This window comes from Oncorhynchus tshawytscha, linkage group LG24 (genome assembly GCF_018296145.1).
Source record: "Oncorhynchus tshawytscha isolate Ot180627B linkage group LG24, Otsh_v2.0, whole genome shotgun sequence".
Classification (NCBI taxonomy): domain Eukaryota; kingdom Metazoa; phylum Chordata; class Actinopteri; order Salmoniformes; family Salmonidae; genus Oncorhynchus; species Oncorhynchus tshawytscha.
In genome coordinates this window covers 5328171-5450066 of record NC_056452.1, presented here as the reverse complement: position 1 = coordinate 5450066, position 121896 = coordinate 5328171, and the positions used below count along the sequence as shown (strand labels likewise).

General features: G+C 42.1%; 1 protein-coding gene across 2 annotated transcripts; it reads right to left on the bottom strand.

Annotated features, from left to right (window-relative positions):
• Window positions 1-1963: 1963 nt before the first annotated feature.
• Window positions 1964-103376, bottom strand: LOC112235559 (transient receptor potential cation channel subfamily M member 4-like). 2 transcript variants are annotated; one of them, XM_042305215.1, is made up of 27 exons: window positions 103127-103376; window positions 99879-99940; window positions 99474-99651; window positions 86506-86686; window positions 82213-82382; window positions 81355-81532; window positions 79613-79677; window positions 79192-79425; window positions 78804-78906; window positions 58160-58281; window positions 56189-56485; window positions 53515-53616; window positions 53034-53292; window positions 51525-51670; window positions 51170-51282; window positions 50790-50891; window positions 47358-47404; window positions 46720-46952; window positions 43195-43310; window positions 26574-26706; window positions 20028-20202; window positions 19649-19814; window positions 19230-19411; window positions 15645-15777; window positions 13476-13548; window positions 9226-9319; window positions 1964-2597 (listed from the first exon to the last, which is right to left on the bottom strand). In XM_042305215.1, the coding sequence occupies exons 1-27, from the start codon at window positions 103181-103183 to the stop codon at window positions 2566-2568; spliced, it is 3753 nt and encodes a 1250-aa protein (XP_042161149.1). In that variant the 5' UTR covers window positions 103184-103376; the 3' UTR covers window positions 1964-2565. The 2 variants fall into 2 exon arrangements, 1 of the variants encoding a protein (XP_042161149.1); XR_006079774.1 differs by lacking the exons at window positions 1964-2597; window positions 9226-9319 and having other exon boundaries at window positions 13519-13548; window positions 19213-19411.
• Between the last annotated feature and the right edge of the window lie 18520 nt (window positions 103377-121896).

Sequence of the window (121896 nt, the reverse complement as noted above, 5' to 3'; positions counted from 1 at the left end):
GTTAGTAAAAACATTAGCTGCTCTTCTGTCTGTCACTCGCTCCCTGTGCACACGGCTCTGAGTCGGTGAATATCCATAACAATGGTTCCGCTTGGACTGCTCTGCTCAAAACTCAGAAAAAACTCAAGGTACATTATTTTCTATTAAACAATCTCTCCTGATTTATATTTGACGAGGTTGAAGCAATTCTGACACCATGTTATCATATCAGTCAGAAATGACTCTACTGCGTAGCAGAGCATGAGCAAATGGCTCAGCTTCAAAAAGATGGTGATCAATTGTGTGATACCCGAGCCATACCCTAGTTATTGATTAAAAAAAACAGACCCTACCCGAATGTATAATGTCGGGCCCTGTCGGGCTCGGGTAGCAGAGCTCTAGTGGTCGGAAACAAAAGTAATACAGACGTGACTAATACTGGACCTGACTGCAAGCAGAATGAATTAAGAATGCAATCTACAGTTGTCGTCAGAAGTTTACATACAATTAGGTTGGAGTCACTCATTTTTCAACCACTCCACAAATTTCTTGTTTACAAACTATAGTTTTAACAAGTCAGCTAGGACAGCTATTTTGTGCATGACACAAGTAATTTTTCCAACAATTGTTTACAGACAGATTATTTCACTGTATCACAATTCCAGTGGGTCAGAAGTGTACATACACAAAGTTGACTGTGCTTTTAAACAGCTTGGAAAATTCCTGAAAATTATGTCATGGCTTTAGAAGCTTCTGATAGGCTAATTGACATCATTTGAGTCAATTGGAGGTGTTATCTGTGGATGTATTTCAAGACCTACCTTCAAACTCAGTGCCTCTTTGCTTGACATCATAGGAAAATCAAAAGAAATCAGCCAAAACCTCAGAAAAAAAAATTGTAACTGGTTCATCCTTGGGAGCAATTTCCAAACACCTGAAGGTACCATGTTCATCTGTACAAACAATAGTACGCACGTATGAACACCATGGGACCATGCAGCCGTCATACCGCCCAGGAAGGAGATGCACTCTGTCTCCTAGAGATGAACGTACTTTGGTGCGAAAAGTGCAAATCAATCACAGAACAACAGCAAAGGACCTTGTGAAGATGCTGGAGGAAACAGGTACAAAAGTATCTATATCCACAGCAAAACGAGTCCTATATTGACCATAACCTGAAAGACCGCTCAGCTAGGAAGAAGCCGCTGCTCCAAAACCACCATAAAAATCCAGACTACAGTTTGGAACTGCACATGGGGACAAAGATCAAGATCTTACTTTTTGGAGAAATGTCCTATGGTCTGACGAAACAAAAATATAAAACTTTGGCCATAATGACCATTGTTATGTTTGGAGGAAAAGGGGGAGGCTTGCAAGCCGAAGAACACCACCCCAACCGTGAAACACGGGGGTGGCAGACTCATGTTGTGGGGGTGCTTTGCTGCAGGAGGGACTGGTGCACTTCACAAAATAGATGGCATCATGGAGGAAAATTATGTGGATATATTGAAGCAAAATCTCAAGACATAAATCAGGAAGTTAAAGCCTGGTCGCAAATGGGTCTTCCAAATGGACAATGACCCCAAACATACTTCCAAAGTTGTGGTAAAATGGCTTAAGGACAACAAAGTCAAGGTATTGGAGTGGCCATCACAAAGCTCTGACCTCAATCCTATAGAACATTTGTGGGCAAAACTGAAAAAGCGTGTGCGAGCAAGGAGGCCTATACAAACCTGACTCAGTTACACCAGCTCTGTCAGGAGGAATGAGCCAAAATTCAACCAACTTATTGTGGGAAGGTTGTGGAACGCTACCCGAAACTTTTGACCCAAGTTAAACAATTTAAAGGCAATGCTACCAAATACTAATTCAGTGTATGTAAACTTCTGACCCACTGGGAATGTGATGAAATAAATAAAAGCTGAAATAAATCAATCATTCTCTCTACTATTATTCTGACATTTCACAATCTTAAAATAAAAGTGGTGATCCTAACTGACCTAGACAGGGATTTTTACTAGGATTAAATGTAAAGAATTGTGAAAAACTGAGTTTAAATGTATTTGGCTAAGGTGTATGTAGTAAACTTCGACTTCAACTGTATGTCCTAAAATATGTCAGATACCTCTTACACAAAATGTACATTATGAACCTAGAACTGGTCTAGATGCAGTGACAAATACCCAATATAAAACATGTAAACTTCAAAAAGTAAAAGTAAAAGAAATTGTGCAAAAAATTGTGTAAAATTCATAAGAGAGTGCTTATGAGAGAGTAAGAGAGTGCTTATAAAAAAGTATTTGACCAATACATAGTATATCACATTACCCCTTTAAAAAAAACATAACCCTCATAAAAAAACAGTTCTTCAACAGCCCTTTCCCCTGGTTCCAACTGTTGTTTTTCAGGAACCGTTTAAAAATGAAATACACAACCTTAATGAATAAAGACAATTTAAAATGCCAACAAAAACAATTGGCAGCAGTGGTCCCTTGTTGATAAAGAAGCAGCCGAAGTGGAAAGAAACAGCGTTTCAACTTTCCTTTCAGTGACCCTGAATGGCTTGGCATGTAAACAAAGACAGGATCAGATGGAAGAGGAGGGGGTAGGGAATGGCTCTGGAGAACGAGAGAAAAACAGAGAAGACATTTGACTTTTGGCTCAAATTTCTACAGACACTGACATTGTGCAAACCGGTCAATCACAATCAGATAAAATACAAAACAATTATCAAAATCAAAAAGGACAAAACTGAATAAGATTGTGTATATACATATATTGAACAAAAATATAAACGCATCATGCAACAATTTAATTGATTTGACTGAGTTACAGTTTAAATGAGGAAATCATTCAATTTAAATGAATTAATTAGGCCCTAATCTATGGATTTCACATGACCGGGAATACAGATAACTTTGGTCACAGATAACTTTAAAAATTATCACAATAGGCCTCAGGATCACGTCACAGTATTTTTGTGCATTCAAATTGCCATTGATAAAAATGCAATTGGGTTTGTTGTCCGTAGCTTATACCTGCCCATACCATAACCCCACCACCATCTGTTCACAATGTTGACATCAGGAAACTGCTCACCCACACAATGCCATGCACGTGGTCTGTGGTTGCGAGGCCGGTAGGACCTTCAGCAAACATCTCTAAAACAATGTTGAAGGCAGCTTATGGTAGAGAAATGAACATTCAATTCTCTGCCAGCAGCTCTGGTGGACATTCCTGCAGTCAGCATGCTAATTGCACGCTCCCTCAAACCTTGAGACATCTGTGGCATTGTGCTGTGTGACAAAACTACACATTGTAGAGTGGCCTTTTATTGCCCCCAACACAAGGTGCACCTGTGTAATGATCATGCTGTTTAATCAGTTTCTTGATATGCCACACCTGTCAGGTGGATGGATTATCTTGGCAAAGGAGAAATGCTCAATAACAGGGTTGTAAACAAATGTGCACAACATTGTAGAGAAGTATGTTTTTTGTGCATATGGAACATTTCTGGGTACTTTATTTCAACTCATGAAAAATAGGACCATCATTTTACATGTTGCGTTTATATTTTTGTTCAGTGTACATATTAATCTTAATATGCATTATAACAGTATCATGCTTAAACCTGTCAGTTTTAAGTGTACCCTGTTGTATTGTATAGTATGATTTGGCTGTATCTACCAACGATTTACATATATACACTAGACTTACAGGGGGTGCTGTTTTGAAACCACCTCACATCCATCTTGGCACTCCCCCATCGATGTAAAAAAAATTGTGGGAAGCTCTAGAAATGCATTTGTTTTTGACACATTAATGCATACTTTTGTCATTTACAACATTAACAATGTCTACACTGTATTTCTGATCAATTTGATGTTATTTTAATGGTAAAAAATGTAGTTTTCTTTCGAAAACAAGGACATTTCTAAGTGACCCCAAACTTTTGAACGGTAGTGTATATATTTTATGTTTAGCTCCCATAACATAATTTAAAAGTATGCATTATGATGTCTCTAGGACAATATATGTGTCAAAAACAAATGCATTTCTTTCAAAAACAAGGACATTTCTAGGTGACCCAAAACTTCTGAATGGTAGTGTATATTTTTAGAAAGTACTAATGTTACTGTTGCCACTACAACAAAAAAATAAATGCGTGTAATTTTGTCCTCAACATTTAAATTAAATACTGTAGAATTCCATTCATTCCTATGGAGGACTGCTTTTCTGAGGAGTGCCAATATGGCCGACTGGTGGCTTCAAAGCATCTCATTGGCCAATACAAAGCATCAGCAATCCAGGGTTTATATACAGTGGTTCTTCCTTTAAAAGTTGTCATACTGCAGCACACCTTGCGGGCTGCCACAGAATTCTATGGCACGTTATTTAAGAGTCAGCCATTATTGCCATTAACGCTAGTTAGTGCTAGTTTGACCACCAGATGGCATTTGACAGTATTTAATATTGATTGTACTAGATAATTTTTTGTTTTTGTTTGTAAGAACACAGTATGTGGGATTGATTTTAAGAAACTTTGCTTAATTTGATAAATATTATGGTGTTTCTATTCCAAGAATAACAAAACCCTCAGGGTTTCCGTTATATATAGTGCTGTACAAAGTGACGGTCGAAAGTAGGCTACTAAGAGCAAAATACTCCTCACATTTCCACACCTTAATTGGAGACTAACCAATACCCAAACGTAGATTCAGTGAAAATAAAAATCTCATTGATTTATCAAGACCAGTCCGCATGCTTGTCTCACAGCAGTGCGAAATGGTGCTGAAATAGTTGACCACGTAAGCTAACAATAACAATAACAATAGGATCACTTTGGGTGTTCCAGTAAGCAACAATTTGTTGCCCTCATTAGCCTACATTACTCCAACATTTCTGTATTTCAGTGAAATCTATTCCCATAATAATTTGTTATGGATGAATGATGAGCGATCAGCAAAGGCAATCAACAGCGCTCTAATCACAGTCAGAAGACAGTTGAAGAAACTTGAGAGGACTTATGGAAAGGCTCTGTAAGACATTGTAATTATTATTATATATATATCGTTTTTTCTCCAAAACATTAACCATGTGATGTGTGTTCTCTTGTTTTGTACTGTTCTGTAGTTTCGACCCAATGATTCGTCTGACAAACAAAAAACGTTGTATACTGCAGGCCCAGGCATGGATCCAAGCTGACGAGACATTCAATGACATCTTCAAGAGATATGCTGGACCCTATGTCAGAGAGGAATTTTTGGGACCACATTGTGTCTATTGTCCTGCTAATAGCCCTTGTGAAAACAGGGCCGACAGAGCCGCCAGAAAGGTTCCTTACTCCCCCCCTTCCACTTGCCTCTTCCATTTATTCCCATAGTAATTCGTTATGGTTTGCATTGCAAATGAGGGCATAAACTGTGTCAAAACGCCAGCAGACTAAGTAGACCTTTATATAGTAAAATAAAGGTTAAATAACATATTTATTTTTTTAAAAGACCTACAACACTTAACAGCACATTACTCAACACTAGTGAGACTCATGTCGCCTAAAGTATTTACGTAGGTCACCTGATTTAAACCTGATCGAACGTGTTGCAACTAAAATGTAGTTCAAATAAAGATCTGCATGTTTGCCTGGCATGGATTGTGACTCGATCTCGTACCTCGCCATCTTCAATTCCACCAATGCCGCCTGACACTCCGCCAATGACGTGACTCTCCGCCAATAATACAATTGAGAGGTTTGGATAATTCCAAATTAATATCTAAGGGGCATTTTTCGTTAGGGCAAATCTGGTCTGTGAGACTATCTAAGCGGATTTTATATAATTATAATGCAGGGTTGACAATAATAATCGTAAATAAGGATGCATTATGAAAGGAAAATTAAATGCGCAAGAGACGGTAGTATATATTTTTATTCATCACAATTTTCTTTAAACAATTTTGATCTTGAATGCAGGGCCGACAGACAAGTTCCTTACTTTAATTTTTTTTTAAACTGAAATTGCAACCAACATTCTATGGCTTGTTTAAAAAATAATTATATTTTGGAGATGATTTCGTTTCAAATAACTGAAAGTGAGCGATTGTAATCTGAATAAAGAGAAAAAGGCCATTCTTGAACATGGGGTGAGACATTCTTACTAATTTGTAAATAAAGCCAGTTTGTTACTTAGAATTATTTATTTCTGTTTTTAGAGGGAGAGATACCAAAAGCACACCGAGCCTTTTTTGGGGGAAATTGTCAGTCCACATGTCAAGTGAAATTCCCCCATTGTATTTACCCAAGTTCCATCTTAACTCCAGGACCACAGACAGTTGTTGTTGTTTGATGCAGAACTCTATTGCCAGAGGAGAGACTCAAAGACTGAAAATGCCTCCATTAATTGCCACAGTTTAGACTACCGATAGATCAGCGTTCTAACTCCCCCTTGTGATAGTGTGGTGCAATGACAGAATGCCACCATTATACCACAAACAGTCGCGGCATAAGCTCGTAAGTTTTAAAGGAAGAACCACTGTACATCATTGTTATGTTGGTTAAAAACTTTGGAGAAGAGATTTGGGAGATGAATGAATGAATGAATGACTGAAATGTGTTTATTAACCGTGTTCTCAGCATTAAGGTTGCGGTGCATTCAGTGCATACAGTGCATTCAGAAAGTATTCAGACCCCTTGACTTTTCCCACATTTTGTTATGTTACAGCCTTATTCTGAAATGGATCAACTAAAAAATGTTCCTCATCAATCCCATAATGACAAAGCAAAAACAGGTTTTAAGACATTTTTGCAAATGTATTAAAAATATTATTATTATTATTAATATTAATAATATTATTTACATAAGTACTCAGACCCTTTGCTATGAGACTCGAAATTGAGTTAGGTGCATCATAATTCCATTGATCATTCTTGAGATGTTTCTACAACTTGATTGGACTCCACCTGTGGTAAATTCAATTGATTGGACATGATTTGGAAAGGCACAAACCTGTCTATGTAAGGTCCCACAGTTGACAGTGCATGTCAGAGCAAAAACCTAGCTATGAGGTCAAAGGAATTGTCCGTAGAGCGCCGAGACCAAAACAAAATCATTCTTAAATGGAATAAATTTGGAACCACTAAGATTCTTCCTAGAGCTGGCCGTTCGGCCAAACTGAGCAATCGCGGGAGAAGCGCCTTGGTCAGGGAAGTGACAAAGAACCCCATGGTCACTCTGACAGTGAACTCCAGAGTTATTCTGTGGAGATGGGAGAACCTTCCAGAAGGATAACCATCTCTGCAGCACTCCACCAATCAGGCCTTTATGGCCAGACGGAAGCCACTCCTCAGTAAAAGGCACATGGCAGCCTGCTTGGAGTTTGCCAAAAGGCACCTAAAGAACTCTCAACCATAAGAAACAAGATTATCTGGTCTGATCAAACCAAGATTGAACGCTCTGCCAAGCGTCACGTCTGGAGGAAACCTGGCACCATCCCTATGGTGAATAATGGTGGTGGTAGCATCATGCTGTGGGGATGTTTTTCAGTGGCAGGGACTGGGAGACTAGTCAGGATCGAGGAAAAGATGAACAAGGCTGTAATCGCTGCAAAAGGTGCAACAACAAAGACCTGTGTAAAGGGTCTGAATACTTATGTAAATTTAATATTTCACGTCAGTAGGCATTAAGTGCTTTGAACGGCTGGTCATGGTTCACATCAACAGCATCATCCTGGTACCCTAGACCCACTCCAATTCGCATACTGCCCCAACAGATCAACAGATGATCCAATCTCTATTGCACTCCACACTGCCCTTTCACACCTGGACAAAAGAAACACTTATATGAGAATGCTATTCATTGACTACAGCTCAGCGTTCAACACCACAGTGCCCACAAAGCTCATCACGAAGCTAAGGACCCTGGGACTAAACACCTCCCTCTGCAACTGGATCCTGGACTTCCTGATGGGCCGCCCCCCAGGTGGTAAGGGTAGGCAACAACATGTCTGCCACACTAATCAACAACACTGGGGCCCCTCAGAGGTGCGTTCTTAGTCCCCTCCTGTACTCCCTGTTCACCCACGACTGCGTGGCCAAACACGACTCCAACACCATTCAGTTTGCTGATGACACAAAAGTGGTAAGCCTGATTACTGATAACGATGAGACAGCCTATAGGGAGGAGGTCAGAGACCTGGCAGTGTGGTGCCAGGACAACAACCTCAATCTGAACAAGACAAAGGAGGTGATCGTGGACTAAAGGAAAAGGTGGGCCAAACAGGTGCCCATTAACATTGATGGGGCTGTAGTGAAGCAGTTTAGAGTTTCAAGTTACTTGGTGTCCACATCACCAACAAACTATCATGGTCCAAACACACCAAGACAGTCGTGAAGAGGGCAACAACAAGAGGGCAACAACACCTTTCCCTCTTAGGAGACTGAAAAGATTTGGCATGGTTCCCCAGATCCTCAAAATTCTACAGCTGCACCATAGAGAGCATCCTGGTTGCATCACCGTTGGGGCCAAGCTTCCTGCCATCTAGGACCTATATACTAGGCGGAGTCAGAGGAAAGACCAAAAAATTGTCAAAGACTCCAGTCACCCAGGTCATAGACTGTTTTCTCTGCTACCGCATAGCAAGTGGTACCGAAGCACCAAGTCTAGAACCAAATGGCTCTTCAACAGCTTCAACCCCCAAGCCATAATTACTGCAGAACAATAAATCAAATGGCCACCCAGACTATTTACATTGACAACCCCCCCCATTTGTTTTTTCACTGCTGCTACTCGCTGTTTATTATCTATGCATACTCACTTTACCCCTACCTACATGTACAAATGACATTGACCCACACATTGACTCGGTACCCCCTGTATATAGCCTCGTTATTGTTATTTTATTGTGTTACTTTTTACAATTTTTTACTTTAGTTTATTTGGTTGAAGAAAATAGTTCATTAACTCTTTCTTGAACTGCATTGTTGGTTAAGGGCTTGTAAAGTAAGCATTTCACACTAAGGTTGTATTTGGCGCATGTGACAAATAAAGTTAGATTTGATTTCAGTTTTATTTGATACATTTGCTAACATTTCTAAAAACCTGTTTTTGCTTTGTTATTATGGGATATTGTGTGTAGATTGAGGGGGTAAAAAAACAATTTAATCAATTTTAAAATAAGGCTGTAATGTAACAAAATGTGGAAAAAGTCAAGAGGTCTGAATACTTTCCAAATGCACTGTATATTGGGAGTTACCTCTAAGTGTTGGCGGTGGTCGAGTGGGTTTGACCATGTTGCTCTGTGAGAGTGCTTCCACTATCCAGCTGAGTGCACTGGAGCAATACTCCAACTGGGAAAGAATGGTTAAAAAATGTAGTTTGAGAGTCAAGTTCAATTAAATATATTCCAGTGCAAGCTTGTTCTCTCACAGCTAAATGTAGCTACCATTAAGTTATGAACACCCTTCCAAGACATTCTCGATACATTTTCAAGAATCTAACATGGTGCATGGTTGGGCATGGGGCTAGCAACATCATACCGTAAAACCTTTGTGCTACATGAACAAATGACAATCCTTCAACTGGATGCTAAGATCTCCCAGAGTCCCAGACTTGTATAACCGCCATCAGTGAAAGCCTATGGGAAACTGGTTATGTGAAGATGGGAGCACTGAACACCAAAAACAAACTGCACATTGGAATGTTAAAACAATGTTTGAGTCCGGAAAGCTGGCACAGGTTACCAACGAAATAAGAAGATATAAGCTACAGATCCTGGGAGCGAGTAAAGCCAGGTGGACTTGCTCTGGTTCCACAATAACCAGCACTGGAGAAACAGCACTACACTCTGTATGGGAGGACGGACAACATTGTGAAGGTGTCGCCATCATCCTACAGAAAGGGGTAGAGTAAACATCCCACAAACGATGTCAAAGATGAAGAAAAATGTCTGTTCTATAACACCCTCCAATCTGAAGTTTAGAAGGCACCTGTTCAACACCTGCTCTTCGTCATCGGATACCTGAATGCAAAGGTTGGCACCGACAACGCCAACTACGAGAGAACAATGGGGAAGTACAGCTGTGGAGAGATGAATGACAATGGTGAGAGACTGGCAACATTCTGTGTCACAAATAACCTGGTGATTGGTGGCAGCTTGTTTCCCCACAAGAATATCCAAGCTGACAATGTACTCTCCTAATGGAAGAGAGAAGAACCAGATTGACCACCTGATGATCAATAGCAAGTGGATTATCTCGCTGAGGGACGTCAAGGTGCGGGAGGGACGTCTTGTGACTGCCGACATCAACTAAAGCTGAACTGTTCAAGACCACCGACAAAAGGAACAACAAAATTTGAAGTTGGCATGCTGAGGGACTAAACCGTCAAGAAAACCTTCATAATGCAAGTTCGCAACAAGTATCAAGCCCTTTCAAAGAACACAGATGACGAAGATGAGGTGACTGAAGGAAATATAGTCAGATAGTGGGAGAAAGTGGTTAAAGCTTACAGTGAAAGCAGCAAGAAAACCATAGAACACAGAAGAAGGCAACGCAATGAATGGATCACCCCAGAAACATGGGAAATGATTGCGGAAAGAAGGGACCTGAAAAAGAAAACAGATGCTAAATCACAAAGGTCAAAACAGAAATTGGAGGAGCAGTACCTAGAGGAGCTGGCAAGTGCACCTGAAAAAGCAGCAGCAAGCAGCTGGCAAGGAAAAGTATACAAAATCACTAACCTAATCTGTGGCAGAAAATTAAAGTCAAATATTCAAATCAAAGACATGCAAGGCAATCTCCTGACTGAGGTTAATTAACACACCTGAAGCTGCTCCAGAAGACCTAGACATAAACACTGCCCCACCAACCAAAAAATAAAAAATCCCTACCATCAAGTCACTCAGGAATGGGAAAGTTCCAGGTCCCTATAACCTCAATGCAGAGCTATTCAAAATTGATCCAGTATTGGATGCAATCATCCGTCTTCCACTGTTCACTGACATCTGGATGAAAGGAAATATACCTTCAGATTGGACCAAGGGGGTCATCATACAGAGGTGCCTAAGGGCACAGTATCCGATTGCAATAACTGGAGGGGTGACACTTATCCGTTCCAAGCTAGATCTTTTGCAAGATTATCATACAATGGATGTCTTGCGCTATAGACAAAGTGTTTAGGAATGAACAAGCAGGTTTAAGGGGAGGAAGGAGATCTACAGATGGAAACTCTACTCAACTTTATTGACTTCTAGAAGGCTGTTGACAGCATTCACCGCGAAAGCCTATGAAAGATTTTAAGAATTTATTGAATCCCCACCCATGTTGTTAACATCAAAACAGTTCTACAGCAACTTTTCATGCACTGTGGGAATGAGAAACATGAGCTTTGCTGTGAAGTCTAGAGTTTGTCAAGGTTGTGTGATGTCAGACTTACTCTTCAACCGGGCAATAGACAGGTTCATGTGGGGAACAACAGAAGATCAGGCAAGAGGAATATGATGGACCTTGTACTCTTCTCTAGAAGACCTTGACTTCACCGATGACCTTTCTCTTTTTATCACACACACACACACACCAACATCTACAAGATAAAACTGACAGAGTCCAGTCCTTTGGCCAGCAAGTCAACCAGCCTGGTTATCAACTACAGCAAGACAAAAGGTCATGCCCATCAACATCAACACAGCAAAAGCAGCCAAAATCAAGGAACAGGAGCGTGAACCCACAGTTTTACTTACCTTGGGAGGATCATATAAACTTCAGTAAGTGATAAATACAGCTGCTAGAATCTTGACTAGAACCAAAAAATGTGATCATACTACTCCAGTGCTTGCCTCTCTACACTGGCTTCCTGTTAAGGCTAGGGTTGATTTCAAGGTTTTACTGATAACCTACAAAGCATTACATGGGTTTGCTCCGATTTGGTCCTGCCGTACATACCTACACGTACGCTACGGTCAGAAGATGCAGGCCTCCTTATTGTCCCCATTTTTAAGCAAACAGCTGGAGGCAGGGCTTTCTTCTATAGAGCTAAATTTTTATGGAATGGTCTACCTATCCATGTGAGAGACACAGACTCGGTATCAACCTTTAAGTCTTTACTGAAGTCGCTTCTGTGGGTACTGTGATTGATTGTAGTCTGGGCAAGGGGTGCGAAGGTGAACGGCAAAGTACTGGAGCAACGAACCGCCCTTGCTGTCTCTGCCTGGCCGGCTCCCCTCTCTCCACTGGGATTCTCTGCCTTTGACCCTATTATGGGGGCTGTGTCTGGCTTACTAGTGCTCTTCCATGCCGTCCCTAGGAGGGGTGCGTCACTTGAGTGGGTTGAGTCTCAGATCTTCCTATCCAGTTTTGCGCCCCCATCAGGCTTGTGTGATGGAGGACATCTTTGTGGGCTATACTCAGCCTTGTCTCAAGGTAGTAAGTTGGTGGTCTGTTGATATCCCTCTAGTGTTGTGGAGGCTGTGCTTTGGCAAAGTGGGTGGGGATATATCGTGCCTGGTTGGCCCTGTCCGGGGGTAGCGTCGGACAGGGCAACAGTTTCCCCTGACCTGGGTTTCTGTATAGCACTGACATCTGCTGATGTAAAAAGGGCTTTATTAAATACCATTGATTGATTAACCATATGCCATGATGGAAGCACCAGCAAAGACATCTGCACCAGAATCAATAAAGCAAGAGCAATCTTTATGAAGTTCCACAAATTCTGGAAATTGGGACAATATAGCACAAATACAAACTCAAAATATACCAGAGCTGTGTACTGCCAACTCTCCTTTATGGTTCAGAATGTTGGAAAATGACAGAAGACCCGAAAAAACTATCTACCTTCCACACAACTTGTCTCTGGAGAATCATGGACATCTTCTGGCCAAACACAATATCAAAGACCAACCTCCTTAGACAAACTAAGCAGGAAGCCATCGATGCCATACTCAAGAGACGCTGCTGGAGCTGGATTGGACACGTCCTGAGAAAGAGTACAGACTCTATCCCATGAATAGCTGTCTATTGGCTTTCAGAGGGCAGATGTAATAGGGGGAGGCCCAAGACAATGTGGCGTAGAACAATGGAGACCAAGCTCCAACAAAATCAGCACAGCTGGGGTACGGTGGAGAAGATGGCCAGAGACAGACAGAAATGGAGTTCCTTTGTTGATGCCCTGAGCCATTTAATTGCATTGTCAGGAAAGGACCTGCAAGTAAGCATTTCGTTGGACGGTGTATCATGTGTATCCTGTACATTCGATTAATAAAACTTGAAAACACACACACACACCTCAATTTGATATAACGAATGACTCAATTGGCATCACAAGCAACAATCACATGCCAAGGGAGCTAGAGCAACCCTGCCCCTTCTCAATCTTCGTCTGCTGGTGGAAACACTCAAGCACACACACAAACATGTTGGGACTGTGAGACATACAGTATGTACAAAATCTAAATCTAAATCACACACACAAACACATAAATAGAATGTCGGAACAAAATGTAAGCCTGACCTCCGATTCCAGAGCCCTCAGTCTGCGATCATGATCCCTTGTCTCAGCCATCTGTTTCAGCACACTGTCCACCCTGTTACACAGTAAACACATAGTCAGGTCCAAAATTATTGGCACCCTTGATAAAGATAAGCAAAAAAGACTATAAAATAGAGAACACAAATACAGAGCTATATTGCCTGCAAAACATTTACACTAATACATTTACTCAGAGAAAGAGATTTTGTTTAACAAAAAATTATTTGTTTTGCTCAAAAATATAGGGGTCAAAATTATTGGAACCCCTGTTTTCAATACCTTTCAATACAGATGTAGGATCTTAATTTGATCACTTTGGTTGCTGTGAATTTTCCTGCACAGAGGGAAATGCAAACTTGTAATATTTGAGGTTTAAAAAGGCTTCTAAAGTTTAATTTCTATGTAGAAATTGGATTTGATTTGTCCTAACGAAAAACATATCCACCACTACAAAAATGTTAATTAATTATAATCCACTTAATAATTCACATTTGCTGTTGCTGAAGGATTATTTTCCTTCTGTAGCAAACTGTCTTAAATTAAGATTCTACATCTGTACCTCACCTTGCAAGGTCCACATCAAGGCCAGCATGCCAGGCACACTGGACCCACTCCAAATTGCCTACCACTCCAACAGATCCACGGAAGATGCCATTTCCATACACATCAGGACAAGAGGAATACCTATGTGAGAACGCTGTTCATTGACTACAGTTCAGCATTCAACACAATTTTCCCCTCCAAGCTCGACACCAAGCTCAGAGCCCTGGGTCTGGACACCACCCTCTGCAACTGGACTTCCTGACAGGCAGACCACAGGCTGTGAGGATTGGCAACAACACCTCCACACTGACTGTTAACACAGGGGCCCTCAAGGGGTGTGTCCTCAACCCTCTGCTGTACTCCCTATTCACCCACAACTGCGTGGCTTTGTATGACACCAAATCCATCATCAAGTTTGCTGATGACACCATGGTTAACCTGCAATGATGAGTCAGCCTATAAGTAGGATGGTAAAATAATTGGCATTGTGGTGCCAGGACAACAACCTCTCCGTCACCATCAACAAAACAAAGAAGTTGATTGTTGACTTCAGCAAGCAGACAAGGTAACATGCCCCGATTCACATCGCTGAACTGCTGAACACTTGAACTGGACTGATCACCTGCTCTGATTCTCCACACCTTAACACACATGCACTCGCACACACACAAATTCATGCTACACACACACATCACAACTGCTGCTACCAGACTTTTATTGTGATTGCTAAATACTGCACAATTTAAACACTTGGCCCCCAAACCCCTCTTCTCCAAAACAAGTGTAATATTGGACTACAAATCAAATATTATACCATCCTAAAAATGTTTATTCTACTGAGTCATGAACTTTGTTTTTATTCTCATATTTTATTATTTCTTATTGTTGTGGCATTGTCGAGAAGGAACCTGCAAATACGCATTTAGTTGGATGATGTATACCATGTATATCCCGCACATACAAGTAATAAAACTTGAAACTTGGATAATGTCACTGAGCCTTTTTCTCAAATGTTTTATGAGATTGGAGAACACATTGGAAGGGATCTTAGACCATTCCTCCATACAGAAACTTTCCAGATCCTTGATATCCTTCGACTGCCCTCTTAAATTCAAAACACTGATTTTTAATGGGGTTCAAGACCGGAGCATGAGATGGTCATTGCAAAATGTTGATTTTGTGGTAAATAAACAATTTCTTTGTGGATTTTGACGTGTGCATTGGGGTTATTGTCTTACTGGAAGATCTACTTGCGGCCAAGTTTCAGCCTCAGTATTTGTATTATCTATTTTATACAGTCTTTTTTACCCATCTTTATCAAGGGTGCCAATCATTTTGGACCTGATCGTACAACATCATATAATAAAAATATTACAGTACAGTACATATAGTATATTAAAGTATAGAAAATATATTATTTGGACAAAAAAATATAAATATTTAAATGTATACAACACATGTATATGTAGGCTACTGTAACATGTAAATATATTCATAATATCCATAAATATCCACATTATCTAGAAAAGGCTGTAGTTAAATTGGTAGAGAAAAATGCTGAAAGAGAGATGGATCCTAACTGGAGGGCGGGTGTAAAGGTTTACTCACTTGACTGACATCCGTTTGAGCCTCTCTGAGTCGCTCCCTCTCTGGATCTTGCTCTGGGCTGTCAGGAAGTTTTCCTTCTGAATGGCCTCCCATGTCATTAACCTGTTAGCTGCTTTCCCCGTCAGCTCCAATACTAACAGAGGTGGAAAATGTATTAGTCGTGCTGATGCTTAGGTGAGGTAGGAAACACAGGAGGCTGCTGAGAAGAGAATGGCTCATAATAATGGCTGGAACAGAGCGAATGAAAGGGCATCAAACACATGGTTTGATGTATTTGATACCATTCCATTGATTCTTCTTCAGCCATTACCACGAGTCCGTCCTCCCCAATTAAGGTGCCACCAACCTCCTGTGGTAGGAAACCAGTAGTTAGCATGTTAACCTCACTGTCAGACAGAGGTTGTGTCCCAATAATCTCTCATCTGGTTTATTTTGTGACTGGAATGGGTAGATATGCCACTGACATGGCCTCTCATCTGAAGACATGGCCTCTCATCTGAAGACATGGCCTCTCATCTGAAGACATGGCCTCTCATCTGAAGACATGGCCTCTCATCTGAAGACATGGCCTCCCAAAGTGTGCGCTTGTTCACTTACCTTCACGGATTTTAAAGGAAATTACTGGCATATGGAAACTCCTTCTAGTCTTTGCCTAAATACTGTTGAAGTAATATGGCTACAGGTTCATCTGCCTCACCTAAATCACATTATTGTGGGAAGCTGCTATAGACCACCAAGCGCTAACAGTCATTATCTGGATAATGTGTGAAATACTTGATAATGTATGTGATATCAACAGAGAGGTATATTTTCTGGGTGATTTAAATATTGTCTGGCTTTCATCAATCTGCCCACTCAAGAAGAAGCTTCAAACTGTAACCAGTGCCTGCAACCTGGTTCAGGTTATGAGTCAACCTACCAGGGCAGTTACAAACAGCACATCAACATGTATTGATCGCCACTTTACTAATGCTGCAGAAATTAGCTTGAAAGTAACCATATCTAGGAAAACCAAAGTTCCAAAGGCTGGGCCTAATATAGTGTATAAGAGGTCATACAATACATTTTCTAGTGATTCCTATGTGGGTTTTTTTAACCTTTATTTAACTAGGCAAGTCAGTTAAGAAAAAATGTATATTTTCAATGACAGCCTAGGAACAGTGGGTTAACTGCCTGTTCAGGGGCAGAACGACAGATTTGTACCTGGTCTGCTCCGGGATTTGAATTTGCAACTTTTCAGTTAGTAGTCCAACACACTAGGCTACCCTGCCGCATGTTGTTGATGTAAAGAATATTTGCTGGTCCGTGGTGTGTAATGAGGAGCAAACAGATGCTGCACTTGACACATTTATGAAATTGCTTATTCCAGTTACTATTAAGCATGCACCCATTAACAAAAGTACTGTAAAAACTGTTAAATCCCTGTGGATTGATGAGGAATTGAAAAATTGTATGTTTGAAGAAAAAAAAGAGTCTGGCTGCCCAACTGAATGGTGAATGTACTGCAAATTAAGAAGTCATATAACTAAACTGAATAAAATTAAGAAGAAACTATACTATGAAACAAAGGTTCAATGAATGATTGTAAAAAGCTTTGGAGCACATTAAATTCAATTTTGAAAAAAAAGGCAAACTCAGCTCCATCATTCATTGAATCAGATGGCTCATTCATCACAAAACAGACTGATATTGCCAACTACTTTCAATTATTTTTTTCTTCAGAAAGATAGCAAACTTAGGCATGACATGCCAGCAACAAACGCTGATACTACACATCCAAGTATATCTGACCAAATTATGAAAGACAAGCAGAGGTGATCTGGGGTCTGACAACTTGGATGGAAAATTACTGAGGATATTTTCAATTTAAGCCTACTAGAAATTGTGTGCCCCCAGGCCTAGAGGAGAGCAAAATTCATTACCGACCAATCAGCCTGTTACCAACCCGTAGTAAACTTTTGGGAAAAATGGTGTTTGACCAGATACAATGCTATTTTACAGTAAACAGACTTTCAGCACACGTATAGGGAATGACATTCAACAAGCACAGCACTTACGAAAATGACTGATGATTGGCTGAGAGAAATTGATGATAAAAAATATTGTGGGGGCTGTTTTGTTAGATTTCAGTGCGGCTTTTGACATAATGCTGCCGGAAAAACGTATGTGTTATGGCTTTACACCCCCTGCTATACTGTGGATAAAGAGTTACTTGTCTAACAGAACACAGAGGGTGTTCTTTAATGGAAGCCTCTCAAACACAATCCAGGTAGAAGCAGGAATTCCCCAGGGTAGCTGTTTAGCTCCCTTACTTTTTAAAATCTGGCTTTGAGTAAAGCCAGTGTGTCTATGTATGCGGATGATTCAACACTATACACGTCAGCTACTACAGCAACTGAAATGACTGCAACACTTAACAAAGAGCTGCAGTAGCAAGGAATAAGTTTGTCCTAAATATTTCCAAAACTTAAAGCTTTGTATTTGGGACAAATCATTCACTAAACCCTAAACCCCAACTACATCTCATAATGAATAATGTGTAAATTGAGCAAGTTGAGGTGACTAAACTGCTTGGAATAACGCTGAAATGGAAATTGTTATGTTCAAAACATATTGATACAACAGTAGGTAAAATGGGGAGAAGTCTGTCCATAATAAAGCGCTACTCTACCTTCTTAACAGCACTAAAAACAAGACAGGTCCTACAGGCCCTAGTTTTGTCACACCTGAATTACTGTTCAGTCGTGTGGTCAAGTGCCACAAAAAAGGACTTAGGAAAATTGCAATTGGCTCAGAACGGGGCAGCACGGCTGGCCCTTGGATGTCTACAGAGAGCTAACATTAATAATATGCATGTCAATCTCTCCTGGCTCAAAGTGGAGGAGAGAGTGACTTCATCACTGCTTGTATTTATGAGAGGTATTGACATGTTGAATGCACCGAACTGTCTATTTGAACTACTGGCGCACAGCTCAGATACCCATGCATACCCCTCAAGACATGCCACAAGAGGTCTCTTCACAGTCCCCAAGTCCACAACAGACTATGGGACTACATGGAACTCTATTCCACATCAAGTAACTGATTCAAGCAGAACATTTTGATTTAAAAAACAGATAAAAATTACACCTTTTGGAACAGAGGGGACTGTGAAGCAACACAAACATAGACACACACACACACACACACACACACACACACACACACACACACACACACACACACACACACACACACACACACACACACACACACACACACTTTAAGGATTCAAGGACTGACCATCCATGATATCAAAATTATCATTTTAACCTTGTTTTAAAGCTATACAGTGTTTGTTTACATTTACGTTGTTCATAAACATTGGTGTAAAACAAACATATTTTTTGTTCTGATGGGGTACGACTGTTAAACTAAGCGCATGGGGCATTTATAAGTTATCTTCTTCAAGAATCAATGTATCATATCATAAATGTTTAAGTCCAAAAATGGATGTAGCAATTGCTAATTGCCCCTTTAAGTTCCTATAGTGATTGTAAGGATATAAAAATTCCTTTTCAATGAATACCTGGGTTGAATTCTCACCAAAATGGAGGATCTTGACCGAGGGTACCTTGCGGATGTATCTCTTGATAAATAGGTGAACGTGGGAGAGGATAATGAAGGGGGGAGCAAGGGAGGGCCGGGAGTGGTACTCCACAATCAGGTTGTAGCGCTGGAACTTCCAGTAGGTGTCGCTTTGGCCCTGCACCTTGGAGAATGTGTAACTGTGTGGAGAGCGGATGAAGAGAAAGGATTCATAATTAACATAATGTGGTACACAATTGACAAAAGACGAGGAATTCGATTTAGCTGAAAATGATAGTAAAAATGTCAGTAAAAATTATATTGACAGAATAGATTTATAGGAGACTGAAGATTCAGGGAGGTGAGAGGGAGGGAGAGAGAAATAAAGGAGAGAAGAAAGATAGAGAAAGGAGGAAAAGAGAGTGTCCATCCTTTACCTGAACATGGCGATGAGTAGGTTGATGAGCAGGATGTTGGTGACCAGTAGGTAGATGACCAGTAAGACAATCACTAGCCAGTTAGCATAATGGCTCCTGCAGGGCTCCGCGCCTCCCTCGATCAGCGTCACATTGTCAGTGCACTCCGTGTCCCACTCCTTCCTCACTACAGACAGACAGACACACAATATGGAGGACATGAGAAAACAGAGCTTTGTAGACTTTTCCACACTGATCTTATCGAAAAGTTTGGCAGCTTTGAGTTGGAAAGCATCACATAATTTGTACGGGTCTTACAACACACACACACACACACACACACACACACACACACACACACACACACACACACACACACACACACACACACACACAATACCATCTATTTCTTCCACTGGGACCTGTCCAAATATGTGCAGGTACGGCCTGTAGAACACGCGCCGGAAGATCCAGGCGGGGCGAGGGTCATAGGAGTACAGCAGTGCTTGATTGGCCACCCCATATGCCATAAGCCACACACCCAGGAAGAAGAGGAAGAAGAAGATATCCTTCATCTATAGGAGAGCACAACATTTAACATTGATTACAGTGGAGGCTCCTCAGAGGAGGAAGGGGAGGACCATCCTCCTCAGTGAAATTTTAAGATAAAACTATACTAAATATAATCACGTCACCAAATAATTGATTAAAACAACTTCAATAGTTAGCACCATGGGGTAGCACCATGGTATAGCCGCAGGACAGCTAGCTTCTGTCCTCCTCTGGGTACACTGACTTCAATACAAAATTTAGGAGGCCTCACCCCCTTCCATAGACCTATGGTAATTATGAACACTTCCGGAGGACGACCTCCAACCAATCAAAGCTTTTGCAGTATGATGTTGCCCATCCAATCATAGGATTAGTCTCAGAGAATGAACCTAGTGTGTTGTATTGGGGTTGTGCTGCAGAGCATTATGGGGGCGTAATATGTGTTGAGAAGCTTGGTGAGTTGGTGACATGATAGAGATTGAAAAGTGATAGCATTTTGGGGATATTATTCAATTCAAATGAGTTTTTTCAAATTACTGGAGATGGAGAACATAGATTATAAATAGTTTTCTTGTTTTAGAACTTTATTTTTGTGTCCAGTTAGAGCAATTTATTTGAAAAAATGCCTTGCTAACTTCAGTAGCAGTAGCTACCAGCTTGAGTGTGCAGTTTTCGCCGCCAACACTACCGCAAATTTTGTTGACATTTTGTTGAAGAACCCCTTTTATTCTCTGGGGTGCACGGAAAAGGTGCGAATTAAAACCGAGGGTCGACCTCTGCCTGAGATCAGTTTCATGAAGAAGGGTGAAAAGGTGAGGGAGTTCATTACCAATTTGTATCAAAAGTATAGTTGGTTAACAGGGAGCCTTTAACCAAGCTGCCTGCATTGCTGGCCTTGCCTACTTTTTAGAAAGTCTTGGGCGAAAGGGGGGTCAGTGACCCGAAGAACAGCCATCATTCAGCTAAACGGAAAAACAAAAGCAGGGAGCATATAAATGCTGACATCAGATTCATGCTTCTGGGAAAAAGCTGCATCGAACATGACAATGGTCTGCGTATTCAAACTGCGTAATACAACAAGAAAGTAAGAAGAAACAGGGATGTTCTCAAGAGGCTTATCAACACCACTGCATTTTTGGGCATGCAAGATTTGGCTTTTAGAGGACACGACGAGAAGGACAGTTCCACTAACAAGGGCAACTACAAGGAGCTTGCAGAGGTAATAGCAGGTTATGATGTGTTACTTGCTGAACATATGGAACTTTCGACTGTCTTTTCCGGGATCTCGAAATCAATTCAAAACTACTTGATAGCTTCCATCCCCATCAACCATTAAAAGTTAGATTAAAGAGAAAGGTTGACTCAGCGTATTTCTTCGCACAGGCTCAAGTAGGCTTTCCACTTTCCTCCGGTATTTATATAGCAAAGATGATAACACATAATCACCCAGGTCAGACAACAGCAAAAACTCATTACATACAGTTGAAGTCGGAAGTTTACATACACCTTAGCCAAATACATTTAAACTCATTATTTCACAAATCCTGACATTTAATCTGAGTAATAATTCCCTGTCAGTTAGGATCACCACTTTATTTAAAGAATGTGGATTGTCAGAATAATAGTAGAGAGAATGATTTATTTCAGCTTTTATTTATTTCATCACATTCCCAGTGGGTCAGAAGTTTACATACACTGAATTAGTATTTGGTAGCACTGCCTTTAAATTGCTTAACTTGGGTCAAACATTTTGGGTAGCCTTCCACAAGCTTCCCATAATAAGTTGGGTGAATTGTGGCCCATTCCTCCTGACAGAGCTAATGTGTAACGGAGTCAGGTTTGTAGGCCTCCTTGCTCGCACACGCTTTTTCAGTTTTGCCCACAAATTTTCTATAGGATTGAGGTCAGGGCTTTGTCATGGTCACTCCAATACCTTGACTTTGTTGTCCTTAAGCCATTTTGCCACAACTTTGGAAGTATGCTTGGGGTCATTGTCCATTTGGAAGACCCATTTGCAACCAAGCGTTAACTTCCTGACTGATGTCTGGAGATGATTCTTCAATATATCCACATAATTTTCCTACCTCATGATGCCATCTATTTTGTGAAGCGCATCAGTCCCTCCTGCAGCAAAACACCCCCACAACACGAGGCTGCCAACCCCTGTGCTTCATGTTTGGGATGGTGTTCTTCGCCTTGCAAGCTCCCCCTTTTTTCCTCCAAACATAACGATAGTCATTATGACCAAACAGTTATATTATTGTTTCATCAGACCAGAGGACATTTCTCCAAAAAGTACGATCTTTGTCCCCATGTGCAGTTGCAAACCGTAGTCTGGCTTTTTTGTGGCGGTTTTGGAGCAGTGACTACTTCCTTGCTGAGCGGCCTTTCAGGGCTCGTTTTACTGTGGATATAGATACTTTTGTACCTGTTTCCTCCAGCATCTTCACAAGGTTTTTTACTTTTGTTCTGGGATTGCTTTGCACTTTTCCCACAAAGGACGTTAATCTCTAGGAGACAGAGCGCATCTCCTTCCCGAGCGGTATGACGGCTGAATTGTCCCATGGTGTTTATACTTGCGTACTATTGTTTGTACAGATGAACGTGGTACCTTCAGGCGTTCGGAAATTGCTCCCAAGGATGAACCAGACTTGTGGAGGTCTACAATTTTTTTTCTGAGGTCCTGGCTGATGTCTTTTGATTTTCCCATGATGTCAAGCAAAGAGGCACTGAGTTTGAAGGTAGGACTTCAAATACATCCACAGGTACACCTCCAGTTGACTCAAATTATGTCAATTAGCCTATCATAAGCTTCTAAAGCCATGACGTGATTTTCTGGAATTTTCCAAGCTGTTTAATTTACTGTATGTAAACTTCTGACCCACTGGAATTGTGATACAGTGAATTATAAGTGAAATAATCTGTTTGTAAACAATTGTTGGAAAAATTACTTGTGTCATGCACAAAGTCCTAACCGACTTGCCAAAACTATAGTTTGTTAACAAGAAATGTGTGGATTGGTTGAAAAACGAGTTTTAATGACTCCAACCTACATTGAGGGAAAAAAGTATTTGATCCCCTTCTGATTTTGTACATTTGCCCACTGATAAAGAAATGATCAGTCTATAATTTTAATGGTAGGTTTATTTGAACAGTGAGAGACAGAATAACAACAAAAAATCCAGAAAAATGCATGTCAAAAATGTTATAAATTGATTTGCATTTTAATGAGGGAAATAAGTATTTGACCCCCTCTCAATCAGAAAGATTTCTGGCTCCCACGTGTCTTTTATACAGGTAACAAGCTGAGATTAGGAGTACACTCTTAAAGGGAGTGGTCCTAATCTCAGTTTGTTACCTGTATAAAAGACACCTGTCCACAGAAGCAATCAATCAATCAGATTCCAAACTCTTCACCATGGCCAAGACCAAAGAGCTCTCCAAGGATGTCAGGGACAAGATTGTAGACCTACACAAGGCTGGAATGGGCTACAAGACCATCGCCAAGCAGCTTGTTGTGAAGGTGACAACAGTTGGTGCGATTATTCGCAAATGGAAGAAACACAAAAGAACTGTCAATCTCCATCGGCCTGGGACTCCATGCAAGATCTCACCTCGTGGAGTTGAAGTGAGGAATCAGCCCAGAACTACACGGGAGGATCTTGTCAATGATCTCAAAGCAGCTGGGACCATAGTCACCAAGAAAACAATTGGTAACACACTACGCCGTGAGAGACTGAAATCCTGCAGTGCGCACAAAGCACATATACATGCCCGTCTAAAGTTTGCCAATGAACATTTTAATGATTCAGAGGACAGCTGGGTGAAAGTGTTGTGGTCAGATGAGACCAAAATGGAGCTCTTTGGCATCAACTCAACTCGCCGTGTTTGGAGGAGGTGGAATGCTGCCTATGACCCCAAGAACATCATCCCCACCGTCAAACATGGAGGTGGAAACATTATGCGTTGGGGGTGTTTTTCTGCTAAGGGGACAGAACTTCACCGCATCAAAGGGAAGATGGACGGGGCCATGTACCGTCAAATCTTGGGTGAGAACCTCCTTCCCTCAGCCAGGGCATTGAAAATGGGTCGTGGATGGGTATTTGTTACAGATACTGGTATCCTGTGTGGGTGTGTGTGTATGTATCCTGTGTTCTTTTCTCTCCTTCTCCCCTCACAGATGAAAATCATCACTCCCCAATCAGTCACCAATCAATCATCAATCAGAAGACACACCTCCTCCTGTTTCCTACCCAATCACAGTTCCTTTCCCTTGGTTTAAAAACCCTGTCAGTTGTTTGCTCTAGTCTAGAGCTCAATCTCTCTGTAAATACCATATGTCTGTAGATCGCTCTGGTTCACCCTCTCCTACTATGTCTCTCTATCGCTCTTTATGTATTGAGCCATCTTTTGTTTGAGCACCTCCATATCACTTTGTCCTCACCTGTGAGTATCGTTTTTGGTTATGGTGTTTGTGTTTGTTTGCTGGTGGGAAAAGGGGGAACCAAGACAAGTCGCCCATGGGCATACACTACCCGTAGGTAAACTTAGTTAAAAACACTAGTTAGAACTGGGCGGACCACCCACTGTATTTTTGGTTAGTTAGTTAGCTGTTGTTGAAATAGGCTAGTCTAGCTTAGGGGTGTTTTGGATGCTTATTGTTTCTTTCCTTGGGTCCAGCTCAGCACCTTTTCCTGCCCCCCTCCCCCCATTACCGTGTGTTTTCTAATAAACCATGTTTGACGGTAATTTAGTTGTCTGTGGTTATTTCGTTCTCATTTGTACTTTGTCACTATTATAAATTGCATGAGTTATGTTACGGGTCTCGTTACCATCCCCCCTAAGACTGTCGGGCCAAAGGAGATTCGTAACAGTATTCCAGCATGACAATGACCCAAAACACACGGCCAAGGCAACAAAGGAGTGGCTCAAGAAGAAGCACATTAAGGTCCTGGAGTCGCCTAGCCAGTCTCCAGACCTTATTTCCATAGAAAATCTGTGGAGGGAGCTGAAGGTTCAAGTTGCCAAACGTCAGCCTCGAAACCTTAATGACTTGGAGAAGATCTGCAAAGATGAGTGGGACAAAATCCCTCCTGAGATGTGTGCAAACTTGGTGGCCGACTTCAAGAAACGTCTGACCTCTGTGATTGCCAATAAGTGTTTTGCTCCCAAGTACTAAGTCATGTTTTGCAGAGGGGTCAAATACGTATTTCCCTCATTAAAATGCAAATCAATTTATAACATTTTTCACATGCATTTTGTTTGACATTTTTGTTGTTATTCTGTCTCTCACTGTTCAAATAAACCTACCATTAAAATTATAGACTGATCATTTCTTTGTCAGTGGGCAAATGTACAAAATCAGCAGGAGATCAAATACTTTTTCCCCTCACTGTAAGTGTATGTAAACTTCCGACTTCAACTGTAAATGTTGCAGCAGCCTTGGCTACACCTAAACAGACTTCTGACATGCTGTATGGGATGAAAACAAGACAATTTTTCAGTCTGATCAACTGTAGCCTCCTAATAAGAACAGCTGCATACAGTCTATGTGCACTGTCCATTTGGTCAGGGTAACTAATTGGTAATGTTATAGTCCATTTTTTTCTATCAAATTTGGTGCATATTAGGCTGCCTATACGTTTTCAATCCAAAATTATTAACTGTAATTACTCTATCAACATAAAAAATTGTCATCACTATTATAAGGTCTACAGTTGCAAACATGCATAAAGCAAGCGCAGCCCTGTTAGTTCTATTGTCTATCAGTTGTTGTCTGGGTAGAGGAAATCCCCCTCCTAATATAGTCTAAATATAATTAATATAAACAAGTATAAGGTTGCTGCAGTTTGACAAGGTTTTTTCCGCCCCCAGGGCCAGAAGTTTTTTTCGTTTTTTTAAAACAATGTGACCTGATTAGGAAAAACTGGTCCCATCATAGCCCTTATAAAACCTTTTACAACTGATTAATCATTGTCATACATTATAGGGTCCGGAGTTTTCCTGGTTAGGTTAATAGATGTTCAGAAGGGCACGCAGTAGGTAAAAGTTTTGCGATGGAAAATCTAAATCTGTGTTCCTATTGGACACGTTAGTATGATGGTCCCACAGTGTTAAATGAGAAAAGGGCAATGTTTCTACCCAACAAGGGTCTTTGCTAAGACCATTAAACACTTCGGGAGCATCATACCAGTGTGCAGATTTATATTTTTTGGTGCATGTTATCCTCTCAGATCAAACACCTGAGATAGGATTTTATGGATGTGCTTATCTTCACACCTCAAACCACTAATTGGACACGTTACCTTTCCATTCCCAAACGTTTTTTTTTTCAAATAACTAAACACAACCCAGCCATAGTCATGTCTCATTTTGTTGCTTCAGTAAGTCTCACCATCTTGCCGACGATGATGATCTTTGGCCCCAGTTGTTTGTGAATGGCGAAGATGTGGATGAGATGAAGTGTGAAGACCATGTAGTCCACACACAGGACTGCTCGGCCAAACTCATAGGACCACTGGAACATTCTGACCCACACATGCACACACATGCATACATACACACAAATACACAAAGACACACATAAAGACAGACAGTGACACACACAAACAAACATAAGTAGGCACATGCACACACAGTAGAGCAAATGTAAGTATATTAGGGTCTTTCTATAAATAATGGGGCCAATGTGTGACATTGGGATCAACATTTCTGAATAATTTGAAAAATAAAATAAAAAGGATTTTCATGCAGTTCCACATGTGTACTTAGAGGAATAAAAGTGAATAAATGCAAATTGATCCATAACTCCACCTATACAACAGCATAGGCCTAGGACTATACATCCATTAAAGCAGGGTTCATACAGACATTGGCAAGTCAAAATCAAAGACTTTTCAGGGACTTTTTCAAGCACTTAATTGTAATTTTCAAGGATCTCAATGTTATACATTTGTATAATGTATATACTTGTACATATAGGGCCTAAAATATAACCCCTCCCCCCTCCCCCCAAAAAGCATGCAAAAAGTGTAAAAAAAAAAAAAGTTGGCCATTACCAACTTGGCCAATGTATTGATATTTCAATTATTATTACATTCTAAAATATGTGAGAATAATGTGGACATTGCCTGACTAAATAGATTGGATGCATGCGTGACGATTTTTCTGTAGCCTATGTGGCAGGTGCAGGCATACATAATAAAGCCATGAATATCGGTAGCATTAATCGCACCATTTGAATCTCACCTTCACTGTTTATATAATGATAAAGTGGAGAAAAACCAGGTTACTTTTTAAGCGGAAGGATTTGTATTGGAAAGCAAAGTTGAAGCCAACATTAGATGTTGTCGTCCTCATAATAACAGCACATGGTTTTAAGCAACAGAGTAGCTTGACAACCTTCAATTGAAGCGGTGGGAATCAAATGAAAGTGGCCAAATCACAGATAATTATAAGGGAGCAGCAGAATTTATAAACTGCCTACAATAATTACACAGTCTTTTCACGCAGGTAGGCCTATTCCAGTACTTGAAATTCTAAGCTCCAAATTCAACTTCAAGCCCCTTTTTAATTGTTTAAAATTGAATGCCCCTTGTATTGTTTAAATGTGTCATGTTATTTCATTACCAGATGATATTTTGAATAAGGCCACTAGGCTATGAAATTTGTTGTAATTATCACCCAATTTCGTATACCTTACGAATTACAATTTATATTATATGTAACAAATTTGCTAAAAGTTCAATATGTTACGAATTTGCCTAGTGTATTATGTGTTGCGAAATCTAGCTAGTTAGCTAAGGTTAGCTACGCTAGGGGTTAGGATTAAGGTCAAGGTTAAAAGTTTAAGTTTAAGAGGTTAAAGGGTTAGGGTTTGGGGAAGGGTTAGCTAACATGCTAAGTAGTTGCAAAGTAGCCAAAAGGTAGTAAGTATTTGCAAAGTTGTCCGTGAGGAGATTTGAATTTGCAACCTTTGGTTTGCTAGACGTTCACGTTATACGCCCACCCATCCACCCTACTTCCCTTTTTGCCTTAACTTCTTATGGCTGCAGGGGCAGTATTGAGTAGCTTGGATGAAAGTTGCCCAGAGGTGCCCAGAGTAAATGGCCTGCTCCTCAGTCTCAGTTGCTAATATATGCATATTATTATTAGTATTGGATTGAAAACACTCTGAAGTTTCTAAAACTGTTTGAATTATGTCTGTGAGTATAACAGAACTCCTATGGCAGGCAAAAACCTGAGAAGAAATCCATACAGGAAGTGAGAAATCTGAGGTTGGTCGATTTTCAACCCAGGCCCTATTGAATTCACAGTGGGATATGGATGAAGTTGCACTTCCTAGGGCTTCCACTAGATGTCAACCGTCTTTAGAAACTTGAATCAGGCTTCTACTGTGTTGTGGGCCTGAATAAGAGCTGAACGAGTCAGGTTACTGGCAGAGAGCCATTTCCTGGTCACGAGCATTCCACATGATATCGACCTGCGTTCCATTGCTTCTCTAGACACAAAGGAATTCTTGAAGATGTATGATAACAACACCCTAAAGATTTATTCTATACTTAGTTTGAAATGTTTCTTCGACCTGTAATATAACTTTTTAAAGTTTTTGTCCGAAGTTATGCGGGACCTGCACGAGCGTTTGGATATGTGTACCTAACGTGCTAACAAAAATAGCTACTTGGACATAAATAATGGACATTATCTAACAACTCAAGCATTTATTGTGGAACTAGGATTCCTAGGAGTGCATTCTGATGAAGATCATCAAAAGGTAAGGGAATATTTATAATGTGATTTCTGGTTTCTGTTGACTCCAACATGGCGGAAAATTGTATTTATTTTCTGAGCGCCGTCTCAGATTATTGCTTTTTCCGTAAAGTTTTTTAAAAGATCTGACACAGTGGTTGCATTAAGGAGAGGTATATATATAATTCCATGTGTATCTCAGATTATTGCTTTTTCCGTAAAGTTTTTTTAAAGATCTGACACAGTGGTTGCATTAAGGAGAGGTATATATATAATTCCATGTGTATAACTTATAAAGTAACTTATAAAGTTATCATCTACATGTATGATGAGTATTTCTGTTGAATCGATGTGGCTATGATGTTTTGGAACTAGTGAACGTAACGCGCCAATGTGTGTTCTCAGATCTTTTTATATAAATATGAACTTTATCAAACAAAACATACATGAATTGTGTAAAATGAAGTCCTGTGAGTGTCATCTGATGAAGATCAAAGGTTAGTGATTAATTTTATCTCTATTTGTGCTTTTTGTGACTCCTCTCTTTGGCTGGAAAAATGGCTGAGTTTTTCTTTGGCTTGGTGGTGACCTAACATAATCGTTTGTGGTGCTTTCGCTGTAAAGCCTATTTGAAATCGGACATTGTGGTGGGATTAACAACAAGATTACCTTTAAAACGTAAAAAAAACTTTAAAACGTATAAGATACATGTATGTTTGAGGAATGTTAATTATGAGATTTCTGTTGTTTTGAATTTGGCACCCTGCACTGTTGTCATATCATCCCGTTAACGGGATTGCAGCCCTAAGAAGTTGTTTGAGTAACTGTTTGTTTGAGTAACTGTCTTATGTAACCATAACAAAATTAACATATCCTACTAATTTGAGTGTCACGTTTACTATGTTATGTCTAGTCTATGAGACCAGGCTGGACAGATGGTTACTTGTAGGGTGGTTGGTTGGGGTAGATGGGTGGGTGTGTAACACAAACCCAAAAGGATGCAAGTTTGAATCTCAACGCAGATAACTTTAGCATTTTAGCTAATTATGACTTTTTAGCTAATTATGACTTTAACTAATTACTACTTTTTAGCTACTCTGCAACTACTTAGCATGTTAGCTAACCCTAACTTTAAGTGTTTTAACTAACCCTTCCCCTAACCTTAACTCTTTAATCTAAATTCTAACCTTAACCCTATCCCTTATCCTAGCTAACTATCCCTTATCCTAGCCAGCTAGCTAGAATTTGTAACATATCATATGCTCTGCAAAATCATATCATATTTTATGTTTGGCAAATTCGTAACATATTGTACGTTTTGCTAATTCATAACGAATTGGAATTCTTAATATAACATACGAAAAGGGTGTAGATCCACAAATGAATACATACTATATGAAATGTAACATATCATATCATTCTAAACGGAGTGTCTCGGATTTACATACAGAATCATATGAAATGCTCTGAGACCAGGTTGACCAGGCTGTCTTATGTAACCATACCAAATGTAATATATCAGCTGGATCCAACATGGATTATTCACAATTATTGAAGAACCATGGTAATGACAGTATCTATTTAGGTTTTCAGTATCAAGGTTTGTTGACTCTTTCTGTTAGAAGCATTCGATTTTGCAATCACCTTTTTTATTTTGGACTTGTGTGCCCATTAAAACTGTTTTCACCCCGTAACATAAGGAGACATGAAATGTTACGTAGTTACACTGCATTTCTGAGATCTCTTATACAAAAAAACTGTCTGACAGCTAGATCCAGGATTCTTACAGAGTTAAGTACAATGTATTATTTAACTAATTAAATGCTTAATATATGATATAACGACAACTTACACTGCCATAAAAAAATCTGATTATTATCGATGACAGCTGTAACAAGTTGTCCAGTGTGGGAAATCTTCACTGGTACCATAGTTTATAAAAAGACCCATTACTGTCACACCCTGATCTGTTTCACCTGTCTTTGGGCTTGTCTCCACCCCCCTCAAGGTGTCACCCATCTTCCCCATTATCTCCAGTGTAATTATAACTGTGTTCTCGTTTTACTGTTGCCAGTTCGTTTTGTTCTTCAAGCCTACCAGTGTTTTTCCCATGCGCCCGTCTGTTTCTAGTTTTCCCGGTTTTGACCATTCTGCCTGCCCTTCTATACCTTTTGGACTCTGATCTGGATTACCGACATCTGCCTTCCCTTAACCTGTAGTTTTGCCTGCCCCTGTTCTAGTAATAAACTTTTGTTACTTTGACACTACTTTGACACTGTCTGCATCTGGGCCCTAAAACTTGATAGTACAAACTGGCCATGACTGACCCAGCAGACTTGGACCAGCTTTGCATCACAATCTCCTCCCAAGGAGCCACGAGCAGTTGCTTCGTGGTCTGATGGAAGGGTTCCAGACCTTAGCCGAATGCCATGACCGAGCGTTGAACACATTTCTGGAGCAATTCTGCGGGTTGTTTGTTAGGCAGCCTACCACAACGGCAACCTCCCAGTCCCTCAGTAACCCAGCAGATAGCAGTACCGCCTCCCCGGCCACCCCGGTTTCCCAGGAACCACGCTTACCAACCCTGGACCGATTCGTCGGGCACCTGTCGGCATTTCTCGCTCATTATTCCCTCGTTATCGAGCTGCAGCCCAACTCCTTCCTATCTGACTGCTCTAAGATAGCGTACCTCATCATGCTAATGTCCGGGAGGGCTCTCACCTGGGCAATGGCAGTATGGAAACAACAGTCGGCCGAATACTTCAGTCTGGAGGAGTTTATGGCGGAGGTAAGGAAAGTTTTCGATGCTCCATTGCCTGGGCGATAGGCTGCAGGGAAGTTACTCCAGCTTTGGCAAGACTCCCGCAGTGTGCCAGACTTTGCGGTGGATTTCTGCATGTTGCCAGCTGAGAGTGCCTGGAACCTGGAAGCGCTGTTTGACATGTTCCTGCACGGAGTTTCAGAGGAAGTAAAGGACGAGCTTGCAGCCCGGAAACTACCGACAGATCTCGACTCGCTCATTGCCTTGACCATTCAGCTCGATGGGTGACTATGGGAACGAAGGAAGGAGAGGAGATTTTATTTCACTCGCCCGCCCAAGGATTCTACCTCGCCACAGAGGCATCCTAGAAGTCACTGACGGCTCCGTTGCCGAGAGAACCCGAGGCTATCCGAGCTCCACCGAGAGTCTCCGAAGTCTGCTGATTCAACTTGGCAGAGCTAGGCTGTCTCTAGACGAATGGCTATACAGGCTTCACACTAAGAGTTGCCTGTATTGCGGGACTACTGGTCCTTTCGTCTCTACCTGTCCACTAAAAGACCAGGCTCACCGGTAGGAGCGAGTACTCTGGTGGGCCATACGGAGAACATTTCCTCTCCCCTTACTCACACCCCTTTTCATGCCATTTTTCTGTGTGGGAATCAATCAAAATCTCTCTTGGTACTCATAGACTCTGGGGCCGATGAGAGCTTTATGGACGCTACCCTGGCATCCATAAACCACTCAGCCCCTCTCCATTCCCATGGACGTTAGAGCACTGGAAGGGCATCCTCTATAGGCCGGGTCACCCACAATACCAACCCCATCAACCTAACTGTGTCAGGGAACCACAGCGAGATGATCCATTCCTGCTCATTAAGTCTCCACAGATTCCTGTAGTATTGGGATTCTCTTGGCTCCCGCGACACAATCCCCTTATTGACTAGTCTGCTGGTGCCATCATGGGCTGGAGTCCGTTCTGCCACGCTCATTGAATGAAGTCAGCGCAGCCTGCCCCGGAAAATCTTCCTGGGGGTTCGGAAGTTGCCCCGGACCTCTCCGCCATTCCCCCGGAGTATCAGGGGGGTGTTCAGTAAGGCACAGGCCATTTCACTTCCACCACACTGACCCTATGACTGTGGGAATGACCTTCTCATAGACACAACTCCGCCCCGGGGACAACTGTACTCTCTGTCGGGTCCGGAGACCAAAGCTATGGAGACCTACATTGAGGACTCCCTAGCTGCAGGATTCATCCATCCTTCTGCCTCCCTCGCCTGCGCAGGGTTCGCATGTGTGGAGAAGCTGGACAAAACCCTGAGCCCATGCAACGACTACCGGGGCCTCAATGATATCACTGTGAAGAACCGCTACATTCTTCCACTCATCTTCTCGGCCTTCGAGCCGCTCCAGGGGGCCACTGTGTTCTCCAAGCTGGACCTTTTGGAAAGCTTAGCACCTGATGCGGATACGGGATGGGCACGAGTGGAAGACTGCCTTCAACATGGTCAGCGGTCACTACGAGTATCTGTTCATGCCATTTGGCATTACCATCGCCCCAGCTGTGTTCCAGGCTCTGGTTAATGATGTTCTCCGCGACATGTTGAACTGGTTCGTCTTCGTCTACCTCGACGACATCCTCGTCTTCTCCCGCTCAGCCCAAGAAGACGTGCTCTACACGTTCTTTTTGTGAAAGCAGAGAAGTGCGAATTCCATCGCTCCACCATCCCCTTCCTGGGTTACATCATCGCTGCAGGGAGTGGACAGATGGATCCCGGGGAAGGTGAGAGCGATGGTGGATTGGCCCCAGCCCACGTCCAGGGTGCAGCTGCAACATTTCCTGGGATTTGCCAACTTTTATCGCCGCATTATCCAGCTCCCCCCTCTCTGCACTCACCTCTCCCAAGGTTCCTTTCAAGTGGTCCCCAGCTGCTGACCGGGCATTCCGGGATCTCAAGTACCGTTTCATCACAGCTCCCATCTTGGTTCAACCTGACCGCCTTCTTCCATCACCTCAAAGCCACGGAGAGGAGCTACGATGTGGGAAATCGTGAGCTTCTCGCAGTGAAGACGGCATTGAAGGAGTGGAGGCACTGGCTGGAGGGGGAGGAACACCCGTTCGTTGTGTGGACCGTCCACAAGAACCTGGAATATCTCCACACCGCCAAGCATCTTAATTCCAGGAAAGCTACGTGGGCCCTGATTTTCACCCGGTTCAACATCTCTCCCTCTCCTATCGCCCGGGATCCAAGAATGTCAAGCCGGATGCACTTGACATCCGAACCCCGGTGGGGCCCAGATAAACGGATGTTTGTTCCTGACGCGGTCCACTACTCTGTCCTAGAGTGGGCCCCCTCCTACAGGCTTGCCTGCCACCTGGGTGCCCATTGGACCCTGGCCTTTGTGCGACAACGCTTTTGGTGGCCTACCATGGTTCCTGATATGCACGATCTGTGCGCAGAACAAGACTCCTCAAAAAGCTCCGGCTGGTCTCCTTCAACCTATGCCTGTCCCTCAGCATCCCTGGTCTCACATATCCCTGGACATTAAAATTATATATATATTTCACCTTCATTTAATCAGGTAGGCTAGTTGAGAACAAGTTCTCATTTACAACTGCGACCTGGCCAAGATAAAGCATAGCAGTGTGAACAGACAACAACACAGAGTTACACATGGAGTAAACAATAAACAAATCAATAACACAGTAGAAAAAAAGAGTCTATATACATTGTGTGCAAAAGGCATGAGGAGGTAGGCAATAAATAGGCGTGGAGTGAATAATAAGGATTGAATAATTACATTTTAGCAGATTAACACTGGAGTGATAAATGATCAGAGTCATGTGCAGGTAAAGATACTGGTGTGCAAAAGAGCAGAAAAGCAAATAAATAAAAACAGTATGGGGATAAGGTAGGTAAATTGGGTGGGCTATTTACTGATGGACTATGTACAGCTGCAGCGATTGGTTGGCTGCTCAGATAGCAGATGTTTAAAGTTGGTGAGGGAGATAAAAGTCTCCAACTTCAGCGATTTTTGCAATTCGTTCCAGTCACAGGCAGCAGAGAACTGGAAGGAAAGGCGGCCAAATTAGGTGTTGGCTTTAGGAATGATCAGTGAGATACACCTGCTGGAGCGCGTGCTATGGCTGGGTGTTGCCATCGTGACCAGTGAACTGAGATAAGGCGGAGCTTTTACCTAGCATGGACTTGTAGATGACCTGGAGCCAGTGGGTCTGGCGATGAATATGTAGCGAGGGCCAGCCGGACTAGAGCATACAGGTCGCAGAGGTGGGTGGTATAAGGTGCTTTAGTAACAACACGGATGGCACTGTGATAAACTGCATCCAGTTTGCTGAGTAGAGTATTGGAAGCTATTTTGTAGATGACATCGCCGAAGTCGAGGATCGGTAGGATAGTCAGTTTTACTATGGGTAAGTTTGGCGGCGTGAGTGAAGGAGGCTTTGTTGCGAAATAGAAAGCCGACTCTAGATTAGATTTTAGATTGGAGATGTTTGATATGAGTCTGGAAGGAGAGTTTACAGCCTAGCCAGACACCTAGGTACTTATATTCCACATATTCTAGGTCGGAACCATCCAGGGTGGTGATGCTAGTCGGGCGTGCAGGTGCAGGCAGTGAACGGTTGAAAAGCATGCATTTGGTTTTACTAGCGTTTAAGAGCAGTTGGAGGCCACGGAAGGAGTGTTGTATGGCATTGACGCTCGTTTGGAGGTTAGATAGCACAGTGTCCAAGGAAGGGTCAGAAGTATACAGAATGGTGTCTTCTGCGTAGAGGTGGATCAGGGAATCGCCCGCAGCAAGAGCAACATCATTGATATATACAGAGAATAGAGTCGGCCCGAGAATTGAACCCTGTGGCACCCCCATAGAGACTGCCAGAGGACCGGACAGCATGCCCTCCGATTTGACACACTGAACTCTGTCTGCAAAGTAGTTGGTGAACCAGGCAAGGCAGTCTTTAGAAAAACCGAGGCTACTGAGTCTGCCGATAAGGATATGGTGATTGACAGAGTCGAAAGCCTTGGCCAGGTCGATGAAGACGGCTGCACAGTACTGTCTTTTATCAATGGCGATTATGATATTGTTTTGTACCTTGAGCGTGGCTGAGGTGCACCTGTGACCGGCTCGGAAACCTGATTGCACAGTGGAGAAGGTACAGTGGGATTCAAGATGGTCGGTGATCTGTTTGTTAACTTGGCTTTCAAAGACCTTAGATAGGCAGGGCAGGATGGATATAGGTCTGTAACAGTTTTGGTCCAGTGACAACGGCAGCTTTCCAATACTTGGGGATCTCAGATGATACGAAAGAGGTTGAACAGGCTGGTAATAGGTGTTGCGACAATGGCGGCGGATAGTTTCAGAAATAGAGGGTCCAGATTGTCAAGCCCAGCTGATTTGTATGGGTCCAGGTTTTGCAGCTCTTTCAGAACATCTGCTATCTGGATTTGGGTAAAGGAGAAGCTGGGGAGTAGCTGCGGGGGGAGTAGCTGCGGGGGGCATGGCCAGCCGTTGAGAAGTTTTGATTATCATGGATTTATCGGTGGTCACCGTGTTACCTAGACTCAGTGCAGTGGGCAGCTGGGAGGAGGAGCTCTTGTTCTCCATGGACTTTACAGTGTCCCAGAACTTTTTAGAGTTAGAGCTACAGGTTGCAAATTTCTGCTTGAAAAAGCTGGCCTTTGCTTTCCTGACAGACTGCATGTATTGGTTCCTGACTTCCTTGAACAGTTGAATATCGCGGGGGCTATTCGATGCTATTGCAGTCCGCCACATGATGTTTTTGTGCTGGTTGAGGGCAGTCAGGTCTGGAGTGAACCAAGGGCTATATCTGTTCTTAGTTCTGCATTTTTTGAATGGAGCATGCTTATCTAAGATGGTGAGGTAGTTACTTTTAAAGAATGACCAGGCATCCTCAACTGACGGGATGAGGTCAATATCCTTCCAGGATACCCGGGCCAGGTCGATTAGAAAGGCCTGCTCGCAGAAGTGTTTTAGGGAGCGTTTGACAGTGATGAGGAGTGGTCGTTTGACCGCGGGGCCGTAGCGCATACAGGCAATGAGGCAGTGATCGCTGAGATCCTGATTGAAGACAGTGGAGGTATATTTGGAGGGCAAGTTGGTCAGGATGATGTCTATGATGTCTTTGTGTGAGATTGAGGGCATCTAGCTTAGATTGTAAGACTGCCGGGGTGTTAAGCATATCCCAGTTTAGGTTACCTAACAGAACAAACTCTGAAGCTAGATGGGGGACGATCAATTCACAAATGGTGTCCAGGGCACAGCTAGGAGCTGAGGGATGTCGGTAGCAAGCGGCAACAGTGAGAGACTTATTTCTGGAGAGATTCATTTTTTAAATTAGAAGTTCGAACTGTTTGGGTATGGACCTGGAAAGTATGACATTACTTTGCAGGCTCTCTCTGCAGTAGATTGCAACTCCTCCCCCTTTGGCAGTTCTATCTTGACGGAAAATGTTATAGTTGGGTATGGAAATCTCAGAATTTTTGGTGGCCTTCCTAAGCCAGGATTCAGACACGGCAAGGACATCAGGGTTGGCAGAGTGTGTTAAAGCAGTGAGTAAAACAAACTTAGGAGGAGGCTTCTGATGTTGACATGCATGAAACCAAGGCTTTTGCGATCACAGAAGTCAACAAATGAGGGTGCCTGGGGACATGCAGGGCCTGGGTTTACCTTCACATCACCCGAGGAACAGAGAAGGAGTAGGATGAGATTGCGGCTAAAGGCTATCAAAACTGGTCGCCTAGAGCGTTGGGGACAAGGAATAAAAGGAGCAGATTTCTGGGCATGGTAGAATATATTCAGGGCATAATGTGCAGACAGGGGTATGGTGGGGTGCGGGTACAGCGGAGGTAAGCCCAGGCACTGGGTGATGATAAGAGAGGTTGTATCTCTGGACATGCTGGTTATAATGGGTGAGGTCACTGCATGTGTGGTGTATCAGAGGTATGAGGAGTGGAACTAGGAGCTCCATTGTAAACTAAAACAATGATAACTAACCTGAACAACAGTATACAAGGCATATTGATACTTGAGCGAGACATACAGTGGGGTGGCAGGGTAGCCTAGTGGTTAGAGCAATGGACTAGTAACTGAAAGGTTGCAAGTTCAAACCCCTGAGCTGACAAGGTACAAATCTGTCGTTCTGCCCCTGAACAGACAGTTAACCCACTGTTCCTAGGCTGTCATTGAAAATAAGAATTTGTTCTTAACTGACTTGCCTAGTTAAATAAAGGTAAAAAAATCGCAGGTGTTGATTGGGAGAGCTAGCTAAAACAACAGGTGAGACAACAGCTAATCAGCTAACACAACAGCAGCAGGTAAAATGGCGATGACTAGGCAGAGAGGGTCGGATTAACTACACACAGAGCCTGAGTTCGCGGCTGGGGCTGACAGATAAAAAATAAATAAACAGAATGGAGTACCGTGATTAATGGACAGTCCAGCGGGCATCAGCTATGTAGCCAAGTGATCATAGTGTCCAGGGGGCAGCAGTAGATGGAACAGGGAAGCCTAGCACGCGGGCGACACAGAGTTTAAAGTTAGTAGCCCGGGGCTAGTAGGAGAGTCTGCTCCGACGGAGGCCGGTTGAAGACACAACGGATGGAGTATTCGTCGGGAGACCAGTCGTGGTGGTGCGGCAGGGCGCCATTTCGATAGAGAATCCAAGCCAGATGGCAAAAGGGGTATTGTAGAATTGAGTTTGCTAGCCGGGAGATGTGCCTGGCTCACGTCTAACTGGTGCTAGCTTCGTGGCAGTGGCGTTAGCCACTAGAGCCAATCGGTAGCAGCGGTGATCAGGTGCCAAGGTCCAGAGTTTACAGCAAGGATCCGGTGGAGTATTGGGATAGCTTCGGTACTGGGTGCAAGCTAGCTGTGAGGATCAGAAGTAGTGGTCCAGGGATTACGGCAGGAATCCGGCGTTGTTGTGGAGAGACAGTCCGATACTGGTAGACTGGCGAGTATTATCCAGGCTAAAAACAGGGCTGGTATCTGTGCAGAAGGTAAAAGCCGCTAACAATGACTAAATAGCTTGTAGCTAACTAGCTGGTTAGCTTCTGGAGGCTCTTGAATGTGTTCTAAAATTAAAAATAATAGCGATTCCGTATCACATTGGGTGAGGCAGGAAGGTAAAATCGAATTAAAAATCGAAAAGAGATTGAAAATAAAATTGAAATATATATACAAAAAATACAAAAGTACACGAGAGGACGAACAAAACTTTTCTTTACTGCTACGCCATCACAGGTCTCCCCCATCTGTTGCAACACCACTATTCTGACAATAGTGGACCGGTTTTCCAAAGCCGCCCACTTCATTCCTTTCCCTAAGCTACCCTTTGCCAAAGAGACGTCCCAGCTCATGGTGCAGCACATCTTCCGGATCCATGGCCTCCCAGTGGACGTGGTCTCCGACCGGGGTCCTTCGCTCTCCTCCTGGTTCTGGAAGGCGTTCTACACACTCATTGGGTCGTCAGCCAGCCTGTCCTCCGGGTTCCACCCCCAGTCCAATGAACAGTCGGAGCGAGCCAACCAAGACCTGGAGACGACTCTTCGCGGCCTGGTCTCCTCCATCCCCACCACCTGGAGCCAGCAACTAGTGTGGGTCGAATGCGCTCGCAACACCCTTCTTTGCTCTGCCATGGGTCTCTCGCCCTTTGAGTGTTCCCTGGGTTATCAGGCCCCGCTCTTCCCTGAGCATACCTTCGGCCCAGATGATGTTTGTTGTCGTACCTGGTAGAGAAACCAGTCGGCCTTTCTCAAGACCCCCTCCGGGTATCGTCAAGCGGACTGCCACCGGACGCTGGCTCCTCGGTATCGTCTCGGACAAAAGGTATGGCTGTCCCCCTGGTATCTGCCACTAATGGTGGCAAAATTGCAAGATTATGTTATAATGCTTTTATTGCATCAAATGGTTGTTTTATTCAACAGAATAGAGTATTCTGTTAACTATTGTGTGTGTGTTCTACTGAGGATGGGCCTCTGGGAGATAACACTGACAGGAGATTTATGATGTTTTTTGGGTGATAAAGCCTAAAGTGCATTCCAGAGCATGAGTTAATGGTTCCAGTTTGGAGTCGGAGGGCCAGACACTGGTCTATACAATGAAAACTGTTGATACAGCAGATACTGTCTGCTATGTATTATAGGCATCTTTCATACACATCTTAACCTTGTGACGCATTACATACATCTGTTGTTCGTCATGTAGGTTGAAAGGGGTGTATCTTGGCTATAAAAGACCTTTGTACTTTTGTCTTGCACTCTCAACGGATCATCAGAAACTTGTTGCCCCGTACCCTCCGTATATATCCCACTTTTCATGTGTCTAGAATCAAACCCATGTCTCACAGCCCTTTGTCTCCTGTTTCCAGGCTCATCCCTCTCCCCCGTCACATTGATGGACAACCGGTGTACACTGTGAGGTGTCTCCTGAAGGTTCGACCTCTGGGCAGGGGACTCCAATACTTGGTTGACTGGGCGGGTTATGGCCCGGAGGAGAGGTGCTGGTTACCCGCTAGGGACACCCAGGCCTCATCGCTGATGACCAGGTATGCACCCAGGTAGGACGCCAGGTGGCGCCCCTAGGGGGGGGGGGTACTGTCACACCCTGATCTGTTTCACCTGTCTTTGTGCTCGTCTCCACCCACCTCCATGTGTCGCCCATCTTCCCAATTATCCCCAGTGTATTTATACAGGTGTTCTGTTTGTCTGTTGCGAGTTCGTTTTGTTCGTTAAGCCTACCAATGTTTTTCCCCTTGATCCTGTCTGTTTCTAGTTCCTGTCTTCTAGTTTTCCCGGTTTTGAACATTCTGCCTGCCCTGACTCTGAGCCTGCCTGCCGTTATGTACCTTTTGGACTCTGATCTGGATACCAACCTTTGCCTGCACTTGACCTGTCGTTTTGCTGTCCCCTGTTCTAGTAATACACTTCTGTTACTTCGACGCTGTCTGCATCTTTGATACGTTGCTATAATATTAATTATACATCATATGCTTACATGTAAATCACACATGATAGTGCTGATAAAGAAATTAAGTCAAAGGCTAAAACGGGTCTTGCCACCTCATTATTAACATAAGAAAACAGTTTGACCCCTGGGTTGTATTCATTAGGCACCAAATGGAAGAAACCAACCTGGACAATCTGAACTTGTCAAATAAGTTAAGTGTTCCTATGGTGTGAACAAATTAATATGACCCTGTTCAGACAAAAAGAGTGGGGCTTAATTCCAAATACACCAAGGCACTCCTGTAGAGCAGAAAATAATGGATAGGTGTAAGCAATATGGTGGAAATTACACTTACCCTATCAAAGGAGAAGGTGAAGCAATTATTATATTGCTTTAACCTAATCATTTCTCTAATATCTGCAGGAGTGTCTAGGGAGTGTTAGCTTGATTTGGAATTCAGCATTCATAGCATACTGAACCATGTGGGAGTATAATTTGGTCCCAAGGACAAAATAACCCTCTATTGTCCATCAATGTCCATATGAAGAAACGTTCCTGTTTTAGGGTAAGTAGTGCTGATTAAGGATCAGGTCCACCCTGTCCATATAATCTTAATCATTATGATCTGAAAGGCAAAATTTATACTATAATCAGCAACACTTGTGAATACAGGCCTGTTTATGTGCATTATGAATAAGAGAGGAATAATTGTGTGGCTCCCTTTGTATTTTTTCCCCCGATGATCATAGAATGATACCATGACGGATGACAACAATCTGACAACTCCCAGTTGATGTTGTTAGACATTGGCCCTGTTTGTATACCTTAAACATGAATCGTTCCTTCGTCTTTTCCTTTAGGGAACCTGATCTATAAGTGAGATGATAAGTTCAAATATGGTGTCCATCCCATTGCTTCTACCAAACGTACTGCATGAGATCAGCGATTTGCTCAAGGAAAGATGGGTGTAGTTTTTAAGTATTCAAACAGGGCCTATACAGTTGAAGTCGGAAGTTTCCATACACCTTAGCCAAATACATTTGAACTCAGTTTTTCACAATTCCTGACATTTAATCCTAGTAAATATTCCCTGTCTTAGGTCAGTTAGGATCACCACTTTATTTTAAGAATGTGAAATAATAGTAGAGAGAATTATTTATTTCAGCTTTTATTTATTTCATCACAATACCAGTGGGTCAGAAGTTTACATACACTCAATTAGTATTTGGTAGCATTGCCTTTAAATTGGGTCAAACGTTTTGGGTAGCCTTCCACAAGCTTCCCACAATAAGTTGGGGGAATTTTGTCCCATTCCTCCTGACAGAGCTGGTGTAACTGAGTCAGGTTTGTAGGCCTCTTTGCACACGCTTTTTCAGTTCTGCCCACACATTTTCTATAGGATTGAGGTCAGGGCTATGTGATGGCCACTCCAATACCTTGATTTTGCTGTCCTTAAGCCATTTTGCCACAACTTTGGAAGTAGGCTTGGGGTCATTGTCCATTTGGAAGACCCATTTGCGACCAAGCTTTAACTGATGTCTTGAGATGTTTCTTCAATATATCCACGTAATTTTCAAATCCTCATGAAGCCATCTATTTTGTGAAGCGCATCAGTCCCTCCTGCAGTACAGCACCCCCACAACATGATGCTGCCACCCCCATGCTTCACGGGTTGGGATGGTGTTCTTTGGCTTGCAAGCCTCCCTCTTTTTCCTCCAAACATAGCGATGGTCATTATGGCAAACAGTTATATTTTTGTTTCATCAGAACAATGGACATTTCTCCAAAAAGTACGATCTTTGTCCCCATGTGCAGTTGCAAACCGTAGACTGAATTTTTTATGGCGGTTTTGGAGCAGTGGCTTCTTCCCTGCTGAGCGGTCTTTCAGGTTATGTCTATAAAGGACTCGTTTTACTGTGGATATAGATACTTTTGTACCTGTTTCCTCCAGCATCTTCACAAGGTTTTTGCTGTTGTTCTGGGATTGCTTTGCACTTTTACCACCAAAGTACGTTCATCTCTAGGAGACAGAACCCATCTCCTTCCTGAGCGGTATGACGGCTGCGTTGTCCCATGATGTTTATTCTAGTGTACTATTGTTTGTACAGATGAGTGTGGTACCTTCAGGCGTTTGGAAATTGCTCCCAATGATGAACCAGACTTGTGGAGGTCTACAATTTTTTTCTGAGGTCCTGGCTGATTTATTTAGATTTTCCCATGATGTCAAGCAGAGAGGCACGGAGTTTGAAAGTAGGCCTTGAAATACAACCACAGGTACAACTCAAATAGACCCAAATGATGTCAATTAGCCTATCATAAGCTTCTAAAGCCATGACATCATTTTCTGGGATTTTCCAAGCTGTTTAAAGGCACAGTCAACTTACTGTATGTAAACTTCTGACCCACTGGTTGAAAAACTAGTTTTAATGACTCCAACCTGTATGTAAACTTCCAACTTCAACTGTATCTCTGGACCATGCAGTTATGACATAAGAGGCTACTGTGAAATCTTGTTGCCCACCTGCAGGTGAGGCCTATGATGAAGAGTATGATGGCGGTGAGGTCACACTTGTTCCAAACGTCCTGGATGTACTTCCTCATCCTCTGACGCCACATCATGCTGCCCACTAAGAACGTCTGGGATAAGAGAAGACATGGGTCAATTAAACACTGTTACCTTCAGTCAGAACATATGCTACTGTAAGTAAGTCCCAGTCATCCAGGGTGAGCGTAGATAGCTAATTGAAAAACAGAAAGGAAAACTCTGCACACTGCTGCGCATGATCCCAGATGATATTTATTAACAAAGTTTCGTCCTTTAGGTCTTCATCAGGCATCCATATCCCATGTCGGGGTGGAAGGTCCTATATATAGGGGCAGTACTCAGTGAAAAGGAGGTAAAAAAATTATAACATAGTTTCACAATATTAACATTCAATGTATCAAAATATATGATCATACACAGGGAATGTGATCAATATTCACAGTAATATGCATACAATATTCAATTAGGATTTTTTTTTAAACACACAATTTAGACATATTGAAACTATAAAAACGGTTTCAAGTCAAACTCCTCATTATGGTCAATGGACCACGTCATCGAATAGGCCATCATCACGACCACCGCCCTCCCTGCGTCCCCACAAGAAATGCAGAAATGGACTACGTACGAAGACGGCAACACCCGAAATTCCCGCCCCACACTGGGAGCAAGACACAGTAATAAACCTGTCCAACAGGTCTATGTCTGATACATGTTCATCTGCCCTAGGTAAGGGACTATCATTTGTCCCAACATCACAGGCCAAGGACTTTGAAACAGTTATAGACTTTCACACGTTTTTTTTTTACAGTTTGAGATTGACTGAGTTTTTTGGTAATGGGGTTGCTCTCTATGCACCTGCCAATGTTAATCTATTGAACGATATTAGCAGCCAGACAGGAAATAGAGCTAATGTTTTACCAATTGATAACCTGAAAGACAATGAACCTGACTCTTGCCCTGAGAACATGACAAGGGAAAATACATATTTTAAGAGGAAAAACACATTTTTACCACCTAAAAGAAATCCCTCTAATGAAACATATTGCCACCTAGTTGAGAAAGATGTACATAATCTCCTGGATAAGAAAAAAAAGAATACAAGGTATTTCACAATTTGTCCAAAGCAGAGAAATAATCTCTTTTGGAACTGAAAAATGACTCCAGTATCATTATAAAACCTGCCGTCAAAGGAGGTGCAAATTGTGATAGCAGACTATGAAAAGGAAATTCTGAAACAACTTAGTGATTATGAATTTTACAAAAGACTCCCAAAGGACCCTACTAATCAATTAAAGTCTCTGATCCATGTTAAATTGTCAAAATGTTTGAATGAAGGAGAAATTACAAAGACCAAATATAAGTTTATGAAAGTTGACTGCCCAACCACACCTGTCATATACTTTACCCAAAATTCACAAGCACATGACACCACCTATACCAGGCAGGCCCATTGTGAGTAGTAATAGATCTCCGACGGAGAATATCTCTACCTTTGTAAACCATTTTGTGAAACCCTGGGCGATCTCCCTCCCCACGTATACTAGAGACTCAATTGATTTTATAAAATTTAAAAAAAAATCTGTGGACCATATACCTGAAAATTCTATTCTGTGTACTTATGTTACCAGTCTATATACTAACATCCCCCATCAGGGCGGCCTAAAGGCCCTCAAATTCTACCTCAATGAACGTCCCCCTAATGCTCTGACCAGCACCAATTGTACTGTGGACTTGGCTGAACTGGCACTAACCTCAGGGGGTACAATTGGTGCTGGTCAGAGCATTAGGGGGACGTTCATTGAGGTAGAACTTGAGGGCCTCTAGGCCGCCCTGATGGGGGATGTTAGTAAATAGACTGGTAAACATAAGTACACAGAATAGAATTTTCAGGTATATGGTCCACAGATTTAAAATATATATATATATATAAAATCAAGTGCTTTGTAACCTAAGGGGGTACAAAGACAATTGGGGAAAACATGCCAATGATCGTTTCAAAGGTTTAACACAGTTGGAAAGCCTTAAAGAAAAAGCAGAACATGTCCCATCATGCTTTACCCAATACTCACCATTGGGGAAGACATTTAAGGACATTATCAGGAAACACTGGTACATTATTGATACTGACCCACAATTGAAACCCATTTTTAAATATCCCCAATGTATGGTTTTTAAAAGACCCCCAAATGTGAGAGATATTGTGGTTAAATCTGATTACCCACCAGAGAAAAGGGAAACTTTTTGGGACAAGGTTCCGGAAGGTAATTACAAATGTGGCCAATGTACTCAACGCAGCTTTACCTACAAATGTAACTCATTTACACCACTACACCCCCCCCACAGAGGTGGGTGATCAAGGGCCTGATTACCTGCACCAATATTATTCACATGTTGAAATGTCCTTGTGGTCTGTCTTACATAGGTAAAACCCGTAGAAGCCTTAAGACACAGATCAGTGAGCACCGCAGCAATAGACCGGACAGGTGAGACAAAAATCCAGTTACTTCTCATTTTGTACACCTGTCCCTATTAGCTCTCTGTGATACATTGGAATAGAAATGGTCAAGATGTCACACAGGGGAGGGGACATTGAGAGGAAACTTCTTCAAAGGGAATATTTCTGGATCCGCAGGCTCAACACAGTCTCCTCTTGGCCTTCATGAGGAGTTTGACTTGAAACCATTTTTATTGTTTCAATATGTCTAAATTGTGTTTTTTTTTCATCCTAATTGTATATTGCCTGTATATTACTGTAAATATTGATCACATTCCCTGTGTATGATCATATATTTTGATACATTGAATGTTAATATTGTGAAACTATGTTATTCAATATTTTTTTTTACCTCCTGTTTCCGGAGGTGATGTCACTGCCCCTACATATAGGACCTTCCACCCCCACCTGGGATTTGGATACCTGATGAAGACCCAAGGGTCGAAACGTTGTTAATAAATTTCACCTGGGAGCATGAGCAGCAGTGTACAGCGTTTTCCTTTCTGTTTTTCATGAGTTTGCCTAGAACTCCAGCACCTGCGGAAAGTAACCTGGATGTGCGTATGTTCTTCAGCTTTAGATAGCTAATTGCTAATCGATATAGCTAGTTAGCTAAATGAAGTCTTACAAGAATTAAAAGTGCCATAAAGAGTTAATAATGTGTAAACATTACATATGTAGACAATGTGCACATTACACTACATAAGTTAGGGTTTTTTGCCTTTGGCGCCAACTGCAGGCTATTTTCTTATGTAGGGGCAATATGAATGAAGTATATCCTGGTCCTAGGGACCCAATCCTGGTCCTGGTGACTGAAAGGGGTGCACATTTGAGTTTTTGCCCTAGCACTAAGACACCTGATTCAACTATAGGCTTGATGATGAGTTGATTTGTTGAAACAAGTGTGACAGTGCTGCAAGGGCAAAAACAAAAACGTGCTCCCCTTTAGGTCTCCCAAGACCAGGATTGAGAAACACTTCCTTCAATCATCTTTCTCTTCCCACCTCTCGGATCTCCTCACAGACGATGGTGAACACCCAGAAGTACAACACACACTCGGCGAAAGCGGGGCCTCGCGGGGGTGGCGGCTTAAAGTCCACCAATAGCACGTAGGCAAACAGCAGAAGGAACAGGAAGTACATCAGAACGTTGCCTAAAAAGGAAGTGACGGGTGCGAACCAAAACTGCCGCCATCGGGATACCACAAACGGCCGTTTAGGTGGGGTGTCGGGCGTGCCTGAAGAAACAAAGAAAGATGTACATATAAACACGAACTACTGCACACTAATTTACATAAAGTAATAATGTACACATACATTCATATCCTGTACTGTACCATTACAAAACCAATAGGCCTGTTTCTGGCATATAACAGACTCATTAAGACTAGAACTTTAGATCAACTTGAAACATTCATGAAGCACAAAATCGATAATAGCATGATGCAGAATGTTGAAACCTGCTAGACAACATTCTGAACTGAAGTATGCTGATGAAATGTGGCAATTAAGAACCTATGACTTGGTTTGTATGGCTTGGTAGATTTGCAGTGTATGGAGCTCTATCTTCAACTAAAAAGAAGTGAGGGACATTGGAGAAAATAGGGAAATGGAGATATGAGGGAACGTAATATTTTACTCACCTTTTAGATGATATCTGGGGCTATTAGGACCCTGTGTATGATGTTCACTGAAGTAAAAATATAATATTGCAATGAGGCATTACATTGATGTCCATTCACATACTCAGTGTTTTCCACAAGCACATGGAGTAGCCAGCCAAATAGAAAAATGTGCCCATTTGATTTTTGCAGAACAAGTTTTATTTTGCTATCCTTTGATACATTCTAATGCCTTGATTCCATCCGAAACTCACAGCGAAAATATTGAATACTTTATTGAATTTGTTGTGGTACTGTTTTTAAATTAATTAAACTATATTAATACAGTGTATTGTTAGTTTTGGATAAAAAAAACAGCTGTGGTGGAAGCATCATGTTATTGAGTATGCTTGTCACCGACAGGGACTGGGGAGTTTGTTAGGATAAAATAAATATGAAAGGAGCAAAGCCAAGGTAAAATGTTAGAGGACAATGTTCTGAAAACCTAACTCTCAGAAGGGTTTTATTTTTCTTCGGTACAATTACACAAGTTGTTTTGTAAAGTACACACCAGAATGGCTTTCCAAGAGGTTTTGAGTGTTCCTGAGTGGTGTGGTCTCAGTCTACCCATGTTGTATTAAGCGCATGTGTCAAATAAATAAAGTTTGATTTGATCCCCATACAAATTTACTGAGGCTGACCCTGGGTCTCGACCCCGCCCTGTGCAACTGGGTACTGGACTTCCTGACGGGCCGCCCCCAGGTGGTGAGGGTAGGCAACAACATCTCCTCCCCGCTGATCCTCAACACTGGGGCCCCACAAGGGTGCGTTCTGAGCCCTCTCCTGTACTCCCTGTTCACCCACGACTGCGTGGCCACGCACGCCTCCAACTCAATCATCAAGTTTGCGGACGACACAACAGTGGTAGGCTTGATTACCAACAACGACGAGACGGCCTACAGGGAGGAGGTGAGGGCCCTCGGAGTGTGGTGTCAGGAAAATAACCTCACACTCAACGTCAACAAAACTAAGGAGATGATTGTGGACTTCAGGAAACAGCAGAGGGAACACCCCCATCCACATCGATGGAACAGTAGTGGAGAGGGTAGCAAGTTTTAAGTTCCTCGGCATACACATCACAGACAAACTGAATTGGTCCACTCACACAGACAGCATCGTGAGGAAGGCGCAGCAGCGCCTCTTCAACCTCAGGAGGCTGAAGAAATTCGGCTTGTCACCAAAAGCACTCACAAACTTCTACAGATGCACAATCGAGAGCATCCTGGCGGGCTGTATCACCGCCTGGTATGGCAACTGCACCGCCCTCAACCGTAAGGCTCTCCAGAGGGTAGTGAGGTCTGCACAACGCATCACCGGGGGCAAACTACCTGCCCTCCAGGACACCTACACCACCCGATGCTACAGGAAGGCCATAAAGATCATCAAGGACATCAACCACCCGAGCCACTGCCTGTTCACCCCACTGTCATCCAGAAGGCGAGGTCAGTACAGGTGCATCAAAGCTGGGACCGAGAGACTGAAAAACAGCTTCTATCTCAAGGCCATCAGACTGTTAAACAGCCACCACTAACATTGAGTGGCTACTGCCAACTCTGTCAATGACACTGACTCTACTCCAGCCACTTTAATAATGGGAATTGTTGGGAAATTATGTAAATATATCACTAGCCACTTTAAACAATGCTACCTTATATAATGTTACTTACCCTACATTATTCATCTCATATGCATACGTATACATATGCATATGTACTCTATATCATCGACTGCATCCTTATGTAATACATGTATCACTAGCCACTTTAACTATGCCACTTGGTTTACATACTCATCTCATATGTATATACTGTACTCGATATCATCTACTGTATCTTGCCTATGCTGCTCTGTACCATCACTCATTCATATATCCTTATGTACATATTCTTTATCCCCTTACACTGTGTATAAGACAGTAGTTTTTTGGAATTGTTAGTTAGATTACTTGTTCGTTATTACTGCATTGTCGGAACTAGAAGCACAAGCATTTCGCTACACTCGCATTAACATCTGCTAACCATGTGTATGTGACAAATAAAATTTGATTTGATTTGATGTTTTTTTTAAATTAAAGGGGTGTAGACTTTCTACAGGCACTGTATATCAAAAATACAAATGACATCTTTAGTTCACTTGTCCTGATGCGATACCATGGACATATAACTGCGTTGTATGATTTATGAATGGCAAGGATGAGATCGACTTTATTCAGTCAGTTCGACAACTTTTAGAAGAAATGCTGTTCGTCAATCAAAGCAGTGTAAAGAGCATATGTGCCACCCCTCCATGGCTGCATATGAAACACGCCAGGGTTCAATGTTAACTTTTTTATCAATTGGCCGGTCGGGCCAGTAGGTCAAAATCTACTGGCCCAAACAGAATTTCTACTGTCCCAGATATGGTGTAGTTCTTTAATGGATTCACAGGCCCAGCATGTCTTTACTGTCCCCAGGCCATTGTTGATGGCAGACACTGCACGCAAAACAAAATAAATGAATGTGCCAGAAAACAATAGCCTAAGTGGATTTCGACTCATCGTTACCACATTTATATGGGACATACAAATTCACTCAAATTATATGGGACGTGCAAATTCATGCTCTCTCCCTCCATGTAAAGAATTTTGACTGCAACCACAGCACACACAACAGGCTACCAGGTACCGGGAGGCGGGACAGACAGCATACTGGGCACAGACATCAATTCAACATCTATTCCATGTTGGTTCAAAGTTGATGGGAACAAAGTTGATTAAACCAGTGTGTGCCCAGTGAGAGCAGACTGTCAAACCAGTAGTGTTTCCCTGTAATCGCTCACTTTGTGACTGACAGGCACCTGTCCTATCAATAGATCGCAATTATTTGTTTTATTTAACTAGGCAAGTCAGTTAAGAACAAATTCTTATTTACAATGAGGGCCTACCCCGCCCAAACCCGGACGACGCTGAGCCAATTGTGCACCGCCCTATGGGACTCCCAATCACGGCCGGATGTGATACAGCCTGGATTCGAACCAGGGACTGTAGTAGTGACACCTCTTGCACTACGATGCAGTGCCTTAGACTGCTGCGACACTTGGGAGCTACTAGACACATATCATTAATTCTAGCGTGAGAGGGCTCCGCAAAACTTTTTCTGACTAGTGAATTAAAAAATAGCCTGATTAATTTAAGTGGAAAAAGTAGCCGGCTGAAAATTTGTCTAATCAGCTGTATGTAATAGCCGACAACCGGCACTAGTGGAAAACACTGCATACTTGCATATTACCAAATGTTATAGTAGGTATATTTACATGCAAACACATAACAGGTGCACACAACACAGACAAGAACGCAAACGTGGTGAGACATACAGTATGTACACAATTTAACACACACACACTACAATGTAAATGGGTTTTTAGAGGGAGAGTTACATGTGCTTGATGTCAGAGAAGGAGAAAATTGTTTCTCCATAAAGGCTGTCATTGTCTCTACCCTGTGCAACCTCATCAGGCTTCCCCGGCTCCTCCAATTCCCTGTGAAAGACAAAGTTTAAAGTATAAATAACATTGAAACTAAGGTACTGAGGGCCAAATCCTAACCTTTGACATCAATGCATGATTTACGTAATCAGCGACTTAATCCCACACATTGCTAGTGATAAGAGGGAGAAGCAGAAAGAAAAGCACACAGAAAGAAACAGTTTTCCAAACAAAAATTGATATTCACTTTTAATCAAGGACTAGGCTTAATCTGGGTCAGAAAAACAGACACTCCCAGACAGAGTTGGATGTGGAGGAGGTACTAAAGGTACCTGAAGGAGATGAGCTGGGTGTACATCAGAACGGGACAGAAGAAGGTGAGGAGGAGTTTCCACACCTCCGTGCTCCTCTTCATATCCCCCCACCAGATCTGAGACAGGAGAGACTGGGGGGGAGGCACATAGAGATGTCGACGTTTGCAATTTATACAATCTATTGTAGCCTATGATGTCATGTTATGCTCCTGTATACAAGTTCAAATGTACATGGTTACATTCTATGCACTAGAGCATCCAAGACGCAGTGAAATATGATTACAGACGGTGAAAAGAATACACTAGTTGAAATGTTTTGTTTAATTAGAAGGCAGAATATGCCAGCCAGCCAGCCAGACAGACACAGACAGACCTGTACTCCATCGTGGCTGAAGAAGAGGCGGGCGTCGGCGGCCATGCCCATCTTTAGACAGGTGGTCCCTCCCCATACGGGAGACTTCCTGATCAGCAGGGTGAAGGAGCGACTCTCACTGCTCTGGTAACACTTACTGAATACATCTACAGAGACGGATTTAAAGGTCTACATTATTTTAGCGATGCAGATCCGGTTTTGGACATGTGTGAAATCCCCTCCATGATATAGGCTACATGTGTCCATGCCCATCATGAAACAAGAGATGAGAACCTCTGTGAATATCGGTGAACCAAAATATCGGTTTGTTTTCCATTTCATATGTTCAAAATCCAATCCCATCTTTACCTTAGGCCTACTATAACGAAGGCCGGTTCAACAGCAATTTTATGATAATATCATTACATTTGACATTTGTTGTTTTAAAATGTTATTAAAACCGAAAATGATTTTAAAAAATCAAAATCCCCCAAAAACTTTTGGAGAAGTGTGTATGCGATCTGTAAGATGGTTCCAATGTTTATAAAAGATTATATTTGGGAGCAAGTTGCCTTGTCTGAATTATATGCCCATAGGGAACAGTTATGGTGAGTAGACATTTCTCCTTTCTCTTTATATTGGATCTTTATCCAGCTCCTGTGAAAAGTGAGGATTTACGTAAAACCCTCCATAGTCTATGTTGCCTTGTCTGAGTTATACGCCCACAGCGAACATTTATGGTGTCTGTATTTAGCCTATTTAAAACAAGTTTTTATTTTGTTTTTATTAGAATTTGATTCGAATTATACATAGTCTTTTTAGGCCTTAGCAATAGCCGAGTGAATTTAATCTTGCTCATTGACTACGTTTGGCATGTCCACAGACTGCAATTTACAGTTGGCCTAGCCCATATATCAGTGCGAATGCTATAGCATGTTTAACAATGTATTTCCAAATTGAAGCAATGCAATTACAAAGTGGACTGCAAACATGTTCAATATGTTTTGTAAATATGGGGCAGGCTATTTAACGAACTAGGCTATAACAGACTAACATTCGAATTAGAGTTGATGACAACGCAATTACATGAAAGACCGTAAATACAAACTTGAAGCAACCACATTATTTAGCCATGGAGCAGGTTCTGATTGGCCAGTGAGGGGCCAAGCCACAACACACCCACAAATAGTTTATTCATCAAAACCCAGCCCTTTCGCGCCACCTTCAGCAACTGCGTCCAGAATTATGATTGTGAAAATAGCAACAATATTTCTCGCATAGCCCTGAAACTACAGTAAAGCGCTACCAACAGCGCTTAGATTTACCATTGCGTTAGGGTTGTTAAAATAGAGCCCCTGGTCTCCGGCGGGGAGTCGCATGTGAGATGAGAGCGAGGAGTGTTACCACTTCACCAGGCTCTGCACTGTTTTCCGCTTTTCAACCTTTATAATATTATGAAATGATGAAATAACACCTTCTCCATTATCACTTTTCATGTTTCTATTAAAAAAAGGTATCCTCTCGTCTCACCGTGGGCCAGGTTCTCGAACCTCTGCGCTAGCTCCTTCATGGCCAGCTTGGTCTCCGTCTCGCTCTCCAGCTTGGACAGCTCCCGTAGGATCTTACAGCCGCTCAGAGCACTGAGGACCGACTCGCCTGCCATCTCCCAGAAGAAGACGGCCATGTCGTTGCGGTTCTGCAGCACAGCCCAGACGAAGAGACTAGCCCAGGGAAAGAGACAGCGCCTGTCCTGGTACACACAGTCACCCCGCAACAGCTTACTCACACGCTGAGAGAATGGGGATGGCGAGAGGGGGAGAGAGAGAGATGATTGGGGTGAGTTCCAATAAAGAAGTTAAGTATCTTGGACCAAATATGCTATTTAATTTACACGTATCAAAGTACAAAGCCCACAAAGAGTGAATACAAGGAGGAAATTGAGGGAAATGAAGAAAAATAAACTATGCAAAAGGAAAGAAAGACAAAGGAAAATCTATGTTATTGAGAGTACCCTGAGAGCCTTTCTCTGGGAGGAGATGTTCTCCAGTTCCAGTGGTGAGTGGTAAAATGGCTGACACACATCCCCCATCAAGTCCTCCAGGACTCTCGACACCTGAGAAGAAAGGGAGAGAAGACATGGTGGTGGAGAAGAGAGGGGGAAGATAATATGACAAGAAAAGGAGAATGAGGAATGATTGATAAACCATATTAAAAAGCATAGAGATGTTTTGTCATGTCCATTTTCAAATAACAGCAGGTGCTGTTTTCATACAGCCATAATCCACAACTAAACATTTCCAGATCTAACAGAAATAACTAACTCTCCAGAACTAGATTCAAATAGCATTCATGTTCATTCACCTGATTGAGCTTGCCTGGTGCAATGGAACCCAAAAGTGCAAACACAACCAAAGTACACTACATGACCGAAAGTATTTGGACACTTGCTCGTCAAACATCTCATTCCTGAATCATTGGCATTAATATGGTGTTGGCCCCCTCTTTGCTGCTATAACAGCCTCCACTCTTCTGGGATGGCTTTCCACTAGATGTTGGAACATTGATGCAGGGACTGGTTTCCATTCAGCCAAGAGCATTAGTGAGGTCGGGGCACTGATGTTGGGCGATTAGCCCTGGCTCACAGTCAGCGTTCCAATTCATACCAAAGGTGTTTGATGGGGTTGAGGTTAGGGCTCTGTGCAGGCCAGTAAACTTCTTCCACACAGATCTCGACAAACCATTTCTGTATGGACCTAGCTTTGTTCACAAGGGCATTGTCATGCTGAAACAGGAAAGGGCCTTCCCCAAACTTTCGCCACAAAGTTGGAGGCACATAATCGCCTAGAATGTCAATGTATGCTGCAGCGTTAAGATTTCCCTTCACTGGAACTAAGGGGCCTAGCCCGAACCATGAAAAACAGCCCCAGACCATTATTCTTCCTCCACCAAACTTTACATTTGGCACTATGCATTGGGGCAGGTTGTGTTGTACTGGCAGTCGCCAAAACCAGATGTCTGTCAGACTCCCAGATGGTGAAGTGTGATTCATCACTCCAGAGTACGCGTTTCCACTGCTCCTGAGTCCAATAGAGTCGAGCTTTACATCACTCCAGCGGACGCTTGGCATTACACATGGTGATCTTAGGCATGAGTGCGGCTGCTCGGCCATGGAAACCCATTTCATTAAGCTCCAGGTGAGTTTGGAACTTGGTAGTGAGTGTTGCAACCGAGGACAGACAATTTTTATGTGCAGCATGCGTCAGCACTCGGCTGTCCCATTCTGTGAGCTTGTGTGGCCTTCCACTTCGTGGCTGAGGCGTTGTTGCTACTAGATGTTTCCACTTCACAATAACAGCACTTACAGTTTACCGGGGCATCTCTAGTAGGGCAGAAATGTGACAATATGACTCGTTGGCATCTTGAAAGTCACTGAGCTCCTCAGTAAGGCCATTCTACTGCCAATGTTTGTCTATGGAGATTTCACGGCTGTATGTTCAATTTTATACACCTGTCATCAACAGGTGTGGCTGAAACAGCCGAATCCACTAATTTGAGGGGGTGTCCACATACTTTTGTATACAGAGCATTCTGGCCTACATCATTCTTAAATGAAAGAAGTTTGGAACCACCAATAGTTTTCCTAGACTTGGCTGCCCAGCCAAACTGAGAAATCGGGGTAGAAGTAACTCTGACAAAGCTCCAGAGGTCCTCTGTGGAGATGGGAGAAACTTCCAGAAGGACAACCATCTCTGCAGCACTCCACCAATCAGGCCTTTATGGAAGAGTGGCCAGACGGAAGGCACATGACAGCCTGCTTGGAGTTTGCCAAAAGGCACCTAAAAACTAACAGAACATGAGAAACAAGATTCTCTGGTCTGAAGAAACCAAGATGGAACTCTTTGGCCTGAATACCAAGCGTCACGTCACGTCTGGAGGAAACCTGACACCATCCCTACCGGTGAAGCATGGTGGTGGCAGCATCATGCTGTAGGGATGTTTTTCAGCGGCAGGGCCTAGGAGACAAGGCAGGATCGAGGGAAAGATGAACGGAGCAAAGTACAGAGAGATCCTTGATGAAAACCTGCTCCAGAGCGCTCAGGACCTCAGACTGGGGCGAAGGTTCACCTTCCAACAGGACAACGACTGGCACACAGCCAACACAACGCAGGAATGGCTTCGGGACAAGTCTCTGAATGTACTTGAGGAGCACAGCCAGAGCCCGTACTTGAACCCGATCGAACATCTCTAAAGAGACCTGAAAATAGCTGTGCAGCGACGCTCCCCATCCAACCTAACAGAGCTTGAGAGGATCTGCAGAGAAGAACGGGAGAAACTCCCCCAATAAAGGTGTGTCAAGCTTGAAGCGACATACCCAAGAAGAATCAAGGCTGTAATCGCTGCTAAAGGTGCTTCAGCAAAGTACTGACTAAAGGGTCTGAATACTTATGTCAATTTTATTGTTTTTAATAAACTTGCAAAAATGTCTTAATCTATTTTTGCTTTTTCATTATGGGGTATTGTGTGTAGATTGATGGGGGCGAAAAAACTATTGAATCCATTTTAGAATAAGGCTGTAACAAAATGTGTAAAAAGTCAAGGGGTCTGAATAATTTCTGAATGCACTGTATATGTAGTGTATTTGAAATGAGTACATTTGATAAAAATTTACTAAAAACATCTCTTACCTCAAATAAACTGAACGTATTCGCAGGCCGCCGCCCCCCTGGCGGCCCACCAGACCCTTTGGTGGGAGAGCCATCCGGCAGCATGGCCTGCGAGCCTGTCAAACCCTGGCGCTCTCCTAGGCGGCGCTGCAGCAGGACGTAGGCTAGAGAGCTGTCGGCCACCGAGCGGTAGAGGCTCTCCAGCCGCCCATAGGTCAGGTAGTCCAGGATGTTGAGTCCGTTCTCGGTGAAGAGGCGCACGAATTGTGGCTTGTCGTTGACCAACGCGTCCGTCATGGAGTCCTCCAAGTCCTGGTACTGCAGGGGGGTTAGGGAGGTTGAGAGGTCAAAGGTGAGAGGTAACAGAACAAAAATGGGTGTTTCTTATTGTACAATTTCAGGTAGTCCCTCCCTTGTTTTCTTCCACGTGATACCAATGGGCGGCAGGTAACCTAGTGGATAGAGCATTGGACCAGTAATCGAAAACTTGCTAGTTCGAATCACCAATGTAAAGAATGTGTTGATGTACCTTTGAGCAAGGCCCTTAACCCTGTTTGCTCCAGGATTGCCATTGATAATGGTAGGCCCTGGCTGTGACCCCACTTTCCGAGGGTGTCTCAGGGGGATTTGGGATATGCCACAAAAACATTTAATACATGCTTGTGCATGTGTGAAATAGGAAAAAATGTAAACACTCTCCTATATTGACTAATGAGCACTGCAGTCTACGAATACAGTGTCATGGGAGCTACCTTACTGTGCATGAGATGATCATGAACTCTACACTGCCCCCCCCCTAGAACAGCCTTAATTAATCCGGCATGTACTTTACAAGATGTCGAAAGAGTTCCACAGGGATGCAGCTCATGTTGACTCCAAAGCTTCCAACAGTTGTGTCAAGTTGGCTGGATATCCTTTGGGTGGTAGAACATTCTTGATACACACAGGAAACTGTTAAGCATGAAAAACCCAGAAGCGTTGCAGTTCTTGACAAAAACCGATGTGCCTGGCACCTACTATCAAACCCTGTTCAAAGACACAAATATTTTCTCTTGCCAATTCATCCTCTGAATGGCAAACATACACAATCCATGTCTCAATTGTCTTCCCTTCATCTACACTACCGGAAATGGATTTAACAAGTAACAATAAGGGATCACAGCTTTCACCTGGATATACCTGGTCAGTCTATGTCATGGAAAGAGTAGGAGTTCTTAATGTTTTGTATACTCAGTGTATGTACAAACCTACAATGAAATGGCACATACACTTGAATCTGATGGAACAGGTCTTTGACAGCTGCTGTATAGATGGAACAGGCTGGGCCTCCCAAAGCTTTTGTGGCTAAAGTAGTGTATTATTTATCTCGACAATCCAGACTCACACGCCACTTGTAAAACAGTGCTGGCGCACAGAATATCAGCATTCACACATCAATTTTAAAGGTGTTAATCTCTCGTGGCTGTAAGAGACAAATGATTTACTACTAAGTTCTCTGTGGAGAATTGTTTTTGTTTTTTAAGTGAAAGTATTGAGAAACCCTGTCCCGATTTGATCCCCTCCATTTCCCAATCCTCCTAGACCTCTGATAGGCTTGGTGGAATTTTCACAATAGTGCATTGGGCCTAAACCAGGGATCAACAACTAGATTCAGCCATTCAACAATTATTTTCTTGAGCCGATGGCCAGAATATAATTATAAATAATTTGTAGATGGCAAATTGACCACAAGAAGCCCAAACAGATATAATGTTTGACTACAACACTGTAATATCAAACTTTGCTTACATTTGTATACAATGACGTTTCTCTCCATTATGTGTGGAATACCTGGGAACACCTTTCTTAAATGATTATCACTTGGAGCTGATTTCCTGGTGTTTTGAGTCTATTATGTCCCCCCAAAAAACTTTGGGAATTCAGACCGCGTGCAGCCAATTGGGGAATCCTGGCCTAGGGTCTAGGGGTTGATTGGGAACATGAGTGTCTCACCCTCCAGTGGATGTCTCCATTGAAGAGCTCACTCTTGGCGATGTCCACTCTGTTCCAGGTAACCGCCAGCTTCAGCTCCTCAGTGTAGGGGCTGGCTTCACTCGACACACGCTGCTTACTCGCTGACACACACATGTGCAAAGAGACACGCATAGACACAGAAAGACAGACAGACACACACACACACAAACACACATCTTGACTTGAGGATACTTTACACATACAATACCAGTCAAAAGTTTGGAAACACCTACTCATTCAAAGGTTTTTCTTAATTTGTACTATTTTCTACATTGTAGAATAATAGTGAAGACATCAAAACTATGAAATAGCACAAATAGAATCATGTTAAACAAATATAGATATATTTTATATTTGAGATTCTTCAAAGTAGCCACCCTTTGCCTTAATGACAGCTTTGCAGACTCTAGGCATTCTCTCAACCAGCTTCAAGAGGTAGTCATGTAGTGGAATTTCTTTCCTTCTTAATGCGTTTGAGCCAATCAGTTGTGTTGTGACAAGGTTGGGGTGGTATACAGAAGATGGTATTTTACCAAATAAGGCTAAGCCCATATTATGGCAAGAACAGCTCAAATAACAAAGAGAAAGGACAGTCCATCATTACTTTAAGAAAGGAAGGTCAATCAATGCGGAAATTTCAAGTACTTTGAAAGTTTCTTCAAGTGCAGTTGCAAAAACCATCAACCGCTATGATGAAACTGGCTCTCATGAGGACCGCCACAGGAAAGGAAGACCCAGAGTTACCTCTGCTGCAGAGGATAAGTTCATTAGAGTTAACTGCACCTCAGATTGTAGCCCAAATAAATGCTTCACAGAGTTCATGTAACAGACACATCTCAATATCAACTGTTCAGAGGAGACTGAGTGAATCAGGCCTTCATGGTCGAATGGCTGCAAAGAAACCACTACTAAAGGACACCAATAAGAATAAGAGACTTACTTGGGCCAAGAAACACCAGCAATGGACATTAGGCCAGTGGAAATCTGTCCTTTGGTATGATGAGTCCAAATGTGAGATTTTTGGTTCCAACCACTGTCTTTATGAGACAGAGTAGGTGAACAGATGATCTTCGCAAGTGTGGTTCCCACCGTGAAGCAAGGAGGAGGAGGTGTGATGGTGCTTTGCTGGTGACACTGTCAGTGATTTATTTAGAATTCAAGGCACACTTAACCAGTATGGTTATCACAGCATTCTGCAGAGATATGTCATTCCATCTGGTTTGCGCTTAGTGGGACAATAAGTCGTTTTTAAACAGGACAATGACACAACACACCTCCAGGCTGTGTAAGGGCTATTTGACCAAGGAGAGTGATGGAGTGCTGCATCAGATGACCTGGCCTCCACAATCACCCGAGTTCAACCTAATTGAGATGGTTTGGGATGAGTTGGACTGCAGAGTGAAGGAAAAGCAGCCAACAAGTGTGGGAACTCCTTCAAGAACGCCAAACTGCAAACTGGAAACGATTTATCCGGAGGCTGCATTCATTGTAGCTGGGGATTTTAACAAGGCTAATCTGAAAACAAGACTCCCTAAATTTTATCAGCATATCGATTGCGCAACCAGGGGTGGAAAGACCCTGGATCATTGTTACTCTAACTTCCGCGACGCATATAAGGCCCTGCCCCGCCCCCCTTTCGGAAAAGCTGACCACGACTCCATTTTGTTGATCCCTGCCTACAGACAGAAACTAAAACAAGAAGCTCCCACGCTGAGGTCTGTCCAACGCTGGTCCGACCAAGCTGACTCCACACTCCAAGACTGCTTCCATCACGTGGACTGGGAGATGTTTCGTATTGCGTCAGACAACAACATTGACGAATACGCTGATACGGTGTGCGAGTTCATTAGAACGTGCGTTGAAGATGTCGTTCCCATAGCAACGATTAAAACATTCCCTAACCAGAAACCGTGAATTGATGGCAGCATTCGTGTGAAACTGAAGGCACGAACCACTGCTTTTAATCAGGGCAAGGTGTCTGGTAACATGGCTGAATACAAACAGTGCAGCTATTCCCTCCGCAAGGCTATCAAACAAGCTAAGCGCCAGTACAGAGACAAAGTAGAATCTCAATTCAACGGCTCAGACACAAGAGGTATGTGGCAGGGTCTACAGTCAATCACGGACTACAGGAAGAAACCCAGCCCAGTCACGGACCAGGATGTCTTGCTCCCAGGCAGACTAAGTAACTTTTTGCCCGCTTTGAGGACAATACAGTGCCACTGACACGGCCTGCAACGGAAACATGCGGTCTCTCCTTCACTGCAGCCGAAGTGAGTAAGACATTTAAACGTGTTAACCCTCGCAAGGCTGCAGGCCCAGACGGCATCCCCAGCCGCGCCCTCAGAGCATGCGCAGACCAGCTGGCCGGTGTGTTTACGGACATATTCAATCAATCCCTATACCAGTCTGCTGTTCCCACATGCTTCAAGAGGGCCACCATTGTTCCTGTTCCCAAGAAAGCTAAGGTAACTGAGCTAAACGACTACCGCCCGTAGCACTCACATCCGTCATCATGAAGTGCTTTGAGAGACTAGTCAAGGACCATATCACCTCCACCCTACCTGACACCCTTGACCCACTCCAATTTGCTTACCGCCCAAATAGGTCCACAGACGATGCAATCTCAACCACACTGCACACTGCCCTAACCCATCTGGACAAGAGGAATACCTATGTGAGAATGCTGTTCATCGACTACAGCTCGGCATTCAACACCATAGTACCCTCCAAGCTCGTCATCAAGCTCGAGACCCTGGGTCTCGACCCCGCCCTGTGCAACTGGGTACTGGACTTCCTGACGGGCCGCCCCCAGGTGGTGAGGGTAGGCAACAACATCTCCTCCCCGCTGATCCTCAACACTGGGGCCCCACAAGGGTGCGTTCTGAGCCCTCTCCTGTACTCCCTGTTCACCCACGACTGCGTGGCCATGCACGCCTCCAACTCAATCATCAAGTTTGCGGACGACACAACAGTGGTAGGCTTGATTACCAACAACGACGAGACGGCCTACAGGGAGGAGGTGAGGGCCCTCGGAGTGTGGTGTCAGGAAAATAACCTCACACTCAACGTCAACAAAACTAAGGAGATGATTGTGGACTTCAGGAAACAGCAGAGGGAACACCCCCCATCCACATCGATGGAACAGTAGTGGAGAGGGTAGCAAGTTTTAAGTTCCTCGGCATACACATCACAGACAAACTGAATTGGTCCACTCACACAGACAGCATCGTGAGGAAGGCGCAGCAGCGCCTCTTCAACCTCAGGAGGCTGAAGAAATTCGGCTTGTCACCAAAAGCACTCACAAACTTCTACAGATGCACAATCGAGAGCATCCTGGCGGGCTGTATCACCGCCTGGTATGGCAACTGCACCGCCCTCAACCGTAAGGCTCTCCAGAGGGTAGTGAGGTCTGCACAACGCATCACCGGGGGCAAACTACCTGCCCTCCAGGACACCTACACCACCCGATGCTACAGGAAGGCCATAAAGATCATCAAGGACATCAACCACCCGAGCCACTGCCTGTTCACCCCGCTGCCATCCAGAAGGCGAGGTCAGTACAGGTGCATCAAAGCTGGGACCGAGAGACTGAAAAACAGCTTCTATCTCAAGGCCATCAGACTGTTAAACAGCCACCACTAACATTGAGTGGCTACTGCCAACACACTGTCAATGACACTGACTCTACTCCAGCCACTTTAATCATGGGAATCGATGGGAAATGATGTAAATATATCACTAGCCACTTTAAACAATGCTACCTTATATAATGTTACTTACCCTACATTGTTCATCTCATATGCATACGTTGATACTGTACTCTATATCATCGACTGCATCCTTATGTAATACATGTATCACTAGCCACTTTAACTATGCCACTTGGTTTACATACTTATCTCATATGTATATACTGTACTCGATATCATCTACTGTATCTTGCCTATGCTGCTCTGTACCATCACTCATTCATATATCCTTATGTACATATTCTTTATCCCCTTACACTGTGTATGACAGTAGTTTTTTTTGGAATTGTTAGTTAGATTACTTGCTCGTTATTACTGCATTGTCGGAACTAGAAGCACAAGCATTTCGCTACACTCGCATTAACATCTGCTAACCATGTGTATGTGACAAATAAAATTTGATTTGATTTGATTTGAGTGGGCAAAGCTGTCATCAAGGCAAAGGGTGGCAAGTTTGAAGAATCTCAAATCTAAAATATATTTAGATTTTTTTAACACTTTTTTGGTTACAACGTAATTTCATATATGTGTTATTTTATAGTTTTGATGTCTTCACTATTATTCTATAATGTAGAAAACAGTAAAATATAGAAAAACCCTCAAATGAGTAGGTGTGTCCAAACTTTTGACTGGTACTGTACATCACATCCACCATAATGTCAGACAAAGATGTCTATTATAATGTCAAGACAGCATAATTACCTTGAACACCTAACATCTTTAGTTCTGTCATGACATGACTATCATTAATGTGATGACTGCAATTCATCGAATAATTACCTACTACATTTAATTTATACTCAATGAAATTAATCATGTAACAATGAACTCATTAGGAATTTGGGGCCCACGAGAAAAGTTTATTTAATCAATCAGTTATCATTTACCGAATGAACTCAAGAATATATTGATATCATACCAGTCATCAATCAATAATTTCCTCATATCAGTCTCATTCTGAACGTCGTTGATTTCGTAAATCTGCACGAACCATAACCTAAGTGATGAATCGATACACAAATTGGCTTAATTATTTATTTACTAACAAACTAAATAATCACAAAGAATTACATAAACACACACACACACGGTATGCGTTATTGATTACTAACATAATGCAATGAGAAGTCCCTAGTGGACTAACCTGATATGACGGCTTGTTACACAATGGAAAGGGGGTGGAGAAAGATAAAGAGTGGGAGAGACAAAGAGTGTGGACTTATTGTACGTACATTTGGAAACCGTAAATATGAATATTTATACAGCTCATTCAGATTAGAAATGCAACATATATTTACGCATAGGTGTCTTTCTCTGTCGTCTCTCTCTTGAAATCACTTGGTCTGTCTATAGGAAGTAGTAGTTCGATGGTAGTAAAGGTAGTAGTTCGATGCAAGTCTCTGGTTGTCCACCAGAGGTCACAATGTCCTTCTTAGTTGTAGGCTTCTTTTGTTCTGGAGTGTTCTTAGAATGGATACATCAGATGTACCACACGGTGGTGAGAGGGATCTCTTCTTCCCTCCATCTTGGGTCAATTGTCCAAGACTACTTTACATGCAGAGCTGCGGACGGTGCATGTTTTAGTCTAGTCTTCACCCTCTTCACTCGTCGAGAGTTTCAGAGGGTCTTCCTATTTACTGGTCTTGTAGTTTTAACCATTTCAACGTGTGGATCACATCCTCACATTCTCTGGTCAATATTTAAATTCTCAGCGAGTCCTTTTAAGCACTCTGGCCTGAAAAGCGTTTCCATCATGTTGACACGGACTCTTTACCTCAATAGGGGCGTGGCTTAGTTAGTGCATGTTACGTTCCCCAGTTTATGTGTTGTAGTTTGTGTATTTGCATGTGTTTATTTCAGGAAATGGCTTCCTGAAATCCCTCAAGCAGCTGATTGGTCGACTCCATGGCTAATTGGAGAGCTGACCCCGCCCCCTCGTCAAGACGCAGCTGTCTCCAATTACCTATTCCTTCTGAAGCTATATATAAAACCAGTGTTCTGTTCAGGAGAGGGATTTTGCTGGAGGTTGATTTTGCTGGGAGATCATTGCAGAGAGATCATTGCAGAGAGATCATTGCAGAGAGATCATTGCAGAGAGATCATTGCAGAGAGATCATTGCAGAGAGAGATTGAATCTGAGGGAGGTCATTGCTGAGAGAGAAGGCTGATGGCTGTGGATAATTTACTATGTTACTTGTTGGTAGAGTTGGTATGTTCTGTGAGTTTGTTGCTCAGGTAGAGCTTATTTGATGTCCTTTGTTTCTTAGTTTGTTTGAGAAATTATTTGTTCTCCTGTTTCATTTGTTCCCAGGGGGAAGGGGAAGGCACCTAGGGAGTGCTTAGGCAAGAGGCCCGCGGGCATACATATACCCGTAGTATATTCATTGTCTAGGCACAATAGGTAAGACCTGGGCGGACCACCCCCTGTAGTTTGGTTAGTGCACCAGATGGTGCTAAATTAGGTAAGTAGTGGGTAGGCAGGTAAGATAGGAGAGGGGGGGCTTTGAGATTTACTTTCTTTGCTTTGGTTCCGTCCAGCCCCTTTTCCCCATATTACCGTGTAAAGGAATAAAGTCCTTGTAAACGGTACCACATTCTGCCTGTTGTCATTCTTACTTGCACCTACAATCCATACCCTTTTCACTTCACGGAGAGTTTAGTTGTAGCAGGGTGTTGCGTTCCCTCTTCATAGAGGCGTGCGTAACATAATGGGGGCTCGTCCGGGATCTTTCCATTAAACCCACCGGACCCTGCTGCTCTGAGCTCTCTCTGGTTAATGATTGAGGTGTGATGGTAGGTTGTGAGTTTGGATGACTTGTTTAGTTAGTGTGTTCAGGAGACTGCATTGTATAAGATGGCTGCATCAGCCATCTCCAAGTTTTTTGAAGTGCCCTCTCTTGATTGTTTGGTGAGGTTTCGTAAAGTAGACCTTATAGCTATAGCTGACCATTATGGATTTGTTGTTCCTGAGAAAGCCCTAAAGGCTGAGCTTTTGGTGCTAGTCAGGGAGGGTTTAGTGAGAGAACGGATTTTCTCATTGCAAGGAGAGGAGACGGGTAGACCTTCTGATGCCAAGTCGGAGGACAGGGCGGAGGAAGGGGTTCCTCGTACCCCCTTTACATTGCCCCGATTCGATCCTTTATCTTCTGCTTCGGGTCGTTCAGATGGGACTGCTAGGCTGAAGGTGAGGCTGGCTCGGATAGAAATGGAGCAAAAAGATAAAGAGAGACAGATGAATTTTGAACTTGAAATTAGGAAAATAGAAGCTGACAAGGAGGTGAGGATCTGACAACTGGAGCTAGACGCTGCCTCCAGTGCGACTCCACAAGCTGCTCATCATCAAAGCCACTTCGATGTGGGTAAAAACATAGCTTTAGTCCCTCCATTCCGAGAGTCGGAAGTTGATTCTTATTTCTCTGCGTTTGAGCGTGTGGCCGCTGCGCTGCATTGGCCACTCGAGGTTTGGCCGCTCCTGTTACAATGTAAATTGTCTGGGAAAGCCCAGGAAGTAGTAGCTGCTCTCTCCCTGGAAGACAGTTTACACTACGATACAGTTAAAACTACAGTGTTGCGGGCTTATGAGTTGGTGCCTGAAGCTTATAGGCAGCGCTTCAGGAACCACAAAAAAACGTTTCACCGTACATTTGTTGAATTTGCTAGGGACAAAGAGTCTCTGTTTAGTCGCTGGTGTTCAGCCAGCAAAGCTAACACCTTTGCAAATATTCAGGAGTTGATGCTGTTGGAGGACTTTAAAAGCAACCTCCCAGATAGAATTGTAGTTAATTTAAATGAACAGAAGGTGGCGACGTTGGCCCAAGCAGCAGTGTTGGCAGATGAGTACGCTTTGACACACAAGACTGTCTTTGGTGCACCTAGTTTTGAAGGCCGGACGATTACGTCATCAGTTCCTCGTTCAGGTCGCTTTTCCTCTGACAACCCCAAGCCTTTTCATGAAATCCGTGAATGTTTTTACTGTCACCAAAAGGGTCACGTGATTGCGGACTGCCCAGTTTTGAAAAATAAACCAAAAGTCCCTGTCACCGTCCCCAAAAATGAAAAGTTTGGGTTTAGTCAAGTCTTTGGCTCGTCCCTTGGATCGAGTTATTGATTCAGCATTTGAGAAACCGGATCCTGTCTATGCTCCGTTTATCTCTGCCGGTTGTGTTTCCTTAACAGGAGAACAAGCTGATCAAAAGCCCATACAAATCTTACGAGACACTGGGGTGGCGCAGTCAGTAATCGTTACTGATGCTTTACCCTGGTCTCCTGAAACGCATTGTGGCTCACATGTCATATTACAGGGGATAGAGACAAAAACCGTACCTGTACCTTTACACTGGGTCCACTTAGTGTCAGACTTGGTATCAGGACGTTTCCGTGTTGGTGTAGTGTCTACACTGCCAGTATCAGGAGTCACATTGCTACTAGGGAATGATATTGCTGGTGGTAATGTCACTCCTGTGTTAGAGGTAGTAGACAATCCAGAAATCAGAACTACAGATGAGAAATTGGTTCAAGCATTTCCACATGTTTTTCCTGCTTGTGTGTTAACGAGGGCACAATCTCGCAAGCTAGGAGATGTGGTGGATTTGGCTAGTTCCATTTTTGAGAATGTTGAGGTAGAAGACAATGCGCCGAGTATGCCTTCTGCAATGCCGACAGTTTTTACCCCCGTAAAAACTAAGGCAGGGGAAAACGAAATTGTGCCCCAATTACATGACATTCTTTTGTCTGTCACCCCTGAGAAGGTGATTGAAAGTCAAAAAGAAGACACCAGTCTTCGCAAGTGTTTTGCTTCGGTAATTTCCATTGAGGAAGCTAAAACTAGAGAGACCGCCTACTTTATGGAAGCAGGAGTTTTGATGCGTAAATGGGCATCTCATGACACCATTAATGACTGGAGTGAAGTGTGTCAAGTGGTTGTTCCTACACCATTCCGACAGCAGGTGCTGTCACTCGCCCATGACCAGGCGTGGTCTGGACACTTGGGATCACAAAGACTTATAACCGGGTTCTTCGTCATTTCTTCTGGCCAGGTTTGAAGTCTGACGTGGTCCAATTTTGTAAAACATGTCACATATGTTAACTCACTGGGAAAGTGAATCAAACAGTTCCTCGAGCGCCGCTCTGCCCGATACCTGTGGTGGGGGAACCGTTTGAAAGAGTGATAATTGATTGTGTAGGTCCATTGCCGAAAACCAGGTCAGGTAACCAGTTCCTACTAACAATGTGCAGTGCTACTCGATACCCAGAGGCTATTCCTCTCTGTACTATAACGGCTAAGACTGTGGTGAAGGCACTAGTGAAGTTCTTCTCTACGTTTGAACTCCCTAAAGTAATCCAAACTGATCAGGGATCCAACTTCATGTCTAAACTGTTTCCAAATGTGTTAAAGACATTGTGTATTTCCCATCAGGTCTCCAGTCCGTATCATCCAGAGAGTCAAGGGGCTCTAGAATGCTGGCATCAGACACTGAAGGTTATGCGGTGGGCTCTGATTGTACCAGGATATAATGTACAGATCACTTATGTGAAGGGCTCGGCGAATGTGGTTGCTGACGCTCTATCACGGGTTTACTAACTGGGGATGCGTTGGCTTTGTTATTGCAAAACTAGATTTGCAATTTTTGTGGTGGGTGTGTTACGTTCCCCAGTTTATGTGTTGTAGTTTGTGTATTTGCATGTGTTTATTTCAGGAAATGGCTTCCTGAAATCCCTCAAAGCAGCTGATTGGTCGACTCCAGACGCAGCTGTCTCCAGTTACCTATTCCTTCTGAAGCTATATATAAAACCAGGGATTTTGCTGGGAGATCATTGCTGGGAGATCATTGCTGGGAGGTCATTGCTGGGAGGTCATTGCAGAGAGAGGAGGCTGATGGCTGTGGATAATTTACTATGTTAGTTGTTGGTAGAGTTGGTATGTTCTGTGAGTTTGTTGCTCAGGTAGAGCTTATTTGATGTCCTTTGTTTCTTAGTTTGTTTGAGAAATTATTTGTTCTCCTGTTTCATTTGTTCCCAGGGGGAAGGGGAAGGCACCTAGGGAGTGCTTAGGCAAGAGGCCCGCGGGCATACATATACCCGTAGTATATTCATTGTCTAGGCACAATAGGTAAGACCTGGGCGGACCACCCCCTGTATTTTGGTTAGTGCACCAGGTGGTGCTAAATTAGGTAAGTAGTGGGTAGGCAGGTAAGATAGGAGAGGGGGGGCTTTGAGATTTACTTTCTTTGCTTTGGTTCCATCCAGCCCCTTTTCCCCATATTACCGTGTAAAGGAATAAAGTCCTTGTAAACGGTACCACATTCTGCCTGTTGTCATTCTTACTCGCACCTACAATCCATACCTTTTTCACTTCACGGAGAGTTTAGTTGTAGCAGGGTGTTGCGTTCCCTCTTCATAGAGGCGTGCGTAACAGTGCACAACAGACATGAAAAGCCATTCTCATTAGAAGACAAACTCAATTTCTATCTTTTCAAAAATAGTTTCATATATAATCATATACAGCTGAAATCGGAGTCAGGTTGGAGTCATTAAAACTAGTTTTTTAACCACTCCTCAAATGTGTTGTTAACAAACTATAGTTTTGGCAAGTCGGTTAGGACATCTACTTTGTGCATGACACAAGTAATTTTTCCAACAATTGTTTACAGATTATTTCACTTATAATTCACGGTATCACAATTCCAGTGGGTCAGAAGTTTACACACAATAAGTTGACTGTGCCTCTAAACAGCTTGGAAAATTTCAGAAAATGTCATGGCTTTAGCTAATTGACATCATTTTAGTCAATTGGCGATGTACCTGTGGATGTATTTCAAGTCCTACCTTCAAACTCAGTGCCTCTTTGCTTGACATCATGGGAAAATCAAAAGAAATCAGCCAAGACCTCAGAAAAAAATTGTAGACCTCCACGAGTCTGGAAATTGCTCCCAAGGATGAACCAAACGCCTGAAGGTACCACATTCATCTGTACAAACAATAGTACACAAGTATAAACACCATGGGACCACGCAGCCATCATACCGCTCAGGAAGAAGACCTGTTCTGTCTCCTAGAGATGAACGTACTTTGGTGCGAAAAGTGCAAATCCATCCCATAACATCTCAAGACATCAGTTAAAGCTTGGTCGCAAATGGGTCTTCCAAATGGACAATGACCCCAAGCATACTTCCAAAGTTGTGACAAAATGGCTTAAGGACAACAAAGTCAAGGTATTGGAATTGCCATCACAAAGTCCTGACCTCAATCCTATGGAACATTTGTGGGCAGAACAGAAAAAGCAAGCAAGGAGGCCGACAAACCTGACTCAGTTACACCAGCTCTGTCAGGAGGAATGTGCCAAAATTCACTCAACTTATTGAGGGAAGCTTGTGGAAGGCTACCTGATACGTTTGACCCAATTAAACAATTTAAAGGCAATGCTGCAAAATACTAATTGTGTGTATGTAAACTTCTTACCCACTGGGAATGTGATGAAATAAAAGCTGAAATAAATCATTCTCTCTATTATTCTGACATTTTACTTTCTTAAAATAAAGTAGTGATCCTAACTGACCTAAAACAGGGAATATTTACTAGGATTAAATGTCAAGAATTGTGAAAAACTGAGTTTAAATGTATTTGGCTGAGGTGTATGTAAACACCTTAACTTCTCTAGGGTAGGGAATTTTGGATGAAAAGTGTGTCCAAATTAAACTGCCTGCTACTCAGCCATCAAAGCTAGTGTATGCATATAATTAGTAGATTCTGATAGAAAACCCTCTTAAATTTCTAAAACTGTTTGAATGATGTCTGAGTATAACAACTCATATGGCAGACAAAAAATCCAACCAGGAAGTGGGAAATCTGAGGTTTGTAGTTTTTCAACTCATTGCCTATCGAATACACAGTGTCTATGGGGTCATATTGCACTTCATAAGGCTTCTACTAAATGTCAACAGTCTTTAGAACCTCGTTTGATGCTTCTACTGTGAAGTGGGGGCAAATGAGAGGGGATTGAGTCAGAGGTCTGCCAAAGTGCCAGGAGCTGACCATGCGTGTTCACGTGAGAGTTAGCTTGCTTTCCATTGCAATTCTACAGACAATGGAATTCTCCGGTTGGAACATTATTGAAGATGTTAAAGACATCCTAAAGATTGATTCTATACATCGTTTGACACGTTTCTACGGACTGTAATGGAACTTTTTGACTTTTCGTCTGCACCTAGTGATCGCGCCTCATGAATTCGGATTACTGGGCTAAACGTGCGAACAAAAAGGAGCTATTTGGACATAAATGATGGACATTATCGAACAAAACAAACATTTATTGTGGAACTGGGATTCCTGGGAGTGCATTCTGATGAAGATCATCAAAAGGTAAGTGAATATTATAATGCTATTTCTGACTTCTTTTGACTACACAACATGGCGGATATCTGTTTGGGTTGTTTTGGTCTCTGAGCGCTGTACTCAGATTATTGCATGGTGTGCTTTTTCCGTAAAGTTTTTTCAAAATCTGACACAGCGGTTGCATTAAGGAGAAGTGGATCTAAAATTCCAGTTGTATCTTTTAGCAATGTTTATTATGAGTAACATGAAGTCCTATGAGTGTCATCTGATGAAGACCATCAAAGGTTAGTGATTAATTTTCTCTCTATTTCTACTTTTTGTGACTCCTCTCTTTGGCTGGAAAAATGGCTGTGTTTTTCTGTGACTTGGCTCTGACCTAACATAATCGTTTGCTGTGCTTTTGTCATACAGCCTTTTTGAAATCGGACACTGTGGCTGGATTTACAACAAGTCTATCTTTAAAATGGTGTAAAATACTTGTATGTTTGAGGAATTGTAATTATGGGATTTATGTTGTTTTGAATTTGGCGCCCTGCAGTTTCACTGGCTAGCGTCCCACATACCCAAGTGAGGTTAACCAGATACAGTGAATTATAAGTGAAATAATCTTGCATCATGCACAAAGTAGATATCCTAACCGACTTGCCAAAACTATAGTTTGTTAACAAGACATTTGTGGAGTGGTTGAAAAACGAGTTTTAATGACTCCAACCTAAGTTTATGTTAACTTCTGACTTCAACTGCATGTGTTGAGAAGCTTGGTGACATTGTTGGATAGTGTTTAAGAGTAAAGAGTGATGGTTGAGCATTTTTGTGATATTATTCAATTCAAATGAGTTTATCAAATTACAGGAGACGGAGGAGGTATATTATAAATTGTTTTCTTGCTTTTATACATTTATTTTTGTGTCCAGTTAGTGCAATTTATTTACATTTGCCTTGCTATCTTCAGTAGCTAGCAACGTGAGCGAGAAGTTTTCTCCGACAAAATGACTAACGCTACCAAAAATTGTGAACATTTTGTTTAAGAACCCCTTTCATTCTCCGGGGTACACAGAAAAGGTACGAATTAAAAACGAGGGTCGACCTTTGCCTGAGATTAGTTTCATGAAGAAGGATGAAAAGGTGAGGGCATTCAATGTCAATTGGTGTCAAAAGCTGGCCTTGCCTGCCTTTTGGAAAGTCTCAGCCTTGGGCGAAAGGTACTGTGATCTGAAGAACATTGATCGTTCAGGTATAAGGCATCACAAAAGCAGGGAGCATATTCAGTGGGGCAAAAAAAGTATTTAGTCAGCCACCAATTGTGCAAGTTCTCCTACTTAAAAAGATGAGAGGCCTCTAATTTTCATCATAGGTACACTTCAACTATGACAGACAAAATGAGAAAAAACAAATCCAGAAAATCACATTGTAGGATTTGTAATTAATTTATTTGCAAATTATAGTGGAAAATAAGTATTTGGTCACCTACAAACAAGCAAGATTTCTGGCTCTCACAGACCATAATGTGATTTTCTGGAGAAAAAAAATCGTTGAAGTGTACCTATGATGAGAAGTACAGGCCTCTCTCATCTTTTTAAGTGGGAGAACTTGCACAATTGGTGGCTGACTAAATACTTTTTTGCCCCACTGTAACTGCCCACATTTATATCGTTCGCAGTTGTGTCGGTCGCAGTTGTCAGTTATCGTCAGTTATCGTCAGGTATGTGGATGATCAGGGCTTTAGGAACGTTTCTTGGGCTACTTTTTTAAGTGTCATGTGGGCGAGATGCGCAGTCTGTGTTTGACTTTGTGAATTCTGAGATGTCTGAGTTTAAACTTCAGAAGAAACTTGTTGCCCAAACCAATGATGGTACTGCTGAAGTAGCGCCGAGTGCCACTTTTGTGCACGGCTATGCACACTGGCTCTATTTAGTTCTGAGTCAGAGCACAAAGTTAAGGTTTTCTTTGCGACACTGGGCGGCTTCACCACTTTCTTTTTTTAAGTCGACCAAGATGGTGATGTTGCTTGAACAGGCTGGATGTGCATGCTGGCCAAAAAACGCACCAACACGTTAGAATTTCACTTCTAGAATTGTTAACACTGTGGCAAAAAACTATGACCAACTGATGGACGATTGACATATTATAGAGCACTCTACCATGGATGATGATACTGTGTCATGTGCAGATGGGTTCAAGGCAAAGCTGGAAGATTTAGATTTTTTTTTTTTACCTCTAACTTTTGAGGAGATACAGTGCCTTGCGAAAGTATTCGGCCCCCTTGAACTTTGCGACCTTTTGCCACATTTCAGGCTTCAAACATAAAGATATAAAACTGTAAAGTGAAGAATCAACAACAAGTGGGACACAATCATGAAGTGGAACGACATTTATTGGATATTTCAAACTTTTTTAACAAATCAAAAACTGAAAAATTGGGCGTGCAAAATTATTCAGCCCCCTTAAGTTAATACTTTGTAGCGCCACCTTTTGCTGCGATTACAGCTGTAAGTCGCTTGGGGTATGTCTCTATCAGTTTTGCACATCAAGAGACTGAATTTTTTTCCCATTCCTCCTTGCAAAACAGCTTGAGCTCAGTGAGGTTGGATGGAGAGCATTTGTGAACAGCAGTTTTCAGTTCTTTCCACAGATTCTCGATTGGATTCAGGTCTGGACTTTGACTTGGCCATTCTAACACCTGGATATGTTTATTTTTGAACCATTCCATTGTAGATTTTGCTTTATGTTTTGGATCATTGTCTTGTTGGAAGACAAATCTCCGTCCCAGTCTCAGGTCTTTTGCAGACTCCATCAGGTTTTCTTCCAGAATGGTCCTGTATTTGGCTCCATCCATCTTCTCATCAATTTTAACCATCTTCCCTGTCCCTGCTGAAGAAAAGCAGGCCCAAACCATGATGCTGCCACCACCATGTTTGACAGTGGGGATGGTGTGTTCAGGGTGATGAGCTGTGTTGCTTTTACGCCAAACATAACGTTTTGCATTGTTGCCAAAAAGTTCAATTTTGGTTTCATCTGACCAGAGCACCTTCTTCCACATGTTTGGTGTGTCTCCCAGGTGGCTTGTGGCAAACTTTAAACGACAGTTTTTATGGATATCTTTAAGAAATGGCTTTCTTCTTGACACTCTTCCATAAAAGGCCAGATTTGTGCAATATACAACTGATTGTTGTCCTATGGACAGAGTCTCCCACCTCAGCTGTAGATCTCTGCAGTTCATCCAGAGTAATCATGGGCCTCTTGGCTGCATCTCTGATCAGTCTTCTCCTTGTATGAGCTGAAAGTTGAGGGACAGCCAGGTCTTGGTAGATTTGCAGTGGTCTGATACTCCTTCCATTTCAATATTATCGCTTGCACAGTGCTCCTTGGGATGTTTAAAGCTTGGGAAATCTTTTTGTATCCAAATCCGGCTTTAAACTTCTTCACAACAGTATCTCGGACCTGCCTGGCGTGTTCCTTGTTCTTCATGATGCTCTCTGCGCTTTTAACGGACCTCTGAGACTATCACAGTGCAGGTGCATTTATACGGAGACTTGATTACACACAGGTGGATTGTATTTATCATCATTAGTCATTTAGGTCAACATTGGATCATTCAGAGATCCTCACTGAACTTCTGGAGAGAGTTTGCTGCACTGAAAGTAAAGGGGCTGAATAATTTTGCACGCCCAATTTTTCAGTTTTTGATTTGTTAAAAAAGTTTGAAATATCCAATAAAGGTCATTCCACTTCATGATTGTGTCCCACTTGTTGATTCTTCACAAAAAAATACAGTTTTATATCTTTATGTTTGAAGCCTGAAATGTGGCAAAAGGTCGCAAAGTTCAAGGGGGCCGAATACTTTCGCAAGGCACTGTATTTGCTCACACCGATGTTGCGTTTGACATAGTGCAGCAGAAAGCCATGGTTGTAGCCTAATAGAGAATCTAACAAGCAGAATGGGAGGAGCAAAAGTCTGATGTAGCATTCAGTGCCATATATGAGAAGACAGCAAGCGTGAAAGAGGATCCAGACATCATGCACAGGAGGAAGCGTCGGCAGGGCACTCAGGATGTAAGGCACCTACAAAGCACTGTATGACTCAATTCATGATAACATGACGTCTCAGATAGCACAGAGGTACAAAAGCCTGAACAGCATGTGATTCCTGGAGTTGTTAGATGGTAGTAAATTTGATTAATTCAAGAGAAAATTCCCAGATGATGCTCTGACAAGCCTATTGCAGACTATTGGAAAAAACATTATCAGGAAAGACTGAAAACAAGTGTTTTACTGTGATGAGGGGATTCAAGGGAACATTGCAAAGCTGTCTGACACAATCCTGCACTATAAGAGCAGTGGACTTGATGAAGCGATGCCTGAGCTGTGCAGGCTGCCTAGTTGCTACTATGGGGGGGGCAACATCAGCTAGGGTGGAGCGAAGCTTCTCCTACCTCAAGAGGCTGCAACTCTCGGAACTCTATGGGACAAGAGACACTGAGGAACCTTGTAATTTTATCCATAGAGAGGAGAATTCTTAAATCACTGCAGAAAGAACCTTACTGGTATCGACCAGTTTGCCAACCAGACTGACTATGAGAAGAATGGACTTCCAACTTTAAAAGTAAGGCTTTAACATGTTTTCCCCATTATAATAAGGTTTAAATTAGTTTAATTGTTTATGAAATTTGGTTTTCAACAGTAACTCCCCCACGCTCCATGGACAGCCGGGGCTGTTTAGTTCTTCAGAGGGCACGGGGCTGTTTCGTTCTTCAGAGGGCACAGGGCTGTTTAGTTCTTCAGAGGGCATAGGGGTGTTTAGTTCTCTGAAGAACTGAACAGTCTATGCCCCTCTGAAGAACTGAACCCCCTGGTCCTCTGCTGTCTGTTATTCCCCATATGCCCTTTTATCCACTGGCACATTGAATGGTTCCTCTCCAAGTGAGTACACCTATACATTTTCTTCATTACTATGTAGAGTCAATCCCATACACAAACACAATCACATTATCACACAAGTGTGGTTTTACTCCTTGCTTGGACTAACTCATTCTTAGCTCTTTTGTCTAACTGTGTCTTATTGCTTTTTTGTCTTCCCAGCCAAATCCTGTCCTGCCCTTAGTGGAGGAGTTGGGCTCTTCTACAGCACCATCCATCCATGATGAAACTTTTTTGCCACTGAAGCCTCTGAACACCTCTACTCACGCCGAATACCCTCATTCAATCACTGCTGACCTTCCCAACACTGTAGCCTTCTCATTCCCTTCCCCATAATATTTTACTATAAATGTCTTTATTAAACGTTTCGGTTAAAATCATTTGTCTTTGATGATTTTTCAAATGCGTTTTATGGTTTGGTCCGCGCCTATACCATTGGTCTTCCATCCTCCTCATTTTTTCAAGTCACCAGCCTACACTGCTGTCAGCCCTGTGCCGAGCTAATCTTGTGCCTTAGATCCTCACCAAGGAGAGAGAGTCATGACAGTTCAAATACAAATAGAGATCACTTCCTGTTTCGGTTGCATGGAGTGAGCATGGAAAGCTCAGAGAAACCGAGAAACCACACTGTCGGCGCAATGGTGGGCACCGAATCGGGTTCGCAAGCTGCAGTGAGAGAAAATGAGTTGAATGAATCCGAACGCCCTATCCCCATCTGTTCTATCATACAGGAAGAGATAGGCACAGCAATAGAAAAGCTCCAACCAAGTCTGGAAACTATTAGGACATCAGTTGCTGAATGAAACGAGAAGACAGCCATAGCTGAAGAAGCCATGCCTAAAGTGGATGGCAGGGTGACTGAACTTGACAAGCTTGAAGTTTTGGAAATGCAGTCGTAAATGTAATCTTCGTGTCACAGGATTTGATAACGGCATTGAACAGGGAAATCCAACAGCTTACATGACAGCATTCTTCACAGAACTGTTCCAGGCTGAGGAACTGTCCAGTGAACCAGCAGTGGAGAACACACATCGGAATTGGATCGAAACCATCTTGGCATGCTGACCCCGCATGATGATCGTGAGGATGCAGCGTTGTCAGGTCAAACACGCAATCATACAGTTGTCAAGGAAGAAATGAGATATTAACTTTTGTGGGATGAAGGCAATGATGTTTCCCAACATGACTGCTGATATGACCAAAAAGAGAGCCTTGACAACAATATCAGGGTGTACCTACGTGAGGTAGAGATCCAGCACGGGCTAATTCACCCTGCCAGACTGATCATCACCTCCCAAGGAGCTACCAAAACCTTTCTGAACCCCCAAGACGAAGAGGCCTATTACAACAACTCTGCGCAGCAAGTAAAGACAATTCTTGCCGCTAATGACAAGACGACACAGGAGGATGGACATGGTTCGCTTGTGGGTACGATACGGTATTTTGATAGGCTAGTTAATTTACCTAGCAGATTAAAAGAGACAACCAAAAATGTGATTACAGATAATCACAATATGATAGGATTCATAGACATACTGTATGTTATTTACTAATTTAAATCTTGGACTGATTGTTGGGCCTATGGTGAAGCCTTGTAGGCTACACCCTAACCAAATCCAACCATGAATTATACTTAGCCTACTAAACAGGCATGAATCATAAGTAATTTGCCCAACCAACAGTAATTTAAAGGTCCTATCCGTTTTTATAACATGGTATATGCTCATTTGATGACTGGGGAAGAAAACAAAGGGAGTTGCATATAAGGGCAGGTAATCAAGGTGATGGAGTCCAGGTGAGTTTCATTATGTGCAAATGCGCCGTTTTACACAGGGGACTGTGTATTTGTCTCCGTCTTTTTGTTTTTATCTATTTTGTACATGTTCATTGCTTTGTGTTGTTGTTGGTTGTCTTTATGGAAAAGGCCAAATAAAATGTTTGAAAGAAAAAATTATATACAAATAGAGGACTGGTTCCGGACAACTGTGTGATCACGATCTCTCCACAGCCGATATGAGTAAGACTTTTAAAAAGGTCAACATTCACAAGGCCTCACAGCCAGACGGATTACCAGGACATGTACACCGAGCATGCGCTGACTAACTGGCAAGTGTCTTCACTGACATTTTCAACCTCTCCCTGTCCAAGTCTGTAAAACCAACATGTTTCAAGCAGACCACCATAGTCCTTGTGCCCAACAACACTAAGGTAACCTGCCTAAATGACTAACAACCCATAGCACTCACATCTGTAGCCATGAAGTGCATTGAAAGGCTGGTCATGGCTCACAACACCATTATCCCAGAAACCCTAGACCCACTCAAATTTGCATACCGCCCCAACAGATCCACAGATGATGCAATCTCTATTGCACTCCACACTGCCCTTTAACACCTGGACAAAAGGAACACCTATGTGAGAATATTATTCATTGACTACAGCTCAGCATTCCAACACCATAGTGCCCTCAAAGTTCATCACTAAGCTACGGACCCTGGGACTAAACACCTCCCTCTGCAACTGGACCCTGGACTTCCTAACAGGCCGCCCCCAGGTGGTAAGGGTTGGTAACAACACATCCGCCACGGTGATCCTCAACACGGGGGCCCCTCAGGGGTGCGGGCTCAGTCCCCTACTGTTCACCCTGTTCACTCATAACTGCATGGCCAGGCATGACTCCAACACCATCATTACATTTGCCGATGACACAACAGTGGTAGGCCTGATCACCGACAACGATGAGACAGCCTATAGTGAGCAGGTCAGAGACTTGACCATGTGGTGCAAGGACAACAACCTCTCCCTCAACGTGATCAAGACAAAGGAGTTGATATTGGACTACAGGAAAAGGAGGACTGAGCACGACCCCATTCTCATCGACGGGCTGTAGTAGAGCAGGTTCACATCACCAACAAACTAACATGGTCCAAGCACACCAAGACAGTCGTGAAGAGGGCACAACAACACCTATTCCCCCTCAGGAGACTGAAAAGATTTGGCATGGGTCCTCAGATCCTCAAAATATTCTACAGCTGCACCATCAAGAGCATCCTGATGGGATGCATCACTGCCTGGTATGGCAACTGCTTGGCTTCCGGCCGCAAGGCACTACAGAGGGTAGTGTGTACGGCCCAGTACATCACCGGGGCCAGGCTTCCCGCCATCCCGGACCTCTATACCAGACAGTAAAAATACTCTCTGTTATTATCTATGCATAGTCACTTTAATAATTCTACCTACATGTACATATTACCTCTATTACCTTGACTAACCGGTGCCCCCGCACATTGACTCTGTACCGGTACCCCCTGTATATAGCCTCGCTATTGGTATTTTACTGCTGCACTTTAATAATTTGTTTCTATTATTTCTTACTTTTTTGTATTTTTCTTAAAACTGGATTATTGGTTAAGGGCTTGGAAGCATTTCACTGTAAGGTCTACACCGGTTTTATTCGGCTTATGTGACAAATAACATTTGATTTGATTTGGAATCATGTCCTGCATCAGCTTATACAGTATGGATCAGCAGTGTGAACTGTGGATGCATATGGGCTGAAGTCAAATTATTCCACTCATGCAATGCTTGCATTCGCGAAACAGGGGTGATACAGTGTATCATACCTCCAACCAAGGCTTTGAGCAAGACCGTGTCAAAGTCATCTGGTCCCTCCTGCTCTCCGTGGTAGACAGTGATCAGATCCCTGTTCAGGTAGATGCTCAGAACCTGTGAACATGGGATAGGAGGAGAGATGCTGAGGTGTAGGTGAAAATAGTATGATGACCAGTTTGGCAGACACTGTTCAAGGGCAATATTTGAGAGGCTCTTTATTATGGTCAGGCTTTTCAATGTCAATTGAAATAATTATGTTGAAAACCTATCCAATCCTTTCACCTGGTTGTGGTAATGAGGGAAAGGAGATGAAGAGAGGAAGCCGTGAAAGACAATTGCTTAGCTGAGAAAATTACCCTGTGCAGCAAAAGACTGCCCCACATTCTCCCCTGCTCTTACCCGTTCTACCAGTTTGTCTATCTCTGTTTCGGTCGGAAAGTGCTTCCTAACCCTCTCGGCCACTCTGTCTTTAAGGTCCACACTAGGTCCCGCCTCCCCCTCCCCCTCGGTGGAGGACAGGACAGGGGGCGCAGACGATAGGCTCTCCAGGACGTCACTGACGAGGTCGGCCACACCACCCGACCCCGCCAGCACCAGCCAGGGCATGGAGTTCCTCAGAGAGAGATCCAACCGCTGGGAAGGAGAGAGAGGGAAGAGGGGAGGGAGGACGGAGGAGGGAAGTGGGGGAGGGAGAAGGGAGGGTGATATACAAGCCTTGCAATATACACAGATAGCAATGAACAACTAATAGACTGATTATTAAAAAGGGTTTGTAAATAAAACTACTCAGACTATAAGAAATTAAGTCATGTGATTGTACCTCCAGCATGGTTGTCTCTCCTGATATCAGCATGCACAGGACGGGGATGTCAATGCTTCCACTGCCTGACAGACAGACGTTCAGAATTGATTACAACTTCCAACAAAAACAACTGAGTAACAGCTTGAAATTTCTCAAAAGTTTCTGTTGGCTATACATGACTATTTGCGGCAGGTAAACTAAGAAAGCACTAGTGTATTACAGGGTTCCTACACAGATAAGAGAAACATAATGTTAAGAATAGCAAAGTTTTTAGCGCAATGCATTTTGATAATGTGTGTCACTGCACTCAAAGAATTAATCGTCTAAGATGACCTTTTCAACTCTGTGTGCTTGCATTTACATTTTGATAAGCTCATTGAAAAGACATGATGTGACATGTAATGGCTAGCCCGGCATGCTCTCCTACACTTGGCAGAAGAACTAGACTATGCCATGGCTGAGGTCCAACAGATGCCATAGTTGTAAAATCGTATTATCATGCATGCAGTGCTGTACTATCACCACAGGACGGCATAGTGTGCACTCTCACGGTGTCAACCTGAAAATGCAATAGCTACTCCAGGCATTTCAGTACAGAACTAGGTGATGTCAGAGGTCATAGACTATAATAACAGCATTGAATGGTTATAATGCCATTGATTATTTTATTTTTTTAAGTTACTATATATATATATATATATATATATATATATCTTTTTCAATACATTTTTTGGGGGGGACCTTTTTATTTATTTATTTTAATTCACCTTTATTTAACCAGGTAGGCCAGTTGAGAACAAGTTCTCATTTACAACTGCGACCTGGACAAGATAATGCAAAGCAGTGCGACACAAACAACAACACAGAGTTACACATGGAATTAACAAACTTACAGTCAATAACACAATAGAAAAAGTCTATATACGGTGTGTGCAAATGAGGTAAGATAAGGGAGGTAAGGCAATAAATAGGCCATAGTGGCAAAATAATTACAATTTAAATGACATCGCCGAAGTCAAGGATCGGTAGGATAGTCAGTTTTACGAGGGTATGTTTGGCAGCATGAGCGAAGGATGCTTTGTTGCGAAATAGGAAGCCAATACTAGATTTAATTTTGGATAGGAGATGCTTAATGTTAGTCTGGAAGGAGAGTTTACAGTCTAACCAGACACCTAGGTATTTGTAGTTGTCCACATATTCTAAGTCATAACCGTCCAGAGTAGTGATGCTGGACGGGCGGGCAGGTGCGAGCAGCGATCAGTTGAAGAGCATGCATTTAGTTTTACTTGCATTTAAGAGCAGTTGGAGGCCACGGAAGGAGAGTTGTAATGGCATTGAAGCTCGTCTGGAGGTTAGTTAACACAGTGTCCAAAGAAGGGCCAGAAGTATATAGAACCCCAGTAGTAACGCAAGATTAATCATCCTCTAGAATTCAAATCAATACTAGTATAAGTAATATGGTAATAGCTTGGTGTTGCCACCTGACAGCCTGGCTTTAACCTATCCAGTTCAACCAGAACCACAAGAGCAGGTCAACAGAGACAAAAAAAGGCCCTTTCAATGAGGTGATCACTGATCTAACATGATTGGTCAGGTGGCAACAACAAGCTAAAACCATATACTAGTATGATTCAAATAAAGATGCCCTCCAACGGAAGTAGTGCCCTTATTTCTCACATATTTCTCACCTGAGGCACGTGCTTTTGTTTAGCCTGAATTACATAGACTAAATTGACGTATTTGAATCCAACGTCTCTCACCCCAGATGCCTGTGCGCTGATGGGAAATATAGTCCTCCAGCCTGGCCCTGAAGCCTGCCTCGCCCCCTCTGCGGCCTACACTCCCATCATCCACCAGAAGAAAGGCCTGGTAGTTGTTGTCCAGGCAACATGAGTCACGGGACGTGTTCTGGAAGTAGTACCTAGCAGGGAAGCTACCCTGAAAGAGGGGGAAACAAGACATGGTCAGAACATGAGAGCTTTTCATACTACTGTGACTGGAACGAATTGCAAAAATTGCTGAAGTTGGAGACTTTTATCTCCCTCACTAACTTTAAACATCAGCTATCTGAGCAGCTAACCGATCGCTGCAGCTGTACACAGCCCATCTGTAAATAGTCCATCCAATCTACCTACCTCATCCCCATATTGTTCTTATTGACTTTTTTGCTCTTTTGCACACCAGTATTTCTACTTGCACATCATCATCTGCACATCTATCACTCCAGTCTTAATTTGCTGAATTGTAATTACTTGGCCTATATACTATGGCCTATTTATTGCCTTACCTCCTCATGCCATTTGCACACACTGTATATAGACTTTTTTCCTATTGTGTTATTGACTGTACGTTTGTTTATTCCATGTTTAACTCTGTGTTGTTGTTTGTGTCGCACTGCTTTGCTTTATCTTGGCCAGTTCGCAGTTGTAAATTAGAACTTGTTCTCAACTAGCCTACCTGGTTAAATAAAGATGAAATAAAAAAATAAAACTGAGCCGAGCCAAGCCACGATATCCACCATCATTTCCACCATAGTTTCTTAAACTATGCTGAAAAAGACAATGTGAAAAGGAAATATCTGAGTTAGCAGTTTGGTTCGGCACGATAGCGTGCATTACCTGCGGATTGACCAGCTGCTGGCGGTTGTGGACCAGGCCCCAGGGAGCGATGCCCAGAGCCACCACCTTGTTCAGGGAGACAGATGAGGCAGCGGTGGCATGGTCCCTTACCGCTTCCCCTACACACCTCCCTACACCCTCACGCAGGCCTCCAGTCAGTATCCACGCTCCTGTAGTAGGTGTGTGTGAGAGAGAGAAAGAGAGGGGAGAATATCATGGGGTGTTATTACATGATCAAGTATATTTCCAGTTCAAAGTGGTAAGATGGTATTACATTGACAAGTAATGATGGTTACTTGGAGCAAATATGATTCAAGAGAAATAGCTAATAAAGTTAGCAGACGATTCTGTCATTGTCAGTTGCTTTCTAGGAAAACAACTGAGGAGGCCTAATGTTGTGGATTTTTGTTAAGGGATTTTTATGAATAATGACTAAATTATATATGCATTTAAATCAGAACTATGACTAAACAGAATACTACTATGTTACTGTATGGATGTATGAATCTTATTATATTCATAATACTGAATGTAATGTGTGTAGTTTTCGTCTAGAATTAGAAGAACTGTCTGTTCCTTGTTAGAAACGAATGGAGCTATCGTCAGACTGGCTGGAATGCTGTGTTCCTTACAGGACATCCTGTCTCTACCCAGGGTGGGGAGAGACTTTGGGCTTGTACTAGATTGTTTAACAGGTAGCAGACAATGTGGGAAGGCTTGTGAACTATTTCGCCATATCGGAGAGAAGGAGGATCAGCATTCAAAACGCTATGACGAAATGTGATATAAACCAATGTACATTGTATTATGATCAGTACTCTCGAGAATAAACGCTATTGATTGATTTTGAGACTGGTCTCTGTCCATTTTATGCAAATAAGTATCTTACAAATTCTTAGAAATGCACAGAGTGTTTTAATTGAATTGGTTGATGAAAAAATAGGAATATAATTCCTTTAACAATTTTGTAGAACGGTGAGACCAAATGTTACAAAAAACAAGTCATGGCAACTCACTCACTCATTAACACTGGTTCTTTATTCATAATTTTCAATATTTAATTCAGGATTATTGATTGTCTAAATACATCTGTCCTCTCCTCGTACTTCTCCTTACTGAGCCAATTACTCTCTCTTTCCTCCCACTCTTAAGTTCAAAGTTATTTGTGCTTGCATCAGCAGTAGCTTTTAACCGAGATAATGGTGGGTGTCGTATGTGAAGCTGGAGAGGGGGAGTGGTAGTAGTGGGAGTAGAGCTTCTCAAAGAAGTGCTAAAATCCAGAGCGTCTCATATAAAGGGCTCCTGAGTGGCGCAGCAGTCTAAGGCACTGCATCTCTGAGGTTGAGGTGTCACTACAGACACCCTGGTTTGAATCCAGGCTGTCACAACTGACATGATTGGGAGTCCCATAGATTGGCGCACAAATCCCCAGCGTCGTCCGGGTTTGGCGGTGTAGGCCATCATTGTAAATAAGAATTTGTTCTTAACTGTCTTGCCTAGTTAAATAAAGGTTAAATGTAAAAATATATATATTTTTTTACATTTAACCTTTATATATATATATATATATATATATAAAAGGAACGTTTTATATTGCATAACATAGGAGGCTGAAACACAGCAAAGGTGAATTTAAAAATAATAATAAACCCACTTACTAATAAGCTAGATGGAGCAGAATACCTAGAGATATGAACCCCTTGGGGGGAGACAATTCATGCGATTGTATGTCTTGAAAGACCCCTCTCCTTCTTATGATAATGACAGGTTTGAGAGCAAGGTTTTCCAAATATTCAGTCATCCTAGTATATTCAAAGGGTCACGGGAAAATTAAAAAAGGATCAGAAAGGTGGGTCACAGCTTGTACAACTTTGGTAACCACTGGGTCAGAGTGTAGAGGGCGGGACAGCTGAGAACAGTAGTGGATTTCCACAATTCCCTATCACCCCTCGGGGTATGGGACTAATTTGGAGTACAATGACCATTTCCTCTCTCCTGAAGTGACAAGGCCACGGGCCCGCACCAGCTACTTGTCGTTCTCCAGAAGTCCCTCTGAGGCCGAAGAGTTCAAGACAAAACAATAAATATGCTCACACACTGTGGTATTGCACGGCGAGAGAGTTGTATAGCGGTTGTGCAAGGCAGAGGTCATACAGTAGTGTGAGAATTGTCTTCAGTTCTTAGTGTTTTTCCTGTTAGTATAAGTACGCACTTACAGAAAAAAAACTGTTGCAGTTCCTCAATCTGTAACCTTTTTTTGTGGCTAAGTTTTCAAATCAGCAAATGTTGTGACTTAGTAAAACCTAGAGTTTCAGTATTTGCCTAAAATCCCATTGTATTGTCCTGGATGGTCACAATATATTACAGTTAGTGGATTTCATAAAAATAAAAATAGTGAGACATTAAAAAAGTTATCCTTTTTAGATAAACCTATACTAAATATATTCACGTCACCAAATAATTTATTAAAACACACTTTTTGCAATGAAGGTCTAAAGCAGCCTCAACAGCACTCTGTAGGGAAGCACCATGATCTACCTGGAGGACAGCTAGTTTCCGTCCTCCTCTGGGTACATTGATCTAGCAGGCTCATGGTTCTCACCCCTTCCATAGACTTACACAGTAATTATGACAACATCCGGAGGACGTCCTCCAACCTATCAGAGCTCTTGCAGCATGAACTGACATGTTGTCCACCGAATCAAAGGATCAGAGAATGAATCTAGTACTGAAAGCATTAACTACAGCTAGCTAGCGCTGCAATGCATAACATGTGGTGAGTAGTTGACTGAAAGAGAGAGAAAGACAACACTTGAACAGTTTTGAACAAATCATTTTCTTCAAAAATTAATGACAAGAAAGAGCTATATTTCGTTGTATTTTTTTTCCCACGGCTTAATTTAACTAGGAAAGTCAGTTAAAAACAAATTCTTATTTACAATGACAGCCTACCAGTGAACAGTGGGTTAACTCTCTTGTTCAGGGGCAGAACAACATATTTTTACCTTGTCAGCTCGGGGATTCAATCCAGCAACCTTTTGGTTACTGGCCCAACACTCTAGGCAACCTGCCACCCCATCTAGCTAGCTAGTTTTTACCTACCTAAAAAGAGAGGGGTGCTATGTTAGCTAGCTGGCTAAGGCTATCCAACACTGGAACTCTTCCAAGTCAAGGTAAGCTTCTGGTTTTATTAATTTAATGCCATCAGGGCCCTCCGGTGTAACTACTAAACTGCTTGCTGACTGTACTGCATGATTGTAGCGGCTATGACGTTAACTAATATGGTGACAACAATGTAGGCTATGTGTAGAGGTTAGCGGTTATGATATGAAGGTTATAGGCTTGGGAAGGTTTTTTCGCCTGGTCAGAGACAGCCAATGTGTTGTGCACTTATGTCCACAAGTGAAGGGAAAATGTGAGAGGAGGAGATCGCGTAGATGTGAGAAGGAATTATACAACGATAAAAATAATCATGCTGTTTGTATTTGGCTGCTATGAAGGTAAACTGTATTTGTGTGTGATCAGGGCTGTATTCATTCTGCCGATTCTGTTGAAAAATGGGGATAAACGGAAGCAAACGGATCGAAACGGGTATAAACATACCTGAATTTGTCCAACAGAAACTCTCGTTTGCAACTGTTGATTACACCCTAGATCAACTACATGCAGGCAAGAGTGTGGAAGGCGGTATTGAATGTGTCAATGTCTGTTATTTTGATTACTAAAAATGTTCTCTCGATCTATGCACCTACGTTGTAAACTTTCAGTTACAGGCTAGGTTGTAGCAACCTCATGATGGGTTAGGGAAAATTTGAGTATCATGTCGTAGCTTAAACCTGTCAATGTTAGATTGACATGACTGAATGGAAGATGAATGACATGATGTAATAGAAATAATAAAAAATAATATAAGGTATGCTCATAGAAAAATAATAATAACTGACCTCCGTCATCTTAAATGGCCGCTACTGACCACAGTATATCAAAAATCTCACCTACTCATTATGATTTACAAAAGCAGATGTGCACAAAGGTGGCGGCCTCCATGGACTTAATACGTTTTCAATACGTTTACAATACGTTGTATTGTAGCTTTCTCACCGTTACCCTCTTTTTATATCTGTATTTAGCACAGTATACATGATCCCAATTAAACAATGTTGTGCGCCATAGTTTAAAAACTCTGTAGATAGTGCTAAAACAATGAAGTCATATCTGTATTCTGCCATCTTTATGCACATGCGTGTTCAGAAAGTGCCATTGAGTAAGGAGAGGAGGCGGTTCCATCAGTACCTGTGCTCTGGGAGGCTTTGACCAATCCCTGCCTCAGGACCTCCCGTACCCACGTCTTGACCTTTGCTCTCCCCTCCCCGCTCACCACTGACACCACCAGGTTGGGCGGAGGTAGCCCCCAGTGGGCCGTCATCATGGTGTAGACGATGGAAGGAGGGGTGTCCCACGAGAGACGCAGGAACTAGGGGAGAGAGAGAAAAAGAATAGTACATGCCAATAGTAGACAGTCTATACAATAATATTGTATAAAGTATATAGTATACTCTCTTTGTCTTCTTCCCTTCATCTGCACTAATGTAAAAGATCTGTGTCTCTGCTCTATCATTACTACCAGAAAGCCATAGTAATGATGATTAATCAATTCAAGAACAAAATGAATGTTGACAGGAGAAAGAAAGCAGTATGAAAGATGGAAGCAGCAGAGAGAGAAACAGTCAGACAAGCACATACATAGTGAGAGAAAGCAAATAGATCTATATAGTGGTTCCTCCTTTAAAAGTTGTGTCATACTGCGGCACACCCTGGGGCTGCTGCAGCATTCTGTGGCATGTTATCTATTTGTCAGCCATTTTTTCTGTTAATAAATCCTCTTAGAGCTACCCCCTACTTTTTTCAATTTCCGCCTGAAGACATACTCAAATCTAACAGCCTGTAGCTCAGGCACTATTTGGAAGACCCTCAGTCCTCGACACAATATTATGCTGCTGATGCCAGGTGCCATAGCACATCCATGCCTGCAGAAATACATTTGCGCAGATGAACACCACTTGTGGCAGGAGCTGGATGAACCAGCTTCAGTGGGGGATGGACACCTTGGCACTGGGGGCTCCCATTCGGAGTCAGTGTCACTGTGAAAGAAAATGTTCAGTTAGAATAGTTTCACATATGAGCCCTGTATCAACAGGTATAATAAGCAGATATATGTAGAGTACAGGGAACATAAGGTTGGATATATTATTATAGACCTGCTAGATCTACGGTCTCATTTATATTATGACATTTCAGCTAGATCTGTCTCTATTATATTATGACAGACTAGCTAGATCTACTGTCTTTATTATATTACAACAGACCAGCTGTATCTACTGTCTCCATTTCACTTTGGCAATTGTTGTGGTCCTGCCCTCCCCTCAACAGCCTCAAATAGGCTATTTCATTTCACAAATAATATTTTATATTATTAATTTCAAACAATGGCATTAGCATGAGAAGAACTTACCAGTCCAAAACGATGTCCTCTCCGTTCAAAAAATATTCCTCCACTTGGGAATCGCTAAATAAATCATCCTCGATCAATTTCTTCTAAAATTGTGTGTACATCTGTATATCTAGACTTAGATTTAGCTTTCCCTGACTTATTCGCCATACTGATTGATATATAAACAGCTGAATATGCGTTTTACCAAAACAACGCTGTGCGCAACATGCGTTGCTCCTTCCGGTATGAAACTTCATTGGCGAATGACCCTCTTTACGCCGGAGTTTACTACATGGGTTGGTTCTTCCAACACATAAACATTACATATTGCCGTTTACCTCAGCTCATTGGCTATCTGCCCAGCTAGATTTCAAGACGATCAGTGGTCATTGGGTTAAAATACAGTCAATCAACGAAACAGCGGGCAAATCATTGGTGCACAATGATGTCATTACTTGTCTTCAAATCGGTTTCTTACAGTCAATACGTCCCACGAAATGACCCATCAGGTTTGGTTGTGTTACAAACAAACCAGTTGATTGCAATGAAACCAAACATGACTGGAAAAGTCACGTTCTGTGTGTGTATTTACCTCAAGTGTGTCATCGAAAATGGAATGAGACGGAATTCACGACACAAGTGGTTCACAAAATGTGTCGTGTTAGGCTATAAAAATGGATTTGATCAAACAATGAGCATTGGGATTGCAAACAGAGGAAGATCGTCAAAGGTAAACTATTTATTTTATTGCAATTTGTGATTTTGTTACACCTGTGCTGGTTGAAATCGTTGTTTTTTTATGGGGCTCTATCCTCAGATAATCGCATCGTATTCTTTCACAGTAAATCCTTTTTTAAATCTGACAACGCAGTTGGATTAGCAAGATTCTAGGCTTTCAAAGCATGTGAGACACTTGTATTTTCATGAAATGTTTAATATGACTATTTATGAAGCGATCACCGTATTTTGTCGAATTTCACCCCGCTACCGGGTTCCGTGCGCAGAGAGGTTAATGCAACTTATTGCTAGTTTGACCACCAGAGGACATCTTTGAGAAGCATTTGATGTCTTCTGCATTGGCATTATCAGAGAATTTAAAACCTTTTTGTAATAACATAGTATATGGGATTGATAAGAAATTTGGCTTAATTAATTTGATTAATATTATGATGTTTCTATTCAGAAAAAAACAAAAAACAAAACCCTCATGGAATGGAAAATATGGCGCTGTACAATGTGACAGTCAGGAGAAGGCTACAGAATTGGAGCATTCTAAATTGTTTGCCTTCATTAGACAACTTTGTTCCAATATTTCTGTAAATCAGTGATATTTATTCCATAGTAATTCGTTATGGATCCATAACTAAATCAACATCTGCAATTTGAAAGAGTATTTTTATCATTGTATTATTAACAAAATGTGTTTATTATGCTTCTGTGCAGTCTACAATACATACTGTAGTAAACATGGACACGTGCCTAATTCCTGACATAAGGGAGAGCAGGCCATGTCTGTACTACAGAATGCGGGGCACGCGGAAGACCGGGATTCAAATCCCCGATGGGGAGGAAGGAGTAAGCTGTCCTTGTAAATAAGAATTTGTTTTTAACTGATTCCATATGTATTATTTCATAGTTGTAATGTCTTCACTATTATTCTACAATGTAGAAAATAGTAAAAAATAAAGAAATATCCTGGAAAATAGTAGGTGGGTCCAAACTTTTAACTGGTACTTGCTTAATTAATTTGATTAATATTATATTTTTTCTATTCCAAGAAAAACTAAAAACCCTCTGGGTTTCCATTAGGATGGATGGAAAATATGCCTGCAGTACAGTACTGGGCTATTTAGCTAAAGAATCCCCGCAGGGCACGTGCGTGACCGGGGTTCACTTCTCCGACAGGGAGGAAGGAGTAGACTGTCCTTGTAAATAAGAATTGACTTGCCTAGTTAAATAAAGTTTGCACTAAGAGCATAACATTTCTGCACCCAAATGTTCAAATTATTGTCTAACCAATACCCAAACTGAGATTAAGTGAAAGTAAAAAAACTCATTGATTTATCAAGACCAGTCCCCATGCTTGCCTCAGAGCAGCGTAAAATAGTGCTAAAACAGTTGCAGGCTTTTGCTTCTAACTTCAATTTGCTCTTGAAATAAATCAGACCTACACCATTTTTAACAGAACATTACTCAACACTAGTGAGACTAATTTTGCCTATGGTAGGCCTAAAACTTTTTTTTTTTCAATGACGTAACTCTCGATAATTACATTTAGAAGATTGGAGGACTCTAAACTAATATCTAAGCGGCATTTCCATTAGATAAGAGACTTTTATAATTCTTAAAGGAATTAATAATAAATCGCTTTGTTTAAAAAGTAACGATATTTTGAAGATTTTGTTTTTATTTAACCTAGAGTGAGTGAGAAAAAGGCCATTCTTGAACATGGGGTGAGACATTCTCACTAATTTGTAAATAAAGCCAGTTTGTTATTTAGAATTATTTTTTAGCAGGCATCACTAGATTATATTCAGTCAACACATACCTTAAGAATATCATGGAATATTTGACAAATTAATTTCTTATGGATCCATAACTAAATAAACATCAGCATTTTGAAAGAGTATTTTTAATCTATATTCTTCAGTTACACATCCTTGGAATAGCAGAACAGCATAACAAGAACAGCATAACAAGAACAGCACAACGGTCTGGGCAGCCCATGCTGTGCCTGGTGAGCAGTTGGTCAAGTTCTGTTGTCAGAAGAGGAATGGAAATGTCAGGGTGAACCGATGACCTGACGAACCCGCAACGTATGTTGACTCTGCCTGTCGGAGGTGGAGCTCCAGAGCTCACAAGTGTGCATGGCATGGATTGTGACTCCATCACGTTCCTCGCCCATGAGCACCTTCATCAGATGAGCAGAATGGTACTGCCCTGAGCCCCCATAGATTACAGTGGCCTGTGATAGAAACGGTAGATCAATTGAGAATGAAAAGTGACTCCAACACACAAATGAGGCGTACACATTTTAAGAATCTAGCTTAATTTTAGGGCTAGGTGTCCTGTCAGATTAGGATAGAAAACACTCTAAAGTTTCCAAAACTGTCAAAATATTGCTTGTGAGTATAACAGAACTGCTATTGCAGGCGAAAACCTGAGGAAAATCCAACAAGGAGGTGCTGAAAGCGCTCTGTTCCAATGGATGCCTTGCCTCCATTTAAAGGGATATCAACCAGATACATTTTCCTATGGCTTCCTCAAGCTGTGAAGTCTTTAGACATAGTTTCAGGCTTTTATTTTGAAAAATGAGCGAGAAAGAACCCATCGCGTCAGTGGATGGCTGTGTGCCAGCAGAGTTTTTCATGCGCAACAGCCATTTTCTCTCTTTCGCCGATGGAAGAAGCTACATTCCGGTTGACATATTATCGATTAAATACTGTAAAAATAACCTGAGGATTGATTATAAAAAACATTTAACATCTTTCGACGCACTTTACGGATACTATTTGGAATTTTAGTCTGCGATGTCGTGACCGCTCGAGCCTGTGGATTTCTGAACATAACGCGCCAAACAAATGGAGCTATTTTGGATATAAAAATAATCTTTATGGAACAAAAGGAACATTTATTGTGTAACTGGGAGTCTCGTGAGTGCAAACATCCGAAGATCATCAAAGGTAAGCGATTTAATTTATTGCTTTTCTTACTTTCATGACCAATCTACTTGGCTGCTAGCTGTTTGCAATATTTTGTCGACTGAGAGAGATGTTCTTACATGAACGCTTGTTATGCTTTCGCCGAAAAGCTTTATTGAAATCTGACACGCCAGGTGGATTATCAACAAGCTAAGCTGTGTTTTGCTATATTGCACGTGTGATTTCATGAAAATTATTATAAATTAATATTTTTAGTAATTTAATTTGAATTTGGCGCTCTGCAATTGAGCGGATGTTGATGAAAAGGATCCCGCTAAAGGGATAGGTGCATCCAGAAGTTAAAAGCTTAAATTCCTGTTAATCTTACTGCATTGTCCGATTTACAATAGGCTTTACAGCGAAAGCATGCCATGCGATTGTTTGAGGACAGCGTCCCAGATCAACATATTTTTCAACCAGCACAGGCTTCATAAAATCACAAATAGCAATTAAATAATCACTTACTTTTTGAAAATCTTCCTCTGATTTGCAATCCAAAGGGTACCAGCTACAACATGCATGGTCGTTTTGTTAGATAAAATGCTTCTTTATTTCCCAAAAAGTCAGTTTAGTTGGCTCCATTGATTTGAGTTCTACATGCAGACAAAGGAATCCATAAAGCTACCGCTAAACTTTGTTAAAACAAGCCAAACTACGTTTCTAATTAATCCTCAGGCACCCTAAAATGTGATTAAACTATAATATTTCATACGGAAAGAAGTATGTTCAAAAGAAAAGTAAGATTAGAAAGTGTGCGTCGTCTTAATCGCGCACCCACAGACTGATTTCCAACTGTGACTCTCAGCACCAAAACTCAAAATACTTCCTCATTTAGGAAGAAACAAGCCTGAAACCTTGAACAAAGACTGTTGACATCTAGTGGAAGCCATAGGAATTGCAATATGGGAGCTGGAATTGCATATAGGACCCATAGCTTTCCATTGTAAGAGCACGGGATCTCCAAAAAAACTACTTCTGGTTCTTCTCATATATTATTTTAACTTTGCTTTCTATCCAATGGTACCAATTATATGCATATCCTGGCTTCTGGGCCTGAGTAACAGGCAGTTTACTTTGGGCACGTCAGTCAGGCAGAAATTCTGAAAAAAGGACCCTAGCCTCAACCGCTTTCTTGGCAACCATGCGTTTTTTCCAGCCCTTTGTCCACGGATCTCCACGGATGGTTGTCAGCATGGTTGTAAAGCTCTGCAAAAACACATTCACGTTTTAACTTCTCTAGGGTAGGGGGCAGCATTCGGAATTTTGGATGAAAAGCATGCCAAATTAAACAGCCTGCTACTCGGGCCCAGAAGATATGATATGCATATACTGGTAGATTTGGATAGAAAACACTCTAAAGTTTCCAAAACTGTTAAAATAGTGTCTGTGAGTATAACAGAACTGATTTGGCAGTTTTTTTTGTAGTTTTCAATTCAATGCCATTACAGTATCCATTGACTTAGGACTCAAATTGCAGTTCCTATGCCTTCCACTAGATGTCAACAGTCATTAGAAATTGTTTCAGGCTCGTATTCTGATAAATGAGGGAGTAAGACCAGTCTGAATGAGTGGACCCTTGTCGTGTCACAGAGAGAGTGCCTTTATCGTGCGACCGAGAGAGTGCCTTTCTTGTTTATCTTTTATATTGACAACGTTATTGTCCGGTTGAAATATTATAGATCATTTAGGCTAAAAACAACCTGAGGATTGAATATAAACATCGTTTGACATGTTTCTCTGAACTTTACGGATACAATTTGGATTTTTTTGTCTGCCTGTTTTGACTGTGTTTGAGCCTGTGGATTACTGGAAAAAAACGTGCAAACTAAACAGAGGTTTTTGGATATAAAGAGACTTCATCGAACAAAAGGATCATTTATTGAGTAAATGAATGTCTGAGTGCAACCATATGAAGATCATCAAAAGGTAAGGGATTCATTTTATCTCTATTTCTGACTTGTGTAACTCTTCTACTTGGCTGGTTACTGTTTGTAATGATTTGTCTGCTGGGCTGTTATCATATAACCGTACGGTATGCTTTTGCCGTAAAGCATTTTTTCAATCTGACACCGTGGTTGGATTCACAAGAAGTTAATCTTTAAACCTATGTAAAATATGTTTTGTTCTCTGAATTTTTATAATAAGTATTTCTGTATTTGAATTTGGCGCTCTGCAATCTCACTGGCTGTTGGCCAGATGGGACGCTAGCGTCCCACATACCCTAGAGAGGTTTAAAGTACACAATTATTGATTTTATTACACAGTATGCCTACACATTGATTGGCTATATACCTTATTTTTTTATATAAAATGCTCTGAAACCAAAATACCTTTAGTTTTGGTGATCCTCTCAGCACCGGCTCATTTTCAAGTCCTCTGGTGGTTACAGTCCTAACTCTGGAACGGATAGCACCATAGAAAGAAGCTGGCTTGATGAAAACAAATAAATCAGAGATATGCTGGACCCTGTCAGAGAGGTGTTTCTGGGTACACATCGCTTATTTCTATGTAGGATTATAGCAATATTTTGTTATGTTTAAGGCCTATTTACATGTATATTTCTATTATTGTACCTAAATGTATTTTTTCTTCTCCAAATGCAGACAATGACCCAAAACCCACTGCCGCAAGGTTTTGCATTGCAAATGAGGGCATAAACTGTGTCAAGACGCCAGCAGAGTAAGTAGACCTTTATGTAGTAAAATAAAGGTTAAATACAAATAAGTAAAAGACCTGCAAAACCTTCGGTAGGCCTAACGGTATGTTTTTTTTTTTAAATTGCGCTGTACTGCAGCGCCAGCTGTGCCACCAGAGACTCTGGGTTCGCGCCCAGGCTCTGTCGCAACCGGTCGCGACCGGGAGGTCCGTGGGGCGACGCACAATTGGCCCAGCGTCGTCCGGGTTAGGGAGGGCTTGGCCGGTAGGGATATCCTTGTCTCATCGCGCACCAGCGACTCCTGTGGCAGGCCGGGGGCAGTGCACACTAACCAAGGTTGCCGGTGCACAGTGTGTCCTCCGACACATTGGTGCGGCTGGCTTCCGGGTTGGATGGGCACTGTGTTAAGAAGCAGTGCGGCTTGGTTGGGTTGTGTATCGGAGGACGCATGACTTTCAACCTTCGTCTCTCCCGAGCCCGTATGGGAGTTGTATCGATGAGACAAGATAGTAGCTACTAAAAACAATTGGATACCACGAAATTGGGGAGAAAAAGGGGTCAAATTTAAAAAATAATAGTAATAATTAATCTATACATGTTGGTCTCCTGATTTAAACATGATCGAACTTGTTTGGCATCAACTGAAAACATTAATCCGTAACTCTGCCAAGCCGACAAGCAAAGGTGAACTGGTCAAGGCCATCAAGATGTTTTGGCAAGAGAAATTGACGACAGAACAATGCAACAAATACATTCATCTCAGCAAGGTTTTAACTGTGGTCGTGGAGCTGGGTGGAAGTGCGACTAAAATGTAGGTTATATAAACATCCCCATTTGAATGCATTTTTCTCATGATTTTATTTTATTAACAAAAGCATAAAGATGTTGATGAAGAAATACTGTACTGCTGTTTTGAGTTAGAAATGTAACACTTTAGAGTGCTTAAGCATCGAATACATTGCAAGTTGAGGGATTTTCACAACAGTGGCCGGGTTATAAAAAGTCTATTGCCCTGCTAATAGGAAACATTTGCATGATGGGCTACACCTGCTACAGTTGTGAAAAACAAGTTTGAAAACCTGTTTTCAAAATGCCTCCAGTTGTCCATACTACTGTAAATAAAAACATAACATCTTGTTTACATTCTTTATTGTGTCACACATCATTTGTATCTAACTTTCCAATTACTTTTAGAGTTTGGGATTTACAAAATGTACGCTTTTCAATATTAGTTACATTGTTTTAGTTAGAACGTGCAGACTTTTTTTCTTTAAACTATTGTTTTATGTAGTATGCTACATTTCTGACCAGTTGTAATTGTAAGTAGGGCTAATAAAATAAATCCTACTTCTATTAGGCTGTTAAACCTAATAGCCTACCTCATCCAGTTAAGTAATTGTATATAGGTCTAGGCTCTGAAGAAATAGACTCCAATTAAGCCCTCTTGTTGTTTGTAAAGTCAAATTAAAATTAATATTATTGTTGAAATGAATTGCTTGACTGGTGTAGGTTCTCTCCATCTGTTGGTGTGCAACACTTGCATAACAAGTTAGCTATATTTTCAGCACCAGCCTCTGTTCACCTCCTATTGATTGCCGCCAGCTGTTTTTTAAATTGAACCTTTATTTAACTAGGCAAGTCAGGTAAGAAAAAAAACATATTTACAAATGGCGGCCTACTCCGGCCAAACCCGGATGACGCTGGGCCAATTGTGCGCCGCCCTATGGCACTCCCAATCATGGTCGGATGTGATACAGCCTGAATTCGAACAAGGGACTGTAGTAAAGCCTCTTGCACCGAGATGCAGTGCCTTAGACTGCTGCACCACTCGGGAGCCATGACCAATAAATAAATAAATATTTATTTATTTCAGAACACTAACTGTGTGTAGGTAGATACGTGTAGGTATATTGCCTTGCAAAACTATTCATCCCCCTTGGCGTTTTTCCTATTTTGTTGCATTACAACCTGTAATTATTTGTAATTTTTTTTCATGTAATAGACATACACAAAATAGTCCAAATAGGTGAAGTGAAATGAAAATAATTACTTCTTTCAAAAAATGATTAAAAAATTCAAATGGAAAAGTGGTGCGTGCATATGTATTCACCCCCTTTGCTATGAAACCCCTAAATAAGATCTGGTGCAACCAATTACCTTCAGAAGTCACATAATTAGTACAATAAATTCAACCTGTGTGCAATCTAAGTGTCACATGATCTCAGTATATATACACCTGTTATGAAATGCCCCAGAGTCTGCAACACCACTCAGCAAGGGGCACCATGAAGACCAAGGAGTGCTCCAAACAGGTCAGGGATAAAGTTGTAAAGAAGTACAGATCAGGGTTGGGTTATTAAAAAAATATCTGAAACTTTGATCATTCCACGGAGCACCATTAAATAAATTATAAAAAAATGGAAAGAATGTCACCACAACAAACCTGACAAGAGAGGGCCGCCCACCAAAACTCACGGACCAGGCAAGGAGGGCATTAATCAGAGAGGCAACAAAGAGACCAAAGATAACCCTGAAGGAGCTGTAAAGCTTTACAGCGGAGATTGGAGTATTTGTCCATAGAACCACTTTAAGCCGTACATTCAACAGAGCTGGGCTTTACAGAAGAGTGGCCAGGAAAAAGCCATTGCTTAAAGTGTTAGCCAAATGGCATGTGGGAGACTCCCCAAACATATGGAAGAAGGTATTCTGGTCAGATTAGAATAAATGGAGCTTTTTGGCCATCAAGATAAACGCTATGTCTGGCGCAAACCCAACACCTCTCATCACCCTGAGACCACCATCCACAGTGAAGCATGGTGGTGGCAGCATCATGCTGTAGGGATGTTTTTCATTGGCAGAGACTGGGAAACTGGTCAGAATTGAAGGAATGATGGATGGCGCTAAATACAGGGAAATTCTTGAGAGAAACCTGTTTCAGTCTTCCAGTGATTTGAGACTGGGACCGAGGTTCACCTTCGAGCAGGACAATGATCCTAAGCATAATGCTAAAGCAACACTTGAGATGTTTATTGGGAAACATTTAAATGTCTTGGAATGGCCTAGTCAAAGACCAGACCTCAATCCAATTGAGAATCTGTGGTATGACTGTTTTGCTGTACACCAGTGGAACCCATCCAACTTAAAGGAGCTGGAGCAGTTTTACCTTGAAAAATGGGCAAACATCCCAGTGGCTAGATGTGCCAAGCTTATAGAGACATACCCGAAGAGACTTGCAGCTACAATTCCTGCAAAAGGTGGCTCTATAAATTATTGACTGGGGGGTGAATAGTTTGTCTTATTTCTTGCTTGTTTCACAAAAAAAATATTTTGCATCTTCAAAGTGAATAGTTTGTCTTATTTTTTCTTGAAAAAACTGGGGGGGATTTTCACCACTGTAGATGTACGATAGATACAAATGATTAGTTGGGCAGGGGGCTTCACACCTAGCTCGGCTATTAGACAATTCTTTAATAAAGGTTGAATAGACTATTGTTCAGCTAATAGCTCATCCTGCTACTACGCTTGTGAAAAACTAATAATAATACTTTTACCCCTTTCCACATGTTGAAGACTACAATTGATAAAGTGTTTTTGGCCACAATCGGCCCCAACCCCAATTAATACATTTGGGCACAGTCGATAGCGTGCTGGACTTTGGGCCAAAATGTTGAGGGTTCAAAACCTGCTCCTTCCTTGTTTCATTACATTATTATGCCGGTCTCAGAGCAAAAAACTCCCATCTCGTTCCTCGCGTCATTCTTTTCCTGAGTGGCTCTCTTGTGGGCATGCTGGCAGGATGGACTGTTTTTTATTCTATATAGTGGGGCAAAAGAGTATTCAGTCAGCCACCAATTGTGCAAGTTCTCCCACTTTAAAAGATGAGAGAGGCCTATTTGGTCAATAACAAATGTTTCTCAATACTTTGTTATATACCCTTTGTTGGCAATGACAGAGGTCAAACATTTTCTGTAAGTCTTCACAAGGATTTCACACACTGTTGCTGGTATTTTGGCCCATTCCTCCATGCAGATCTCCTCTAGAGCAGTGATGTTGTGGGGCTGTTGCTGGGCAACACAGACTTTCAACTCCCTCCAAAGATTTTCTATGGGGTTGAGATCTAGAGACTGGCTAGGCCACTCCAGGACCTTGAAATGCTACTTACGAAGCCACTCCTTTGTTGCCCGGGCGGATTGTTTGGGATCGTTGTCATGCTGGATTTTTGTGATCATTTTGGGGTGAGATCTTGCGTGGAGCCCCAGATCGAGGAAGATTATCAGTGGTATTGTATGTCTTCCATTTCCTAATAATTGCTCCCACAGTTGATTTCTGCAAACCAAGCTGCTTACCTAGTGCAGATTCAGTCTTCCCAGCCTGGTGCAGGTATACAATTTTGTTTCTGGTGTCCTTTGACAGCTCTTTGGTCTTGGCCATAGTGGAGTTTGGAGTGTGACTGTTTGAGGTTGTGGACAGGGGTGTTTTATACTGATAACAAGTTCAAACAGGTGCCATTAATACAGGTAACAAGTGGAGGACAGATGAGCCTCTTAAAGAAGAAGTTACAGGTCTGTGAGAGCCAGAAATCTTGCTTGTTTGTAGGTGACCAGATACTTGTTTTCCACCATAATTTGCAAATAAATTCATTAAAAATCCTACAATGTGATTTTCTGGATTTTTTTTCTAATTTTGTCTGTCATAGTTGAAGTGTACCTATGATGATATTTACAGGCCTCTCATCTTTTTAAGTGGGAGAACTTGCACAATTGGTGGCTGACTAAATATTTTTTTGCCCCACTGTATATATGAATTACAAATCAGCCTTTACTTAAACCAAGGTTTCTAGTCTTTTGCATAGTTACAATGTGTAATCATTGATGTCCCAGGAGCAGGAGTGGTAAACACTGTTGAAGTGTATAATTGTAATACATACATGCAGACACAGCATCATTCAAAGAATGGAGTTTGATACACCTGGTATTGGATATGACTGAAAAAAAACATCCTAAATAGCGATTTTCATAAATGTACTTTATAACAAAAAAAGATGCACAATCGTTTGTCTCTACATTAACTAACATATTCCTCTCAATTGTACATTTTTTGCTTGACTCGTTATGACGTTATAATTACTTAAATTTGCTTCCACCATAGTGTTTTGTCAGCCATCTTTGAAAGTCACCAGGGATGGGTGGCTCGCGTCAAATTCGTCATTAGAACCACTCGGAATGATTGGTCATATAAAAACCTTGGGACCCAAATACATAATGAGTGTTTTCACTCCCCCTTGCGGTGGTCTGGAGCAATGCAGCCGTGACGCTGGGTACCTCTAAGTCCAGCGGTGTAAGCTCGCAACTTTTAAAGGAGGAAACACTGTAGAGAGAGTGAGAAGCATACAGACAGAAAGACAGACACCTACTTTGCTGTGTCTCTTGCTGGCACCGGCGAACTCCAGCTCTCCGAAGGCGTCGGTGGGGTACTCTGAGGAATGCTGGGAGCTGTCCCAGTGGCTGACGATGGCTGTGCTGAAATAGTCCCCCAGAGCCACTGACTCATGGGTGTCCCGCGTACCCCCACACTGACACAGCCTGCCATTACTAAGGGAGAGGAAATGGGACAATCAGCAGCAGCATAGGAAAATATTCATTATTACTTTGATCATTTACATTATAAGAATAACATATTCATCATTACTATATTCAAGCTTTACACAGTTATTGGCCTCCTGAGCTTGCATTATTTTGAGCAATAGGTGAAAAATTTGAAATGTTAATAAAAACAAATGTAGAGAATGTGGGAAACTGGGAATGCGATTAGACTTTACCTGAAAGAATCCTCTACGAAAGTTGTGCATACTCGTTTCTTGATAATTTTGGGTATCCAGCTCTGAAATTATAATTAGAAGGTTTGTTTATAACCATCAAGATTGCTGATATTTGATTGATTCAAGAAGCAAAATACACATGATTTGGTGCGTTATTGCAGGTGTTCGGTTTCCACCCTGAGACTTTCAGGGTGCCTCACTAAATTAAGATTAGGCCTAACTGTTAGGCCTCCTGTAATATTAAATCCAAACTATGACACTGTTTTTTTATAGGTGCTTTGAAATAAGTGCCATGTAGGTGTTGGAAAACTACCAGTAATTTACCAAAGTTACCTGAAGTTTCTGTAATTAACAGGTAATCTATGGAAAATGTGGTAATTTATACTTCAATAATATTCAAAGAATGTATTAATATATTCCTTTTTTCCTTCAAATGTACATCTGTGTCCATATTGTCCATGTCATGAGTTTCTAGTGGATAGCCATATTATTCAAGAGAAAATAGCTAATGAAAAATGCATTAATCAACAATGGCATAATTGTCAAGTAATCTGCCACCGGTTTGCCACCCATTTGCCATATTATTACTCCTACATAGCAAATAGGCCAGTCTTACCAAGTGTTGATCGTCAGTGTAACATTTCTTGTGTTGATTCAAGTATTAAAATCCACACCCACCATTATCATGTTTCCCAGCATGCTCTATTGCAGGTTGATTTTTAGAATTGATTGTTTTAATATCCATGTCTTTGCATGTACATTGATTGATTCATTAATCTTGTGCTACTCAAATATAAATAACATACAATTTGTTATAAACTAATCCAACATGTTACTTGGATTTATTGCACCCATTACTTAAATGGTTGTTCCAGTTTAGATGGTTTAGGTCAGGGGTGAGCAGATTTTTGGCTCAAGAGCCAAAGTGGGATTTTGAAATTCTACAGAGGGTCGCATTCTTTGGGAGACCCAATTATTTGATTTTTTTAGCAGTTTGCGGGTGCCTCTTGATTGGCGTAGCGCTTTAAGGCACTACAGACCGGGTTTGATCCCAGGCTGTGTCACAGCTGGCTGTGACTGGGAGACCTATGAGGCAGCGCACAATTGGCCCAGCGTCATCTGGGTTAGGTAAGGGTTTGGTAGGCCGGGCGCATGCACGCTGACACGGTTGCCAGGTGTTTCCTCCGACACATTGCTGCAGCTGGCTTCTGGGTTAAGCGGGCATTGTGTCTAGAAGCAGTGCGGCTTGGCTGGGCCATGTTTCGGAGGACGCAAGGCTCTCGACCTTCGCCTTTCCTGCGTCCATACGAGAGTTGCTGCGATGGGACAAGACTGTAACTACCTGATACCACAAAATTGGGGACAAAAAAGGACAATAAAAAAATATATATATATTTTGTCTTGCGGTCCGGCTTGAAGTGCCCGACGGGCCGTACTTTGTCCCCCCTTGGATTAGGTAGTCTCATATTGTGGGTGAATAAAAATTCTTTAAAAAATTCAGTCCACTCTTGCTGAATCCCAAGCCTGCATAATGTGACTTGCAGTCCTACTGTTACCTGTAAAACCATGAGTTCAGGCCACTGTATTAGGGTAAAGCTAGGCCCTTTATAAAATATGTGTGGTGTTGTGTTAAAGAATAACGTAAACTCATGTAAACTCGTACATCGCCTTGGTCCGTACAATTGCTCTTATTTTAGCACCCCAAAAACGTAATACTTCCAGATCAACTGTAATGTCAATACCATTGTAGAGCACAATTTCTCCCCTTTCCAACAAAATAAATGACATGACCTAAACGCTGCCCGTTTCTGCATAAGTCAAGCAGGCAATGAGCCCCGTCGGGTCTTTTTAAAAATGGCGTGTGGGGAAGCGAAACTAATGCGAGATAGTGAGAAGGAGAGATGTCGTGTGGGAAAATGGCTTTTTTTCCACACTCGATCTGTCCAACTTATCACAATATCGCCTCTAAAATGTTAATAAAACAATATAAAAGAGTTTATATAATGTCATTACATACCTATTTGAAGGTTTGTGTTCGAATTTTAATAATTTTTTAGGGCAGTGCTCAAGTGATCTTTGAAGCCAACAGCGGCTTTGAGAATGATGATCGCATGCAATGATGACGGAAAAAATGACTTGGTATTACCCCTGTCACTGTCCATTTCTTGTTTTTAAAGGATGATAGAAGTGCTACACCTGGTGGAGAGAGATTGTAACACAGACATAGTTGCTTTATGCGTGCTGTACGTTATGACATGACACGCCACGATGTAACGGAGGGTCCGTTTTTTCAACTGAGCCATCACCATGTCGATCAATGCATGAATAGAAACCTAGTTCACACCCCCGATTTTGAAGTCAACACAGTCCCATTAGTTTTCTTTGTAGCCTCGTTTGAATGTTGCGGTGGCGCACATTTGTACGGAATGGGGTGAGTTTAATTTATACATTTAATAATATTAGTTAGGATCTCACTTGGTGAAGGCCACAGGACTGAAATGGAAAATGTGTATTTTTCTCGACGCTCTGCTGATGAGTATTTTTCTCAGCTCATACAGGAGTAATACAGGCCTAGTGCACTAATTTGGTGCGGAGAACTTTTATTTATATATTTTTTTAAATGTTTGTGATTTATCAGGGGGTACTTCAACCAGCTATGCTCGAAAGGCAAGGCACTCTAGGAAATATGCAAATAAGGCTTTACACTAAGCAGTGTGTTAATTTAACACTGAAAAGTGTGCACCCCTATACACTGGACCGGTGTTAAATCAGACCAGTGGTAGATGTAAACACTCTGTGTGGATTTAACACAGGGGACTTTGCTGTGTATTTAAAAACTCATGGTCATGCAGCATACTTTTGGCGATGGTTGGAACACAGTGTATGCAAAATCACAATGCGTAAAAACCACTCAGATTTACAATTGACCGATTGTAAAATAATGTGATACCAGGAAGAATAGCCAACATTTATTTTACAAACGAATAATACCATAAAATGTTGTTATCCCACATTCTACAGTAGTGCATAGCTAGGCTACTCGAAAGACAAGTTTCAAAATGTTGATTGAAGCCGTGTTAAAAGCATGTTGCTGCCGCGCCACACACGGTACTCTCAGCCTTTTTTAATCGTAGTCTAGCCCCCACATAATAAATAGCCCCACATGCAGTAAATCAATACTGTATAGTACAGTCAACTTTAGGTTACAACGGAATACAATTTCTCACAAATTTTGGAAGCATTCCCACCTGATCTTTCTCGGTCTTTGACATTTCGCCGCCGCCTTCTCCTTCCGTATCGCTCATCTCAAATACCTATCGTTTTATTCCCGAAAAACTATGAACAGATAAGTTATCCATTTGACTAAACCTTTTCTAAATTACTGGCCATGCGGTGAGCGTTCAGAATTGAGTATGAAAATCCAGTTTCGTTGTGGTTACATTCGACGACACGTTTGCTAGGTAGGTGTGGTTAGAATCAAGAAAGGGTATGTAAGAAGGAAATCTGAAAAAAGTTTATTGCGAAAATGGGGTAATACCAATGCAGCATATGGATAACAAGTCAAGTCTAGACAGACAATTAAGGCATGGCATGACTTAATAATGCGGATAGTAACGTTGAATATGCGCCAAACTATCCACCTTTAATATTTCATAATAACACGAACAAAAATATAAATGCAACATGTAAAGTGTTGGTCCCATGTTTATTGAGCTGAAATAAAATATCCTAGAAATGTTCCATATGCACAAAAAGCTTATTTCTCTAAAATGTTGTGCACACTTTTTTTTACATTCCTGTTGGTGAGCATTTCTCTGTTGCCAAGACAATCCATCCACTTGACATGTGTGGCTTATCAAGAAGCTGATTAAACAGCATGAACATTACACAGGTGCACCTTGTGCTGGGGACAATTTTATTTAACCTTTATTTAACCAGGTAGGCCAGTTGAGAACAAGTTCTCATTTACAATTGCGACCTGGCCAAGATAAAGCAAAGCAGTGCGACACAAACAACAACCCAGAGTTACACATAAACAAAGGTACAGTCAATATCACAATAGAAACATCTATATACAGTGTGTGCAAATGTAGAAGAGTAGGGACGTAAGGCAATAAATAGGCCATAGAGCCAAAATAATGACAATTTAGCATTAATTAAAGCACAATAAAAGGCCACTCTAAAATGTGCTGTTTTGTCACATAACACACGTTTGATCACATGCTTTTTCAAACCGTGTGTTGCAAAATGTGAGATACCATTGATTTCGCTGTGGTTTCAGTGCTTTCTTCGATCCCATGCTGCTTTCAAACATCGACCTAGACTGAATTTTGTACTAAAAGTTTCACCTGACTGGTAACTTAGCAGGTAGAGTAGGGAACTATGGAACATTCAGAGACACTTTCTGCACTGTTGTTCAAATAATTTGTTTTATTTGGTATAGTATAAGCTTCTATCTTAAGCATCCTAAATAATGCATAGATTTAAAAAATAATAATAATAATAGTCAACTGGAAGGCAAGAAAGGTAAGCATAATGTAAAATGCAAACCTGGTATTCCAACTGATTATAGGCTACTGAAGCCAACGACTTACCACTGAGCCACGGAGTTCTGATAAAAACAGTGAAGAAAAAAAAGTATTGCTGGCTGGCAGAGGTCCCTAATGTGCATTGTGAACAGCGCAAAGTAATGAAACGTTTTTCAGTATAATTTGATGAAAGCGCCAACGCCTTCAGAAAGCCTCGGTTTCCCATCACTTAGCAAAGTGATGTGTAATTCTTATTGGAATTTAGCCAGAATGTGTTTATCCAACAATTGAAACTATCAATCACACACAAATTGCATTCAGAATGACTGCCTTCTCCTCCCCTTCATCTACACTGATTGAGTGGATTTAACAAGTGACATGCGCAAATATTATAGGTACAGTTTAAAACATTCTCACACATCTTTTCAAACGTATCAGATTATGCAAACTCCTGAAGTTAAAGTTTAAACACTGCAGTCAACACTAATGCTCAGGCACTATTTAAAAGAAAGAACAAAATAAACAGTAAAAAAGCTTATTCAGATTCAGAAGGGTTCTTTGTAGAATCCTTCTTGCCTTCCAAGGTATCCTTCTTGCCTTCCAAACAATCAAAGAATGAAAAAGGTTTTAGGTAGAACTCTTTGCCTTACAAAATACCTTTCTCTTCCAAAAAGGGTTCTTCAGATGAAAATGTTTCTTAGTATAACCCTATCCTGCTCATTTTTTAAAAGTGTAGCTCTGCCCATGTTAAGTCTGAGGGTTATGGTCATAGATGCAGTCTATAAGGGATCAATAAGTCACCTGTGTGTTAATCTGAGAGGTGAGGCTACAGTCAGAGGCACAGTCAAAAGCAGCAGTACAGCCATCTCAATACTGCGGTGGCCTATAAGGAAGATGATATGATTATTACATAGAAATGACGATAACATTGCATTATATACTGTAATATTACACTGCATACATAGCATAGAGTAATATATTGCACCTTTCGGATATGATTATCCATGCTATCACTGGAATAACATGGAATACATTTTTTATATTTTCATACATTTATAATTTCTCATGGGAGGTTACATAAAACAAATATTTTTAAAAAGTGTTTTAGTACTGATACACCCTCATATTTATACATACAAATGCAACAGACTTTGAATGAATTAATACAAGTGGATACATGAATAAAAACTCACCACTAAGAAAACTGAAAATCGTGTTATGCCTTTAAGTAAACCATTAATCCTGAAATTATTTTTGTTATATTCTTCTCCTTCTCTCTTCTTTTATAAACTGGAGAGATGGGAGGAGGGGAGGTGTGTCCAAGGGTTACTATACTCACAAGCCAAATTCTCCTCCTATAATAAATCAATACTTTTGACAGTGTTATTGTACATTTAGTAATAGCTACATTTTAAATATAAACACTTCTCATAAAGTAGCCAAGTCAACATCATAAATGATATATTAGATATGATTTTGTTTATGTGTTTGTGCTATAATCACTCCTCTTCTTGTACACTTCCCTCCTCCCTTTCCTACTCTTCCTCTCCCCCCGCCCCGTTCGCAGTGGAGCGATTGTTCCCAAAAACATTGTTTAATTTCTTCACCTGCAGGAAACCCAACGGCTCAAAATAACTCGGCCTCCTCTCACTCTTTCTTTATAATCCCATTTTTCATGCCATATTTCCCTTGAGTCAAGTTTTACATTACCATGTTTATTTCTGAAATATCCTTCAAACACATCTCACCAGAAAACTCCCTCATGACCAATTTCCCAAGATTTCCCCCTCAATACATCCCAAAGGAGAGAATTTATAATAATTATAAAGAGATTAATTTCAGTTTCAGAATTATTTTCATGTCATAGTATAACCGAGTCTTGCAGGAAATAATCTTATTGGAGGTTATCGTTTAATCTCTCCAATTACACAGGGAGGCAATATTGTAATTTAGTGTTTCTCACAATACCCCAATCCCTCCCCATTTCCCTCTCCCACGCTCTGTCACTCACTGCTTCCCTCCTGATGTCATGGTTCCACCTGTCACCAGTGGGTGGCAGAGACCGTCCTAGAGACCGTCCTAGTGTCCTGTTACTCATTATGATTTCCCTGTTAAAAGAGGTGTGTGTTCTGGTTTCATTTGCAGAAGCTTGAATTGTTTGCTGTGTGCGGGTGGCTCCTGAGTGAGTTTTTGACTAAGTATTTGGTGGTTTCACAATGTTACTGTGATCCTTTGTTTACTGTTTCTCAGTAAAGTATTATGTTTATTCTTAACCACTGATTCCTTGTCTGGTCTCTTCTCTGCGCCTGGGTCCAACTTCACCATGTCACAGCAAGCTTTTGCCAAAACATGGACCCAGCAGAGATCATCCAGATCAAGGAGCACTGCTGGGGCGACGGCAAGAACTCTCACAAATATGAGACCCTCCGGGCACTTACCTACTCCCTCCAACCACAGTCCAACTTCAACCCAGGAGCTGCCAAGTCTCATCGCCCAGTGCTACAGGTGTTGCTGTAGTTCCTCCAGGGAACCCAAGATCTCAGCCCCCGAGCGATATGACGGCCACCCGGGAGGATGCAAGGGGTTCCTCACTCAGTGTTCTCTGGTGTTTGAGCTACAGTCCTCCTCGTTCTACACAGATTGGGCCATGATCACCTACATCTCTCTACTCTCAAGCAAGGCCCTGGCGTGGGCAACGGCTGTGTGGGAACAGCTGCCACCATCCTGCAGCTCCACATTAGCCTTCACTGCCGAGCTGCAACGAGTCTTCGACCACCCAATGTTATGGGATTTTGATGAATAATGACTAAATTATGTATACATTTAGCTTAAAACTATAACTAAACAGAATACTACTGTTACTGTATGAATCTTATTATAATCATAGTACTTGATATAATGTGTGTAATTAGAACAAGGACTCTGTTCCTTGTTAGAAACTAATGGAGTTATCGTCAGACCGGCTGGAATATTGTGTTCCTTTACAGGACATCCTGTCTCTACCCAGGGAGGGTATAGACCTTGGGCTAGTAGTAGATTATTTAACAGGTGGTAGACAATGTGGGAAGGCTTGTGAACTATACTGCCATTGTATCGGAGTGGAGCAAGGACATTTTAAAACCTATGATGTCATTTTTAGTATATAACCTGATGTATATTGTACTATGATCAGTACTCTCGAGAATAAACGCTATTGATTTTGAAACTGGTCTCTGTCCATTTTATGCAAATAAGTATCTTACAAATTCTTAGAACTGGGCAGAGTGTTTTAATTGAATTGAAGAACATATAGGAATGAAATTCCTTTAATACCCAGTCGGCAGATAAGAAGCAGCCAGCCAACTGTTCTACATCCGCCAAGGGGTCAGACCAGTGGCTGAGTTCTGCACACTCACCTCTGAGAATGGGTGTAATACGGAGGTCCTGGTCACCGCTTTCCACCAGTGTTTGTCTAACTCCATGGATGAACTGGGAGAGGACCTCGAGGCCCTGATTTAATGCTGGCAATCAGGATCGACAACCGCCTCAGAACACGTGACCGCCTTTTTGACGCTGCTGCCTCTACTGCGGAGGTCTCGGCCATTTCCCAGCTACAGCATTTACTTTTGTGTTTTTTGTCATTAATAATTGCTTAATTTCTATCTTCCACTAAGGACTTTCATGAATAAAAATAATATTGAATGGACTTTAAATTAAAAACACTTCCTTTAAACGTGAATAGCTTTCACCCCATATGACTTCCAAGTATACTACCAAACGTTATTGGCTCATAGACCTCCTCTGTACACTCTATGGCAATAACCTTTGTATTTAAAAAAAATGAAATAGCTCAAATGTAAAAAACAAAAATACTTAACTTCAACCCTATATCACTTGCGTGAATACAAATGGCTATTTTTTTTGCTTTGGCTCTTCAATGAATTTAACCTCTTAAATGTGAATCTACACATTTAATTAACCGAGGGCAAGTTAACAGTCCCTTGCTTACAGAGTAAGCCTGTCCGGTGGCTTGCACAGCCGACCCACCCGTGAGTAAGTATTGGCTCTGACAGGGGTAGGATTAGGGGCACGAGCTGGAGAGCTTGGTGGGGTAGAAGCCTCACCTTCAGTTGGCCCATGTCTCAATTCTGCGCCCCTTACCCGAGTGTATGGCGTGTTCTGGTTTGTCTGCTCTGCTACGCGCAGATCCACCCGATTGCGACGATAGATGGAGCCACCAACATCCACCAGGTAAGAACGTGGTGCAACTCTCTGCAGGCATGTGCCCAGCCTCCAAAGTCCTGTGTGGTCTCCCGGCAGCGGTTTCATCCTTATCGTTTCACCCACCTCCAGCTCTGGTAGGTCTCGAGCAGTCCGGTTGTAGAAGCACTGCTTTCTGTGACGCAGTTTGTCCGTGACGCCAACCATGACGCAGGGCTCAAGTAGCTTGTTAGCTACGGGCATGGTAGTCTTCAGACGTCTGGACAGAAGTCATTGTGCTGGGCTGCTTGTCATGTATTGTCATATTATGTCTTGTTCCTGTTCTTTCTCTTCACTCCGTTTCCCTCTGCTGGTCGTATTAGGTTACCTTCTCTTCCTCTCCTTCCCCCAGCTGTTCCTCATCTTCTCTAACTACCTCGTTCCCCCTTTTCCCACCTGTTCCCTTTTTCCCTCTGATTAGGTCTCTATTTCTCTCTCTGTTCCTGCTTCTTTCTTTGTCAGATTCTCGTTTGAGTTTCTCATGCCAGAACCAAACTATCGTCTCGTTTGCTTTACCCTTGTCCCATCCTGTCGGAATCTGCCTGTTCTTCTGATGCTACGTGTGATCAGGTACCTCTGTCCGCCACGACCCGCGCCTACCCAGAGAGACCAGCAGTCTGTCGCCGCAACCCGGCTATTCTCCTCTGCTGCTAAGAAGGGGACTCTTTTGTAAATATCAGAAGGACTTTCTGTTTCATTTGTCGCCCTCTCTGAGGGTTGTCTATTTTGCCATTTTCTACATCTGAAGATCTATGTCTTCCCTGTGTTTTTACATTAAAGGACTCTGTTTTTGTTATACCGCTTTTGGGTCCTCACTCAAGTGCACAACACTGCTGTCCATGTTTTCGGTGGGTGTGTTCCTCCACTGTAAGATCGCTTTCCATGGGTCGTTGCTGTCGCGCAAGGCCCTGCTTAACAGGTTTTTTGCAATCTTGACAGCTGATTCTGCCTTGCCATTTGCTTTTGGGTGTCTTGGAGAAGAGGTCACGTGGTCAAACTCCCATTCTGAGGCGAAACGCTTGAACTGTGCAGTGAATTGTGGGCCATTGTCCGTGATTACCTTGTCAGGCTGACCTTGCCTTGCAAACTGCGCCTTGCAGCGCTTTATGACCGTCTCTGCAGACAAGTCAGGGAGCAGTTCAATTTCCCAAAAGTCAGAGTAGTGATCAACAATTAGAAGATAGTCCTTTTGTCTGTGGCTGAATAAGTCCATGCTGACGATTTGCCAGGCCCTTGTGGGCAGTTCGTGTGACATCATGGTTTCCTTTTGCTGTGAGCGTACTCGTTGAGCGTACTCGTTGCATGTGGTACTCGTTGCATATGGTACAGTTGCTGACAAAGTCTTTAATTTCTGCTTGCATGTTTGGCCAGTATAATGTTTCACGAGCCTGGCGGTAGCATGCGTCACCTCCAACGTGACTGGAGTGTATGCGGGTAAGCATCTCTGGACGTAGTGATTTGGGAATAATGACCTTCTGACCTCTGAACAAGATGCCATTTTGCACGCTGATCTCATCTCGAAAGGTCCAGTATTCTCTCACTGTGAAAGGTGTTTCCTCTTTCAGGTATGGCCAACCTGCGAGAGCCATGGACTTCAGTGACTGTAGGTGTTCGTCCTTGTCAGTGTGTTGCCTTATCTGGGCTAGGCGGTGATCTGTGACATTTAAGTAGTCTGCCTGATTGATCTGTTGAACATCTTGTTGTTCCTGCTGTAGCGAACAGATGGCCTGCCGCTGATAGACAGTGCCTCTGCCTGTACATTGTGTTGTTGCCCTGCTCAGTGTGTCGCTGATGTACATCTCTGGTCCTGGCTTGTAGACGACCTTCAGGCTGTAGTTTTGCAGAGTCAGGAGCATGCTTTGAAGCCTCTTGGGCGCGTTGAGGAGAGGTTTACTGAATATGGCAATGAGTGGTTTGTGGTCAGTTTCAGCGGTGACCAGGTCTCGCCCCTATAAGTAGTGATGGAATCGCTGGCAGGAGAAGACGATGCTGAGGCACTCTTTCTCAATTTGTGCATAGTTTTGTTCGGTGGGGGTGAGCGCTCTCGAGGCAAACGCAACGGGCTGGCCTTCCTGCATAAGGCAGCATCCAAGTCCCCTTTGGCTGGAGTTGCTCTGGATTGTGACAGGCTTCATGACATCGTAGTAGCGCAACACTGGCATGGATGAAGCCAGAGGTTTCATCTCCTGCACTGCGGCCTCGTGCTTGGGTAACTAGTGCCATGGTGTGTCTTTGTCCAGCAACCGGCGCAGAGGCTCACAGACTGCTGATAGGTGTGGCATGAACTTTGCAAGATAGTTTGCAAAGCCGATGAGACGCTGTACTCCTTTTGCATCAGACGGGTTTGGCATGTCGAGGATCGCTCTGACCTTGTCTGGGTCCGGCTTCAGGCCTTTTGTCGAGAGAATGTGGCCACGTCTTTCACCTTGAACTGCAGCTTCTTCAGGCCAAGGCGAAGCTTAACTGATCGGCAGCGCTCCATCGGTGCCCGGAGCTTCACATCGTGGTCGCGTTCTGCTTCTTCGTCTGTGTCACCACAGCCAACAATCAGGACATCATCGGCGATGGGTTCAATGCCCTTGAGCCCAGCCAGTAACTCGTGCTGCTTACGTTGGTATATCTCAGGCGCCACTGAGACACCAAACGGGAGCTTGAGCCAGCGTTTCCGACCCCAGGGGGTCCAGAAGGTAGTCATGAGGCTGCTTTCTTCATCCAGCTTGCATTGAAGGAATGCATCTCGGGCATCCACCAAGGTGAAAATGTGGCCATCATGTGGCCATCGGCCTCATACTTGTCCAGCTGGGCCTTCACAGCCACTTTCATTGCAATGGGCACATTGTGAGGAGCACACTGGACTGGAGTGATGCTCTCATCCACTTCAAAGTGTACCTCCCCAGGCACAGATTCAACGGGCATGTTGAATACATTGTCATATCTGCTGAGTAGTATTTACATGCTACGGGGCTCTCTGTGTTCACCGTTCGTGGTGAATTGCTCGATTGCCTCGATTGGTTTAGTCTGAATGTCTGCCTAGCAACAGCGTGAACAGTATCAACGTCGGAGCGTGGGGTTTCGATTTCCATTGCTCTCATTCTCATGTCAGTGACTTCAGCAGTGCGGCACATTTCGATGGCAGTTACTAATGTTAAGTCTCTCTCTCTCAGTAGACGCCGGCGTGTATCCTCATTTGCAATTCCCAGCACTATTTTGTCACGAATCAATTCATCTTTCAATCCCCCGTATTCACAAGTGGTGGATTTCTCTCTCAAACGGGTTACAAAGTTGTGTACTGACTTACCCTCTTCCTGTTTGCAGCTTCCGAAAACGAACCGCTCGTAAATTACGTTTCTGACGGGTTTGAAGTAATTCTCCAATGCAACCAATATAGCCTTTGCATCACACTGTTGTCGTGCTGTGAGGGTGAGATTGTGCCGGTAGATATGCCTGCATTCGCTGCCAATTAAACTCCTCAGAGTTGCAGCTTGTACCTCGTTGGGTTTCTCATGTAGACCGGTCCCCAGCGCATAGTCCTCGAATTCATCCCTGAAGTTGTCCCAATTAGTATTCCAGTCCCCTGTGAGAATCATGGGATTTTGTGGCGGAATGTTCGCTGCCATAGCAATGGAATATGAGATTTCTTTGCCTTCAGTCATCGACGTAGGTAGTGATGCTAGCTAGCCAGCTAACAACGAGTTGATCAGTGTTGTGAATAGGAAACGGCGTGTGTTCGCATATGGAACGTAACTGCGCCTACTTAGCTACAAAAATAACAAACGTGTGTTTTCCGAGCCACTTCTGATACCTGATATGTTGGATAAAGGAATAAAGACAGACACCAATGTCAGGTTCAATAGCCTTGTTAGTGCATTGTACAAATCCGTACAAATCCGTACAACTGGAGTCCGGGGAACAGTCCGGCTAGACTCCGTAACACTAACCTCAGCCATGCCCTCCATACAGTAGAAAACAACAATTGACACATCAATCCGTTCGTTTGAATTTAAGCTATTATATCAAATACTTGCTACAAAAGGAATGCTCAATATATGGGTCATTGAACAATCAGCCTTGTGCAGACTCTGCTACAAGGAAACAGAAACAATAGAATATTTTTTGGGTACTGTCAATCAGTGTTTCGGTTTTGGAGTCAGGTCCAGGAATGGTTGTTATGTTATAATATCAAGGTTCAGAAGTACCTGCAAACTGTATAGTTAGGGGATCTGAGAAACCACGATCAGTCAATGCGAAATAACATTATAAAATGGCATTATACTGGGAAAGATGGGTTAATCTCTGGACGTCGGTGTCAAGACTCCCGCCGAAGTCGGCTCCTCTCCTTGTTCCGGCGGCTTTCGGCGATCGACGTCACCGGCTTTCTAGCCATCGCCGCTCCATTTTTCATATTTCTATTTGTTTTGTCTTGTTCCATACACACCTGGTTTTCATTCCCTAATCACACTGCATGTATTTAGTCCTCTGTTCCCCTCCATGTCTTTGTGTGAAATTGTATTTATGTTATGTGGGTATTGTTACGCGCCATACTTTTTGTCTATTGTTCCGTGTTTGGGCACATTTATGTACTTTTGTGCTTTCGTTGGACCGGAATAAAAAGTGCGCCTGTTCACTACACTCTGCTCTCCTGCACCTGACTTCGCCTCCAGTACACACCCATAACAGTCGGAGGATTGGAATTAAAATCAGAATGAATGGTGAATTGGTTGCTATGGGATAAAAAAACCAGTACTTGAGGAAAGAGGAAATTAGGAATATAAGGAATCTCTAGTTATTTAACTGTACCTCGCAGTATAAGTATTGGTTGTCCATTTAGTCCATTTAGGGGGAAACAATTAAATTGATAGAACCTACAATTTATCTGCAATATTAAAGCTGATTTAACCCCTATAAAAAAGACTACAGTAGGGGAGAGCCGGGACGAAAGTAACACAGGGCTACTGTAACACGGCCATTTTCTCAGATAAAACAGAAGCTAGAATGAAAACAGCGAAGTCAGCAAAGTAACACAATGTTAACTGATGACCTGGAATAAAATTAAATAAAATACTTTTTTCTTTACATAGTTGAATGTGCTGACAACAAAATCACACACAAATTATCAATGGAAATCAAATTTATCAACCCATGGAGGTCTGGATTTGGAGTCACACTCAAAATTAAAGTGGAAAACCACACTACAGGCTGATCCAACTTTTATGTAATATCCTTAAAACAAGTCAAAACGAGGCTCAGTAGTGTGTGTGGCCTCCACGTGCCTGTATGACCTCCCTACAATGCCTGGACATGAGGTGGCGGATGGTCTCCTGAGGGATCTCCTCCCAGACCTGGACTAAAGCATCCGCCAACTCCTGGACAGTCTGTGGTGCAACAGCCCTCCATGTGCTCGCCAGAGGTTGGTGGATGGAGCGAGACATGATGTCCCAGATGTGCCACATATTGTTGCCGCTTTTGCCTTGCTGAGAAGGAGGACTCAGACTGAATTTGATGAAGATCCACCCAAGATAGTAATGTGAACTCGAGCACTTCATGCAGAACAATGCCAGCATCATGTTGTGTGGGTGCTTTGCAGCAGGAGGAACTGGTGCACATCACAAAATAAATGGCATCATGAGGTAGGAAAATTATGTGGATATATTGAAGCAACATCTCATTGTCCAAGTTACAGTTGACAACCTTGGTCTTCACTGTGTATTTGGTTTTGTTGAATCATTCAGATTCAACAAAACCAAATACACAGTGAAGACCAAGGTTGTCACCTGTAACTTGGACAATAGTTCCATACACTGGTTGATCATACCATAATTCCATCCCTCTCAAGTACTTGAATATCCTGCACAATTGGCTCAAGTATTTTAGAAAAGCCATATGTTTTAACGTCTTGGGCATGAAATAAAGCAACCAAATGAATATTAAGCAGAAATTAGTTGAACTTTGGAGAAATTCTGTAAGGTGAAATAGATTGCTCCTAATTTATGTATTCCCCGTTTTGATCCAAGAGGATTTGCTGTTTCAAAATCATCATAGAAAAGCTGTATCTGAATTGCATTGCAGGTTTTGAAAATAGATCATGGCTCTTGAACAGATCTCCATCACATAAGTCATAAAGTTTTCTTGAACTGGAATCAAGTCTGCATCTCCTTTAGGTTGTTTGTAAATAAACTAATGTTTTCAAAATTGGGATGTAAACAAATTGATCAGTAACAACAATTTGATCATAGCCTCCAGTAGTCCGATTGCGTTGTGTATCAAATCTTGTACCAAGAAAGTATTCACTGGGTCTACCCTTCCCCACTTTTCTGTAAAATACTGCCTGTTCTGTAAAATACTGAATGATAGGAAATAACCTTTTTCATATGCTGCGTTTTAACCCTTTGCAACTTCAAAACTTTTAACTCCATGCAGCATCCGAGCCCTCAACTCTGCAACCCTAGGATTAACCTTAGTGGTATCAACATCAATTTCATAAATTGTGGTTGCAAGAAGTTGTACACATTAACCAGATCCTGGTTGTATGAGGTACCAAAGACAACATGAGCTTTGAAATGCTCATCAAAACAGGCAAGAGGGTCTGGTGACTTACAAGGTATTGCATGTTTGTCAATCACAATGAAATGCTTGTGAATCCCAGTCCTCTGGGTCCCCACAGCAAGCAGATAGGGTTGAAGGCTTTCCCATGATGCTCTCCAGATGCCCCTGGATGCTGGTCCCAGTCTGTGCCACAATAACTTCATTAGTGTGCTATTAAAATGAATCACTGGTCTCTTGCTTCTGCCACAGTCACCATGAGGTGACTGTGGCAGAAGGTGGACAAGGACCAAAGTGGAGGACATGTCCCTGTCCCATCCTGAAAGTACACATTTTCACTGAAAGTTGCATCATTCCCTTTTGCTTTCAGAAACCATGCTCCCTTCCATTAGTATAATCATTTTATTCCAGCATACCATTTTCCACTTCTGTTGTGGATTCAGCATTTTGAACCAGGTCTTGCTGGTCGCCTGTCTATGTGAGTCCCTGGCTTTGGTCAATGACTTTCTGCTTGAAGAGAGTAGGCCACTTCTCCAGGAACTTTGCAGAGGTTCCATCACCAAACATCAGACTAAAATCTTGCTCAATCTGCCGACAAGATGGAATAAGTCAAGACAGTACACACTGTGTCAGTAAACATTATGGTGTGGCACTATCGTCATGTAATATATCACAGCCCTAATTGGACTGTTGTAGAACAGAAAACAATTGTCCTGACAGTTTCAAGGCAAGACGGTCGAAGATCCACATACCATTCCTGCTATGTCTTGGAATCTTGGAAACGCTGTGAATATTTCAGAGGACTTCACTGGGTCATGAACCATCTTCTCGCGATAGGCGAACGTCTGCTTCATCTTCTCCTTCACAATTGCTTCATCAGTGCAATGGCCTCACAACACAGGCTTTCTGTTGTTGGACAGTTTTCCTCTCTGAAGGGGTCTCTATCAGCTTTTGGACCACCTGTAACACGGTGAAACCTTTACAGATTACTGGGTTTGTCTGCTCTATACAAGTATGCAATATTGCGTCATAAGATATAAAAAAGGCTCAGAAACTCTGCAAGGATGACCATGCATGCAGTTATGTCACCAGGTGAAAAGTAGGATTTATTTGACTGCAGCAATTCATACTAAAAGAGTAAAAGAGACTAAAACACTTGCAAATACAATTGTTCACATACAATTATGTGAATGAATGTGTCATGAATGAGACTAACTACAATCAAATGGTCTTCTGTCGTCCTTCTGATTTCAGTCTCCATGCTAGATATCCACTCCCATCTTCTGCATTGTAATAATGCTCCTAAAGTATAATTCAGTTTGAGTGAGCAGGTTAAAATTTCTTCATATTCATTTTTATCCTTAACTACAGATGCGCCCATAGATGAAGATTTGCTTATTCAACAGGTCTGACCCTCGCAGTGCAAAACTTAATTGGGCTTTTAGAACACCAGAGTTGAGCTTAGGATGGATGGTAGAGATGGTGGGCATACAGACATGTTTTTATTTAAACTATAGATCTGTTAACATCACCCAACAGTAAAATAACAATTTAAATATTGACATTTTAGAAAAATTGTAAGAGTCCCAGAGAGTTAAAGGTTAGACTTCGTTTTAATGTACTTCCATAACGAAACTTGCTCGGCCAGGTATGGGAACAAGGCAATGATACCCTTTGCGTAGTCCTCTTTAACATACCTTGAAAGACTTGTCCTAGACACACACACTTTACTGTTTGAGATCCAAACAAAAGTATTGATGTGTAAATCACAACTTCTGCTAAAAATTGTTAGGTGGTAAGGTATGTAATGAGTATATGACAAATACCCATGTTTTTTTTGTGTGAATTTGACCCCTTTTCCTCCCCAATTTCGTGGTATCCAATTGTTTTCAGTAGCTACTATCTTGTCTCATCGCTATAACTCCCGTACAGGCTCGGGAGAGACGTCCTCCAATACACAACCCAACCAAGCCGCTCTGCTTCTTAACACAGCGCACATCCAACCCGGAAGCTAGCCACACCAATGTGTCGGAGGAAACACTGTGCACCTGGCAACCTTGGTTAGCGCGCACTGCGCCCGGCCCGCCACAGGAGTCGCTGGTGCACGATGAGACAAGGACATCCCTACCAGCCAAGCCCCCCCCCTAACCCGGACGACGCTAGGCCAATTGTGCGTCGACCATATCACGTCTTCTGCTATCTGTTTAGGATTTTTGTCAGAGCATACTCATTCATGATCCTCTCTCCTCCAGGTTCGTTCTTCAGAATGTCTTCAATCATCTAACTTGGAGTAATTTAAAGGAACACACTAACACTTTTAAAACAGAAATGAAATAGCTAGTATAATAAAACACACCATAATTCCCCCTTTCTCAACTTTCATTGTCCTTTATCACTCATCTTCAAGTTTGGCATTTTGTTTAAACTGGAAATTTGCAGTACTTACGAGACAGTATCCTCAGCTGTCTTTCTTGTAGCAGGACTCTGCTGCAATATAATGGTGTCATTGGAGTCCCCCTCATTGTCAATACTGTATTTTGATAAGGAGCTGCTTGCAGAGGAGCTCAACGAATCTAGCAATCATGTTAACATTTAACTGGTGTGATTAACACTAATTATAATACATTTAGGTGAAAACACCCATTATCATGTTTAGAGGAATGTTGTTAATGACAAGCAGAATGCAAAAATGGAACATTTTGAATTGATTAGGGCCACTACTGTTCTAAAAGGGGGTGGAGAGGTGAGCACAGAAACAAATCATTTTTAATATCAAAATGAGAAAAGAAATCAGTCTGTCTCACATATTCAGAACATGTGTTAGGCTAGCCAGAACTGTATGGATGAATGTGAAGCTCTGAGCTTTATAAGAAACTCACTACTCACCAGGCTACCCTGGGGCGGCAGGGTAGCCTAGTGGTTAGTGTTGGACTAGCAGCCGAAAGTTCAAATCCCCGAGCTGACAAGGTACAAATCTGTCGTTCTGCCCCTGAACAGGCAGTTAACCTACTGTTCCTAGGCTGTCATTGAAAATAAGAATTTGTTCTTAACTGACTTGCCTAGTTAAATAAAGTTTATTTATTTATTTTACCATCAGGATTTGTCTTGGTGTAAACAAATCTCCAGCACACCAAGGTCTTGTTTCTTAAGAAGAAACTCAAACACCTCATCAACTTCAGTCTTCGATTCATCATGGACTTAAGTCTAAGGTTGGAATGTCAAATTTATTGGCAACTGTGAAGACAAAATAAGATTGCACAACCTTATTGATTAAATATGTTGTGTATTTTTTAGGGGGAAAAAACAGAACAGAAGACAGAAATTAAGGTAATCTCTACGTGAACATCGGAACCAAAACTGACTTAGTGCTCTGTTCCATGTCAATTCCAATTTATATGCAGTCTACAACCTGTCTACTAATGCCACATACTGAATTATTATAACAGCAGTCTGAGTATTATAGCAATACACCACAGATAGCTATCAACAGATTGTAGTGGCATACAAATGTTAGTATCACCTATTCTTTAAAACCATTAATTGACCGGCAAAGACACCGAGCACAGCTACAGATGAGCATAATTAGACAAGTCCCAAACATAAACCAAACTTTGACTGATCTGTGGTTTGGGGAGGCGCAAGTTTGCTTTGTATTGATTATCAGCAAGGAAATCTGCAATCAATTTGACAGTAAATATAAAGTAAGTATATTTAAAGTGTGTCAGTATGAGTATGTTGGATAGGATATTAGGATATTAGGATAGGATATTATGTGAAACTTTTCACTCATCACAATCCAAAAAGGATTTGAAGGTCAGTTGCTCCTCATAACAAATGTACTTCTGACAATCCCTGTATTTCACGTGTACAGACTGCATCCTTGATGACAAGAAAAAAGTTAATTTAAATCGCATTAACACAAATATTCACAAATTACAAGAGAGCAGTGCTCTGTTTAGAGTAAAAACACGTGTTGCATCGACCTGCCTGCCGCTAAATACTGTATACTAATAGCTCTCTTTTCAGAGTAAAACGCACGTGTCTTACCGACCAAACAGCAGCTAAGAATTGTCTAATAGCTCAACTTGAGTGAAACACACATGTAGCACAGACCAACTGCCCCTGATTTAACCCACTGTAAAATGTTATTCAGGGGATCTGTTTAGGTCAGCATTGAAATGGGGCCATCTTTAAAAAAGAAAAAAAAAGAATACAATAACCATTTCAAAGAGGGTGTGATTGACAGAGACATACAAAGTACATTCCATCCTTGGACATCCTCAGGGGAATAAACAACAGTTGTTTGGGGGTACCCTTATGTACATACAGTAACCTCTGTGAGAGACAGAGATCCGGACGCCCAGGATGGTGTTTGGGGGTCCGGACATCCTTGGAGGCCCCCTGGACAGTTGTTTTGAAAGACACACAGACACCCCTAAGAACAACTTTCTCTTGTGTAGAGATAAACAGATTGAGGAGACAGAATGAAATCTCTATGAAGGTAAATACATTATTAAACCACTTAATTCTAAATATTTAGTCCAGACCTTTAAACATATACATATTATTAAAAGTTTACTATACAATATAAAACTATACCTCTTTTTATTTATTTAACTAAATGTATATAAATCATACATTATTAAACAATGCTACATTTAATACCCATTAAATGTTTATGTATAGTAATTTTGTTTTAAGAAAGACTTTAAAAAAATGTATTCATAGAAAATAAGGCCTTTGCTCCTTGATCAGGGTTCTCTCTCTCTCTCTCTCTCTCTCTGTGTGTGTCAACCCACAGCTTGTAACTTGACACCTACCATGCAGCCAGAGGGCCCAGGACAAGAGACAGAAAGGCAGAGGAAGAGATATATAATTCCATTAATGTAAATACATGCTGCTTTTTAAAACCCTTTATTTTTTCCTTCAAAATGTTACAACCCACATTGAAACATATTACAATGACAATTTTTTAAATGTATTTGGTTCATAGAAAAAAGTCCTTGAGTATTTTCCTCTGTGTGTAAACCCATAGCTTGTGACCTAACACCTTGCCTCACACACACACACACACACACACACACACACACACACACACACACACACACACACACACACACACACACACACACACACACACACACACACACACACACACACACACACACAACCTTGTGGAGAGACAGAGCCTGATATTTCATTGAAGGTAAATACAATTATCTTTTTAAATCCTTTTATTTTTGTCTAAAATGTTAATACATTAATGCCTACATTTGACAATTATTAAAACGTGTACTATGCATTATGAAACTATACCTTATGTTTATTTTAAATTATTATTCTTTAATTCCTTTCTTAGAGTAAAAGGCCTTGGCAAGGATCTATTGTAAACCAACACCCCCATTAGTCTATAAATCCCCATCTACAAGCTGTAAGCGCGTCAGACAATGTCTCTTCCACACTGGATCTCCAGGGCCTTCCAGGTTTCGTATGTTTTCTATTCCTTCTTGCCTTTAAACCAAAATTATGTCTTGAGGACAGAGGAGCCCATCGTTGTAAATGTTCACAATGGTGAAAAAACTGTTGTACTTGTTTCATCATATCAAGCACTTTAAAATAATCTCCCCTCCTAAAGCTAAAGACAGGTACAAAATAGTTGACGTCAGTTCGTATGTATTTTCCAAAGCATGCACAAACAGATTTGGTTGCATTTGAGCTATTGAATTCGGCACAACCTAAAATTGTCACTTTGGAGTCTGGACTATATACCACTGAAGAAATTCTTACGCTTTCAAATCATCTCACCCACAGACTTCCTCTTCCAATGTGTACCCAGGCAGGGATGTTCCACTCAGGGCCTGTTTGATCTAACATGGATCAAGTCTTATCTTAAGCCACTCTCTCAAGCGAAACGCAGGAGAAAATGGCTTAAGATTGTTTTGTCATTGTGTCAAAGACATGAAGTACACCTAGAATTGGTCTAGGATACAGGTCTTCTGTAGTTTATCTGTGTTAGACATGGCACAGGACAGGTAAGATGAATTATACTCAGGCAGATCTACCCTGGAAATTACTTTTTCATATACAAGCTCCATAAACAGCAGATCCATAAGTTCAGTACAAAATTTCCCAACTGTTTCACATTTTATTTCAGTTCAAGGTCACTACACATAATAGCCAGGACATTTTTATTGCAAACATTTGCTTTACCCAAAAGCACTCACTCTAGCGTGAGAACATCCAGACAGGATGTCCATAAAAGGGCATAGACATGTGACACAAAAAATAGATGATCACTTTTGGACACATGCCATATACTGTATTATTTTGTATAGTATGACCATCTGTAGAGCATTTACTGATGGAACATCTAAATAAAGTGTGACCGAAAAGGCGAGCACAGCCAAGAAACACTGACTGTCAGGGAGTTGCATAAAAGGCTTGGAGTGAGGCAAGCACTGCTCAAGCCTATTAACATGTTCTGACATGAACTGTCCCCAGGCACTCAGTCAGATAGGGAAGGTTAAATAAAAAATGAATCAAAATTCAATAATTAAAACCGATGGGTTTATTGATATTAAAATACCGTAGTTATGCTATTTTAGACCACCAGGCTGTCATTTTTGTGTTAAAACTTGTCATTAGTATAATGTATTATGTCGTACGACAATAGAATGTTCACGATGTCATTGCGACAACTCTCTACAGAC

Coding starts and splice junctions, on each gene's coding strand:
- LOC112235559 (XM_042305215.1), bottom strand. CDS start 103,183: ATGAGCGATACGGAAGGAGAAGGCGGCGGCGAAATGTCAAAGACCGAG. Junction 86,687..99,473: donor CCAGCAAGAGACACAGCAAA/GTAGGTGTCTGT, acceptor TCTCTCCCCTAG/TTCCTGCGTCTCTCGTGGGA. Junction 53,617..56,188: donor ATACGTTCAGTTTATTTGAG/GTAAGAGATGTT, acceptor CTTTCTTCTCAG/GTGTCGAGAGTCCTGGAGGA.